The 140882-nt window shown below is 18.3% G+C and overlaps 17 protein-coding genes and 9 pseudogenes across 17 annotated transcripts, besides 9 other annotated features; 3 read left to right on the top strand and 23 right to left on the bottom strand.

The window, feature by feature from the left end:
* Positions 1 to 9929: 9929 nt before the first annotated feature.
* On the bottom strand, positions 9930 to 10925 carry PmUG01_07051300 (fam-l protein; the record flags this gene model as incomplete). Its single annotated transcript, XM_029004262.1, has 2 exons — positions 9930 to 10690; positions 10847 to 10925. The coding sequence occupies 2 exons, from the start codon at positions 10923 to 10925 to the stop codon at positions 9930 to 9932; spliced, it is 840 nt and encodes a 279-aa protein (XP_028860968.1).
* A 4272-nt stretch (positions 10926 to 15197) lies between these two features.
* Positions 15198 to 16106, bottom strand: PmUG01_07051200 (fam-m protein; the record flags this gene model as incomplete). Its single annotated transcript, XM_029004261.1, has 2 exons — positions 15198 to 15875; positions 16011 to 16106. 2 exons carry the CDS (start codon positions 16104 to 16106, stop codon positions 15198 to 15200), a joined length of 774 nt encoding a protein of 257 aa, XP_028860967.1.
* A 3415-nt stretch (positions 16107 to 19521) lies between these two features.
* PmUG01_07051100 (PIR protein) lies at positions 19522 to 20760 on the bottom strand (the record flags this gene model as incomplete). The annotated part of the gene is made up of 3 exons (XM_029004260.1): positions 19522 to 19686; positions 19823 to 20599; positions 20743 to 20760. The coding sequence occupies 3 exons, from the start codon at positions 20758 to 20760 to the stop codon at positions 19522 to 19524; spliced, it is 960 nt and encodes a 319-aa protein (XP_028860966.1).
* A 2018-nt stretch (positions 20761 to 22778) lies between these two features.
* On the top strand, positions 22779 to 24647 carry PmUG01_07051000 (annotated as a pseudogene).
* Positions 22779 to 24647: a sequence feature (STP1 protein, pseudogene).
* Positions 24648 to 28635: 3988 nt separating this feature from the next.
* Positions 28636 to 29779, top strand: PmUG01_07050900 (annotated as a pseudogene).
* Positions 28636 to 29779: a sequence feature (PIR protein, pseudogene).
* A 2697-nt stretch (positions 29780 to 32476) lies between these two features.
* On the bottom strand, positions 32477 to 33375 carry PmUG01_07050800 (fam-m protein; the record flags this gene model as incomplete). Its single annotated transcript, XM_029004259.1, has 2 exons — positions 32477 to 33154; positions 33289 to 33375. The coding sequence occupies 2 exons, from the start codon at positions 33373 to 33375 to the stop codon at positions 32477 to 32479; spliced, it is 765 nt and encodes a 254-aa protein (XP_028860965.1).
* Positions 33376 to 36085: 2710 nt separating this feature from the next.
* Positions 36086 to 37155, bottom strand: PmUG01_07050700 (fam-l protein; the record flags this gene model as incomplete). Its single annotated transcript, XM_029004258.1, has 2 exons — positions 36086 to 36886; positions 37015 to 37155. The coding sequence occupies 2 exons, from the start codon at positions 37153 to 37155 to the stop codon at positions 36086 to 36088; spliced, it is 942 nt and encodes a 313-aa protein (XP_028860964.1).
* An 11756-nt stretch (positions 37156 to 48911) lies between these two features.
* On the bottom strand, positions 48912 to 49915 carry PmUG01_07050600 (fam-l protein; the record flags this gene model as incomplete). Its single annotated transcript, XM_029004257.1, has 2 exons — positions 48912 to 49682; positions 49808 to 49915. 2 exons carry the CDS (start codon positions 49913 to 49915, stop codon positions 48912 to 48914), a joined length of 879 nt encoding a protein of 292 aa, XP_028860963.1.
* Positions 49916 to 52469: 2554 nt separating this feature from the next.
* PmUG01_07050500 (fam-m protein) lies at positions 52470 to 53389 on the bottom strand (the record flags this gene model as incomplete). Its single annotated transcript, XM_029004255.1, has 2 exons — positions 52470 to 53168; positions 53306 to 53389. The coding sequence occupies 2 exons, from the start codon at positions 53387 to 53389 to the stop codon at positions 52470 to 52472; spliced, it is 783 nt and encodes a 260-aa protein (XP_028860962.1).
* A 7305-nt stretch (positions 53390 to 60694) lies between these two features.
* On the bottom strand, positions 60695 to 61652 carry PmUG01_07050400 (fam-l protein; the record flags this gene model as incomplete). Its single annotated transcript, XM_029004254.1, has 2 exons — positions 60695 to 61438; positions 61566 to 61652. 2 exons carry the CDS (start codon positions 61650 to 61652, stop codon positions 60695 to 60697), a joined length of 831 nt encoding a protein of 276 aa, XP_028860961.1.
* Positions 61653 to 65425: 3773 nt separating this feature from the next.
* On the bottom strand, positions 65426 to 66347 carry PmUG01_07050300 (PIR protein; the record flags this gene model as incomplete). The annotated part of the gene is made up of 3 exons (XM_029004253.1): positions 65426 to 65590; positions 65716 to 66186; positions 66342 to 66347. 3 exons carry the CDS (start codon positions 66345 to 66347, stop codon positions 65426 to 65428), a joined length of 642 nt encoding a protein of 213 aa, XP_028860960.1.
* Positions 66348 to 70082: 3735 nt separating this feature from the next.
* PmUG01_07050200 lies at positions 70083 to 70903 on the bottom strand (annotated as a pseudogene).
* Positions 70083 to 70903: a sequence feature (fam-l protein, pseudogene).
* Positions 70904 to 73267: 2364 nt separating this feature from the next.
* PmUG01_07050100 lies at positions 73268 to 74042 on the bottom strand (annotated as a pseudogene).
* Positions 73268 to 74042: a sequence feature (Plasmodium exported protein, unknown function, pseudogene).
* Positions 74043 to 80429: 6387 nt separating this feature from the next.
* Positions 80430 to 81460, bottom strand: PmUG01_07050000 (fam-l protein; the record flags this gene model as incomplete). The annotated part of the gene is made up of 2 exons (XM_029004252.1): positions 80430 to 81242; positions 81374 to 81460. The coding sequence occupies 2 exons, from the start codon at positions 81458 to 81460 to the stop codon at positions 80430 to 80432; spliced, it is 900 nt and encodes a 299-aa protein (XP_028860959.1).
* Positions 81461 to 85300: 3840 nt separating this feature from the next.
* Positions 85301 to 86260, bottom strand: PmUG01_07049900 (fam-l protein; the record flags this gene model as incomplete). Its single annotated transcript, XM_029004251.1, has 2 exons — positions 85301 to 86047; positions 86174 to 86260. The coding sequence occupies 2 exons, from the start codon at positions 86258 to 86260 to the stop codon at positions 85301 to 85303; spliced, it is 834 nt and encodes a 277-aa protein (XP_028860958.1).
* Positions 86261 to 88219: 1959 nt separating this feature from the next.
* On the bottom strand, positions 88220 to 89194 carry PmUG01_07049800 (Plasmodium exported protein, unknown function; the record flags this gene model as incomplete). Its single annotated transcript, XM_029004250.1, has 2 exons — positions 88220 to 88981; positions 89108 to 89194. 2 exons carry the CDS (start codon positions 89192 to 89194, stop codon positions 88220 to 88222), a joined length of 849 nt encoding a protein of 282 aa, XP_028860957.1.
* Positions 89195 to 92476: 3282 nt separating this feature from the next.
* PmUG01_07049700 lies at positions 92477 to 93431 on the bottom strand (annotated as a pseudogene).
* Positions 92477 to 93431: a sequence feature (fam-l protein, pseudogene).
* A 3079-nt stretch (positions 93432 to 96510) lies between these two features.
* Positions 96511 to 97168, bottom strand: PmUG01_07049600 (annotated as a pseudogene).
* Positions 96511 to 97168: a sequence feature (Plasmodium exported protein, unknown function, pseudogene).
* Positions 97169 to 99228: 2060 nt separating this feature from the next.
* Positions 99229 to 100076, bottom strand: PmUG01_07049500 (annotated as a pseudogene).
* Positions 99229 to 100076: a sequence feature (Plasmodium exported protein, unknown function, pseudogene).
* A 3784-nt stretch (positions 100077 to 103860) lies between these two features.
* PmUG01_07049400 (Plasmodium exported protein, unknown function) lies at positions 103861 to 104696 on the bottom strand (the record flags this gene model as incomplete). The annotated part of the gene is made up of 2 exons (XM_029004249.1): positions 103861 to 104499; positions 104625 to 104696. The coding sequence occupies 2 exons, from the start codon at positions 104694 to 104696 to the stop codon at positions 103861 to 103863; spliced, it is 711 nt and encodes a 236-aa protein (XP_028860956.1).
* Positions 104697 to 111304: 6608 nt separating this feature from the next.
* Positions 111305 to 112125, top strand: PmUG01_07049350 (annotated as a pseudogene).
* Positions 111305 to 112125: a sequence feature (fam-l protein, pseudogene).
* A 7632-nt stretch (positions 112126 to 119757) lies between these two features.
* On the bottom strand, positions 119758 to 120708 carry PmUG01_07049300 (fam-l protein; the record flags this gene model as incomplete). Its single annotated transcript, XM_029004248.1, has 2 exons — positions 119758 to 120498; positions 120622 to 120708. 2 exons carry the CDS (start codon positions 120706 to 120708, stop codon positions 119758 to 119760), a joined length of 828 nt encoding a protein of 275 aa, XP_028860955.1.
* Positions 120709 to 122692: 1984 nt separating this feature from the next.
* Positions 122693 to 123670, bottom strand: PmUG01_07049200 (Plasmodium exported protein, unknown function; the record flags this gene model as incomplete). The annotated part of the gene is made up of 2 exons (XM_029004247.1): positions 122693 to 123454; positions 123584 to 123670. The coding sequence occupies 2 exons, from the start codon at positions 123668 to 123670 to the stop codon at positions 122693 to 122695; spliced, it is 849 nt and encodes a 282-aa protein (XP_028860954.1).
* A 4069-nt stretch (positions 123671 to 127739) lies between these two features.
* PmUG01_07049100 (fam-m protein) lies at positions 127740 to 128637 on the bottom strand (the record flags this gene model as incomplete). The annotated part of the gene is made up of 2 exons (XM_029004246.1): positions 127740 to 128429; positions 128551 to 128637. The coding sequence occupies 2 exons, from the start codon at positions 128635 to 128637 to the stop codon at positions 127740 to 127742; spliced, it is 777 nt and encodes a 258-aa protein (XP_028860953.1).
* A 4673-nt stretch (positions 128638 to 133310) lies between these two features.
* PmUG01_07049000 (Plasmodium exported protein, unknown function) lies at positions 133311 to 134206 on the bottom strand (the record flags this gene model as incomplete). The annotated part of the gene is made up of 2 exons (XM_029004243.1): positions 133311 to 133988; positions 134111 to 134206. 2 exons carry the CDS (start codon positions 134204 to 134206, stop codon positions 133311 to 133313), a joined length of 774 nt encoding a protein of 257 aa, XP_028860952.1.
* Positions 134207 to 138077: 3871 nt separating this feature from the next.
* Positions 138078 to 138939, bottom strand: PmUG01_07048900 (annotated as a pseudogene).
* Positions 138078 to 138939: a sequence feature (fam-m protein, pseudogene).
* Positions 138940 to 140882: the final 1943 nt, after the last annotated feature.

The raw sequence follows: 140882 nt of genomic DNA, 5'->3' as shown, positions 1-140882 counted from the left end.
ATTTATTTAATATAGTAAATAATTTTTGTATTAATTCTTTTCAAAATAAAATAAAAAAGCAGATATATGATTTCATAATGTTTTGAATATGGTGTATATATAGAATATAGATAGTAGAGAATATAGATAATACATTGTTCTAACTCCTAGTAAAAGTATTACCGATTTCAGTGATGTTTTCCTATTAATAATTCTAAATTTTTTAAAATTATATTCTAGAAAATATAATTATTTGTAAAAAAATTTTTAATTATTATAACAATAAAATAAAGATAATTATAAAGAAAACTACACTTTTATAACTTTGCATTTTATTTGTAAATTTTAAACTGGTAACTAGATAAATATATGAGTAATATTTCGGTCTTTAATACAATTAAAAAATCAAATTTACAGCGAATAACCTAATATGCCGTAAAAGTACAAATTTTGAAGATATATAAAGACTGATTTTTCATACTCCCCAAATTATTTTTGGTGGATATAGCTCTTAATTGGATAAAAATTAAATAATTATTTGTTAAATGAAACGTTCGTAGTTTTATGTACGTATTTGTTCTTTTTAAGTTAATATATTTATTTAGAAAAAGTATAATAAACATATAATAAACATATAATGTATAAATATATCATCTGCACGAACACATAAATAATAGTATTAGAAGAACGTAGTTTTTTAATTATATGAATTGTAAAAATGAATATAGTTTTTTTTTATCATTATATTTATAGTATATATTTAAGCAATTTTTATAAAAAAAAATTAAATCTAACAATTACATAAGATAAAATATAAATTTCGACATGTTATTTAAGCTACTAATATAATTATAAAGATTTAGGAATTATAAAATTGTTAATACTCTATTAATAATTCAATTTTTAAAGGAGAATATCATTATATTTTACTTATAATTTCATATTTGAACTATAAAAAATAAATCTAAAAATCTATCAAAGTATTCTTCAAATAATCTATTAAAAACTCAGGTTTCACAATAATTTTTTTAAAAACTAAAATTGTTATGATTACTTTTAAATGAAAAATATATGGAACAGCAAAAAAACAAACGGTTTTGTTTTTATTAAATGGAGAACAACGTAAATATTAGAAGTAATATATAATTAACTTTTAAAAGAAATTATTTATATGATCACATGTAGTCATTAAAAAAAATAATAATTGTTAAAAATATAAATTATCTCATTCGATTAGTAAAGTTACATTAATTGTGATTTTATATATTAAATTAAACAAACATTTTTTATAGTAAATATCTATGAGAAACATTTTCGAGTATAATATATAAGTAGAAAGCACATATTTTTTAGTGAATATATAGCAATGCTAATATCACAATTATTTGAATCATGAAGAATATATTATATATATATGTAAAATCAAAGAACTAAATTATTTTAAAATAAATTACTATACTGAATCAAATATAGAACATAGTAGCTGCTAAAAATATTTAGTATATGATTTTTCCTTTAAAATATCAACATATCTTTGTATAAAACATATTCTGTATAAGGAAAAATTTTTAATAGTGAACAATATTTTTTAAGCATAGCTTCATTAAGTATATTGCATATGTTTCTTAAATAAATGAAAAAATTGTATATGATAACAAAATATTAATTATAACTGGATTTTGATATAATTTTCTTCTATTTCTTTGGCTTATTTTGAGATTTTGATAACTATATAAATAAAAAATAAAATACATTATTAAATAACATACCATAATGAAGTTGCATCTCCCATTTCAGAATTTAATAATATTCTTAGTATTCATTACTTATATTATAATAATTTTCCTAATGAAATAAGAAGTAAAAAAAGTAATGTAAATACTCTTAAAGGAAGTATTCCTACTGACTAATTGCTGAAGTAGCACTCGTAAATATGTAATACGTTAGAATATTTTTTAGGAAGTATCAGTACAATAATTTTACGCATTCATATAATTGAGATTCATATAGAACAGTTTTTTTAAAAAAAACAAAATATATTTATCACACAAAATGTTTTATATATCACATATGTCCATTTCCTAATCAATTTTTTGATTACAGTTTTTGAATTATATTTATCTTTAGACTTAAAATTTCCATCGTATATTCAATATTGTAATCCTCACTGTCTTAAGTATCATGTCCATTTTCAAATAATATATCATTAATCCTATATTATATGTTTACTTATTATTTCTGACAACAGTATAACGAATCTTGCGTCTAATATCCCATGCGCACAATGTTAACTAACTATAGATTCATTAAAGTTCCATTGCAATGAAAAAAAAATGTTTTTATTATTTAAATATATATTAAGTATACTTACTCATTAGAAATTTCCATATAAGTATATTCACATATTTATATGGCATGAAGCAGCAAGAAATATAAGGCAAATTTTCTACTATTTTATTTCAACGTATCAGTGAATTATGTGCATATCTATATAAAAGAACAAATATACTTTAACTAAAATAAAAGAATTAATTTTTTCATTTGTATTAGAATTAGTGAATTTTATAATTTAAATAAATGTAACTAAAAAAGTTATTGTTTTGTTCACAAGGTAGTAACATAAGGGCATTATATTTTGCAGTGCTATTTTATTCTTCAAAAAGGTATTAATTAGTATAAATAAAATAAAAATATAAATTATAAAAAATAAAAGATACTTTTAATAGTAATTTTGTAAATAATTTTAATAAAGTTATTTATCAAAAACACAAAATCAAAAGAATTTATTTTAATACAAATTATTTCAATAAACCCTCAATATATATATATATATATATATATATATATATATATATATATATATATATATATATATATATATAGTATTATATAACAGAACAATTCTAAATTTTAGATATGAATTCTTTTAAGAAAAATAATAAAACAAAATACATTTTTCTTTTTTATAAAAATTTTATTTGATAATCAGAATAAAAACAATATATATGTGATGATAACAGGTACATAAATATATATGACTAATATAGTTATTGATTTTTTGTCAGTTCCCTAATAATAAGCTTAGTTATTTGTACATGCTAAACTTTTAAATACTATTTTATAATAGAAAAACATAAATAATTGTATAGCATATTATATTATTCACATGATGAAAAAAAAAATAAAAACTAAAAAAGACATTTTTTTTTATAACACAAAATATAAATGTTACATATGCCGCATACCTACGACATGTATAACTTCTAATTAAGAATAATTTGAAAAATACATTCCAGGAATTATTTTATGTACAAAATATTTATATTTTAAAATGTACTATCGAATTTAACTCTTTTATATATTTCCATTACATTTTTAACTATGCAATACTTCATATATATTAATATAATTCATTACGTATAATATGAATAAAAAAAAAATATTTTAATTTAAATATTGAGCAATTTATATCTTATATATATTTTTCTTTTGATTGTTTATAATATAAATTTGCATGTTTTAAAAAAATTATGATATTAAAAAAAAGAAAAAAATCTAAAAGTATATGAAATAGTAAAAATACTTTTAATAATTATTCAATTAAAAATAAAATTACAGCAAAAACATAATATCTTTAGGAAATACAGTATGATTATATATAACGTAACATGCAAAAAAAATTAGAAAATTCATTAATGCATTATTTTTCTATTTAACGTTTCTATTTAGGATATAACTGTGTATATTTGTTATTGATTTATAAGTAAATAATACCAAAATCATGTTTTAATACACAGCTTTTATACAACTTAATAAAATGATTAAATATATTATTTATATACCAAAAAAAAAAAATAGAAATATTTATATTACAACTTTCTGTTGAACATAGTGAATAAAAATGAATATGAAAATATAATATATTAACTCGATAATAAAGAATTGATACTAATACATGTAAGAAAAATACTTATCTAAAAAATAATTAATTAAAAAAAAATATATATAGCCTTTAAAATTTTAATGTGTTACATGATGCATATTACCTTACAGATTACTACAAAAATAATATAATCACTCTTTTATATTCTTTTTTCATGTGTATATATATTTATATAATTATATATATATATATATATAAACGCATTTAAAATATTCGTTGTTCTGGATACTTAAATGATTCTTTCATTTGGATATACTTAATTCTTCTAAAAATTATAAATTCTTATTTATATAAAAAAGAACAGGAGCACAATTTAATTAATGTTTCTATCTATTATGAATAAACTCTAATGATAAAAATTACATAAATTTATAAACTTCATTTTTATAATTGGTTTCTAAATGCTCATGTAACTAATATGTCGGTAGTTTTTAGTAGAATGATTTTTTTTTTTTAAATTATTATATGCATGTTAGAATCATTAAAAATATTAACGTCAATTTAAATTAATTAATTACATATATTATGTAAATTAAAAAATAAACTAAAAATAATTTTCATTTTTATTAAAACATTTAATTAGTTCCTATATGAGTAGTCTCAGCATCGTTATATAGCATTCATAAATACATATATTTATATCATATATATCTATTTATTAATTCATATATATTTACATAAATACTAAAATATTTTTTAAATTATGGTAGATATAATGTCAATTATAATAATCATTTAGCATAAATATTACTGTTGTTATAATATATTAGGTTTCTTTTAATATAACATGTTATTAATATTAAAATAATAAGGCTTATTACTTTTTTTATTTTAATACTTTGTTTAAAAATTAATTAATGCGTGCTATACATATATTCAGTGAATTTATAATTTTTCTATTGTTTCATTAGGCAATATTTTTACAGTCCTGATTATAGAACTACTAAATCTTTTCTGAAATACTATTACTCCAATGATATCCATCGAATTATTTGCACACAAACATACATAAGTTAAAATAATCGCTAAAGAGCGTATCATTACAAGTTTTAACTACATTTGTTTTATTCTACTCTATAACCTTAATGGAATTTATTTTTTCTAATTAATGTATTTTTTATATACATGTTTAACGGTTTTATATTACAAATATACGGATATACATATATCTAATGTACTTAAAAAAAAAAAAAAAAATTACAGTATAATTTTTTTCTTTTTCTACGATTCATATAAATTAATTCATTATGTACAAACTTTCATACGTATTTTCCTTTCGTATATTATTCATTATTATTTGTTTATACATCCTTAGATGCTTGTTTAACATGGTGAAAATTGTTATCATATGAATTAACATATAAGTACAGTTTACGTATATGTACACTTATTTACATATATGAAATTTTTTCTATCATTCTAAGATGAACTAATAACTTTTGTGTTTTTCCCTTATACATTTACTACTCATGCTTCTGTATTTGTTATATTCTTTTTTTTTTTTTGCTTCCTCCATGCTTACGATAAATGCTTTAATTAATATCTATATAAAGATCATTAATAGATGTAATCAAAGATACGTAAAAAATTTTGATGTAATATAAAATGGAATATATTTAAACGAATTTCTTTTCTGAAAAATTAATTTTAAGAGCTCACTTTTCATGTGACAAATATATTTTTTTTTATTGTCTTTCTTTATTAGCATCCGTATAAGATCTAAATGTTTCAATGAACATCATACAGTGTTATTATCCTCTGTTTTCATTTACCTGAATTTTATCGTGCTTTCCATTCTATTTTATGCACATAAACTTATTATAAATTGTTCACATACATAACGCATTAACAAAAGTTTTTAATGTTAGTAATGTCATGTAAATAAATTTCTAATATGCAAAAGTTTATATATATATATAGCACACGTTTTCCCATTTATAACGTTTCAATTTAAATTATCTAAAACATATAAGGAAAGATAGCACAAAAAAACATATATATGTGCATGTGTATAATATGCATAGATAAACGTTTAATCATGAATAGTGCTATCTCATTAACGCGCATAAATTTTGAACGCATTTGTGTTCTCAAATTGTTTCAGTTATTAACATAAGATTGTATTCCCATGATAAATGTTTTATTCTATTTATTTTGCTTTAAACGGATTAAATGAGAATTTGTGTCTTTGTAATAGTATTCTTCCTATTGGCTCCTTTATTCGCGTTGCATATAATTGGTACAACCTAATAATATTTTTTCATTTATATATATAGAGCTCAGATATAATAATGAATTGCTGTAAGAAATTCATATGATGAAATACACAAATAAAGCCATAAATAATACATATTATTTGTTTTATTATTTATTATTATTTTCATTTACCCCCTGTATACATAAGAAAATAGGATTACTTCAACCCTAATAATAATATAGTCAAATAATTTAACTTATTTTTTTAAGTTTAAAAATAAAGATGAGTTTTTTGAAATATAGGAATGAACATGTATCAGAATATGTAAATGGATACATTATGTTATGCAAGTCTACATATCTACCTTTGTACATGCATCTATACGCATACACATATATACATGTTCATGTGAATAAGTTCATATACGCATTTACATATATTCATGTTTACATGCAGATGTACATATACACATATATATATACAGGTACATCTGCACACTATATCAGTACAAAGGACACATCACAATTCTTTTATAATAATTATCCTCAATACATGTATACCTAATTCTCAAGAAAGTATATAAACACATGCTTATTGTGCATCTTTTAGACTTTTCATAAAAATTAAGACAAGAAATAATAAATTATCAAAATTACGTAAAGATTTTCACTTCCTTTCCTTTTCCCCTCTTTCTCATTAACATTTTATATGTATAAAGAGCTGCGGTTTCGAGAAAAACATCTTTGTAATCCAAATTTAACATATAAAAAGACGATAGAGAAAAATACCTTTAAATTTTCATTATGCTTATATATTTAGTATTATTCTTAAATAATTATAATTTTTTCTTTCTTCATTTTATTTTACTTGTTTTAATTTGTTTTGGCACTACATCATCATGCGCCTTTAAGACTTCCTATGGCTTCTCTCCATTTTCCCTTTTTTCATATTAACATTCGCTTAGGATGATAAGACTGTCCTAGTAAAGCAAAATATGTATTAAAAATAAGAAAGAGTAATGTATGTGACATTCGCATTGAGAGTTTTTACATCTACATAATGTTAATTCTAGCAATTATCATATTTTTTATTAAAATTGCTGCACTTATATTCCATTAATGCATAAGTATAAAATAAAGAGTAGTATAGTAAGCACATAAACTATAATTACATATATCAAAATATAGTTATAGAAAATCAAAGTTATGTTCTTAATTTAGCAATGTCTTCTATGTGGAAAAATGCAAATTCTCCACAACCTTATTTTTAAAAATTCTTACAATAAAAAATTTCATAAAAATTTAATAATTTTTCTTTGCATAATTTTAATTCACATGTATTAATTTAAAACGAAAAAAAAAAAATAAAGGAAAGTAGGAGAAAAGAGAGAACAAAAAAATTAAGTAAAGAACGTTTTTATTACAGACATATATAATTGAATACATTCAAAAAAAATAATATATATAAAATGGTCTATATATATATTTTAATTTTTAATAGTAACATAAAAAAATTAAAAGCTTGATAATATGAGGATTAAAAAAATATTTTTCTTTTTTCTTTTTAAGGTTAATTATTTACGTGAACGTCATTTTTAAAGCTGTATATACACAAAATATTTTATTATTTACATGAGTATTTATTGAGTAAAGAAGAATTCTAAGTTATGTTTTTAACATCATGCATATTATAAAAACACAAATAAATGAAAAACTAATAGTATTAAATAATAAGATTAAATACTTGTAAAATAAATCTTATTATTTTATGAAAGCTTTTTGTTACTATTTTTCTATTTACCATATATTTTTTCTGCTAAAAATAAATTTTATTCCTTATATTAAATAATTATTTTGTTAAATATCTCTCTTTTCTACCTTATAGTAATGTTCTTTCTTTAATTTAACTTTTTGTTTTCATTTTTTTTCATATAATATATTCATATCTTATTATTAATTTTTAACGGGTAATTCATAAATACAGGATATGAAAATTTTAATAAAATTCTTTTTGGAAAATATGGCATAATTAATATTATATATGCAAAAAAAAAAGAAAAAAAATATATATTCCGCTAACATAATAATTTTACATATTTATATATATTATTTACACAGAAGATAATGATTTAATAAAATACAGTAATAATAATATTATAAAAAAAGTAAATATAAATATTTTTTTATTAAAATTCTTGTCAGCAACATTGCACAATCTTCGTTTACAGTTATCTATATATATTCTATATTCTTTGCATGTATAATGCTTTTTTGCAAAGAAAAAAATATGCACGCGTAATTTCATTGTCTAGAGAATCCTATGTAATAGCATGTAAATGTGATAACTGAAACATGTATAAATATTATATTATAATTTTCATTTGAACCCATAAAGAACAAAATTTAATAAATTTAATCTAATAATGAGAACTACTACGATTACATTTTTATGTTAAATATATATATTACCTTTATTTAATTAATTTCTTGTTGAAGAAAAAAATAATTTTGAAGTAGAAAAATTAGAACTTAACTAAAAATATAATATTTTATAAGTAAGAATTATCTCAAAAATAAAATAAAATATTTTTTCTAGTTTTATCTAAAAAATGAGTGTTATAAATATAATTGGATTATTATCTCTATATAAAGTAAATTATGTGTGTTTTTAATAACATATTAACCCTTTATTAAATAAAAATGTATATATGGAAAATAAGATATATATATATATACTTGCAGAATATTGTATGCTTGTAGAAAAAACTTATACTCTTTTGTACTAATAATTCTAATATATCCTTTTACAAATATATATACATATTAAAATTTTACTATAATAATTAAAAAAAAAATGAATTTACATATATTATCTATTAATTTATTATTATATTTAATTTATCAATATAATATATTAATAATGTAAAAAATAAAAAAATATATATATTTTTAATTTATTTATAAATTTTAAATAAAATATATATTTAATTAGTTTGTACAGAATTTGGTTAACACCACCATTAAGTACATTTATAAATAATTTTAGGTTTTCATTTTAATAGTAATTATAAAGAAGCAATAAACTGGTAAATAAATGTAAATAATCTGTACTTAATAGCGATATTCTTTTATCGTATATCTCTAACTTTAAAATTATGACAAACAAAATAAACTAAAAGTGAATTTAATTTGCTTTTACAATAAAAATATTTTATAAGATATTTCTCACAAAACATATTTTATAGAATGAAATTTAAGTTTTTTAGTAAAAATACATATAAAAATCCACAAATCTAAATACATTCACCTTCTTTCACTAAATTCAAAACATTACATATGTATTACTAATTTAAAGTCAATAATAAATAATCCTAATAACATGAAAGAATGACTATTTTAGACTAGAAAAAAATATAAAGTAGAAATAAACAATTTTTATATAAAACATAAGTTAACACAAGAACTTAATAAAAATATATTAAATTTTATGTTATATATTAATTTTATTTCACACATATAGTTTTTCTATAAAAATATAATTAAATATAAAATATATATGTATATTATGACAAGGATATTTAGCTAAACGTGGAAGATATTTTATAATACTCATGAGAAAATATTAAAACGTTCAAATTCACTGAAAATCTAAGAACATAATCTATACTTGGGCATTAAGGAGTTCATGTGGGGTTAGGTGTATTTAAAATATTTAAGCAATTATGAATGTATTTAATAAGCTCATAACTAAAGATATCTCGTATGTTATCTTATATTTATAACTTAATTACAAGATGAAACATAGTTCTTTCTATGCATTATATTTCTTCCTAAACTTAATTTTTTCAAATTTTTTAACTTTTTTATGATAGTAAATAACTCCTGTTATAAGTGTGACACCTAATATAATGAAAGGTATGAAATATATTATAAAACCAAATAAATTGGACGATACATAGATTTCCTTTTTCCACTGACTGTCCTTCCATACTGACGCTTCGAAAAGCGGTTTTAACGTTTTCGACCAAGATTCCCCTAAAAGTATACTCAATTTTGGTCCTAACGTTCTCCAAAAACTTGGGGCGAAGGTATTCAATACCTCACGCAATCCACTTAAAAGTCCTGTACCACCAGAATAGTCTAATATTAGTGATAATAATAATAAGAAAAAGAGTAAGAAAGGTAGGAGTAATCGTAGTCCGTATTTTTTAACTACTATTCTCTTATATAATTTATCACTAATTGTCCTATTATTTTTAAGAAAATTCTCATAATCAAGTTCTTTGAATATTTTTTTTTCCAGACGGGAATATTTTTTTGTTTCAAAAATACAAGATTTACTTTTTTTATCTAGTTTATGACTTTCCTCATTTTTTAAAGAACATCCATTTGATTTACTATTTTTTGATATGTCTCTCTTCACATTATTACATATATTTGTTTTTTCGTTCTCTACATTATATGGTATCACTTCTCTTAATCCTAACATACATGAATTTATGTTTTTCCTATATTTTGTTAGTAATCGATAAATTCTTGTATCTAATTTTTTAACAGCTTTGTAATTTTCATCTAAATATTTTTTAAAGGTACACTAAAATAACAAAGAAAATATTAGTAATTTAAGGAACATAAATTTCTTGCCAAAAAAAAATTACGAATAAAAATAAAACAATAACAATCTGAATAATGTAAATATTCATAAATATTATTATAATACCAGTTCACTTGTGAAGTTTCCTATCCAAGATAAAAAAATAAACATCGCAAAATTAATTAAAAACAATAATTTCTTCCTTTCATCCATTATATAGATATTTAATATTGAAATATATTAAATAAAAAGTTAACAATAGTATAATATTTTTTTAATGATACAGGATAGTATAATTATTTATTAATTTAAATTTTCTTTATCCTTTCTTTTTTTTTCGCAAAAAATAAAACGTATGTAACTGTAATATATTGTACAATATAGACAAAGAAATAGAACATAAAAAAAACATTAAAATATTTTTATATTATATTTTCACTAAATGTAATTTTTTATCAAAATGAAAAATCTAAAATTATCCTTAATATTAAATAGACATAATTTAATGTAGTAGTGTAATTAAATTATTTTTGTTATTAATTTTCTTTAAACAATAAAATAAAAAAAAACTAAAGATTACCTATTTTTTCCAAGTACTCTTTATGTAGAATATAGAATCTATAGAATATAGATAATTGGTTGTTTTCTATATTCAAAGAATAATAAATAAGATTATGTTTTTTTTTTTTTATAATTTATAATTTTATAAATAATACATTTTGAAGAAGCAGGTTATTATTTTTAAATAATAATAATCATCATGACAACATAATAATAGTAAAAATAAATTAAGATATTAGTATTTTATTCAATTACTAATTATATATTAATAATAACACTTTCATTCTCTATTGGTTTATTATATATTTAAGAAATTGTATTTATATCATACTACCAAATCTATAAATAATATATATTTTGAAGATCAAATACATTTTTTTTTTTATATAAAAATATTAGAAAATTATAGTTTTTAATTTAGTTCATATAATTATTTATAAATTTAACGTTTGTAAATACTTCTAATAAACTACTTAATTTATTTTGTTAAATGTACATATTTAGATGAATTATTAATAAAAAATAATAAACAAAAAAAAAAAAAAAGTATTTCTAGTATTAAATATATCATTATCATAACAAGCCTAGTTCATTAATTATTTACGTATGTATTAAAAAATAAAAATTCCTATACTTTTTTATTATCCGTTTATTATATCAAAGTTATTCAAATAATTTTTATAAAACGGAATTTAATGAACAATAATATAATTCTAATTATATGATATTAAATATACTTATGCTTTCATTTTATGGAAAAGTATTGTATTGCACAAGATTAATAATCTAAAATATACGGTTATTATGTAAATCAAATTTATATTAATAAATGTAGACTGTTATTCACATCTAAACATAATCAGTTCCCTTAATATATAACGATAATTTTTATTATTTATATTATATTAACCTAATATTCATAAATACTAAACATTTTTCTTAAAAAATTTTTTACAGTAAAATACGATATTATAACCTCGATAAAATAAATTATTAAATATGAAAACAAGAAATAAAAAAAAATACCTCAAAAAAATGCAAATGTATTAAAAATGATATTACAAATGTACGAAAAGCCTTAAAAAAAATATATAAAAACTCGATATGCACAAAAAATAAAACAATTAATTTTTACAGCTATATATTATTATTTTTACATATAATTACAACGATTTTCCAAAAAGAAATATAAGATGGTAAATATATTTATTTACATATATTAATAGTCATTTTATTTTTTTTTAAATATATTAGTATATCCTTATATATATATCTTTTCTCGATTTCTTCTTTATATTATTATTCCTAAATAATACGTTATGTTTCTGTATCCATTTGGATTTATTTAAAGCCAATAATTTTCATGTACTATTAGTAGAAAATGTTATTCATTTTTTTTTCCAGTTTTTTTTACATGCATATCTAGTTACATAAAAAATTATTTTTATAATAAGCCCAAGAAATAAAAACATTATGAACAACTATTAAGCAGTACTTATATACGTAGACTCTAATACATTTAATCTTACATTCAATTTACATGGAATAATATGGCTAAAAATTTTTTTTAGTATACTTTTGTTTAATTCAAAGAAAAATGATAATATTAAACATTATAATACTTGAAAAATAATAACATGAAAAAAATAAATATATATATGAGTTCATGTTTTGAACTTATATCTATAATTATGACTTTTATTTTTGTAAATATTTTAGGACATAATTTATTATAAGTTTTTTTCAAGAAATATATACTATTAGAAAAATCTAAGAAAATTTATTATATACTTAAATAACTTAAGTATAATTAATATTCCGAACAAATTTTTATAAGATTTTTATTTAGAACAATACATTATATAATATCGCTAATAAAGAATAAAATTATGTAAAAGCCAGTATTGTATAGATTATTATTTTACTCACTTATTATTATTGTTAATAGTGCGGGGATATATATATATATATATTTTAATTTTTTCTATACATATTCAAAAAGACTTACACGAAACTCCAAAAAATAATATATATTTCTTTTTTCATATAAGTACTAGAATTAATGTAAATAGATTTGTACCAAAAAATTAAACTGCATTTTATTTAAAAGTAGTACCATAATATAAATTAAAGGTATTTTTAATATGAATTTATAATTCTTTATCTAAGTTCAAAAATATTATTAAATCCTTAAATTCATGAATATGCATATATTGCACATTCATAAATTTAGGACTTTTTATTGTGTAAAAAAGAGGTTGGAAACATATTACTGATGAAATATTATAAATATATTTTTAAGAATTTTATTATATTTATATTAATGGACAAGAAAATAAGTAGATATGATATGTCATGTATGGAACTATCCTTATAATGAAATAAAACTAATGTAATAAAATTTGTGCATTAATTAGTGATCTTGTAACAAATTCCAAAAAACATGAGATACAATTTTTAAAAAAAATATGTAGTAATTTATACATGTATAAAATTAAAAACAAATGAAATTCTTAGTAACATAAAAATAATTATTAAAATATGTAACAGGAAATGTTCAGTTTTATAGATTATAAAAACAACGTTATTGTTTTATTCTAAAAGCTCCATCAATCATGCACACTAAAAGGTACAATGAATTAAGTTAAATTAGATATTAAAAATTTAACTAAAAGAAATATTAAAAATGTGAATTATATAATGAACGAGATTAATTACTGATATATTCTTAAATTGATAAAAAACATATATCTTTTAATTAAAAAATCATTTAACCATTTTCGATGATGGGTTGACGTGGGAAATATATCATTTTTTATTGGAATTAAAAGCTTTGTCTTATTCGAAAAATAAATACATATATTTTGTTTTATTTAATGACAACATTTTAACCGACTTACTAATGAATTTAGACAGAGATATGTTAAATTAAATTAATGGATAATTTATAATATCTAACAATTATTAAAACGAAAATTATTTCAATAAATGATCCATAAATATTCGATTAATTTTAATTCATCAGTTTATTCCTTTAATAATACAAACAAACAAGTAAAATATATATCTTATTCATTTAACTACTTTTACTAACATATATATTTTAGTAATTTTTATAAAATTGTGTTACTGTATCATTAATAAAAATAGTAAAATTATATATTTTTTTAATTTTTTATTTTATTGAAACGATTAAGTATCTCCAAGTTAGTAAGAACATATAAGTAGCCAATAATTATAAAGTTATGTTTTTTTATGATATAAATTAATTTCACATTTATACAAAAATAAAGAAAAATAAAAGTCACTTATAATTATTCTTTCAATAAATATGTTTTATTCCATTTTTCTAATGAAATCCATTTTATATAATAAATATTAATCATTCTTCTTAATAATATATACATATATATATATATGTATAAAAGTATCAAACTACATAAAATCCCTTTCATCATATACAAATGAACACATATTTTTCTATTTAAAATCTACAATGTATTTTCATAAAAACTTGAACAAATAATAATTTCAGAATAGCATGAGATGAAAAATAATAAGAAGAATTACTTTGCACGAATATAAAATATCCCAATTCAAAATAATTATATGAATTGTGGCATCATTTATTAATTTTAATGAACAAACATATTTTTATATAAATGAATTTTAATATACAATTGTTTATATTGAGTTAAATTAATAATTTAAAATACCTGTTTGAAAACATTAAAAAATTCAAATACACAAGAACATAAAAAATATAACTATTTATATTTTTATATCGAAGAAATCAGATATACACACCTATTTATAATACGTTTGATATTATATTCATGTTTATTAAGTAAATAACTAATAATATCATAGTTTTTCATATTAAAAGCTTCTCTAGATAAAGATATATATACCCTATTATTCATTTTACTCAGACATTAACTTAATTTTTTCATATTTTTCATTATTTCTTAAAATCTTATAAATTGCTATTATAAGTATAACAGATAATATAACGATAAAAATGCTATAAAGTATAGCATAAGGATGCATTTTTAAAAATTCTTTCAACTTACATGTAATATCATAAAAAAAATTACCTAATGGATTCACTTTAATTGTTTCCCATTCAACTTTCAAAAATGTTAATCCTGGTGATATTGGTATTCCTATTCCCAGGAATAAAAAAATAAAAAATAGAGTAAAACCAAAACCGTAATTCCTAAATTTTATTTTCTTTAAATCTATATCACAAATTCTCCTCTTTTTTTCAACAAAATCATCAAAATCTTTTTTTTTTATCCATTTTTTTTGAAAATGAAAATGTTTTCCATCAAACATTCCATTATTATAATCTATAATTTCCGTGTAGTATTGCTGCTTATTTAGTAAATTTCCGTTTGACTGTTTGTTTTTACCTTTGGTCAATTTTTCATTATTATATATATTTATTTTCTTGCATTTCATACTATTTGATATATCTTCTGTTAAACCTACTGTGTTTGAATCCTGATCCTTTTTATATTTGGCTAGTAGTCGATAATGTATTGCTTCTGATATACTATCGAGATTCCATTTCACATTCAAAGATTTGTTAAGCATTATCTAAAAAAAAAGAGAAGTGTAAATACTTACCTCATATTAGAATACAGAATGTAATGATAAAAAACATCATTAATTAATATATAAAACTAAGAATATAAATAATAAAATTGTCTTTAAATGGAATAATCATAGTACATCACTGCTAAAATGATATATCGAAGCTAAAATTATAAACGCAGAAAATTTAATGCATAATTTTAGTTTAATTATTTGCTCCATGTTATAGACCATTAATATTGTGATATGTTCAGATAGAAATAAAATAATATTATTATAATATAATTCAAATTAACAAAAATACTAAATTTGTTTAAAATATTTATTTTTATTATTGCTTCTTAAACACTTAATATAATGCAAAAAACTAAGTGGAGCTTTACATCTACAAAAAAATTTAAAACTTTATATGTATATTACAATATTTTTAACTTAATATTTTCAAAAAAAAAGCAAATTTCATTTAAAAAAAAAATATAATATATTCATAAATATTCAAAATATATAATTTTATTAATTAAAGTAATGCACTGATAAAATAATTTTTTTTATTAAACTTTTTCATAATAATATAAAAATGAAAAAAAATGTTTTTTAAATATTTAGAAATATTGAGCTTATATAGAATACATAGAAGGTATATAATATATATATTACATTTCCCTACATGTTGCAAAAATAATTACTAATTTTACGGATTTTACAATATTAATAACCCTAATTTTATTAACATTATATTTTAAAAGAAAATTTGATTATTCTTAAAAATATTATTCATATAAATAAAAAAATTGTTTTAATAATATATAAAAAAAAACATTATATATTACGTCAATTATAACGCATAATTTTGTTTCATCTGAAGCACATATAGTACTTTATACGCTATAATATAATTAAATAGGTATAATTAATTTTATACTACATAATCCATTAAAAAATGTATAGTTTAGTGGAAAATAAAGACTAATTTTTTATTTTTGCTAAAAAATTTTTCATAACAACTTTTCTTGATTATTTTTAACTTATATCAATACATTTAAATGAAATGCTTCTAAATTCTTAATTTTTTTTTTTTGACTAAATATATATACTTAAAAGAACTATAATAAAAAAAAAATAATAATTATTACATAATATACGTTAATACGTGCATAATTTAGTTTTAGTAATGTATTTGCTTAATTCTTTCTTTAATATAAATATATATCGCATTCGTTATGAATTTATTTTATGGTATATATTAAATTAATATTTATAAAATTAAATTAAATCAACAACTACATAACTTCTTTAATAATATAATAAATATAGGTATCATTTAATTTATTTCTGACATATTTAATTACTTAGAATTAATAACCTTCTACATATATTATTACTAAAAATTAAAGTTATACAAATATATCATAAAATTTCTTATCAGTATTTTGATACACTAAATAAAACTGTCTTTAGAAATATACATATATAATAAAGAATAAAATATAATTACGTGAATTATTATAACTTTTAATACTAACAAAAAAGTTTATATATATTAAAGTAAAATTATTAAAATAACAATTTTAGCACTTGATGTAACATTAAGAAAAATACCACTAAAACATTACTCAAATCGAATAACGTACAATATAACATACTATTGTCAAGAAGAAAGAAATTTTAATATATAAAATATTAAATATTAAACAATAATACACAGAAAATTTTTTTATATATAGATACTTTTTATTAAAGTGTTATAGAGTTTAGAATAAATTATTTATCGCTTATTCATAAGCAAATATATAACTCTTAAAATTAGTTGTAAAATTATAACACGCCTTAAACTAAAATAGCTGAAATCAATGTTATATTTTACGAAATATATCTTCACAACAAGTTATATGCATATACGAATATTTTTATACATCGCCCTTACTTACGCTAAGTAACTGGGAATAATTATAAAAATGTAACCTATTAAATATATTATTTTAATAATATAATAGTACATTTATAATAATTTTCCTAAAAAAAATATTTAAAAAAAAAAAGTTTTAGTTCTATAATATATCTATTTAATATTTTACAACAATTTATATATTTTGTTTGTTTTATAATTATAGTAATATAGTTTTATTATACAAATTTATATTTAACTTAATTTTTTTTATAGTTATTCATATTATAAACTTTTTGATTAAATCATTTTTCTTGATATATTTGTCATTTTTTATTACTTATACATTGTTAATATACTAATGCTATTTTATATATTTGCTATGATCATGTATATTTTAAACTTTAATAATAAGGTATTATATTCAAAAATAATAGCACTATTGTTATTTTACGCACTCAAATATATAGAAAAATAGTTTCATTAATCTGTACAAGAGATTCTACTCTATTATGTAAGCTAACATATATTTCATTCTTGAAAATCTTATAACTAGGTTTTTAATATTTAAACATAATATTTATAAATACATCCTTTAGTTATATAGTATATATATTACTAATGTATATTTATATTTTAACCATACATTATATATTTTTAGTAGAAAATATAAATACATATATGTATGATATAAAGGTATATTTACAACACAACAGCCTTAAACGTTTTGATTTAATGTGAGCTATCTTAATTTTTAACAGATCATCTTTATATTTCATATAAGCAAAATATCTTGATAAATTTTAGCAAATTATGTGCATTAGTTAATTATCTAACATGATAATAAGAATAAACTTTTTTATCAATAAAAATATCCCAATTTTATTCGTCTACGATGACCAATAAAATATTTTTGTGTTCATTGTTTTATTTCTACATAAAAAGTTTTTACAGTATGAAAATAAAGAGAATATATTCTATATATAAAATTTATTAATAAAAATATACATAATAAAAATTAATATAAATTTAATATTTTTGATATCCAAGCTTTTTTTATGGTCGCTTAGTGCAAATGAAGCACTTAATTTTTCATATATGTATAAAAATTTTTTTTATATACTCTAATTTATCTTTATAAAATACTTCTAAAATTAAACTTTATATTTTATATTGTATAATTTACGATATATATAATTACTTTTTTGTATATTTTATATTTTACTTTTGGTATATTATATACGATCTCTTTTATAGTATGGGCTTTTCTTATGTTATAATAATAATTAACACCTTACTAACCTATTCAATATATTCGTCATATTATTCATTTTACTACTTTAAATAATGACTTTTATAAAACTATTATATATAAGAAAATATTTATCTTTAATAAACGCATTAACTGAAAATCTTTTATTTCTTTCTTAATTGTATAATGGGATATTGGTAAATTAGGATGCAATAAGCATAAAAATTTTTAATTTAGCGTCCTCCAATTATTTTCTTATTTAAAATTTTATATATATTTCAATTAATATTCTTCTTTATAGAGATAATTTATCAACCAGTTATGTTCTGCAGTACATTCAAATAATATACAGTAAAGTACTATTTTCATTACTATTTTTAAATGTTTTAAATTCTTTATATTATATATATTTTTTTTTTTAATAGAAATATCTACGTAAAAACAATTTTTATAAAATTAATATTCGTAGTAATGACTCATTTAATGTAGCCTTTGTCTTTAGTAAATTAATTTCACGCAGGGTGATAGGCTATATTTACTTTTCTTCTCCTTAAATTTGATAATGCACGTGTAGATATGTATTCTGTTAATTCCTGTTTATGACTATCATCTAGACTACGTCTAATTAATTTTTTCCCTATTAATTTTGTATTTATCCAGGATACAATCGGAGTAAACTATTTTACAAACGATGCGTACAAGAAGTTTATGTTAGAATTATTAAATAAATATTTATTATTTTTTTCTTTATTAAAGATAAATATATATTAGTAAATTAGAATACTTATATTTATATTCTTTATTTCTATTTACCTTATATAAAATAAAGCTAATAAATAAAATTCCTGCAAGAGGAAAAGCAACCAACATTAAAATTTGAGATATACTATAAGTAGATTGACCAGTTGTAGGTGTCGTTCCACCAGGAAAATGATCATCTATTCTTTTCAAATCGCTAGATTCTGAATGATATTCTTTTATTTCATACTTTAAAGTAGTTAGCTTTTTGCTAAAACATTCAGGAACATGTTTCATAAGTACTGTACAGTAATCCTTAGAACTGGATGAATTACAGATTTCATACAGTTCATTGTACGCATTGGTAGCTTTATCAAGGTATTCTTTAGATGCACTATCACACAAATTACTATGAAAATTAAGAGTTCCCTCAATAGTATCGTGATATTTACAATATTCATACACAATCTTCATTTTATTAAACTCCTCCTTACTAATACTTCCAAAAAAATCACACTTGCACTTATCCCTTCCAGCAATTTTTTTTGAACAAGTATCAAATATTTTAATAATACCTGAAAACGAACCTTCATTTGATAATGTATTAAATAATTTATTACCTATCCAGTAGTACAAACTATGACATTGTTCATTACACTTATTATCATTATTAGAAAAAGATATGAAACATAAAGCATGTAGAATCTTATCTTCAACACTCTTAATATCATTGTAACTATTTAATTGAGATTTTATTAGTTTAATTTTATTTTCTTCACTGTAACAATGATTCTCCCCTGATGATTCAAAACCTCTATAGTTACTCGATGATAATATATCTAAAATACTTTTCTTAGCATTAAAATAAAAAAAAAAAATTACAAATAATGGGAAAATATTATTACTCAGAATAATTTTATTAATATATTTATTTAAAAAAACAAATATTATTCAATGAATATTAAATATAATGTATTATTAAAAAATATATAAACCTCTAGCATAGATGTCATTTTTAAAGATGGGTTAATTCCTGGCATATTACAAATAAAAGAAAAAACATTTTTTTAAAATAATTTTTTATATATATATCATATTAGAAATTAGTATTTTTTTTATGTTATATTAAATATTTAAAAAAGTATATAGTAATTATATTCTTATATTTTTTTTTCAATTTTTTTTTGAGATATAAAATACAATAATATAATTATTTTCATGTAAAAGTAACATTTATAAATATGATATAGTATTTATAAGATATATACAACAAAAGAATAAATAAAAATAACGATATTTTAAAATTTTCTAACTTACTTAAATGTTACACGACTTAATTACATATAGCAAGTAGGATAACGTTTATTTTAATATACATACTCAGAAATTATTTCATATATACATTTATATAATTTTTTTTATAAGAATTTTTGGGTATGTATTAATGACTAAATAATTTTTTTACATATATTATTATAAGAAATTCTTCTCTGAAATATGTAATTATATATTTATAATTAATCTGACAAAATACTTTGTCTGTTCAATTACTTATAATTTCGTTGAAAATATTAAAATTAAGAAATTATTAATAATATATAAATTCATGCTATATTTGTCTTTAAATATATTTAATGAAATATTTACATAATATGTAATATTAAATTTTGGAATGATTATGTGTAAAAAAATAATTTAAAAATATCTATTTTACATTTAATATATAGAACTATTTCCTTGATATATATATTTATCTTTTATATCTCTCTACTTTATACTTATAAATATTATGCTTTTATAATCTTCAAAGTTCTTAAAATACATTTTATGAAACTTTAATTAATAACATTAATATATATAGCAACAACTTATTAGGTCCATTAAAAGTTAATTCTTAATATTTTTATAGAGATAAACTAAATCCTAAAAAAAAGAAACCTTAATAATTTTTAATTTAATAAAAATGATATACTCCTAAAATTAATTTATTTAAATTATTATTATAATTACATAATTATTGAGAATGTAGTGCACTATCTTATTTAAAATTTTTATAAAATTAAGGATAAAAATATTTAAATAAAATATAATTAAAATAAATTTAGTATAATTGATATTTTTCAGAATTATACATAAAACTAATAATTTATTTGACTATATTATAATTATAGTGAACATTACTAACTTATTACTAACTCTTATTATAAGGGGTTTGTCACCACTATTTTACAATATTAATTTTATGGAGTTATTATAATAAATTAACAAATAAAACTCTATCATATATATTAGTATAAGAAGAAAGCAAACCACTATTAGCTACAATTATCACATGTATTAAATTAAATATATTATTATTTATTTTAATTAATATATCCTTTTTTATTAATTTTAGTATTTATAATTCTATTCTGCATGTATATTTTACAGTACGTAAAGAAAATTTTAGTACTTCACATTAATATAATTTGTTATACTTAATGTTAATACTTGTTAATGTAAATATGAATTCCATTTTATTTTTATGTAACTAAATGATTTCTCTCTTAATATATACGATTACATTTTATACATTACTTCTAACAGTATTAAATAAGTTCTTTCATTACATTTTCCTAATGCAATTTTTTTTAGGTCTTTCATAATTCTTAATCTATAATTATATATAACTGTACACTATGGTTACACATATAAATATTCGTAAAAACGATAGCTCGTAAAATTCTTTTTTTCTTTTTAAAAATGAATGATTTTTTCCTAGTTAAATTATGGAAATAATTATATGAATAATAATAAAAATAACTTAGTAGTATATATTGTACCTGTAAAAAATTTTGTTCACTGAAAATTCATTAAATAGAAGTTTTATTTTGTTAAATGATCCTTTTTATTTTTTCTATTTCATTTTTATTATTATACTATACTTAAACTCCCATTATTATTTGAGGTTGTGCAATAGTAAATATAAGCTTACCTTTATAAATAAATTTTTTATTCTTATTTTATTTTTTTCACTATATATTATATAGTTATGTGCATCTTTTGTAAAAAGAATGTAAATTTTTGTGGGCATAATAAGAATCAGGATAAATACCGAATTCTATTTATTATCTCTAAAAAAATTACGGTTTCGTATATATATAATAAAACGGATAGAAAAAAATTTTCTAACATTTTAAGCGGTACTAATATTGATCAAGTTGTTAAGCAAGCATCAGAATCTGAACCTCAAGAATTTCCGTCAAAGGAATCTTCAGGTACGCAAAGTAACACTGAAGAAATTCAAAATATTCTAACTGAACAAAATGTATTTTTAGAAACGCCACTGCAACTTCAATCTAAGGGTACATTGCCACCAGATCTTAATGCACCGCAAGACCAGAACCTCAAGGGTCACTATCACATCATTCCCCTGAATCTCCTCAGTTGTCTCCTGAAGTATCAGCCTCTGCCTCAGGTTTTTCAAATTATAATGAGCCAATTAAAACTATATGTACCATTAATGCTACTTATTCTTCTATTTTTTAAATAACTGCTATATATAACATATACATTTAAAATACAATTACAGATTCAAAAGACCATACAATTAATTCATATATTTCTCCTATTCTAATAAGCTTCCTATGTGTTATTGTATTTTCCCTTATTACTAAAGTAAAATAGAACATAACAATTAGAAATATGGTAATGATTTGTTTACTGTTATAATTTACTTTATAAATATCTATTTTTTATATTATAGTACTCTTTAATAAAATTGTTCAAACAAAAAAAGAAAATAATAAGAAGGCAGGTGAAATTTCTGAAATTACTAGTACCTTCATTTTCTAACAATAAAAGTAAACGTTTTACAGATAATCATTTAGAAAACACTATATATAATGATGAATAAATCATAAAAAAAATTAAAATAAATGAACTTACAAAAAATGTATACTTATCAAAACGAAAAAAAGACAGATCCAAAACCATAATAGAAGTACATATGGAAGTACTTGAAGAATGCAGAAATGAAGATTGGGAAAACAACAAAGAAGCATTTTTAAAAATTTGTCTAGATGAGTTCACAAAAAAGGATTATAGAACATATCCTAATTTAACATATAATGATCTAATAACAGAAAATATTAAAAGTAGCAATGATACTGAAAAACAAAATATTCTATCGAATAAATGGGTAGAAAGACATTGATATCTTTCTGAAAAATTGAAAAAAGAAGACTGGTATAATAATTTGAGAAATGGATGGAAAAAAGAAATAGCTTATATTCAAGAAATGGAAGAATTAAAAATAAAAGCTCCTATTGAAAATCACAAAGTTCCATTCATAGAAATAGAAAAAGATCTATGGAAACACTGGATATCGAAAAAGAGTATTATTATAGAACAATATTTGGAACAGGAATGGATTAAGGAATTGGATATGGATTTGAACATTATGTCAAATGAATGCATAAAGGAAGATACAAAAAATTACGTAACACTAATAAATAGAGAAGAATTGCAGCACAAAGAAAATTATGAAAAATTATGTAAATATATAAAAAAAAAATTATTAACAAAACTCTGTATTCTAGTACTTATGACAATATTAGAAGAATATAAAAAAGAGGTGAATTTTGATAATAGGGAATCATTTTTGGATATATCCATAAATGAATGGAAGACAAAAAAATATTCAGGTAACAAACAAGAAATTACAGAAAATACAATTGAATATATCAATAGTGATATAGAAAATAAAAGAAATAATGAATTCCATACTCATATAGGGAATGACAGTTTCGAAAATGAGATGAAAGATAGGATAGTAGAAGATGACTTATATGCAAGTTCTATAGTTAATAATGGGACAGTCGAAAAATCCATTGATATAGCAGAAAAACACATTTCATAAATTGATAGTAATACAACCAAAATATAGTTTGATTATATTCATGATAAGGTGCAGCTAAAAAAAATGTTTATTTGAATTTTTTAATGCATGTAAGAAATAGAGAAGAGGAATATAAAGTAGCAAGTAATAAAGAATAAAAAGGTAAGAATGAAATATGAAGTTTGAAACATCGATACTTAAAATATATTACTATTACATATGCAATTTTTTCTTTCTAAAAAAATATCCATTAGAATATTATGTTAATACTCTATTCAATAAAATTTGTAAGATGATATTATATATATCAAAAAAAAAAAAAAAAAAAATTAATATTAACATTTTCCAAAATATTAAACATATAAAAAACTAATATTTTGAATAATAAAAAAGAGCAAAATAAATAAATTTTAATACTATTTTTGAATTAATATAATATTGTCACATAAATTTATATAATTATATTTTATTCCATTAAAAATTACTGTACAATATTTTTCACTTTTTAAAAGATAATTATTATGTAATCTACAAGTATTCGCATTATTTGGCAATTAATACTTTAACTGATATAGTAAATTTGTTCATTGAAAAAAAAAGATTCTAAAATATATGAAAAGGTAATTATATTCCACATATAATTTATCTTATACAAAAGTAAACTATATATTCTATAAAAAACTGTTAATCTCTATGCCCTAATAAATGTTCACATATTAATAGTTCTTATATATTATAAATTTATAATACTTTAACTGTTATATATATAATAATTTTTTTCTTGAGTTATTTATATATACGCAAAATGAAAAAATCATATATAAAAATTCATTCTCTTAATAAAGAATTTAATTTTTTTTCTCAACAATATTGTGACATTAATAAAAAATGTTCATACATATTTATGTTAGTTAATATTATTAAAGTATTTATTTTTTTGTTTATATAAGTTTTATTAAAATAAATTTTAAATATCAATGAAATTATTAAAATGACAAAAATGTGATAGTAATGAAATTATTCAGGATACATAATTTTTTATATTAACCTTATTATTCACTTTTAAAAAAAGATATAAACCAATAATTAAAAATGATTCTTATGCTTTTATTGTTCTTTTTTTTTATACATTATAATTTATAAATATTTTTATAATATCAAAGATATAAAATATAATTATAAAAAAGTGTATGATTTAAGCAGCACTAAATTGATAAGTTTCAACACTTTTTTAAAATGAAGTACAAATGAAACAGAATAAAATTATTTCATATTAATTTCAAAAAATATCATATATTTTTATTTTTTCCCTTTCAATTAGATATCTATTTTTATTATATTAATAAAAAAATTTAGACACTACCTTTTTGAGTTTTGAAATGTGTTTATAAATTTTGACTTTCAATAATTCTTCTTTTTCTCTTTTTTGTAATTACAGAATAATACTTTTCTTTAATATATAGTTAATAATATTTTTTCTTCTTATATTTTTTTTTATTATTGTATAAATTATATATATATTTATTTATTTATAACATAAACCAATAGTAGATCTATTTGTTAAAATATTTAATCCATTTTGATACATAATAATTTTTTACTTTTATCATATTTCATAAAAAATATGTAAATTATAAATTTTTTTTTACTAGTTTGTATTGAGTAAAAGCTATAATAACAGAATTCTGCTTATTTTTTAAACATTATAATTAATGCAGTAATAATATTAATAAAAAAAATAAGAAAAATATGTTTCTGAATGAATTATATGCGTGACGTTCAAATAACACAATCCTAACCGAAATATAAATACTTATTTGTAATATAATATCCTCATATTACATAAAACATATATATTATAGTATATCAATAATATGTTGTTAAGAAAACCATTGTTTTTACTTATTAATAATATTAACATTATCCCTATTTCAAAAAATATTTAATAAATTTAAATGAACTTAAATATTCTTATTTTATATTACAAATAATGAATATATAGTTTTAAAGTACATTATTTTAATATATATAAGTCTCCTTTCAAAAAATACTTTTATGTTTTATAATGTAATATATATATCACTTATATATTTCATTAATATTGTATATAAATTACAAGAATATTAATACGTATGTTTTCTTATATTTCTTATATTTGATATGTTAACTTAATAAGTTATTTAATTTAACTATAATCATATAAACATATTGCAAGTACATTAAAAATATATTAAATATTATAAAAAAATATTAACATACATGGACTTACGAACATAGTTATGATTTAATATAAAAGTCGAATAACAAAACCGTAATGTTTTGAAATATATAAGGCGCCTTGATAAATATTATACTTTATTAAGTTAAACGCTGATGTAAAAATTAAAAAAACAAATTTTAAAATTATAAATAAAAAAAATAATATAAGAGCAAAAGAATATCCACTACAAAATAATGTTAACTAATATTTATTTTAACAATTATAAAACTTACTGTACTATTTAAAATTCTACATAGCTTATGAAGAAAAAGACAAATCATTACATATATGAAATAATAACAAAAAAATATTTTTCTTTTATTTCATTTTTTAGTTTTTTTTTAAATATATTTGATTATATGTTAAATAGATTAATTCAATTAAGATATAACTTATAATTTATATATCATACTAAACGTATATAATCGTAAGATAATTGAGAACAATAAAATATATATAAAAAAAAAATAATAATAATAATTTAATATTATTTTCTAAATACATTGAATTAAATGTTATAATATGCTAGAACTCATATGAAATATAATATCATAAATAAAATAGAAGTGACACATACATAATTGAAAAATATTATGATATTAACCTTCGCAAATGTTTTATTATATATTGAAATATAAACACATACCATAAACAACATTACTAATAAGTTGTATTCTCTATAGATTATTATGATAAATATTGATTGACATATTAATCTATATTTTTGTTATGCTACATGTACAAATGTTTTCAATAATAAATTTTACTAAAGCAATTAAGATAAATATTATATTATTTTGCTTTTTATTTTTAATATATAATAATCATTATTCTATAGTATAAACATATTTACTACTTCTGCATACATTTATATATCGAATATAAATATATATATTATCCCATTATGATGGTTCTAAAGAAGAAAGTAAAACTTTAACTTCTGTATATAATACAATGAAGAGAGTTAGCAGATTATTTTAAAATTATACGATATATTGCATTCATAGAATATTATATTTATAATTAAAATAAATTTTTTGAGGATGTATATTTTTCATTTAACAAATAAATGCCTATTTTCATATACTATACTTCTTTTTAGATAAATGTCTTCTTTTATTTAGTTAAATTTAAATTTTACTAATATTCATGAAGTTCAGTTTATTGACTAATATATATATTATTAAAACCTCTTACAAATATTAATTTAAATAATATGAAAGGTATTAACTTAACAATAAAAAAAATAATAATAAAATAAATGAGAAAATACTATATCTTATAAATAGTTAATATTTATCTATTTATAATATTTTAAAAGGCAAAAAAGGATTTCTGAAAAAATATTCAATTATAATAGGAAATTTATTTGAGAATATACTAAAATTAATTTATTTTTTTGTATAATATATCATTACAATTATATAAGTCTGATATGAATAAAAAAATAGGAAAGCGAATTTTTCTCTATATTTTTTTTTATTTACAATAAGATAACCCTGTTTTTACAATTATTATTTTATCAATTAAAAGCGTTTATCTTATATTTTACTAACTATTCTACTTATTGTAATGTTAACAAAAAGTAAAGAGGAAATTTTTCCTAAGTAATTTTTGTTTATAAAATCTATATATGAAAAAAAGGAAAATACTACATATTAACATATTATATATATTTTTTCATTTATATAAATATTAAAATGATACTAATTTAATTATTGTTTCTTAATTCACGTATACCTATATACAATGACAAATCACACTACAGAAGAAAACGTAAAATTTATTTTTGTTTTTTAATTATTATATATATTATTTTATCCAAGGTTTTGTTGTTCTAGAAATGATGGATAAATCTATTTAATGAAAAATTTGTTTTTTGCATTTATACATTATTATTTTATATTTTTTATTTTTAGAATACCGTGGCATTATATGTTAAATATAAAAGTGAATTTGAAACAGCTATCCAAGATATTAAGAATGAAAAAAGGAATGGAGAAAATCCTGGAATAAAATGTATGACAATTGCGCCTGATAATGATGATTTAGTTGATGCATGTCAAGCTATTGGTAGATATTTAATTGAAATAAAGGATCTCTATAAACATGATAGCGTCAAACGTTGTAAATACTTAAATTATAGGATAAATTCAGATAAGAAATACAATAATTCAAGGTGGTTTCAGAAATATAATGAATTTTCGTCCCAAACAGAAAATATATGCATAGAGGAAATTAAAATTATTCGGCAAGATGTTTTAGATAAACTTAAAGGATTATACAGATATTATGAGTATTTTAATGAATATAAAGGTAAAGACAAGGATACTAGTGGTAATATTTGTAATAATATTAAAAATCTTTATAGCTCTTATAAGAATAATTACGAAGAATGTCAAAAAAAAGTAATGACGCTTTTTGTGAGGAGTTAATCAATTTTAAGAATGCATATGATGATAAAATGAATAAATTCACTCCATGCGAAGGTTTACCACAAACATTACCACCTAAAGAAGTAGATTACTTATTTGTTCCCATTTTGACAACAACTATCGTATTACTGATGTCTTTCGCTATATTTTTTTTATATAAGGTTAATAAGAATTATACTTAAAATTAATAATAATTTATCACATATAGAATAATTTATTTTCACAAAAATTATAAGCATATAAAAATTATATTTTTAAATAAATATACATATATTTTGATGTAGTTTACTCCACTGAAATCTTGGATATATAATCGTTTACGAAAAAAAAAAATTATTGAACATTACAAATTTCAAGAAGAATCGAGAGAATACTTACAAAACTTTCATGAAGAAGTAAATAGAAATTATGAAGGAAGTTTTCATAATATATCCTATCAACCTCAAGGAGACACTTGATGTAAAATTAACCGCTTATATTATTTTCAATAGAGAATATAATACTTAGTGATATTTGTGTTACACTTATGTACAAATTTATTAAAAAGCAATGTAAACAATAAATAAAGAAATGAATATATGTCTATAATATATATTCAAAAAATAAAATAAAATAAAATAAATACGATCCTATTTTTAAAATTAGTAGTAGAAAATTTCCTTTAAACAAGATTCTCCTTAGAATGAAATATAAATAATTTTAAAACTTAAGCATATAACACAAGATGATAAAGCAAAAGTGGATATACTTATATAACAGTATGAGGTAGTATCTATTTTCTTAGTATTACAGAAAAAAAACAACATTAGAAACAATACCAATAATAATATTATATAGATAAAAAATGTAAAATCTTGGAATAAAAACATTAATCAAAATATAAAGTATATATCTACTTTTGTTTTATAACTTTATTCAAAAATTTTATTATATGTCCACTTTCAATTTAATATTACTAAAAATGTTACACATTATGTAACAGTTTTAACGTTTTATTTCTATTGATATATATTATATGTGACATTGTTGACAGGGGATTTATGATTGTCGCTAAGGTAGATGAATTCTAATTTTAATTGAATTCAAATGGGAAAAATCCTAACCATTACTTTATAATTCATAAATATGTTCTGCTCTAGCATTATTCTTATAGTTTTTTATCTGCATTAATACCTTATTATATACATAACACACATATGATTAAAAAAATTGATATATGATAAATAATAAAAATAGTGTCACTTCATTATAAATTTTTTGATAAGGTAAATTTTAATAATAACAAATAGTATTTAAATGCCTATTTTTCGTTTTTATTTTCTCCATATAAAAAGAAAAATACAACAAATATTCCCATAAATATAAATGCAAGTAGCATGTTTATGTTTATAGAATCTGAGAAATAGAAATGTAATTCTTATTTTATTGAGGTTCCAGATAGAATGCATTTCTATATTATCTACACAATTTATTATCTATACATTCAAATAAGGATAATAATTTAGAAAAGGATGATTTCATTTCTCATTACATGAAATTTTTAGGCACCATGGTAATTTGTTAATTGTAAACTTCATGTACGCACTCATTTTTTTATTGTACATAGTTACATACGTCTTTGGATTTTACTATAAATATGAATTTTAGTTATTAACAATATATAATATATTTTGCACTATACTTAATATTGCGTTCAAAATAATAAAAAAAAATACATGTAATATTGATTTTATAGAAAATTATTCAAACATTGAAATATTCATTTAAAAAGGATAAATGAAATAATTTTAATGATAATGAGGTTCCAAATTTTATTTTTAATTATCATTTCTTTACAGTAAGCATAGATTTAGTAAAAACAAAGTTCGGAGAACATGATGCACAAATATAATTAGAATAAAAGCAAAATTTAGTTTGTTATAATTGTTAATTATTGTTATTATTTAAACAGTAATTATTTATTAAAATATATATTTACATACATTGTCAACCACATACTGTGACTCATAACAAAAATAAAATATAAAAGTAATAAAGTAATATTATCTTACAACTTCTTTTATTTACTATCTACTTAATATATTTTAACCAGAATTAATCTATAAAAATTATTTGCTTAGTTCTAAAAATTCGATATATACTTAATTTAATTTTTATAAAGAAATAATTTTAGTGCTTCAAAGATTGCTTTCATTTATGTATTAAAGATATAAGATTTAAACAAGAAAACATTAACAATTAGAAAAATGTTTTTATAATTCTAAATTTATTTCTTTTAACTTTTTTTTAAGTTTATATGAAAAAAAATATTGTATTTTCTTAAAACTATGAATTATATTTTTTTCTTTTTAAATAATAATTGATTGTATATTTAATAATATTTATAAACTTATAAAATAAAATAAGAATAAAAATGAAATTAAAATATAATCCATAAGTTCTTAACTAAGAATCCTATGTAAAAGGATATTACTTAATTATGTGTTTATAATTTTACTTTTATTTCATGTAAGAAAAACTAAAATTTTAATAAAAGGATTTTTACAGTTGATATAATTTATAACACATTTCACTTAAAACATATTATATATAATAAATATTAAGTTTTTTCTTAAGTAAAATAACATATATATATATATCAATACATCGAAATATATTTACTATGGTTCTTTTAATAAAATGCAAGATATACTTGTTAATTTTAAAATAATACACTTTCTTATTTACCTGAACAAATAATAATTTTAGATTACAATTCACAATATAGAAAGAAAAATATTTTATTACAAACATCAATTTCTAGAGTAATAAATAATTATCTGTTTTGTACTATAATACATAAACATTTGAGAATAAACCCATATTTTTTATAGAAATATATTTAAAAATATAAATAAATACTTTATGTAATAATATTTATTAAGATACAATAATAATATCTATTCAAATTCAAAAGCATTAAAATATTTAAATTCAAAAAGAGCAAAGAAAATATATATATGTTGTGCATTAAAAACACCAGTTATACACATATGCATTTATAATATTTTAGAAATTATATGTATTCTCATTAATCAAATCACAAAAAATATTACGCTAATTACTTTATATTAAAATTTTCATTATATAAACATATGAATTTTTTATTATTCCTTTTACTCCTTTATTAACTTAATTTTGTTATATTTTTCATTATTTCTTAAAATCTTGTAGAACCCTACTATAAGCATAATAGCTAACATAACCATAAGTACGCTAAATAATGCTATAATAAGATAGGAAAGTACGTTTTCTCCCCATGCTTCTACATTATCTTTCAATGTTTTCAATATTCCATTGTTTGTAATGCTTTCCCATGCCTCTTTCAAGGATGGTAAACTTGATAATATGGGTATTCCTATTCCCAGCAAGAGAAAAATTAAAAACATAGCAACTCCAATGCTATACTTTCTAAATCTTATTTTTCTTAATGATATATCACAAATTCTCCTGTTTCTTTCAAGAAAATTATCGTAATCTTTTTTTTTAATCCATTTTTTTTCAAAATGAAAATGTTTTCCATCAAACATTCCATTATTATAATCTATAACTTCGGTATAGTATTGTGCCTTATTTAATGGACTTTTATTAGATTTCTTGTTTTTATCTTTGTCCCCTTTTTCATTAATAGCTATATCCTTTTTTTTGCACTTTGTATTGTTTTGTATATTTTGTTTGAACTCTAAAATATTTGAATCCTTATCGTGCTTACATTTTGCAAGTAATCGAAATGTTTTTATATCTAATTTTCTTCCAAGTGTGTACTCTCCATCCATGGATTTATTAAACGTGTTCTAAAAATAAAAAATATATAAAGTATGTATTTGTTATTTAATGGATAAATAATTAATTATATGAAACATTACTAATAATAATAGAACACGTAAAATATGAATAATTTAAATACCCTTAAATGATAATATCATACCACATCATTTTTAAAATGACATATCCCAGTTAAAAGGATAAACGCAAAAATTTTAATAAATAAAATTGACTTAACTATTTGTTTCATTATAAATATATTTAATTCTCTAATATACTAAGGAAACAATTAATAATAATATAATATACTTCTAATTATAAGGGATGCTACATTTATTTTACAAATATTTTTTTGTTATTGATTTGTAAAAAATTAATAAAAATTATATAACTATAACACATGCTACAACATATACAGTAAAAAAATTTTAAATACATATTCTAAAATTTTAATCTTAATTTTATTTATAAAAAATTAACTCTCGTCAATATAAGATAATATAATTTTATTCATAATTATTCAAATACTATAGTTTTATTATTTAATGTAGTACACTAATTAAGTAATTTTTTTTATTAAATTTTTCCAAAAGAAAATAGCAAACAAAAATATAAATGATTTCAAAATATATCTAAATGTTATGTTTATATAGAATATATAACGTAGAGAATATAGATAATATAATGCTCTATATATGAATACTATAAGTACAATTTTTATGGATGCTATAATAATAATAATAAGAGTATAAGCATTTTATTTTAGAAGGATCTCTCATTTCTCTTAAAAAACATATATTATTTTAACAGTATATCAATGGTAATAATATAATGATAGAATTATATTTTGTTTTATAATAATAAAAACAGAAGCTTTAGATAATACCTCAACCCATACAATCCTTTATAGTATTAAATATATAAACTACAAACTCATATACGCAGAAACATATATTATAAATACAAATAAAAATTGATTTTTTAATATTCTACCATAATTTTTGAATATTATTTTTAATTATGTTTAATATATACCACTATTAATTAAAGAAAAATATTTATATTAAACTACTTAATTTTTTATATATTTTTTTTAATTAATTTTTGCTTACATAGAATATATATTAAATAGGAAGAAAAAAAATAAATAAAATAAACATTGTCAAAATAGTAGTATTTGTCTTTTCTGTGCATATATTTATTATATAAATGGACTAAAATAGTTTAATAAAATTTAGTAATATTAATTAATAAAAAAAATATATATATGTACTTATTAAAATTTTTATTATCTATATATTTATTTTCACCATACTATATTCCCATACATATTAGCCTAATTTTCTATAGGTCCTATGTATACTTTTACAAAGAAAAATATATACTTTGGTCAATATATTGACTAAAAAATACTTTTCAAAAAATATATAAATTGGATAATTAATATATATATTAATATTTTAATATTATTTTCATTTGAATCTATAAGAAATCTTATATAAATAGTAACATATAACCATATAAATTACTTGGGAAAATGTTACATGGAAATTCTTATAAATTAGTATTATTTAGGCAAAACTTTATTACAAAAATTGTGTCCTCATTTTGATATAATTTAATAATATTTATTAAAAGAATAAAAAAATATTATCTATTTATAAATCATTTATATAAAAATATATTTTTTTTCATTTTTATTTTGTTTATAAAATTTATATTATTAATATGAAAAAATTACTAATGGTTAATATAGACTATGTAAACATATGTACATCTATGAAATTATATTAATGTTCAAATTAATATATTTAAATACAAGCATATAAAATAAAATTCATATATAAATATTTATCTATGTGTGCTTATTTTACTGAAAAAAAGAATGCATTTATGTTTTTTACCCTTGGTAGAAATTTTTATTTTTATAGATATATAGTACATTCTTAGATGTTTACAATTATGGAAAAACAATAATAAAACGAAAACTATTTCAATGTACTATTTATTGATATATAATTACATTTAATTCAATAAGGTTGTCCATTAACGATGTAAAAAATAATGAAATATATACAGTTTATTTATTCATAAATTTTCAATACAAATTAAATTTAATTATTTTTTGAAAAATTGAATTAACTCCTAAATTATGAACAATAATAAAATAACAAATGGTTTTAGCAGTTCACTTAAATAAAAAAAATCACAAATTCAATGTTTTTAAGCAAATAATTGATAACCCATACACAATAAAGTTATTATTTTTTTATATATTTATTTTTTCCCTTTCAAACTAGGAACAAAAGTTAAACAATTAATAAAAGCACTATTAAAATATGTATTATTTATAACACATGTCTCATAAAACCTAATTTATAGAATAATTAATATGTATTTTTAAGTAAATATATATATATATTTCAATGCAACGAAATTCATGCACTTCATGTAGTTACTTACAAAATAAGTCCCGTTATTTTTTTATTTTAAAGTAGTGAAGCACATTTTTTGAATTATATCAACATATAATAATTTTAAATTAGAAAAAGTGAAAAAATAAAAAATACTTGTTCATATAGTTCAAATATAAAATAACATACGGCTTAAACGAAACAATAAAAATTTTACTATAATTAATTCTTTTTAAGACGCATATATATTTTTCTATGAAAGTATATATAAATACACAAATATATATTTTAAGTCATAATATGTAGTGAAATGAAATAATAATTTAAAATACATTTTGAAGAAAAATAATAGGTTCAAATTCAAAAAAATCTAAGAATATATTTTTCTATTGTTGTATATCAAAAATTCCTTGTTCATGTAGGTGCACTTAAATAAAAGTAATCAATTATAAGAATGTTTAATAGATATATAACTAAATATAGAAATGTTATTACTTCATATTAATCATTTCCTTATAGAAACATTCGTATTTCTTATTGTTCATTTTACCTTTTTTTGAACTTAATTTTTTCATATTTTTTAACTTTTTTATGGTAGTAAAAAACCCTTAATATACATGTAACACCTATTATAAAGAGGGGTATAAAATATATCAGAAAACCAAAGAAGCCTGTTATATAATAATGCTTACTTACTTTATCCCCCACATTACTTAATTCTTTAACAGATTTGAAGAATGAACTAAAAGGGGAATTTATCAACCAGTTATGCAGAGGTTTCAACATTTCTTGTACTGCTTTCACACTTCCTTTAGCTTCGTACCCCAAAGATACAGAGATAATATTCAAAACCTTAAACAAACCATTTATAAGTCCATAACCCACGAATAAATCTAGTAAAAGTAATATGGATAACAACAAAACAAAAAATATAGGTAAACCTAATCGAAATCCGTACTTTTTACGTATTATTTTGTGGTAAATCCTATTACTAATCCCCCTGTTGTTTTTAAGAAAGTTAGCATAATCAAGTTCCTTGAATATCTTTTTTTCGAAACGTGAATATTGTTTTGTTTCAAATATACGAGAATTATTTTTCTTATCTTTTTTGTGCCTTTCTATATTCCTTGATAAACTTCTATTTGATTGTCTATTTAATTGTGCAAATATGTTTTCATTATTAGATATATCTTTTCTTTCTTTCATATCATTATTTGGTATCCCTTCTTTTAACCCCATAGTACACGAATCCTTATTATGTTTACATTTTGCTAATAATCGATAATTCTTTTTATTTAATTTTTTGTCATTTTTATAATTTTCACCCAAAGATTCATAAAATGTCATCTAAAACAATAAAGTAAATATTTATAATTAAAAAGAATCAGTAATATTATGCTAAAGAAAATTATTAATAAATATAAAGCACAAGAAAAAGAAATATTTGCAAATATCATTAAATAATATTAACATACAGTTTCATTGCTAAAATGACATATCCATGTTAAAGGTATAAACGTAGCGATATTAATAAATAAGAGTAACTTATTTTTTTTTTCCATTATATAAAATTTATATGTGGTAGTATGTTCAATTAAAAAAAAAATTATATTCATGTAATATACATTTAATTGTGGCACTACATCTATTTTTTTAATTTTTTATTATTCTGTTCCATAAAAAAATTATGTAACAAAAATATCAATAATACATTCTATAAAACAGAAAGAAAACAATAAATGTTATAATTTATTTTAAAATTTTTATTTCAATTTTATTCGCCAAAATCTACTTTAAATACAATAATATAATTTATTTTAATTCATACATATTTAGAATATATAATTTAGTTACATATAATTGTAAATGTATAAATGTTATTATTAATCCTTTTCGAAAAAAAAATTTTTTTTTTTTTTTTTGCTATTTGTAAATATTGAATTTATCTACAGTATAGAATATAGAGAATATGGATATAATCTATTGTTATAATTATTCATAGAATAACTACTGGTTTTAATATTTTCCTATATATTATTATAATTCCATAAACATCATATATTCCCCCAATTGGATATTTTTTATATAAAATCATAGTTTTTTTAACAATATAATAATAGTAAAAATAAATTAAAAAATGAATAATTTGCTAAAATGTTTTGTTCTATATTAAGTATAGAACATACATTAGTTAATGTTAAAATACATATATTATTTTATATACTATAAAATATTTAAAAAAATTAAAATCTCCCTACATAATATATGAACAATTTATATTTTTAATGTAAATAAATGTTTATTTTTTGTTCAAGTATATATATTTTTAAAAATTCGAATTATTAATTTTATTTTATATCATAATTTCTTTCTTTAATTTTTTAAATTCATTTATCTAATATATATATTTAAAAGAAATATAAATATTGCAAAAAACAAATAAATAAAAATATGAATTGTATTAAAATTTTTATCAGAAGGTAAATTTTTTTTTGCAACCTTCCAAAAATTATTATCAACTTGTTAGTGTCCAACTGTATTTAAACAAGAAAAAAGGAATACATAGTATTCTACATGATTTAAGGAATAAATTTTCAAATTTTAATACCTTATAATTAACAAATAAAATATCAATCTAAATTAGGAGGTTCAAATGGAAATTACAAAATAGTAATTTTAATAAATATACAATTTAATTACTTGTAAGGCACTTAAATAAAACGTATTGAAAAATTATGTAATTTGTAATTAACAATTTCAGACATATCATAGCTTAATATTTACTTAAAATATATAAGTGCTTATATATTTATAATAGCATAATAACGTTTATATGAATTGACTTATATAAATAAAATTAATTTCCTTTTGTTTATCATTATATTAATAAAAAGAAGATGAAAAGAAAATTCCAAAAATTTAGAAGCTACTAATGTAAATTATCTATAATTTTACACGTATTTAATACCTTATTACTGCTCCGGAAAACTTATCTATAAAGAAAAAATAAAAATCAACAAAAATGCATACATTATTATTAATATGTATGCATGATATGGAAAAATATATATTTAACATTAAAAGTTATTTATATTTTATTTAAACCTTAATTGAACTTCATTAAAAATGAATTAATATCATTTAATGTACAATTATTCTTTAAGATTGAATCAATATAGTAATTGTTTTATTGTCGCAATATAACATAAGACTAAAACAGCTTCAAAAATATATTCACTTAATGTATTCCAAAACAAAAAAAAAAAATAATTTTTTTTATCGCCATACTTTTTAATGAAGAAATTTAGGTAATATTTATAATGCAGAATTATCTATAACAACTTATTAAATAAAAAAATAATACCACAAATGCTTCTTAAGTCATTCATATAATTATAAAGCTTTACGGATTTTTAAAATAATAATGTTCTATTAATAACTTGTTCTTAAAAATAAAATAATATTTATATATTATAACAATATCATAATTGAAACATGTGAAATATATAAAAATTTAGTAAAAATATTTTTATGTTATGTTTTAAATATATAATTATCAAAATACTTTTTACATAAATTATTTATTATGTTCACGCGTACCTAGAAAATACATATAAATTGATTAAAACACAAAATTATAGTTTTATTAAATGAAGAAAAAAATAAAAACATTAAATAAAAAATAAAATATAATGTGTTTCTTTGAAAAATTCTCAAAATAATTAAATTCTTAATATAGAAAAAAGAAAAAAGAAAAAATATAATTGTTAAAAATATAAATTATCTCACTAAATTGAATGATATTTTAAATGTAACTTCATGTATTAAATTTAGCGAATACATAGTTCTTACTATAAAAATTTAAATTAAACATTTATATACATATTTTTTTTATATAAAGCACATACATTGTTATGAATACAGGGAAATATCAATTTTTCCACTTTATAAAGCACATTATATATATATACATATATATATGTTAATTCAGATTAATAGACAACTTTAACATATTATATCATAATGAGAAAACATTTAGAATAACATGCTACTACTATAAATATTTAGAATATACATTTTTACCCTTATTTTTAAAGAAATATTCATATAACTTATCGTTTCCTAAATAAAATATATATGTATTTAACAAGGAAATATTTTGAAAATATAATATTATGCAAAAATAATGTAGATTTTTATTAGTTTCCAGAAAAACATTTTTCTTCAAAACACTGTTTCAATGTAAATATGCTTTAACTGAATTTTCTTTCACTTCAAATACGTATAGTAATAGTTTACCCAAGATTTGAACAACCGCGAAAATACTCAAAACAACAAACGATAAAAAATACCTTGTAAATCTATCGTACATTCCTAATTACGTATATAATATAAATCCTATTATCAAGCGTTTTTCTGATACAGCGAATGTTAAAAAGATTTTAGTACATACTGCATGTAATAATTTTTTTTTCCGAGTGTAATAGTTACATTTCATGTATTATATATGAAGGAATAAATTTCCTATATAATAGTTTTTCAAAAAATTTTCTATCTCTGAAAAAATTTGATATGTAACATTAGTGTATTTCTCGATTATTTATTATAGATGTAGCACTTAAATTATCATAGTTTGTAGATTAACTTTTCACATCATACTCGATTTCGTAATAATCATCTTAATTTTTTTTAATAATAATAACTATTTATAAGTAACATAATATTCAAAGCCGAATTTCTTGTTTTTCTCGAATTTTCCAGTTATAATATACCCTTTCTTGAATTAAAGGTTCTACCTTTACTGTTCGTATTATCTACGTATTTATCATATATACACTACAAAAAAAAAAAATATTTTTAATGTTCATAATTTTGATAAATTTAAGTATTAAATGAATCTTATTTATTAGTATGTATATATATAGTACGAATTAAAATATAAAGAGAGTGTCCTTCATCTTTATCATTTTATTGCATTGTTGAAATAATAACTTAACCGAATAAAGCGCATAAATGTAGGAATTTTAAATTATATAACTAATTCTTCTCATAGATTTGGTATTCTTTAATATTATAATATCCTTAATTCTGTAAACAATTTTCCATATAATTACAGAGTATTCTTAGAAAAATTAAACTATTGGCGCTGATATTTTATTTTATTATACATTTTAAAAAAGGACTAAAACACAAAAATAAAATACACATAAAAAGTTCCACAAAAAAAGTTAAATTTAAAAATGTTTTAGTAATTATTTTCAACAAAAGTATTTATAACATATGCATCATCAAATAAAATAGATGTTGGTGAAACAAATTTTATTAATGAATTCCCCAATATATATATATATTTTAACAGGCTAATATAATAATTCTAAAAATTCGTTGTAAATATTTTCCATAAAAAAAATAAAATAAAACGTATCTTTTGATGAATAAGTATTTTATTTTATAATTATAATATAAAAATTTGATTAGGCGCGAACAGGTATATTAGAATATATTAGGAATATAGTTATTAATTTTTTGCCGAGCTTCCAAATAATGAGCACAGATATTTATACATATTTTACCATCAAAACATTATTTTAAAGTTGAAAAACTTTAATCACTATACTTTGTATAATAATATTCTTAAAATGAAAAAAATTAAAGAAAAAAGTAAAAGATTTTTTTATAGAAAAATTTATAATCTAATATACGCAGTATACATACGACATGTATAATATGTATATTCGAATTATTTTAAAATTGCATTCTAGCATTTAATTTACCTGAAAAATTTTGATGCTTTAAAATTTATTAACAAATTTAACTTTTTTACATATATGTACTTACTATTATAAACGGCATAGTATAATTTTTATATAATTTAAAATAATGCACTTTATTTATTATGACTAAAAAGAAATTTATTAAGTTTAGTAATTAGGTAATATATTTATTTATTTTTCCTAATAAAACATATCATATTAATTATGTTTTATAGGAATAATACCATTCAAAAAAGAGACTATTAAAATTAAAGGAAGCGTACTAAATATAAACTATTAGTAAGAAAATTAAAAATAAATTATAATAATAATATTATTTTAAATAAAATAAGTTACAACATAAAATAATATGTGTTAAGTTTATTAAACATAATGTATAAAAAAGCATATGATAAAATTTAGTAAATTTTTTAATGTATGATTTTTCTTTTGGGCATTTTTATAAATGATACAAAAATTTACATATTTTTATTGACTTATAAATTGGTATTACCCGAAATATACTAAATTACACCTACATTGTAACTTACATAAATGTATAAAAATCGTATATTAAATATAACTATATAAGCAAAAATATTTGTATTCTGTATTGTATGTTTAATATAATAAATGTATATAGTTGTAAATTTTTAATATCATAAATATATTATTTTTATTATATAATAATCAATTGATACCAATTTTTGCAAGAAAAATACTTTTCTAAAAAATAATTAATTGTAAATAAATATATAATATTCTTAAATTTTCCATATACTACATAACATACATTACCCTGAATCAGTATATAAAAATAAGATAATTATTATATTATTTCATGTTTTTTTAAGTATATACGCTATATTAATATATATATTTAGATATAAATATTATTAATAAGATTCAATATTCAAGATATTTAAATTCTTTTTTCAACTTGATGATCCTTCGTCAAAATTTACAAATTTGGGTTCATATAAAAAAGCATGACATTGAAACTTAATGATGAATACTACCTATTATTAAGATTATACAATTATAAAAATTATAAGAACATGTAAATTTGTCATTAATAATTACCATCTAAACATTCATGTAACTAATCAATTTGATGTTTTTTAGGTATATTCTTTTCTTTTTTTTTTTAATTATTTTATACAAATTATAATTATTGAATATATTCACGTCAATTTAAATTAAATAGTTATTCCTATTCATCAAAATGGAAGAACAAACAACAAATAACTTTCATTTTTTTTTGAAATATTTAATTAGATACATAGAAATGTATACAACATAAATTATTGGCATTATAAAATATATATATTTATTTTATAAGTGTACATCAATGAATTCCCATATATATATATATATATATTTATCAATATAAATCCCTTAATTCTTGTTTATTTCTTGTAGGTTTAATGCCTCTTTTAATAATTATTTCTAATAAAAATTGATTTTATATTAATAATTTATGTTTCCTCGAATTAGAGATGTTTTAATGTTGTAATAATAATGGTTTATATGACGTTTTTAACTTCTATATACTATTCAAAAATAAATTTAAGGTATATATATTTCCATCGAAATTATTATGTCCCTATTGTTTCATTAAGTAATAATTTTATAATAACTTGTATTATAGAAGTAATGTTCCTCTTCTATAATATATTACAACTACAAATTCTATAATGTATGCTCTCACAATCATATATTTGATAGTATAATAGCTGAAATGATGACCATTATATTTTATATCTATATATATTTCATTCTACTTAACTACTGTGATATTTATTTATTCTAATTAATTTATATATATCAAAATTTATTGAATCTTTTCATACTATTTATGGGTTTATATACATTAATCTAATGTAATGTTTACAAAAAAAAAAATCAACCAATAATTGTATTTTAATTTTTCTTTTTTTAGTTTCAAATGAATAAATGCATTATATACATACATGCATTAGTAATTTTTTTGTTCATATTTTCTATTATTACTTGTGTACATATCCTTATATACTTGTTTATATAAGTGAATATTATAAACATGATAATTCATTCGTAAGACTACGTTATGCATATGTAGTATATGTGTATATGTAAACTCTTTTCACATTACTCCAACGAACTAATAAATTTTACGTTTTAATTTTATACCTTTCCATTTTCAACTTTCCATTTTGTGCTTTCTGAATATTTACAACAAATATACTAATTAAAAACCTGTATATTATTCATTAATAAAGGTAATCAAATATAATTTTATAATTCTGACGTAATATAACATGAAGCTCTTTTTAAACGAATTATCTATATAACTAATAAATTTAATCAACGCCAACTTTAGTTTCATTATTATGTAAATTTGTTTATACTTACTTTTTTTAACATCCTTAAGAGAAATATCTTTTTCAATTAACTTCATACATTGCTGATATTCTCCCTTGTCATATATCAGAGCTCTATCATTTGTACTATTATATCTTATATACGTAAACATTTATATAGACTCATTTACAACAGGGAAACATAGGTTGGTAATGTGAGAAATAACATGTGCATAAATTTTCCTCATACAATCGTTTATATGTATATATATATATATATATATATATGAGTATGTATCCTTTTATAACTTTTCAACATAAACAGTCTAAAACAACCAAGGAAAGGTAGTACAAGAAAAAAATAAAAAACATATAGACACATAAATTCTCTGTAGATAAATAATCAATGAATCATGAATAATGTAATCTTGTGCACACACACAATTGTGCAGTCAAAACAATTAATTTATTTTTTTACATAAAATTAACTTTTGAGGAAAATGCTTTATTAGATATATTTTATTTTAAATGGTTTATGTGCATATTAGCAACTTTAAAAATATATTCTTCTAATAAAGACAACTTAAAATAAATTTACGTATATAATTAAGAGGCTTGGTCATTATAAGAAATTCCTGAAAAAATGTTATGGTGGTAAATAGGTAAAGCATGCCATATAAAATACATTTTATAACGTTTATGTGTTTAATATTTTCTTGCTGAACCTGTTCAGGAGAAACTTCTTCCAATGACACAATAAAATATATGATTGAACGATTCAAAATATTTTACTATGTATAAGAATACATATGCGTTTTATGATATTTAGAAAGATACGTAGAGGGAAACGAGTGAATACACACATAATCCTATAGAATCCATTCATATATATCCACATATATATATATACATGTTCAAATACTTATACTAGATGTTGCAACATAGATAATGCATATAAATTTTTCTTACAAAATGAATTTTCTTTTTTATAATTTCAAATTACAATGGAGTACTTATATACAAATCATTCTGTGTAGTTTTTCGTCTACTCACAAGAACTAAGACAACGAAATTAAAGTAAAAAAATGTTGTAAACAATTACATTTATAAGTTTTTTTCTTCATGTTTGCTTTGAATTAATCATTTATATTTATATTTATCCTCTATTTTTAGAAGAATATCTTTCTAAATGATCAATAACCAAGTAAAAAAAAAACATAAAAAAAAAAAACAAAATATTTTAAATTATACATTTGTTATTACAAATTATTATCCTTTATGTTATATTATTTTTTTTTTTTATGTTTACTGTTTTTATTTTTTCTGGTTATACTTTTTCATGGACTGTCAGTATAGTTTTGCTAATTATCCATTTTCCCCTTTTTTAGATTAATTTTCTATTACGAAGATTAAGTAGTCTAAATGCCCACATTTGTTTTCTGTAAAAATGAAAGCGTACTTTCTATGAAATTCTTATTTCTATGTATACAGCTCAAATATTGCTAATGCTCTCTATCCACTATTTTCTTTTACTCTATAATTTCTGAACACATATTTCTTTTTATTTAAAGAAAAAACTAATATCATACCAAGAAGAAAAAAAAATTAACATTTTCAATTCAATTAAAAAAAGTACAACAATTATTATAACAGGTCTATACTTCTTTCACATTTCAGTGACTTTTTCACAATGTGAAAATAAAATTTTTTTTTTTCCTTTTTTTAAAAAATTACTACGGATGTTAATTTACTTACTATTTAATAATTTGCTTTTTTTTAAATATAATTTTTCACATACTAATTTCAAAAATAACAAAAATAGCTAAATATGTATAGTAAAAATGTAAGATATATGGGAGAAGTATAAACGTGAGATAAAAGGGGGGCATAAAAAAGATACGTAAAAAGAAGAAATAAAAATCTGAAAAAAAGGAGGTTTAAGAAATACATGTACATAAGTTATATATGTTAGCTAATCTTATATATAAGAAAAATATTAAATTATTCAGAAAAAATTAAAAAAACAATATATAACTATGAATAAGATATAGAGTCATAAAAATTTGAGAAAATTTATATAGTATCCATTGAACCAAATACTAAAATAAATAAAACGAAATGCATATAAGTAGAAGTAAAAAATAATGAAAAAACAAGAATCTATCCAATATCTGTTAATAAATATTATTTTATAATTGATAAAAAAAAAAAACAAAATAATAATAATAATAGAATATTTTTCCTTTCCAACTTATAGCACATTAAACGTTTAAAATTTACTATTACACATATGAAAAGCAACTAATAATGATAACATTGTAACATTTTTTAAATGATTTTTTTATATTATTTTTCTGTATAAGAGTTAATTATTTTATTAAGTATAAAAATTACATTATAATAATATATTAAAAATTATTTTAAAGATTATAATACCGTACGTCACATATACATCCTAGTATTTTACATTGATAAACAAATTAGCACATACACACTAAATTATTTACCGGATAGTAATTAACATTCCATATAATACCTTATTAACTATATATACACTATTTAAATTTTTTATTTTTAAATTACATATCTCTGTTAATTACAACAAGAAATTTTCAATTAATGTTTTCTTGAATGAAATATTATATTTTAAAATATTAAATACAATATTTCATAAATTAATAAATATTTAGAATGTATATAAATAATTAGGTATTATGTTAATATATTTAACCAATAAAAGGGTACTAATTAAATTTATTATCTTATTTTCCTATACTTATGATATAATAATAATTATTTTTTTATGTTCTCTATAACTTGATAACAATGTATGTGTTATAATAATGATCAAATATAAAATTACGTTATTTGAATAGTTAGTATACATATAATAATATTTTAATTATATCTAAAATATTATGCATTTATTAATTCGAACTAAATGTATAAAATAGTTAGAAAAAAATGACTTGATTTATATCCATTCAAGTATATTAGTTTCACCATACACTTAATAACAATTATTAGTAAAAAAGCATAAAATAATTTAAATATATTTACGTATTCACCCTAATTAAAAGATAATATTCACCTCTAATTTACCTATAAAAATTTGTTAAACAACTAAAGTTTATATGCTTTCGTGCAACTGTCAATTTATAAAATATAGATATAATACATACGGAACATATTGAACACTCCTAATATATATATAGAACATATTTATAATAATGTATAGTTTAAATGGAAAATGAAATAAATATATCTTTACAAATGTATATTTTATATTGCTTATAATAATATAAAAATTAATGAAAGGAGAGCTCTAATATAAGATGCAGAAAATTAAAAAATTACAATGTCTTTTATGTTATTCTTTATAAATTTCATATATATATATATATATATATATGTTATTTAAGTTTATATATATTCTATATTAACAGGTATAAGATAAAACTTAATAGATTTTCATATAGAATTTTATTTTCATTGATTATATGTGGAAATGTAAAAAAGATAAATAAAAAAAATTGTTTTAGTGTAGTTATTTTACATATATGCGTATTTAGGATATACATAAAAGGACATATTTTAATAAAATAAAGAAATAATAAATGTTGACGAAAAAAAAATATGTGAAAATATTCCTTAAAATTTTTAATAACAATATTTCTACTTTTAATATGTACATTTACCCATATGTACTAGTCTCATTTTTCCTACATGCTAATTATTATTTGACACACAAAAAATAAACATGTTCTACTTAACTCAAAAAACAATAATTTTTAAAGTTTTTAGAAGTACGATAACTAAAATATATACAAGTATTATAATACCATTATCGTCTAAATCTATATAAAAGCAAATATAACAAAGGAATAATATTAGCACAAGTTCTGCATGATAAACAATATACATTAAGCTTATTTAATTATAACGTGTTAAAAAAATAGAATAATTTTCTAAATAGGTCATTTCAAAGTTTATCTAACCGAGATAAACTATGTTATGTACTTATTAATTATCTAAAAAAACAGTTAATGTATTTTGCTCTTATTTTATATAAAAAATTAATGTCATAAATGCATATTAATAAATAGTTTTCATTATAAAATACATCTATTTTTATACATCTTTAAAATAATATTTTTTCTTAATATAATTATAGACATAGAAAATAGGAAATATATATAAAAATGTACCTTCTTCATATAATGTAAACAAATATTACATACATTTAATTTAACTACCACCTAATATAACATAACTTTTTACATACACTTATACATATTTAAAATTATACCATTAACAAAAAAAAATCTATACATATTATCTAATTATATATAAATTCATTTAATTCACTAATTTAATATTTTAATAGTGTAAAAAATAAAAAAAACTATATAATTCTATTATAAATAAATTCTGAATATATTATATACTTTATTCGTTTTTTGCAAAAAAGATTTAACATGAGAATTAAACATAATAATAAAATAATAAATATTTTTTACTCTATAAATATAAGGTATTAAAATTAATAAGTTAGTAAATAATTATAAATATTTGATATATAATAAAGATATATTTTAATATATATATATAAATTCTAATTTAGAGTATGCAATAAGGTATAAAAGTACACTAAATATGTCTTTAGAGTAATTATGTTTTAAATTTATCATAATAGATATTTTATAGAATAAATATTAAGTTTTTTCTTTAGTAAAAAAACAGTATATATACATATCAATGGACAGAATACTTCATTTTCTTTTATTAATAAAAAGTAAGACACATTTATTGGTAAAATAAAACAAATAATACATTTTCTTAATAAACTCAAAATATAATCATTTTAGACTAACTTATAAAAAGAAAATTATCATATTTTATTTCAATTATAGATTTTCACATTTTACTAAAATTATAAGAATTTTCCCTTTGTATATTAATTTAACCCATATATATATGTTTTTTATAAAAATTTATTCAAATACTATAAAGTATATATTAAACAATAATAATTAGTTTAATAGCAACAATACATTATAATATAAATTTAAAAATATTATAAAGTGCACAATTACAAAAAATGTAGGAACATCATTTTGTTCTATTATATATCATAAAGTCACTTCAAAAATAGCCATATTTTTAAAAAATAAAAAATTATATATATATTTAATAATTAAATAAGCAATGATTTTATAGATACTGCATCATAATAGAGAATTATTTTAAAATTAAACATATTTCTAATTATTCTTTTTACCTTTTCTTAAATTTAATTTTTTCATATTTTTTCACTTTTTTGTGGTAATAAATAGTGCGTGATATAAGTGTAACACCAAAAATAATTAAAGGTATAACATATATTATCAATCTAAAAAAGCTCGGAATGTAAACATGTGTTACTATTTTTTGACTTCCTTGTTTTTCTATTGTTACTTTTTCCATAGACTCGAAAAGCCATTTAAAACGTTCATCACTAAGCACTTTACGCAGTGGAGCGGACCAACCTCCACCAGCGCATAGATTCAATATACTATACATCCCTCTCATAAGTCCAAGATTCATAAATGAATCTAGCATTAGTGATAAGAATAATAACAAAAATAATAGTAAAGGAAAAGCAAATCTTAGTCCGTATTTTTTAAGTATTATTTTTTTGTAAGTCTTATCACTAATTGTTCTATTGTTTTTAAGAAAATATTCAAAATCAAGTTCTTTGAATATTTTTTTTTCCATATGGGAATATTTTTTTGATTCAAATATACAAGACTTATATTTCATAATTTGTTTATGGTCTTTTGCACTCTTTGATGAATCTATATTTGAAAGTTTATTTTTAGTTTTGGGCCATTTTTCATTAATAGATATATCTTTATTTTCGTTCGATCCACAATTTGGTATATATTCTTTTAAACATACATCACATGAATCCTTATCCTTTTTATATTTTGTTAATATCCTGTATTCTACTGCATCTAATTTTTTTCCAGGGTTGCATTTCATACTCAAGGACTTTTTAGATATACTCTAAAAAAACAAAGTAACATATGTAATTTAAAAAATATAAAATTTTATTTCAAAAAATATTATCAATAAACACAAAACAAGAAAAATTTTAATAACTCAAATATTCTCAAATAACATCATTAGACCATCTCATTTCTTAAATTCCATATCCAAGATATAAGGATAAACGAAGAAATTTTAATAAAAAAAAGTAACTTAATTTTTTGATCCATGATATAATTTTTTAATAACATAACTTATTCAAGAATGAATAAATAAACGATAGTATAATATGCTTTTAATGATATATAATAATTTTTTATTTATTTAATATTTTTTTCTATTATTTGTTTTTGTTCCGCAAAACGTAAAAAAAAAATGTACTCATAATATTTTTAGCAACAGACACAAAGAAAAATATTTATAGTAGTATATAATATAATTCTTACCTTTATTCTACTCTTAAAAATATTATTTTTGTTAAAATAAAAAAACTTGAATTCATTTATAAATATTCAAAATATATAATTTAATTATTTAATATGGTAGAGTAATTAAATAATTCTTTATGATTTTAAATAAATAAATAAAAATAAAAATATAAGAATACGTAATATATCCAAACACGGTATTCATGTAAAACAGAGAATGTAGAGAATATAGGTAATAAATTTACTCTGTAATTAAATAACAACTAATATTAGAAATGTTTTTATATTAATAATTCTAATTTTGTAAACTTTTTTAACTAAAAGTGGAAATTAACGTTATATAATATTAATTAGCATAATAATATAATATTAATAATGTTAAATAAATCATATCTCTTACACTCATTTATATTATATTAATTAGGACACTTAATTTTTTTAATGAGTTATAAAATATTTTAAAAATTTAATTTACTGGATACTACAAAATTTATACAATAATATATATTTATATTTAAATAGATGGTAATATTTTATTTTTGTATAATAATTTTTGTAAATTACTATTTTAAATTAAGCTTAATTTATATTACCTGTAAATAAATTGTTACTAAATTATCCCATATAACCTATTATTTTATTCTTTTTAAAAATATGTATATACTTAGAAGAAATATTAATATTATATAATAAAATAAAAGTAATCATATATATTAATATTTCAATATATATATTATTATTAGAATATCATTGTTTCAATAATTTATTTTTTTTATACAATAGATGATAAAAGCACCTATATAATTTTCTTAACATTTTAATACATTATTCAAATAAAATTAATGCCTGTGAAACAGAATTAATTCAGAAATTACGTAAATGTAAAAATAAAATATTAAAAGTATGTATAAACTTATACTCTAGAGCAACTTTGTCATACACGATATTAATAATTTACATACAAACACTTAATACCAAAACTAAAATTTCAGTAACAAACGTTGGACAGTACTTAGAAATAACCTGAAACTAACGTGCAAACCCTTACTTAGAACGTATATTTGTATTTATGAACTGTATACAAAAAAATAATTCGTATTTTTTTTTGTTTTATTTCATTTAAAAAATGAGCTTTATAAATATGAATAAGTTCTTATTGGTAAATATAAACTATATGTATCTCTTTATATTAACAAAATAATATTAAATCTTTACTTATGTATTTATATAAAACCATGAATATATTATAAATGTAAAGATAAATACCTACACATTATTAAATAATTTTACAAAATATATAATTATTTTGAATATCTTTAATGATAATTTAGATTTTTACAGATATATATATATTACATTTTTAGCGTTATACATTTATTAGAAACATAAAAAACAGAAAAAAAAATAAATTTTTTTTTCTCGTATTAACAAATTATATATGTTTAAAACTAATTCATTAATATAATCACTTAATGACATAATAAATAAGTACAAAATATACAACATATGCTTATCAAATTTCAAATTAATATATGTTTAACTGATTTTAACGGAATTTAATTAATCCTACAATTAGGAATAATAATAATAATATGATAAATCATTTTAACTATTTATTTAATTTTAAATGTATAATATCCCTAAATGAGTAAAACGTTACAATTAGTTCATAAATAAAAAAGATATTATTTCATAATATATTCATACTTTTACTTTTTTACGATAAGATAAATACTAAAAGGTATTAAGGAGATTTTTCAATAAATATGTTTGTTGCAATTTATCATAAATCATATTTCACATAATAAATATTAAGCCCTTTTTAAGCGAATGTACACATATATATATATCAATTCACCACAATACATTTAGTTCTTTTTATTAAATACAAAACAAGACATATTTATTTTTAATTCCTTGCTAATTATACAACATTTTAATAATCTGAAAAATTATAATTTTATATTATTACAAGATATAAAATTAAAAGAAGCAAATTTTAGTACAAATATAAATTATCACATTTCTGTGAAATTGTATCAATTATTCGATTATATATTTATTTGAAAGCTCAAAAAAATATTTTTATCTTAATTATGTTTTTATACAGAAATATATATATTATACCATATTTGCTTAATTAATATTAAATAATAATTTAAAATATATATTCAAAAATAACGAAACAATCAAATTCATAAAAAAAGTGAAGAATACAATTTTTATTACGGTTCTGTATCATAAACGCAATATTTATACACTTGCATCTATAAAATTGTTATAGGTATAGTTACGTTTGTTAAAAATATATCACTAATGATATTACAGATATTACTTCATATTAATAGATTTGCTAAATAAAGATGTATATTTCGTTTTATGCATTTTGCTCCATCATCAATTTAATTTTCTTATATTTTTCATTATTTCTTAAGATTATAGGAATTGCTATTACAATAATAACACCTAAAAAAACGAAAAGTAGTACATTCGGTAATATCTTATAAGCTGCTTCTGATAATTTTAAATAATTTACTATATTGTTTAAAATTTTCCCAAACCATGTTAAATTATCTGAACTACCTACAAGCATCTTACCTGCAGTTTCCAATATCCCCAATCCTTCTAGTATGGGTAGACCTATTCCGAACAAAAAAAAAAGGAAAAATATAAAAACTCCAAATCCATAACTTCTAAATTTTATTTTTTTTAAATCTATATTTCCAGTTATTCTCTGTTTTTCGATAAAATCATCATAATCTCTTTTTTTAATCCATTTTTTTTTTAAATGGAAATGTTTCCCATCAAACATACCATTATTATAGTCTACGACTTCTGTATAATATTGATTGTTATTTAATAGATTTTTACCGGAATGTTTTTTTTTTCTTTTTGTTTCCTTTTCTTTATAAGATTTATGTTCTTTTTCATTCAGGCTATAATATGGGATATTGTCTTTTACCCCTATTATATTTGTATCCCTATTTTGTTTATATTTTGCTAGTAGTCTATAAATTCTTCTATTTAATTTTATATTCAAATTGTACTTCACATCAAAAGATTTGTTAAAATTAATCTAAAAAAACCATGTAAATGTTTTATATTTAGTAGAATAAATTATCTAACGGTAAAAAAAAATATTAATAAAAATAACACAATATAAAAAAAAATATATATTAACAATTCAAATATTTTTAAATAATATTAACATACAACTTCGCTAAAATGGCATATCCAATATAAAATGATAAACGCACTGATTTTAATATATAGTACTAGCTTAATTTTTTGTTCCATGATACAGATCCTTAATATTATATTCAGTAAGTACAAAGTTAATAATTATATAATATAGTTCTAACGATAAGATATTCTATAATTATTTAAAAAAATTTTTTTTTTTTCTATGACTCCATAAATATTTAATTTTATATAATTTTAATAAATTTTACAAAGCATACAAGGAAAAATAACTTTAGAAATATATTATTTGATTTTTATCTTAATATCAATTTAAAAAAAAAAATAATTTCCGCTAAAATAAAATAGTTTGCATTCATTAATAAATTTTTAAAATATGTAATATAATTATTTAATGTAATGGAGAAATTAAATTATTTATTAACACGTTTAACTATAAAAAAATAAAAATAAAATAAAAAATTTATATATTACTATATATTTATTTTATGTAGTATATGGAAAGTATATAATATAGATTGTATAGAATGTAGACAATATCTTGTTCTAAATATTTAAAGAGTAATTATCTTTTTTACTGGTACTCAAATTACTAATTTTCATTCTAAAAAAAATTATTTTTGAAAACTTGTTATGATTTCGAAAAATATTAATTAATATAACATTAAAATAATAACAATAAACGAAGAAAATAATAATATTTCTTATTACTTTTTGAGTTATATTTTTTTTAGTACATGCTTTATTTATTAAGTAAATATATATATTCTTATATGTACTATAACCTATTTGATATAACTCATACGAAAATCTATCGAATATATTAAAAAATACATATATTACACGTAATTAAAGACTTATCTTTTATATTTTCTATATAACTTTCCAAATTTATATTTTTAGTTATGTATAATTTGTAATATTATATATAAATGAAATATTTTTAATTTAAACTAAGCTTTATTTTTTTTTTTAATCATATTTATATATTTAGATGAAATTTAATAATGAAAAAATAAAAGTTACAGAAATTGATGTAAAAAATTTACCATTATCTGAATAAGTGTAAATAAATAATGTATATGTTTAAATATATCAAGAATGAAATAAATATTTTACCCGTTATGTTTTTATTTCTTCATAAATATTTGATTTTTATAAAATCTAATTAAATCAACTATGAATGTGTTATAATAAATGTTTTCTACCTTTAATTTATTGGTTAAAAACGTAATATGCATATTAACAAATTCCAGCATAGATATATATTATAAATTGAAATTATAATAGAAATTTGTGATAATTACCTTTCAAAATTTTGATTCCTAATACTAAAGATAAGTATAAATATTTATATTATATTATATCCAGAAAAAATAATAATTCATAAAATATTATAAATTATATTATCAATAATAAAAAAAAAAAAACAATAACTTATGAAAATTCTTATTAACATGTTGGTCAATTTGACTATGTATATATATCTAAATATGATCATCATGTTATTTAGCTCCATCTATATTTTTTAAAAATATGAAATACTTAATATATGTTATAGGATAAGGTATACATTTTCAAATTCCCATAACATATTGTTAATGAATTAAATTTTAATGTTAATTTTGGTTAATTTTGAATTTAGTAAGAGCATTTTCAAAACCAGTGTTTATTCATACAAAAATCTTATAAATATATGAAGCCAAAAACAATGTAATTTATTCACATTTAATTAAAAAATTTATACAAAATATATTAATATGTTAAGATATATTAGCACTCAAATAATTAATATAAGAGTAATATGATGTACATAAATTATCCTAAATATATAATATGGATTTCTTTTTACTAGATAACATATTGAAAAGGGCAGAATTAAAAATTAAAAATTATTTTTTTTTTTATATTTACAAAATCCCTATATTTGTATACATTTAAGGTTGTAATAATGATTATGTAAACTAACAGACATATCAAAAATATAGAGTAGCACAATTCAATAAATTATTATCTATAGATAATGATATGCTAGACAAAAATGTCTTTAACATTAAAATATTTTTACATATTTTTGAATGCTTAATTAAATTAAGAGTTAAATATATTATTAATTTTAATTATGTACTTATTGTTTAAGACGTAACAAAATAAAACATTTTTCTATTATATATACTACTGCCCATTAGCGCTGGTTCAAATGTATATTAGCTTAATACTATAAAAAAAAAATATATATATATATATATATATAATAACTTTTTATTAAGGAAATTAAAGAAATTTCTATGAAAATGTATTAATTTAAGGAAATATATAACTTAAAAACTTAGATGACTTAAGTGTTTTTATTTCTTCATTTAATTATAAATCATAGTGTGTTATCAGATAAATAAAGTTCTCTTAATATTATATTCTTAAAAATGAAATTGATATATATTAAAGTTTCACAATAAAAGTAGGCAAGAAATCTGTAAATATGTTCGAAAATTTTTCATGTTCAATAAGTTCTGTAATGCATATTACTCATAATAATTTTATTTTTTAAATATTATTTGTTAAACGAATATTTTGACAGAAAATATATATATAAAAAAAAAATAGTATATTTGTTTTTCTTTTATTTTGTTTTCTAAACGATTTAATTATTTATATGCATATTTTTATGCCTAAGTTATAGGCACATATATTTTATAAATACATATGCATAATTCCTTATATGCTTGTATATATATAGTGAACATTATAAAAAAAAATATTTCTCTACATATAAGTCCACTTAAGTATATATATACCATTTAGCACGTATAAGGTGTACTGCATCAAATTACAAGAAAATAACAACACATACGTTTTTGCTTTATACTTTTACATTTATTATTTAATTTTGATGTTTTCGCAAATCTTTACAATGAATGTTCTAATTAAATTCATGTAAACAGATCTTTAATTAATTTAACCAAAAGTACTTGTGCAATTTTAATGCTAAATAAATATAGATCCTGTTAAATTATTTGTGTTTACAACCAATTAAGTTAAAAAAAAATTTTTTATGTCTCATCAAATATTTTATTTTCATCATTTATTAATAACCTTAAGGAAAATAATTTTTTCGAAGTACATCATGTATTAGTTGTATTCCCTCTTGTCATTTATCAGAATTTTATTATTCATCCCATTCTCTCATAGATAAATTAACATATTCGCATTGTTAAAATTTACAACAGACTAATATAATATGATATGGTTAGAAGTGTCGCGTAAATATATTGATAATATGCAAATATTTCTTTCTATATATGTATTTATATGCACTAGTTTAAGACTTATTAAAGTTAACAGTTCAATAAAATCACGTAAAGATATTACAAGAAAAAAAAAATATATATATAAATATATATACAACAGTATTATATGCATAAATATATCTGTACTAAACAATAATATAATTCTATGTACATACACAAACATGAACTTACTTGTTCACTAAAATTATATATGATATTTATATATATAAAACTTCGTTCTCACGATAAATACATTATATGATTTATTTTTTTTTTAAATGTTTTAACTACAAATTATTTTCTTCATGCATGTCTTTTTCTGATGAGTTCCTTCATTCTTATCACATATAATGGATACAACATAAAAAAAAATTTACATATATATATGAAGCTAAGTCATAATAAGATATTGAAGAAATAATGTCATAATATAAAATAGATAAATTAAGCCATTAAAAATACATCTCATCTGTTTCTTTTGTTATTATTTTTATATACCCGCTGCGTATGTATGAAAAAATGTTTACGTCAAATCTTTTAATAATATAGTCAAATAATTCAACGTAATTTTTAAAGATTAAAAACAAATAGGTATTTTCTGAAATATGAAAGATACATGTGAGGATATATTTAAGTGGATGTTTTATATTATACAAGTGTACTCATATACATATATATATGCACCTATACATATTTACATATGTATACGTACATGCACACAAGTATATTTACACGCTATAACATCATGGGTGACATATATTGTTTGAATAAAATACTTTTCAATTTTTACATTTCCATTTCCAGAGAAATTATATAATAATAGACTTATTTTCGTGTTTTTTTGTCTTTTCATATGAATTAAGAGAAGAAATAATAAATTAGGAAAATATTTTAAAAAGTTTCACACTAGAATTTTTTATTTTCCCCTCTTTATAGTTAATATATTATGTATATAATGATATTCTGTTATTAGATAAAAATCTTTGTTATTCCTTCCTTAACATAAAAAGAGCACAAAGCAAAAATAGTTTTAATATTTTTACTGCATTTATAAGTTTGGCATTCTCAATAAATCAATGTGGTACTTATTTTTATTTTTCTCATTTTCATATCCTTTAAGTCATTTTTGCATTGTCTTTTCAAATATTGCTTCGCTTTTCCATTCTCTTCTTTTCCTGCGTGACAGTCTTTCCCATTTAATAAGTTGCCTTGATAGATGTAAATGTAATCTACAAAAAGAAAGCTTTTTGTTAAGGATGATCATATTTATATTGGTTACATATAGATAATCTTAATTCAAGCAATACAAATTTTTTTTATTTGTTAAAATTTCTGCATGCACATTTTTTTAATACTTAAAGATATTACAAAAAATAGTTCACTAATAAAAGAAAATATAATAACCTTTACAATTATAATTATATATACCTAAACAATTATTATAGCAGGTATAAGTTATGTTCTCAACTCAGCGACTTTGTCCAAACGGAAAAATTATAATTCTACTTTTCCTTATTTTTAAAAATTCTGACGCCAAATAATTCCATTAAAATTTAATAATTTTTTATATTATTATTTTAACTTTTCAGAAATTAATTTTAAAGAAAAAAAAAAAAGAAAAGCACATGAGGGAAAGGAGATAACAAAAAAGATACGTAAGGAAAATTTAGAGCGTACATATACATAATTGAAGAAATTTAAAAAAAGATAAAACATATAAAACAGAACATATATATGTTAACTTTTGAGAATAATATAAGGAAATTAAAAACTTAACAAAGTAAAAATTCAAAAAAAGACTTTTTCTTATTTTTAGAAGGACGAATGATAAAACTTCAATGGCTTTCTTAAAACTGTACGCATTATAAATTTTTTATTATCTATACATCTGGATTCTTTTATCGTTGAAGAATTTTACGTTATATTTTTAACTTCATGTAAATTATATAAATACAAGTAAATGAAAAATAAATGGCATTAAAGAAAAATATTAAATACATAATTAATAAATCTTATTAATTGCAGAAATATATTTATTATCATAATCTTTTTATATAATATATAGTTCTTCTGATAAAATTAGAATTTATGTCTTATATTAAAGGATCCTTTTATAATATATATTTCGTTTCTACCTTATAGGAATGTTCTTTATTTAATTTATCCTTTTTTTTCTGTTATTTACATATAATATATTCATTCTTAATTATTAATTTTTAATCGACTATTAAAAAGAATATATGATAAGAAATTTTTAGTTAATTTCTTTTCAAAAAATATGACGTAATTTCATAAAATGTTAAAAAAAAAAACAAAACATATTAGAGTGAAATAATTATTTTACATACATATATATATTATATATACAGAAGAAAATATTTTAATAAAATACAGTAATACATAATGTTAAAAATAAAAACACTATAAATATTTTTTTTTTTTACTAAAATTATTATTATAGTCTTTTTGTTTTCTCCACTGAGCATAGTTAGTATATATAATTCTCATATTTTCTCTCTAGTATGTTTTTTCAAAGAATAAAATATAACATGCTATTTAATGACAAAAAAATAGTTTTTAATTACAGCTATATGTGACAATTAAAACTCATATTATCATTATATTAATATTTTCATTTGATACTATTAAAAAAATCTTATTATGCCAATTTTTCTAATGAAAATTATTAGTAAAACTGTGATATTCTAAATAATATATATTACGCTTATTCAATTAAATCGTGAACAAATAAATTAGTAATTTATTAATTGAATTAATTAAAACTTATGTAACCCTCCACCCAAAAAAAAGCCTAATATACCCCTGAATTATTTAAAAATATATAATATATTTTTTTTTTTTAATTTCATTTTATTTAAAATATGAACCTTATAATTACAAATAAATGATTAATTGTCAATATTAAACATGTATATTTATATACGTTTAAAATTATATTAGCACATTACATCATACACTTATGTACAGGAAAATTAGGAAATATATAAAAAAAAACATATCTACATATTATTATGAATTACAGAAAAAATGTTTTTTCTTTCATTACAATTAATTATAATAAAACAATTTATAGACATATATACATAAATATAATTTTATTACTTAAAAAAAAAAAATAGAAAAGATTTTGTGTGTATTATCTATTAACATTTGTTTATATTTAATTTATTTAATCAATATTTTATTAAAGTAATAAATATAAAATATGTACATTTTATTTATTTATAAATTTTTATTTATAATATATATATAATTATACATTTCAAAAAGTAATTAACATCACAATGAAGTTTAATATTAAATAATTCTAAGATGTCTTTTTAATTATAAAGACATAAAATCCGTAAGATAGTAAATGAATATAAATTATATGTATTTAATAAGGAAATATTCTTAATATATGTTTATAATTTCAAATTTATATCATGTAAAAAAATACTAAAAGGACATTATAATAGTATTAACAATAATTATATCTTATACGATACTTTTCATAAAGCAAATTTTGTATTATATATATTAAGTTTCCTATTTAGTACAAATAATATATTTATACATATTAACACAACAATGTATATTCTCTTTATTTCATTAAATATAAAACCCTATATATTATCACTAATTTAAAACTAATTATATATTTTCTTAGTAACCTGAAAAAATAATCATTTTAGACTAGAACATGTTATAAAACGGAAAAAAAGACTTCTTAGATAAAATATAAATTAATACAAGATTTCAAGAAATTTATATTAATTGTTCTATTATAAACTATTATTAATGTACAGATATATTATTCTCATAAGAAACTATTTAAATAAATATTACGTAAACATTTAGACAAATATATTTAATTGAGCTGCTATAATACTTTATAATACAAAAAGAAACATAAAAAAATCTTCAAATTCACTTAAAAGTCTAGAACGTATTTTACTGTAGTATATAAAGAAGTTCAAATATATGCAGAAATATCTGTAAACATTAAGTATTTAGATTTATGTTTAATAATTTCATGACTAAAAGTTATCACTAAAGCTACCTTATATGAAAGACGTTATTACAAGAAGATGCATACAACTTATTATTCGTTTTACCTATTCCTAAACTTAAATTTTTCAAATTTTTTAACTTTATTATGGTAGTAAATAATCCCCGATATAAGAGTAACACCTAATATGATGAAAGGTATAATATATATTATTATACCAAAAAAATGTGTAATAATAGTAGATTTCGTGGTTCTTCCATAAGTAATTTTGCACAATTCCCTTATGGGTTTAAATAATGAAGATTCATTAAAACCCTTCATCCAATTAGTTAAAGAATTACTTCTCAAAAATTGAAAAAGTCCATTTATAAGTCCACATTTAAAAAATAGATCTAATATTAGAGATATTGATAATAATGAAAATAATAATAAAGGTAGAGAAAGTCGTAATCCATATTTCTTAAATATTATTCTTTCGTACAACTTATTTCTAATTATCCTGTTGTTTTTAAGAAAATTCTGGTAATCCAGTTCTTTAAATATTTTTCGTTCCAAATGGGAATATTTATTTGTTGCAAAAATACAACATTTATTTTTCTTACCATGTCTATGAATTCTCAAATTATTTAATGAACTTTTATTTGATGATTTCTTTCTTTCTTCGTGCCTTTTTTCATTACTACATATATGATTTCCTTCGTTCTCTCCATTATATGGTATAACTTCTTGTAAGCCCAAAATACGTGAATCATGATTCTGCTTATATTTTAATAGTAATTGATAAATTCTTGTATCTAATTTTCTAACATTACTGTGATTTTCGTCCAAATATTTTTTAAGCACATTCTAAAAAAACAAAGTAAATATTTGTCATTTAAAGTATAAATAATATTTTAGAAAAAAAAAATTATAAATAAAAGTAAAGCAAGAAAAAAACGAATAAGGCAAATATTCTACGATAATATCATAATACCAGATTACTGGCATAGTTGCTTCTCCATGTTGAAAGGATAAATGCTGCAATTTTTATTAAGAACAATAGTTTTGTTTTTTTCTTCATTATATGGATGCTTTATATTGTAATACATTAAAGAAAAAATAAATAATATTATAATATTCTTCTAAAGATAAACCATAATATATTTATTTTATTAATTTTCTTTTTAATTATTTTTTATTTTTCCATAAAAAGATAATAAAATATATATAACAATAATGCCATTTACAAAATGAACAAAGAAAAATAACCAAAAAATTATGTTATAGAATTTTTATCTTAATGTTACTTTTAACAAAATAATTTTCATTAAAATAAAATAATTATGATTCGTTCGCTTATATTGAAAACATATAAGTTAAATATTTAGTATAACATTTAATTAATTTCTTTATTTATCTTAAAAAAAAAATAATAATAATAAAAAATAAGATTTTTTAATATTTTCATATATTGTGTTTATATAGAATATTAGACGTATAGAACGTAGGTAATATATTATTCTTTATATTAAGGGGATAATAACTAATTTTAGCGATACTTCTTTATTAATAATTTTAACTTTTTTAAACATAATTAGAAAATATATATTATTACTGTTAAAAAATATTAAATATAATGAAAAATAAAGAAACTAATATTACTTATATCATTATATGATGTATTAATTATATCACTTTCTCTCCCTTAATATCTATAATACATTTAATATGTAAAATGTATATCATTCTATTAAATCTATAAAAAAAACATATATCTCAAAAGCAAAAAAATTATAATTGTTTTTTCTGTGTTATAATATTTGAATGTTAATTATCCAAACTTTATTCTTATCATTTGTAAATGAAATGTTTTTAAATACTTCGACTTCTCTTCTAATTTTCTTTTAATTAAAAATATGCATTTAAAAGAAAGCTTAATATAACATAATACAATAAAATAAAAAAAAATAATAATAATTAATCTAGTATTAAATTAATTATTATCAGAATAAAACTGTTTCAATAATTTGCTTCTCTATCCATTCAATAATGAAAAATCATAAATTTTCTTCTTATTTTACTACATCATAAATTTTCTATAAATTTTTATAAAATAAATTAAATCAAAAATGAAGAAATTATAATAATAAATCAATAAGTAAATGTATTATTTATACTATTCGTAAATAATTAAAATACTTATTAAAATCCTATATAATATACCTTCTATTAGATATATTTAACTAATATATTATTATTATTTCTTACCAATCTAGTGTACCTTAACAAAAAAACTTTTATATACATATTTATATTATTTTCACAAAAGAATATACTATAATAAAATATTTTAACTTTTGGAGTTAAGACTATAAATACTTATATGTATATAATAATGGCTTATTCAAGTTCTGCTTCTAAATGTATATGATCTCCCATATGGAAGTAATAAAAATAATTTAATGCATAAACTGTATGTATTTATAGTTATTTATGATAATATTAGTTAAATTACGTTATTTACTCATATAAAATATTATCTTTTTAAATATGTTTTTATAGTTGTATTGTATGCTCTCTGATTATAACATGTAATATAGTTCTACATACTATTTATTATATATTGAATACATTTTTTTTAAATATGATAATTTTATTTTTTAATTTTAAATTTTTAGAATCATTAATTTTTTAGCTTATTAAATATTCGTAATCCAACTTGTTTTTCATTGCAATTAAAATTTTTTGAAAAGAATCAAGTCTTTTCAATTTATATAATTATGCTCCAATAACGATCTATATATTTCCTGTTAACAATATGTGTTTACGTCATTTATAAATAACAATATAATTCATATATTTATTTTCACATTTCATAAAGTAACTGCCACTTAAATTAATTTTATATATTTTAAAGCATGCAAAACCATAATATATATTAGAAAAAAGGCAGATAATAATATGATATTTGTTTTTTATGAATTATTCCAAGTGTTTTAATTATCTATAAATTAAACGATTTATTTATAATTTTTTATATATCAATTTTATTGATTTATATTCTTATACTTAAACTCATAGAACGTAACTTTTATTTACGTATATGAAATAATATTTATTTTTCTTATTATGTGTTCATTGAAACTTCTTGTCCACTTCTACGTATTTGAAGACGTTCAAGTATACTTACCTATTTTTTCGTACACAGTTATTTATATCATTAAATATATTCAAAATATTTAAAAAAAATTTCATGTGTTTTATTTTTATTTATATTTTTGTTAATTTTATACGATTTAACGATTTATATAAAACTATATATTTTAAAAAAGGTAATATTTAATTTTTGGATAGCTTTATTTCTAGTTAATAAACACAATTAAGTAATATAATTTATATTAATATACCATATTCATTGATAACATTGGAACAAATATTTATATTGTTAGAAAAAAATTCATTTAATTAAATGGGATATACATTTTGTGCTTTCGTATGAGTGCATACTATATATAAAAAGTAATGCAAATAACTACTAAATTATTAATAATGAAATATAAACATTAATATTATAATTCATAAAATAATTCATTTCCTATATTCTAATAGTCTCTTTATACAGCATACATGTATAAAATTAAAATTAATATCTCATTTTTAATTAATAAAGGTACATTAAAACAGATGGAATACTTAATAATTTTTCATTATATATATATTTCCTGTCTATTTTCTTTTGTCTATTTCATATACATCATTCTCTGAAATATTTATGTAATATATATATATATATATGTTACATGGATCTAAATAGAAAACGAATGAAAATATATACCATACAAATGTATTAGCAAAAGTATAATTTTTCTTATGATTAAATAAAAATATATATATATAAATTTAAAAAATATTAAATTAATTGAAGCATAACAATGCCATTATAATGCATATATAATCTATAACATGAACAAATATAATAGAACCTCTGTTAGAACAATATACATATAAGAGTAAATTCGAATTGTGTATTACTTTTTTAGTATAAATATTATTACTTATTATTGTTGCTATTATATGTAGAAGAAATATAAGAATAATATAGAAAGACGTAATTGAAAAATATGATAATATAATTTATTATAATTATTATACTATTTACAAAAAATAAAATATATAACTTTTATATATCTTCAAAATATATATATACTATAGATTATATAAATATTTAAGGTAATCAAATTTAAATATACATAAATATTATTCTGGAAATATAAATGTATCATCATTCTTTTTTTATATTTATTTAAAATTATTTTAGAAATTCTATTATATATTTGTATATTCATATTAATTAATATATCCTATTTCTTTTTATTGCGTATTAATGAAATAATACTAAATTCACAAAAATCATGATAGCTACTTAAGCATGTAGTAATATAAAATATAGTGTTTCCTATACGTTAAACTTAGTCGAATGAGCATATAAGCGCTTTAGTTATATATTATAGATAATTATGTAAATAAAAACAATATAGCTAATAATATTTTTTTAAGGAAATATATATTTCATTAAATAAAATATGATGTATTCATCATATATTTTTTTTTTTAGTCTATAATATAATAAAAAATTTTCTATTAAATTATACGTGATATAGAATTAACATTAATAGCTTACATATTTATGAGCGACATATTATTTTTGTAATGTTATTATATGTTAAATACATTCACATTATATTATTTTTTATTTTTACTTCAAAATATAAATGTTCATAAATAAATATTTTAATTCTTTTTATCAATATGAAAATACATTTTATATAAATAATTATATGTGAATTAAGAATATCATGCAGAGTGGTAATGAATCCTTATTCTTCCTTTTTCAGAATGTGACTCCCCATTATCATAACAACCTTCAGTTAATTCACATGAACATTCTGGAACTATATTCTGTTTTATTCTTTTTTTTTTATTTAGACAACTGTCAACCCTGTGTCCAAAGGGACTAAACTATTATATATAATGAAAAAAAATGAAATATATGATGTATATATATAATTATAATATTTTAATGGAAATTAAAAACATTTTCTATCTTGAATTTTTATAATTTTTTACAATATTTCTTATCGTACTTTATACAAAAAAAAAAAAGTAATAAGAAAAATTCCTAGAAGTGTAAAACACACAGATAATGTATTCTTCAGTTCAGATGAAATAGAACAATTATAGACAATTTTATTTCTTTCACACGAAAAATTAACATATGCAAGCTTTATTAATGGATCCCACAATTCCTCAATTTTTTCTTCCCATAATTTTGTTTTGTTTTCACAATTAGGTCCTTCTGAAATATATTTAAATTGTTTTTTATTTAACCATTCATTCAATAAATAGCAGTATTCAACATCATTAACACTGTCATCAATTAATACAGGCATCGAATCTTTATTTCTAATACTATTATTAAGCATACAGCCAATTTTATATAAGTCTGCATGATCCTTCTTTAAAGGACTTAATAATTCAATTCTTTCATCATCCATAGGCTCGTTATCTTCATCAAAATGATAAAAAATTTTATCTTTCTTACTTACATTTGGTTTCTGAAAAGTAAGGATAAAAAAATAAAATGAAATAAAAGAAAATACAAATATATTAAATATTTTAAGAAATTAATACGAAATAAGATATACATTACTATATTCAAAGGAGATCATAAAAATTATTATGTAAAATAAGTGTATCACAATATATTTACCACCATTTTCAAAAAATTATACAGAATTATTTTAAAATAGCGATAAGAAATTATAATATTTTCACATATAGTTCCTTATATTTTATGTAAAAATCCTATATCGATTTTTACTTTATTTGCTATAATATATAAGAAATTAAAATATAACCTATTTATTAGTATATAATATTTTTATAAATTATTAAAAACATAGTAAATGGATATAAATATTTCGATAATACATCATTTTAATATTGAACATAGCCAAAACTATTTTTATTTTAAAAAGTTAGAAAAGCTAATATTTTAATAATTTTTTTATATTAACAATTTACAATATATATCTTAAAAAATAAATGTTATATAAAAATTTAAATAGAGTATATCCTGCAATAAACTTTTATTTTTTCTAATAAACTTATTTTAAGTTCTTTTCTTAGATATCATGCATTTATAATAATAATGATAACAAAACAAATATTTTTTTAATTTCATAATTCATACATAACAAAAACAATATACTAATAGTTAATCTAAATGCCTAAATTTATCACTTATTATTAATGAATATGATACATCTATGTGATTACATATATTATATTAACAGTACTTATAATAGGAAAAAATACTATAAAAAATGATTAAATTGTTCTATAATTTTTTTCATATATTATTATGTTTCAAAAAAACGATTCTTTCGGAGTTATCCACTTCTCTATTTTATGCGTTTTATAACTGTATAAGATATTAACCTATAATTGTGTCATTTAAATTTTTTTACATTATTACATATACAAACAACATTTACTAATAAACATAGAAATTAAGCCTACATCGAAAATTTGTTCAAAAAATAGTTTCAAAAGAAAAAAATAAAAAAATTTGTCTAGAATTAATTATATAATTTTAGGATGGTAATAACTTTAATGTTCTCAAAATGAAGGGAATGAATAAAATTCATTCTATTCCATAAAAACCAAAATGAAATAAAAAAAATTTACTTCACCTTAAAACTATTATCAATTTTAATAGTAATTAAAAAATAAAATACATTTCGGTAAATATAGTAATATTATATGCACTTAAGAAAATTTGTAAATGTTGAAAACTATATTTTTCACTTAAAATTTAAAAAATTATGAATATTACAGTATTTTCTGTTATATTTCTCTAAATATAATATATGAAAAAGTATAATAAGTATAAAAGGGGAATTTCTTTCTTTTTTAGGAATAAGAAAATTTGAAATATTACTAAATATCGTTAATTAATATATTAAGTATTACATTCAAATAATTTATTTGTGTTCACAATGATTTCTCACTTATATTGTATTTATAAAATATTTTCATAAAAAATATAATTAACAAGATGCACAATATTGTCTTATATAAAGTACTGTTATATATATAATATAATATTATTCATATCTTTAGTTAATTGCATATATTTAATGGATACCTAAAAATGCTATAAATAATAAAATTATAGTGACTATGCATTTTAGTTAGGATTAAGCTAATTTATAAAATGTAATATTTACAAATTATATTTTACAAGCATGTGTTTTTAAAATTTTTCTCAGATACTTTTTTTTTCTTTTTTTTTAACTTAATAAATTTGTTATAAACGATGTTAATTTATCTTCAAAAATAAAATATTGAATTTTTACAATTAAATTGAAAAAAATAAAATATATTTTAAAAATATATACTTTTTAAATTTCATATGTTTTATATTGAAATTAAAAATATTTCAAAAATGTGTATAGTTATTTTCATGTATATATTATGACAATGCAAATATTTCTACTATTAGTTACATCCTATATTATTAATATGATAATTTTGTTTAAGTAAAAATAAAAAGGAGATAAATATATAATTAATGTATATTTAAATTCTAATTTAACTATGTATATACATCACGATGCGTCATTAAAATATGACAGAGATATTCTGTTCAATTATCATCAAATATATATAATACATATATATTTTTTTTAAGAATTCAAAATATTCGTGCATATATTTAATTATATGTAATTTAAAAAAAAAAAATACTATTTAATTTATAATTATGTTTAAATTGATAATATTGAAATATACCATTAAAAATTTTGTTAATAATTTAGTAAAAATGTATATAATATATGAAGCTATTCATTAATTTATATACTTTTAATTTGATATAAAATTTTCTTTATATATAAAGTAGTATCTATTTAAAAATATTTATTATTAAAATTATTTTTCATATTCATATATACATTCTAGGATTACGAACTTACAGTTCATAAGGTGAATATTTTGTTTTATTTTTATTAAATTTGTACTTCTATTATAAAATATGAGAATTATATTATATTCTAATAAGCAATTTATTATAACTTGAATGTTAATGTATATATTTTTTTGTAATTCTATAATTGTACTTCATATAATTTTTATATATTTAATTTAAAATTCATATAATTATATATAGTTTTTTCGTAATATATAACTATTTTCCTACTAATGCTTAACATTTATTCATCTTAATTTTTGGCATTGATCCTTAAAACAAACTTATATATATCAGTCATAATGTATGTACATTCGTTATGTATATTCTTGCTTTTTCCCGCTATTTTGAATATAAATAAAAAATATAATATATTAAAAATATAAATTATAAGTGAAAAAATATATTTTATTATTTTGAAATTAATTTGCTTAAATAACCTAAAATACCCTATAATATAATATACCCCTAATTTTATATATAAGATGAAGTTATTTCATTATGTTTAATATAAATATTAGTAAAATACAAAAATAATAACACAGATAATATTAAGAAATTATATATAAATTTTCCATTATTTAATCTTAAATACATGAAATTTAGAAAGTAATCTAACAAATTATGCATCAATATTTTCTTCTTCTATGTTCAATAATATAATTTTTTAATGACATAAAAAATAAATAAAATATATAGATTACTCTAATATCAATTTTATGTATAATATGTATTCAGGTAATTTCTGAAACATTTAATAATCACTGTAATTGAGTACAAAAATATTATAACATTTGTTTTAAAAACTTTACTTAATTATAATGACTTAGAACTCCCAAGTTTGCAAACAGTTATACAGAATCAATAATTAAAAAGTACATTATTTCATTATGTATTTGTAATTAAACATTTATCCTATATAAAAAATTAAGTCTGTTAAAAATTTTTTTACAAACATTACCTTGCATGAAATAGTTTGCACACAGAATATATTATAAAATAAATAATAATATTCTTTTTCTGCAGAAAAAAACTTACATACTTAACGATATTTTGAAAATTATAAATATACAATAACTAAAAGAAAAAAAATATACATTTTTTAATATAATAATAATAATACATTTTCCTAGTCACCTAAACAAGTTATCATTTCAGACTATATCCAGATAAAAATCAGAAATCATAAAATCTTAATTCATATAAAAACTAACACACTCCAATAAAAATAAATGAATTATTCCATTATATATTATTTTTAATGTACATATACTTTTTTTTCACGAAATCTTCTTTGAAACGAAGATGTATATATGGAAACAAAATATTTAGCTATGCTGATATCATTCCTCAAAATACAAATTGAACATTATTCAAACAGTAAAAGATTCAAATTAACAAAAGAGCTATGAACATACTTTTTTACTGGTTTCCCATAAAAATACAGATATATTCATGCGTATATATAAAAAATATATATTATTTGCTATGGTTGTTAAGTATAACACTAAAGATATGACTATATATTTTATATTCATCTTTACGGAAAAACCCATTTTAATTCTTATTTAATCTTTTCCTGAACATAATATTTTCATATTTTATGACTTTTTTATAGTAATAAACCGTACCTAATATAAATACGACAACATATATAAGGAAAGGTATGCAATAAAATAAAATATGTGATTTGGATATTACTCTTAAGCTCCCGCCATCACTAGAATTGAACAGTTCACCAAAAATCCCCATTATCCTAATAAGAGCTTTACTTCCTGGAGGTTCATTTGAGTATAACTAGCCTAAAAAATGCAAAAATCCACCATCTGCTATTTTTTCTAATGAAAGATCTAATACAGGTATCATCGATACCAAAATTAATAATACAAATAAAGCAATTCGTGTTGTGCACTTTTTACGTGCTAATCTTTTATATTCCTTATCTTCATACGTCTTGATGCTTTTAAGGTAATCTTATACTCAAGTTCTTGAAATATTTTTTTTTCAAAATCGAAATATTTTTTCGTTTTAGTTATAGCACATTTATTTTTCTCAACATTTTTATCGTACTTCTTGATATGTGATGAAGTTCTACATGATTGTTCTTGTTTTTCATTCATTCGTTTTCTATTATAAGATATATGTTTTTTTTCTTTCACGTCTTTACTTGGTATTTCTTCTTTAAAATTTGCAATATATGAATCGTTATCATATTTATATTTCGCTAATAATCGATTATTTCCACTATTTAATTTTTTAAGTAAACAGTATTTTTAGTCCAAATGTTTATTTAAAGATCTCTAAAAAAAAAAGAAAAATATAAATATTTCTTATTTGAATGAAAAATTATTTTCGTCCTAAAAAAATCCATCAATAAAAATAAAAAATTATTCTATAAATTATACAAATGTTATTAAAAAAATATTATCATATCATATCACTGTAAAAGTGACATACCCAAGTTAAAAGTATAAACGTTGAAATTTTAATAAATAAGAACAACATATTATTTTGTTCCATCATACAGGTTTCTACAATTGTATTATATTTATAAAGTATTATATTCTTAATAACGTTTTATATGTTCAATGACTAATCGTATCACATCTATTTTTTCAATTTTTGTTTATTATTTGTTTATAGAAAGGTAATAATATATATACCGCTAATATGTATTTTCCAGTTCGGACCAAATTACAATACCTTTAAAAATATATAATAAATTTTTAATATTTACATTAAGAATAAAAAAATGGGTTTTAATAAAGAACTATAGTTTTCATTCATTTATAATTATTCAAAATGTACAAGTTAATTATTTAAAATAGTCCAGCAATTACAAGCTTTTATTATATAAATTTTTTAAAGCAAAAAACAAAATATATGATATACTACTATTTCTAAATACTCATTTAATTTACAGCATAAGATATATATAGTATAGACATATTTCAATATTTTATATATTACGATACTAATTTCTAAATTTAACGATGTTTTCCTATTATAATTCTAATTTCTAAGATATTTAACTTTGAAAAAAGTTATTATTTATTTTACAAAATATTAATTATTATAACTAAACAATAATTATTATAATTAAAAACATAGTCAATAACTTATACAATTTTTTTGTTTTGTGAATTATAACACATTTTTTTAGTTGTCACTTTAACAGTTACTTTATGTTATGATTTATAATATATATTGAAATTTCAACTTTTAACATACTATTCAATATATGAACAAAAAATATATATTTTTAAAGTAAACAAAGACCATTTTTTATTTTTGGGTTATATTTTTAAAAAATTTAATTCTTATTACATTTAATTTGTACCATTACTTCTAAATTGAAAATTTTTAAATTAATCACTTCATGCTTTTATTTTTTATGTACATATATATATTTGAAGAAATATTAATATATTAGAAAAATAAAAAAAAGAGCATAGTAAATTTTACATATGAATATTTCGTATATTTATTATAATTTAAAAAAATTCAAATAATATAAATTTACATATGAAATTAATATACAGGTTATTATATGTAAATTAGAATTATTCAAATGCAACAACATGATTTACCCAAATATATTATTAATTTTTGTACGGACAATTTTAGAGCTAATATATTAGTTTTTGTTACATCTTTTGCAAACTTGATCTGTCAGAAAATATAAATTTACAGATACACATTAAACAATGCATACAAATATATAGACGTCCTTTTACTTAATAATATTTATAGCAGCGAAAATTAACTATTCATTTATTTCTGCTATATATATGATTTAATCGAGTTAATAACATATACAAAATTATTATATTCGCAAAAAATTACTGTAAAAACCTTAAATAAAATTTCTTTTTATTTTATTTTATTTTATTTTTCTTTTAAAAAAATATTATTTTTCTACAGAATAAATTAAGAAAAAAAAAATATACATCAATACAATAAATATAGTAACATCCTTTCATTATTTACTAAAAATGGCACGTTAACTGTTAATTTTAAAGTAGTTATTCGTTTTCTTAATTACCTTAAAAAATAATAATTTCATACTATAAAATAATAAAAAATGTAAAGCGGCAATATTTATAGTTAAATTATAAATCAACAAATGAATTCAATAAAATAATATTAATTATTCTGTTACTTATCAATTTTAATGTACAAAAATATTTTTTTCATTGAAATTTAAATGAATATATAAATATATATATTTAGCCATAATAATTAATACATTTCAAGGAATACATAAAATTACAAATTAGAAAACTTTTAAATGTTCAAATTAACAAAAACAGTAGTAACATATTTATTTTACATTTACGTACAAATATGAATACATATATATATGTTCATATATGTAATCTAAGCAATTATTTTCATATTATATATTTCATTAAAGATATTACAGGTCGTATATAACATTAAAGGCTTCGTTACGAAAATAATTATATTCCTTACCATTCATTGAACGATTCAAAAAACTTAATTTTTTTACGCTTTATGATATTTTTATACTAATACAAAATTCTTTGTATAAATAGAATACCCATTATAAATATAGGAACAAAATACATTAGAATACTAGATACTTTTATTGCTGTAGATAGATTACTTAATGAAAAAGGTAAACCTTGAACAGACGATCCTTATGTAGGAGGTGTCCCTTCCAGTGTAGTAGTTGATGAAATATTTGTTAACTTCCATAATTCATCTAACATACCATCAAACGATACAGTACTCTTTATTATCGAATCTAATGTAGGTATTACTAATGCCAGCACGAACAATAGTAAAAGTAAAAAAATTCGTAATCCATATTTTTTACTCTTTAATTTTTTATAATTTTTATCTTTAATTAACAACGTTTTTTTAAAAAAAGCTTTATCACTAAGTCCATTCATTACTCTTTTTTCATAATGTTCTTATGATTTATGAAACATTGTACATTTATTTTTCATATGTTGCCTAATCAATTTTTCCTTAATTAATGAACTTCTATATAGTTTTTCGTTTTTTTCTTTAACACATTCTTCATTGTCAATTGTAAATAATGGTTTTTTCTTTTTTTTTTTATTATATGGTATCATTAATTCTAAATCTCCAACATATGGATAAATATCCTTTATATAAATGCCTAATAATCAATAAATTTGTAAATCTAATTTTTTATCAAAAAAATAATTATCCAGAATTTGTTAAAATTTCCCTAAAAAAAAAAAATGTAAAAATTTCTTATATAAACAGATAAATAGTTCCATTATAAAAAAATAAATTAATTAAAATAATCCATAAAATTATGAATAACACAAATACCCTCGATAAGTTTTATCATATCATTTTATTGTAAAAATTATATATAGAATTTGAAAGGATAAGCATAAAAAGTTTTGCAAAAATGATAACCTTAATACTTTTTTCCATTTTATAGTCTCTAATATTGTAATATATACAATATAAAAAAAATTAACACTAAGCTATATATTACCAGCAATAAAAAAATAACTTTTTTATTTTTTTTAATATTCTTTCTAAAAAAATTAACACTTATAGCACATTCTAATATATAATTAAAAAAAAAAAAAAAAAAAAATACCTAAAAATGGACTCTACAAAATTTTATAATATTATTTAAAGAAAATTAGTTTTGGGTAAAATTACACAATTTCATTTTATTCATATATATCTACAACTATAATTTAATTAAATATTAGAGTAATTAAAATTTTTTTTTTTAATTATTAGGAAATATTGAATTTATTTACAATATACAATGTGTAAAATATAGATATATGCCGTTGTTCTAAATATTTCTAGAATAATTACTATTTTTAAATTTTCCTACTATTTATTTTAATTTAATAAATATTATTTTCCTAAAAATATAGTTATAATAGATAAAAAAATATCATTTACTGACAAAATGAAAAAAGAGTGGTAAAAAATTAAAAAAATATATATATTATTAAAATTCCCATGTTTTACTAATTACAACATATGACATCTTTTGTGATCTATATTATATTTCAAAAATCAAATTTATTATACATCACCTAATTTATGAATATATATATGTTTAAAAGTAAAATAATAACTTATTTTTTATTTTTGTTTAATAATCTTTTAGAATTATTATTTTTCCTACAGTTAAATTTACTTTATTTTTCGTAAATGATATGTTTTCAAACTTAAAAATTACTTTTTTTCTTATAAAACTTATATATTTAGAAAACAGATAAACTGTTTAATAGGCGTATAAAATGTGTTAATATTATGATAATCATTATTAATTAGTATGTTTGTTTAACTTTATCATGAATAATAATTCATATGATTTTGTTATCAATATATTTCACGATATATATTTAAATAATAATTATAAAGTTAAAATAAATATAAAATAACTTCACTACCATTATCATAATAGTATGTATATTTTAATTTATATTATATATATCTTACGTTACACTATAATTAATATCCTACACAAATTATTACTAAAAATTAAAATTATTCTAAAATATATAAAAATATTTTGCATGTATTCTGAATCCTAAAATAAATCTTTTCTATAAGCATATGCATACTGCTTACATAAAACAAAATAGTCATGTAAAATTTTATAACATATAATTCTAACAAAAAAAAAAAAAAGTATCAAGGAACATTAACATATTTTTAAGCAGAGTGAACTTTTTTATTTATATTTATCCAGATTTTATCCCCAATTTTCTAGATACAACTAAGCCTTCGCACAAAAAAACGGAAATACATAAGCTATTTTACATTTTAAGAAATATATTGTTAAATGTGAGTATCGGATAACAACAAAAAAATATTACAGTTCATTTTTATTCTTACTTTGAATTTATATAATTGTATTTTAAAAAAAAATTAAAGTTATATTATATAAAAAGCTCTTATATAAATTTCACTAAAGGGCATATATATTACCTTTATATAATTAAGCCTTTCCCTAAAAATATAGCATAATATTTTAGTTAAAATATATTGGAGATTATAGCATTAATAAAAGCGTAATTAGATTAATATTAACTAATGTTTAGGTATAGAATGGATTTTCTTTTACTTAACATTATATTATTAAAATAGGGATTAAATATATCCAATAAAATTTCCAATCGTCAAGTAAAATCTTTATATTTTTGCACATATTTATGAAAGCATATTTTCTGCAGTAAACATATATATAGAACAAAAATGCATAGTACCACAAATGTATAAATTCCCATATATATTGATATTAAGATAAAAAATTATTTAACTTAAAATTTATACACGTATCTTTTATTCCTTAATATAATTTTACCCTAATTACATTATTCACTTTTATGAAGTACTTATTGTTTAAGACAGAACAAAATTAGTAACAGTTCTCTGATACAGTCTAATGTCAGATTAATATTCTTTCAAAAAGAATATTCTCCTAATGATGGCAAGAACAAAAAAGCTTACAATCATTTATTATGAATCTTTTTTAATATATGGAACTAATTAAAGATTAAAAGACATATTTATACGTAAAAACTTCATAAGTCAAAAAAATAACGATATGTGTGTTTTATGTCCTCCATTTATTTATAAACATTCATGAATTATAAAATTGGTAAAGTTCTATCAACAATTTATTCATAAGAGAAAAGTAAAATATATTTATATTGATAACTTATAAGTTATGCAAAAAATCTAATATTTTTTTAAACATATATTCAGATAAAATAGATTTTTATATATATATTTGATATGGTAATTTTTTTCAAAGATTTATTCTTAAATTTACCTTTTAAAAAAAATTACATGTGAATAAAAGAAAATACATCTATTTATTTTTATAACATAAAGAGTGACATGATTTATACATAAATTAAAACTAATAAATAGTATAATGTTTTAAAAAAATTATACAAAATAATGACAATGACAAAGTAAATATAAAACAACTAATAAGCATGACAGTTAAAAATACAATTTGTCTCATTATCTAAGTCATTAATAATAGTAATATTATATATTAAATCTAATTAGTACTTATTTATTATAATACGTATTTATATGAAATATAAACATACTTAATATTTTAATATTAATCTCACATTTTCACTGAATATTGAGTAATACCAGTATCATATTTTTATAAAGCAACATATATATACATATAAATGTCAAATCATGGTAAAAAATTATTTTAGAACAATCAATTATAATAGTAAGCAAAAAATAAAAAAATATATATTATATATATATTAAACATATATTAATATACCGTTGCGTATAAGTACTTATATCTATATTTTCAAGGTTTCATAAAAAAATTTATAACTATAAAACAAAGTATTTCTTTTATAGGAACATAATCCCATTAATAATAAAGCATATCTTTATTATATAAAGAAAAATATTTGTTCTGAAAGAAGTGCAATATTTACAATTATAATTATAATTTATTTCAATTTTTTCCTCTTTATTATATTTGAATTATTTTAACAGTATACTAATAAACTTTGTAAAAAATTAAAAAAGGAAGAAATAATATATAAATACATCCATATTGATAAATAACAACATATAAAGTAATAGAAGGATAATTTAAATTATCACCAGTTATATTTAGTTCATAATTATTTACTAAAGTAATTAATCTATGCGGAATATTAAATAATATTAATGGTATAGCATATATTAATGCCAAATTAATATATACTGAATATGTTAAATTTCATTTCTTTATAAAATCTTTACATTTCTAGTATCCATATGTAGAAATCAAAACTCTATATATAATCTGTTCAAAGAAGATGTCAACAGTGAAAAAAGTATTACATATAAGAGATGTATATTTCTGAAATACTTGATTGGTTACAGCTCTTAAATTAAGTTTATACATATATTTAACTTTTTCATCATATACCGATTTATTATTATTTTCGTCACTTTCTGAATAATCATTGTCATTTTTAGATAATATATATTTTAATGTAATATTTTTTTTTCCTTTTCAGTTTATGTTAATAATCCATGAGTTCCTTATTCTAATGTACTAAGTGTAATGTTTTTATTACCTATAGATTCATCAATTTAAAACTACAAAGAAAAGAATATGTTTTAACTATTTATCATGTGATATATTTATTTACTTATTGAGAAATTGTTATTCTTATTATATATATATAATTAACGTGAAGCGAAAAAAAAATATACAAAGTAAATATTATGGTAAGTTATCATCACAACACACCCTTGAAATAAGTATATATCCAAAAAAAGACAATAAGCATAAGAGTTTTAGATAAAATAAATGATTTCATTTTTCAGTCTATTCTGTAACTATTTAATAATATAATATCTTCAATCATATAAATATTTTACTGTATATTCATAACGTTGAGATAAAAATGTACAACTATTGCATTTCTTGTTTTATCAAAAAGTATTTAATATCATAAATAAAATACAAATAAAGATATAAAAACAAATATTTTTCAAAAATTATTGCAGTAAATGTTTCAATAAAATAATTTTATAAAAAGTGAAGCGTTATTTTAAATAAATTTCTTTAGAACTAATTTTATTAATAGATAACCAAAATATCTATGTATTTTAATTTTCCAAAAGATGAATGATAAATTTTTTTTACCAGTACATTTCCAAAAAAAAAAAAGAAAGAAAAAGAACATGTAAAAGGAAATTTAGTAAAAAGAGTGTTTTTACTTATTATGATAATTCTAAAAAAATTTCAGAAATATATAATATTAAGTAAAAATATTTACAACATAATAATTAATATAGCTAGGAAATAAGAGAACATAATTGATAAAATATTATATAAAAAAAATTGGTGCAGTCATTGATATATTAATTTTTTTTTCTTAAATTTTATAGAGAAAACATGTGTATATTTTTTATTGATTTATAAATAAATATTTCTCAAATTAATATATAAATTTATAACTTTTATGCAAACAGCGTTTATAATAAAAAATAAATTTTTTATTTTTCTATATTCAGAGAAAAAAGAAAATATATGTATTGTAATATTTTTATTCCTTACTTTTTTCTGCATCTAGTAACTGCAGAAAATTATAAAAGGTTTTTATGTTAAACTTATTCTTTTTAATAATTTAAATAAGAAATTGAAAATAATTAGAATAAAAGAATTACCCTTTTAAAATAAAATTAATTAAAAGCTTAAAAATAAAAGAATAAAAAGTCGTAAATGTATAAAATATATTAATACCAAAATAAGCTGTATTCCTTAACAAATCTGCTTAATTCTGTCAAAAATATAAAAACATATCTATTTTAGTTATCATTTAATTTTATATTATATATTTGAATAATTTATATAATATGGAATTAAATCGGAAATTATTAATTATCATAACAGAACTAGGTATTCATTCATTTATTGATAATTAATAGTCCCTCTCAAAATTAATAATCCTCCTACATATAAAAATAATAAAAATTAACTTTACACTAATGGATACTATAATATTTTATAAAATGAAATGAATCCTTACTATAAACTTTAAATTTTAATTTATGACTTGTCAATAAAAAAAAATACTTTTTTTCCCCTTTTATTTCGTTTAAAAAATAATGGCTATAAATATTAACTATTTATTAATTATAGATATGAACTATGTATATATATTCATTTTAAAAATAATATAAATACGTCAATTAATATATTCACAGATAAGCATAAAAAGAACAGGAATGTATGATTATTCATTTATAAATAATTATATGTGTGTAGAAATGTATATATTTATTTTCATTATTATTAACGAAAATTATTATAGATATATAATATTTTATTCTAATTATACAATTATGGAAAAACAAAAAAAAAAGATAATTCTACTCATTCCTTAATAACTAATTAAATTAAATTTATCATTTCAGGTGTTCTTTGATATAGTACATAAAAATAGCATATAGCATATTAATTCATAAATATTTAATAAATTATACATTTATGTAATTTTGCAAAATTTAATTAAGGACACTAATACTTCAATAAAATTTTAAATTGTTTTAACAATTCATTTAATTGTGAATATTTAAAAATTCAAATACTGTAAATAGTTATAAATAGATGTTACTTAATAAGTTTATTATTTTATTATATATTCATATTTTACTCCTAAACCGTGAAGAAGAACTTAATTATTATTATAAGAAATTTTACTATAAATATAATATATTTTATGTTATAAAAATTTATTCATAGAATAAATATTATTCTTATTTTCAAGTAATAAATATAAGTATATATACCAGTGCAACTATATACATATCATTCTTTTCATTAAGGACAAAAAAAGACGCAACGATTTCTAATTTAAAACAAATAATGCATTTTATTAAAAACCTAAAAAGGTGATAATAATAAATATAAACAAATTAAAAAACATAATACAACAATGCTTATATACAATATTAATTATAACATATCAATAAAATTATATGGATAAAGCATTACATATTCATTTTAACAGATATAAATATATTTTTCTCTAAAATTTATTAAAATATAAATATATAGATGTGAAGATATAATATTTAGTTAATATGAAACAATACATAATAATACAAATTGAAAAACATTAAAATGTTTATATTCACCAAAAAAATAAAAATATTTTTACTGTTGCTTATCAAAAAATTACACATAAGTATATATATTTATGTAATATATATAATTGTAGTTATATTTATTAAATATATAGCAAAAAGCATTTCATATATTACTTATTAATAACTTTACCAAAAGAAACATATAATTTACTCTTTATTTTTCCTTTTCCTGAATTTAAATTTTTTATATTTTTTAACATTTTTAAAATAATAAACAAGCGCTGATATTAATGTGATAGCTAATAAAAAGAAAGGTATTAAATATATTAAAATAGAAAAGAATTGCCTTAATGCGCACATATCAGAGAGAGTTTTTAATGTTTCATTGCAAAAATAACATGTACTAGAATTATCAGACGAACTTGATCCCAATAACCATTTTAAAACTGTCATCCATACTGAACTGGACCCTGATTCCTTGCTAGTGACCAAACTCTCTAAATCAGACTTTTTCAAACCTAAGTGGATTAATAAACCACTTTTACCTGTAAATCCAAGTGATAATTCTACTATTAATCCTATTATTAATAATAGTAACATTAATAAAGGTAAACAAAGTCGTAATCCATATTTTTTACGTACAAAGCTTTTGTAAATTTTATCCCTAGTCGTCCTGTTATTTTTAAGAAAATTTAGATAATCAAGCTCTTTTAATATTTTTTTTTCCATATGAGATAAATTTTTGATTTCAAATGAGCCATATTTATTTTTCATTGGTTGTTCTGATTCTCTTGCATTTTTTGATGAATTTCCATTTGATAGTTTCTTCTTTCCCGGGATCCCTTTTCTATTATTAGATATATCTTTTTTCTCAGATACTGTATGGCTCGACATCCCTTCTTTTAATTCTATAATAGTTGAATAATGATAATCTTTACATTTTGCCAGGAATCTATAAGTTCTTGTGCCTATTTGTTTACCAAGCATGTAATTTCCATATATATATTTGTTAGACGTATACTAAAAATAAAGAAGTAAATAATTATCATTTAAACAAATAAATAATTTCATTCTAAAAAACAGTATTAATAAAAAATAAAATAAAAAATAATTGTGAATAATATAAATATACTTAAATAATAAAATTATACCATATTATCGTAAAAATGATATAACCAAGTTAAAAGCATAAATGTATAAATTTTAAAAAAAAACAAATGCTTCATTTTTTGTTCCATAATATAAATGTTTTATACAGTAATACATTCAGTAAGCAGCAAATTAACTATGTGTAATATTCTGTTGATAATTAGGATTAAAATATGTAAATATTCAATTGTTTTTTTTTATTATTTTTTTATCAGAATTAAATATATATGTATATAATTTATATTACAACACATAAAAATAATATATATTTAATTATGCGGTATAAAATTTTAATTTTAATTTTACTCTTAAAAAACTAACTATAATTAGAATAATATAAGTTGATTTCATTAAATTATTTTTCAAATTTTATAAATTATCTGTTTAATATTTTAAAGAAATTAAATTTTTATTAACACTCTTCTAACAAAAAAATATGAATACATATATATATATATACGCGACTTCTTAGTATTTTTAAATGTTTAGTATATATAGAATGTACAGAATATAGAAAATACTTTTTTTTACATAAAAAATGAAGTATTACTTATTTCTAATGTATGTTAATAATAATACTAAGTTTAAAAAATTTATATTTTGGAGAAATTCCATATTCCTAAAAAAAATATTATAACAATATAATAATTGTAATAATAAATATAGAAAAAAATATTTTCTCAAAGTTTTTGTTTTATATTATTTATAGCACTTCAACTGTTCTCAATATATAATATTTTTTTAAAATAATATATATGATATACTGTATAACGTATGAATAAATATATGTTTTAGAAATATATATGGAATGATTTCTTCTTTCTTTAGTATATATTTTGAATGATATAATTTTTAATGTATTACAATTCATATAATATTTTGTAAATGAAATTTTTGTAAATTTATCGATCTAATTTTTTTTTTTTTTTAATTAAACATAAATATTTAGAAGAATACAATTAAAATAAGTAAGGTATAAATTAATTCTTGTATAGATGTATTAGTTTAATAACACTATTGATTGAATAAGATATTTATATAATTATAAAAATAAAAAAAGTAATTATCCTTTTTTTATTTACTTTTTTTATTACATACATTTATGTAATTTATAATAAATAGAATTATATCATGAATTAAATAAGTTTAATACTAAAAAATTTTTTTTCAACTATGTTCAATATTTTGAAATCCTCCAAACTCCGGCGGACTCGTTGTTTCATTTTTTATATATTATTATATAAGGTTTAAATTAATTTTCGCATTTCTATTCTTGAAACATACAACAAATTAATATATTTAATTATTTGAATGATTTTTTAGTCCTATTATATTATCAGTTACCTTTGTTTTTATTTCACTGTTATTTTGCTAACTATATCATCAAAATATTGTATTCTGACATATTTTTGAATTAATTTAAATTATTTTTCAAAGTTAATTTTTATCCCAATTTCAAATATTTTTATTTTCATTGTTAAAAATTTTACTTAAATTCTTTTATAATAAACATATACGTTAGTATTCATTACTTTCTTGTAGTTACGTAATTTTTAATTTACAAAGAAAATTATCTTTATATATTTTTACTTATTTCTATAAAAAGTAGTTTCATAAGAATTTACATATAACCATTGTGTTATAAAATAACTATCTTTTGTCCATATGAGCATATAAATTTTCCTTAAGTATATAATTTACTTAATATCCTTATTGTATTAGTTTCAGTAGTTCATTAAAGTGTATTGTATTAAAGTTGATACTAGTGTACCACTATGTATTATTGCTGTCAGAATAAAAAATGAATTATTATACCATAATAGGAAGCAAATATTAGTAAATAATGCTTATAATATAATAAAGCCTGTGCACTATGCTATATAAATAAAATTTTTAATAATAATACAGTGGAATGAATATTTCTCATATTTATTAAAATAAAAGTTATATTTTATTATAATTAAAAAAACATTACTAAAAAAGAACAAAAATATAACCATAAGTGCTTCTACTCCCTTAATAATTAAAAAAGTAAAAATTATACTTATGGGATATATTATATGACATTTGATGTTTATGATAAAAAAATACTACTCAATTTATGAATAAATATTTATTTCATAATTAATTAAAGAAAGACGTCTCATTTTTATAATATATATTTCGAAACATACACTTTTTAATTAAGTACAATACATATTATTATTTCTAAGTGTACAGTCTTTAAACTTATGTATTTAATTTTTTTTATTTTTTAATTAAATATATACTTTCATAATATATATAATAGAAAATACAAATAAATATTCTATAAAGTAATTCTTGTGTAAATGTATTAAAACCAGAATAATACTGATTGTATAACTACTCTATTTAATTACATTAAAAATAAAAATGGTTTATATTTTTTTTATCAATGAATTTTTTTAATGATGTTTAAGTAATTTTCTTAAAATAAAATTAACAACTATATAGCTTCAGTTACAGTACAGGTAAGCAAGCTTACTTATATTTATTGGAACATTACAGAGATACACAGAATTAATAATATGCAAATACGATTCAAATTCAAATTATACTAATAAATAAGGACCATTTCTTAGGAAAAGCTTTAGTACAAACTCTAAAAAATAATCTTATATTTATGAATAACATATTAAAATAAAATTTTTTTTTTATATTTATTTAAAAAATGAGTATTATATTAAGTAATTAACTGTGTTCAATATAAACAATATATAATTATATATATCCCCAAAATAATATGAAATGTTTACTTAATAAATATATTACCACCACCATAAAAAGGAGAACAAATATATAAATATATAAATAAATGTATAAGTACTACTATAAGATTGTAGTAAAACATATTTTTTCTTATTAACACTTACGGAGAGTTAACTTTTTATGGATTTTTATAATATGTTTCTAGTAAAATGCTGTTATGAAAAAGTAAAAAATATATTTTGTACAAATTGTCTATTAATATATCTTTAACTTTAATTTATTTATTTAATATTTCTGTTATATTGAACATAAAAACTATAAATAGTATATTTTATAAACCTTTAACATAATATTTATTTACATAAATTTAGGAAAATTGAACTAATACCATAATTAAGCATACGAATAAAATAATGAATAGCTTTAAATCTATATTTATTTGAGAAGATATAAAGTTAAATAGTTGTTAAATTATTTAAAATAACTCAAAGTAACAAAAATAATATCATATTATATATATATGCTTTCTCTTTTATAAGTGCAATAAAAAACTAAAGGTCTGCTAAACATATTTTTAGATTACGTAAATGTTTTATAATACATTTCTCATGAAACATATTTCGTATAATAAATATTAAGTTTGATTTATGTATAAAAAGAAAACATATATATATATATATACAAAAGCAAAATAGTACTTTCATTTTGTCTCATGTACTAAACGTGACATATTTATTTTTAATTTAAAACTAATAATGATCATATTTTAATTAACAAATAATAATTTTAAGATAAAATAATATAAAAAAAAGAAATATTTAATTATCATATTTATTATAAATTATAAAATCTTAATAATATTATACCAAAAATGTTAAATATATGTTGATTTATATGCAAATATGTTTATTTCCCATAAGAATCTAATTAAATATACATATATATATACATTAAGACATAGAATATATTAATTCTGTAACAGTGATATAAAGTAAGAATTAAAAAATATTAAAATATAAAAATTTACAAACAAGTTAGGAACATATATTTAACTGATATATATTAAATAGATTAGGTATATGTAGGTTGTTCATTTATGAAATACAATCAATTATGGATATGTTTATTATGCATATAACTATAGACACTAATTTTATTACTTTATATTAAATAATTCTTTATAGAAAGAAACATATTCATTAATATTCTTTTAATTTTTTCCTGAACTTAAGTTTTTCATATTTCATAACTTTTTTATAGTAATAAACAATACATAATATTATTACTACAAATATTATAAGTATAGGAACGCAATATTCTAGAATAGAACGAATTTTTATTACTCCCCTGAACATGGTATTTTCTAGGCCTAATACATTTTTTAACCACCCTCCTACTCGAGGAAAATAAGATTTAAGACCCATATTATCTATGGATAAAAGACCCAATTCACTCAATATCTCTTTTCCACATGCAAAATAAAAGAAAAAATCTATTAAAGGTACCGCTAAAACTAGTATTAACAATAATAAACCTAAAGAAAAACGTAGTCTTCTTTTTTCAAACTTAATTTTTTTGTATGTTCTATTACTCATTGTCCTATTCCTTATAAGAAATTCTGTATTATCAAGTTCTTTAAATATTTTTTTTTCAAAATAGGAATAATTTTTTGTTTCAAATATAAAAGGTTTATATTTTAGCGATTCATCATGGATTCCAGAACTATTTAATGAACTTTTATTTAATTGTTTTTTTTTTTCTATGGATCCTTTTTCATTATTAGAAAAATCCTTAATTACGTTCACTTTACTATTTGATATACCCTCCATTAGTTCTACAGTATTTGAATTTTTATTCTGCTTATATTTTGCTAGTAATCTATATCTTCTTGTTCTTAATTTTCCATCAAGTTTGTAGAATTCACAAAAAGTTTTTTTAAACGTCCTCTAAAAAAATAATGTAAATATTTGTTATTTAAAAGAACAAATAATTTCACTAAAAAAAGTGTATTTTAAAAAGTAAAACACGAAATATACGAATAATACAAATATAAGCAAATAATATTATCATACCAAATCACTTCGAAGATAGTACATCCAAGTTGAAATAATAAACAGAGCATATTTAATAAAAAATAATAAACTAATTTTTTGTTCCATGATATACAGCCATAATATTCTAATGTATTCAGTAAAAAGAATATTAATTAAAACATTATGTACATCCAATGATAAATGATACTATGTTTATTTTTCCAATTGCTATTATATTTTCATGAAATAGACATTAAATGTATATAATTCTAAAGCATATTACAATATAGAAAAAATAAAATACCTTTAATGTAAATTATAAAATATTAATATTTATGTTACATATAAAAAGTTTAATTTAAATAATATAAATTTAGTTCATTCATAAATATTCAAAATGTTTTAACCAATAATTTATTATAGTAGAATAATTAAATAATTTTATATTAATACAATTTAAAAAAAAATATAATTTTTTTATACATATAAAAATTGATTTTATTAACAACATATATTGTATAGAATAGAGATATTATTCTGTTCTATATATTAAGAGAATAATTACAAATTTCAGCATTGTCATCCACTTAATAATTCCAATTTATATACATATTCTTTTGGAAAAACTAATTAATATTGTTAAAAAATTTGTATTATTATAGAATAATAATAATAATAATAACAAAGATAAATAATCAGTAGGTCGACAAAATATTATCTTATATAATCTATAAAACATGATTTAAATGATAATTAAACAAAAATCTTATATTTCGGTTTATAGTATATTTAAATTATCGAATACACAACACGGTGTCTAATCTATCCAGAAATATAGATATTAAATGTAAATAACAAGTAATTTATTTATTTTTGCAACTTATTTTATAAGGTTGTAATTTTTAATTAAGTTCAATTTTTGTTATTTCTAAATAAAATATTTTGAAGTTTATATACATAACATATATCTTCTTTTTTTTAATTAAATAAATTTACATAAATATATATTAATAAAATAAAAAATAAAAAAATATATGAAAAACATTAAATTATGGGTAAAATTAGTACAAAAAAAAATATTTTATACATAGATTCTTATTTAAAAATATTTGAAATGAAATAAATTTACACATAAGAATAATATCTAGTTTATAATTTTCATATGACAAATAAGAAAGAATAAAATTTTAAATTACTAAGATATATGATTTATTATTTTTCCTGTTGACAATTTTTTAACTAATATATTATATTCTATGTATTTTCTTATAATAATATAATTTTATAAATATATTTTAGAGGCACTGTATAATTTTTGAGAATCAATATATAAATAAAAAACATTTTATTAAAAATATATATAACGAGAAACATTTTCTTTTGTACATATTCTTCTGTTCCTAATGCTTTTAAAAGCACAAATTGATAATTATGAAAACATTACGTGCACAAGTAATTATTGTAATCATTATAAATAACAATTTATATTATTGTTCTACTATTAAAATATTTTAACACATTGGAAACAATTAAGAAATAAAATATATATATATATATATATATCGGTACAACAAAATATATATTATAACTTTCAGCAAATACATATTAATTTATATATATACAATTTAATACTAAAAGTATCTTAATTAAATTAAATAACCACATAATTATTAAGCTAAATTGTATAAAATATAAAAGGCACAATTATTTATATTTAAATGATATCATAACTCATAACTTCAATAAAATTACATATTAATTATACTATTATAAATTAATCTTAACAAACAAACATTTATATTTTTTAAGAATCCACTTAATTACAAAACAATATATATATTAAGCTTTAACATTTAATTCAGATGAAGCAATAATTTAAAATGTACATTGAAAAAAAATTGAATATTGGAGTTCATAAAAAAAATAAATAACATGTTTTCTTACTGTTACTTATAAGGCAAGGTATATGAAATCCATTTATAATATATAAAAAATTATTGGTGTAATTACAAAATATATCACTAATGATATTATATATGTTATTTCATTTTAAAGACTGCTTTACAAAAACAGAAATATTTTTTGTTATTCATAGAACGTTTCTTTAAACTTTATTTTCTGATTTTTTATAGAATTTTTATAGTAATAAACAACCGTTAATATAAGTATTATAGCTAATATAAAGAAAGGCACGCAATATAAAAGAATACTCAATGTCGTTTCTATTGCAACAAAATTTGTGTCATTTAATTTAAACCATGTTGCTATAAGTCCACTTACTTTAATATCACCACCAATTAAACACGAATTAGATGTAGGGTCTCGCGTTGATAACAATCCTATTGCACCCAATAACCCATTTTTGGATCCCCAATAAGTTAATGATAAATCTAGTACAGGTATCATTAATACCAACAAAAAAACTAATAAAAGGAAACTAAGTCGCAATCTATATTTTTTATTTTTTAATTTTCTGTAAGACTCATCATTATTCATTCTAATCTTTTTTAAAGAATACATTTTATCAAGTGCATTAAAAAATTTAATTTCGAAATTGGAACATGTTCTATGAAATATCCTATTATTATATTTCATAGGTGTATTAAACTTCCCTTTATTAATTAATAAATTTTTATATGAATGTTCACCTTTTTTTTTGTTCCTTTTTTCATTATTAATTGTAAAACTTTTTTCATTCAATTTTTTAATACAGTAAGGTATCCCTTTCTCTGATCTTCCAAAATTGGAACGCAATTCCTCTCCATAGTTTGCTAGTGATTGATAATTTCTTGTATGTAATATTCTATCCAAATTGTTGCACTCATACAAAGATTTGTCAAATGTATTCTAAACAAACAAATTAATTATATATTATATAAAAGAATAAATAAACTCATTTTAAAAGAAATGATTAATAAAAAATAACAAGAAAGACAAGAGTAATAAAGTTATAATAAAAAAAATTAATCGTACAATATCACTGTAAAAAAGACATAACCAAGTTAAAATGATAAACGTAAAAATTTTAATAAAATAGAGTAACTTAATTTTTTGTTCCATGTTATAGTTCCTTAATACTGTAATATATAAAATAAAACCAAAAAAATATACATTAATAAAATACTCTAACAATAATGAAAGTTACTAAGTTTATTTTTTTTTATATTTCTTTTGTTATTTCTTTACAGAAACGTAATAAAATGTATATAAGTATGATACATTTTTACAATATAAAAAAAAAAAGAAAAAGAAAATTCATCTAGAAAGGTATTCTAAAATTTTAACATTAAAATTATCTATAAAAAATTAAATTTGTTAAAAATTATATAATTTAAAATTATTCATATATATTCAAAATGTAAAAGTTAATTATCTAATTCACAAGAGTAATTAAATAAATTCTTCTATTAATTAAATTCCCCCCCCCAAAAAAAAAGTAAGTATTTTCTTAATATTTAGAAATATTGATTTTATATACCATATATAACCTATAGAATAGAGATATTATACTGTTCTATATATTAAGAAAATAATAATTAATTTCAATGACGCTTTCCATTAAATAATTTTAAATGTATTCCATTATAATTATAAAAATGTGCTCATTATCTTTGAAAAATATTTTCTGATTTATAAATATAATAATAGTAATAATTAATAATAAAATAAAAAAAAACTTTTTACAAACTGTTGTAATGCATAAACAGTATAATATTATATAGTTGATACTTAAATAAATATATTCTGTTATATCATATAATTTATTTAGAGAATATAACTTACAATTTACCATTTAATATAAAAATAAACACATATTCTATGAAAATAAAAAATATCCTTTTTTTTTCCATCATAAATTTTAAGAAATATAATTTATAACAATGTTTTTTTATGCTTTTATTTCTATGTAAAATGTTTTTTAAGTAGTCTAAAAAAATTTGTTTTTTTTTAATTGTAAATATGCTTAGAAAAAATATTATTATAAAAAAAAGAAAAAAAACGAAGATTAAAATAACAATATATTTCTTTCTGATGCATCAATTTAATATTATTACAAATAAAATAAATTTTAAAACATGAATGATATAAAAGTTATAATTCACTCATATATAAGAAAGAATAACGATAAATTTTACTGAAATATATGATTTAGTAATTTTTCTGTTGACAGTTTTAAAAATAATATATTAATTCTTATATATTTTTTTACTCTTACATAATGTGAGCTACCTAATGTACAAGTGTATATTAAACGACTAACATAAATAAATAGTATTCTGCTAAAAATATTTTTATGAGAAAATATATGACGTTCTTAAATTATTCAGATTTTAACATAGTATAACAGAGCTACTAATAATTATAAACATATTATATGAATAAAATATTATGGTAATTAAGTAACATTACAATATTTTATTTTACATCTAAAATATTACTCTTTTATAGAAGTAATTAACAAAATATATAAAAGAAAAAACAATTAAATACATAGTACTATTTTTAAATTACAAAAAAAAAATTATAAAAATTAACATAATTATATCTTTATGTTTTAAGATATTTATAGTTTTTTTGTAACATTCACGGAGGCATTTACGTAGTTACCTGTTGTTCTTATGATAATTTGATCATTTCCATTGTTTTCTCAAAGTAAATATTCCCATGTAAAATACACATTAATTCTTTTTAAGAATTCATAATAATACATATATATAAGTATTAAAAAAATGCATTATATATATAATAAAATAGTACTATGTATTTACTTATATGAAGAATTTATAAGTATTATAAAAGTTCACTGATTCTGAACATAGTTCTGCCCTTTTTTCTTTCTTAGGTATATATATATTTGTATGAATTACTTTATAAAAATAAATTATGATGTACAAGTAATTTATTCTTCATAATATATTCAATTTTCTCTACTGTAAATTACCATGCTGTGTATTAAGAATATATATATTGATCTTGCGATATACTTCTAATTCAAATGAATATTCAATATTTTTTGTGTTACTCAATTGTTATAAATATAACATTTAAATTAATGTATTGTTCCTTTAATAAAAAATGTACACTTTTTACCCATATAATGTATTTCATATTTTTTTCTTCATTAATTTTTTCTAAAATATAATAAAAATATTTTTACTAATGCGATAGAAAATTAGCTTATATATTCAAGTAATACATAATAGTTTTATTTTTTTATTATAATAATGTTAAATTTTTTTGTCAATACTCTTAGACTTTAAATATTAATATATCCTTATAATAATGTGTATATTTAATAATATAACATGTTAATAAAATTACATAATATAAATGTGTCTTATATTATCATAATTTTCAGTTATATATTTTTTTCTATAAGAACACGTTATTCTAATTAATTTATATAGTAATTCATGTTCTAAATATATATTTACTGCAACATTCACATATATCCGTTAATGAAAAAGAATATTACATACCACTTATTTTATATTTATAATTTACACTTGATTCTCGAAAAAATATTTATTTCTTTAAATATATATTTTATTCATATATTATGTTTAATTAATAATATTTTTATAGATTTCTACACTTTACATAATTTAATTGTATTTATGTTACACTAATTAAAATGATTATATAATAAATCATATATATTTATATTATAATATATTATATTCATTTTTAGATGATACTTCTCCTTGTATTAAAATATTCTTCTGTTTTATTATATAAGTTTTGATATATTAAAAATAATATTTATACTTTATTTTAATGAACAATATATATATATATATATATATATAGAAAACAAAATACTATAACTTCAGTCACTAAATACAAAGAACAGATAAAAAAATATTTTTAAATTAAAATAAAATATAATATTTTTAACTAAAACAAAAATAAATGATATTAGACCGTTAAAAAAGGAAAAATACAAAGTACCATTTCTTATAGTTTAAATATAAATTAACGCGTTAATTCATTGTAAGTATATTATTTGTCTTATTAAATATATATTATAACGTACAAGCGTATATACTCCTTCAATTTTATTTTAACTGTCATATGTATATATGAAGCAATATTATATAATTATTCTTCAAGTATACATAAAAATAAAAATTGAAAAAATTTCAAGTATTCATATCCACAAAAATATATAATACGTTTTCTTTAAGGTTATATACCAAAAATACCATGAATGATTAGGTGAACTTTTAAAATATAAGCATTTATGTGTACGCTAAATAAATATATAACTAAGTATGTTTCTGTTCTTTTTTAATAATAATAATTTCTTCATAGAAATACACATATTTCTTACAATTAATTTTACCTTATTCTGAAGTTAATTTTTTCGTACTTTTCAGCACTTCTATGGAAATAAGTAATTACCCATATAAATATGAAAACTAATATAAAAAATGGTACTCCACATATTAAAGAATTAATTATATTTGATAATGATTACTTTATCAATGATGACAACTCCATTCATAATGTATCTAACCCTGGCATGCTAAACTCTTTTACCTTCTTCAACAATGACGAGAACTCCAATCCAAAATAAGCACAGCAAACAGCTTCAGAAAGAAATTATATTAATTATAAATGTAACATTGGTACTACTGTTACTAATACTAAAAATAAAATAGGTAAGGAATATCGTAATATGTATTTTTTACGTATTATTTTTTTTTAAATCCTAACACTGATTGTCTTGTGGCTTGTAAGAAAATCTTTATAATCCAGATCTTTGAATATTTTTTTTTCTAAATGGGAATATATATTTTTTTAAATATACAAAATTTATTTTTCATATTTTTTTAATGGCCTCTTACATTTTTTGGCGAACTTTCAATTGATTATTTCTATTTTTCTGTTACACAGATTTCATAACTAAATATATCCCTTTTATCGTTTATTCCATTTTATATCTCTTCTTTTAAATATGAAATACCTGAATCCTTATCCTGATTATACTTTACTAGTAAAAGATAATTTCTTGTATATAATTTTCTACTACTATTGTAGTATTCAATTAAAGGTTTGTTATGCGTACTATAAAAAGTGAAAAAAAAAATTTATCATTTAATAAAATAAATAATTTCACACTAAAAAAATACACTAAAAAAATACACTAAAAAAAATAAAACACGAAAAATATAATTAACACGAATATCCTTAAATAATGTTATATAACATTATAGTAAAAATGATATATCCAACATAAAAGAATAAACGTAGAAACTTTAATAAATAACATTGACTTAATTTTTTGTTGCATTATATAGAAATTTAAAACAGTAATATACTTACAAAGGATAAAATTAACAATAATACGATATTCAATGAATAATAAAAGATATTATTATTTATTTAATTTTTTGTATATTTTTCTGTAAAACCATAATATAAAGTATGTAGCTACAATTTTTTTTATAACATAGACATAATAAAATAATCACAAAAATAAACTATAATATTTTTATCTTAAAATTATTTATAAAAAAAAAAACTTAATTAAAGTATTATAAGTTGTATTCGTTAATGAACATTCTCTATTTATATAAAAATTATTTAAAACAGAACGGTAATTATATAATTCTTTATTAATTATTTTCAAGATAAAATAGAAAAAATATATAAGCATTTTCCTAATATTCCTACATATTGACTTTTTATGGAATATAGAAGGTAGAAAATATACATAATTGTCATATATATTGAGAGAATAACTGCTAATTTTAATAATGTACTCCTATTAAAATTTCTAATTTTATGAACATTTCAATTTTGAAAAACATGTTATTATCGCTAAACCATATTAAATATAATAAAAATATAATTTTTGTAATAGTAAATCAAAAAAACACCGTTTTACGATATACTAATTATAACTAAATCATTAAGTACTAATTAAATATACGAATTTTTTTATGGTATATAATATATTTAAAATATAAAATTTATGAAATCATAAATAGTTTATGGAAAAATAAATATTTAAAAGGTACATAAATTATTATAATTTATTTTCGTATATAAATTTTAAAAAATTATAATTTATAATTTTAATTTTCACTATTATTTTTAAATGAAATACGTTTAAAATCTTTTATTAAATCTCTATTTTTTAATTAAATATGAATTTTTATAAGAAATATTAATATAGTAAAAATATATATTTATTCTTGTCTAAAATGTACCAACATCAAGGTAATAAAATTTCCATAACACGTTCATCATTTCTAATATGAATAAGCATGATATCCTTTTTTGATATGAATATATTTAATTATATATTTTTAAGTAACTTATTTAAAGTAGAGAAAAATCAGTAATTACTTAAAAATAGTAATAATATATGTTACTATTGTTTCATTTATTGGTAAAACATTATAATAAATAAATTAATAATTTCGTACGTATATACCTACTATAAATAATAATTGTTAAAATAAATTTTGAACATTTTTTACCAAATAATATTAACATATATCCAAACTTTTAAATACATATATTTACAATTTGCATAAATGAATATAATTTTATAAAACATATTTTTAATATTAACTAAGAAAATCAAAATTAAAAAACATTAAAATATTTATTAACAATGTTATTCAATATTTTTGTGCCCACGTTTCCAAAAATTTATCTGAAGATATTTAAGTCCAAGTATATTTTTGCATAAAAATGAAATTTTTTATATTTTTCATAAGATAAGAAATATTATTTCAGTTTTATATAAGAATGATTAATAAATAAAATATTAGTTTTAATTTAGGGTTCAGATTAAATTTATAGAATAATACTTTTAAAAAATTTTCATTTAATAGAGTAGTAAACTTATAAAATCAACAAAAAACTATGTATTATATTTTTGTTTTATTATAAAATTTGGAACAATTGATTAATAATATAATGAATGTATATTATCCCTTACAACACTAATAAATGGACAATAACCTTTATACGAACTAGCATATATATGTATAAGATGGATTTTCTTTCAATTAATATTATATTATTATAAATAGGTGGATTACATATTTCAAGAACATATTTGGTTATTAATATAAATTCTACAACTTTTTGCACATAAAATCTTCCTACTGAAAAGGCAATCGAATGTACATAGCAAAAATATCAAGTAACACAAATATATAAATAATAATCTATATATAATTATGATACAAAAAAAATGGATTTATAATAAAAACATATTTTCATTTTATTTAATAGTTAAATAAATATCATTAATAATATATTATTTATTTTTATTAAGATAGTTATTTCTTTATACATAAAAATATGTGTATTTGTTATTTAATACGATCTAATAACAAACTAGCATTAATTCAATATTATATTCACAATATATGTTCAAAAACAGATATCTATAATTTTCTTTTCTCATATATATCTAAGTAATATTTATAAAGAAGTTTTATATACAACAATTACCTAAGTTAATAAAATGATGAATGAGTTTTAATGTCTTTACTTAATTATAAAGTTTCACGAATTTTGAAGTTTGTAATGCACTATTCGTAGTTAATTCTTAAAAGTAATTATATAATAAAATATATTTGTAATTTCATACATACAATATCCAAAAAAACTGAAGAACTAATAAATATGTGCTTATATAAAAAAAGATTTTTAATATACATTTCTTATAATAATACCTCTAATAAAGTTTATTTGTTTAGTTTCAATTTAATTATGAAATGGGGTTGAACAAAAAAAAATGCTTTTAGTTTTATTAAATGAAAAACTACGTTATACATTTAAATTAAAAGTAAAACATAATAAATAGAATGTAAAACTTCATCAAATAATCACATAGAGCAATAAAAAAAATCATAAAATTCATGACCGTTAAAAATGTAACTTGCCTCATTACATAAGTGAAATTGGAGCATCTGAAATTTTATATGTTAAATTAAATATGCCTTCATTATAATAAATATTTACATATAACTTCTACAAATATAATTTTTTATATAAAAAACATTATATTGTGAATATTGAGAAATTTAGTTTCACATTTTTATGAAGAATAATATATTTATGTATTTGTATATGTATGATAAATCGGAGTATTAAATTACCTTACAGAAACAAATTATAAGATGAACAAAAATATAAAAACAAAAAAATTAACATAAATATTTATTATATAAATATATTTTTTGTTTCTTACTCCTGTCTATAAATATATATTTTTATATTATCTAGATTGAATCATAATAGTTTTAGGAGTAAAAGAATAGACTTTTTTAAGCATATAATATTCTTAATCATAAAGCATATCTTCAATAGTTAAATGAAAAGCATTTTTTCTTGAAGCATTGTATTCATTTTAACGAAGCTTTAAATTCATTTTTTCTTAATTTAATTACATATTCCAAGAATTTTACCATTGTATATATAACCAATGATACACTTAAAATAGCCAATGCTAATGAAATGAACTTTCCATTTTGACATATATAATATAACAAACTGTCTATATTCTCATATTGTATAAGATATTGTTAAGTACTTGGGAAAAATTGATCTAATATATACATTGGATATCCTAATAAAAAAAGTATTACTGGTAGAGCGAATATCAAAACTGTCTTTGTAAATACAGTGTATTTTAAACTTCCTTTCTTCTCAGGATCTGAACATTTTCTATGTTTAAATATAGCACAAAATACCCTATATAATAATATTTCAAAAAAATTATCTATTTCTGTATATGATTTACATATAACAAATATACATTTCTTAACCAATGCTCCGGCTGCAAATTTTGAATTATATTTTTTTATAATACACTTTTTCCATCTTAATTTGATTCATCAAAGTATTCCTTATTTCTAAATCATCATTTTCGCTAGCATATAATTTATATTTGAATCAAAAACTTATTGTTTTATTATCAACTTCTGATAATATTCTATAATTTTTTGAATTTAATGAGATATTTTCACTGTTTCTAGGGTATAAATATTTATTAAAATTACACTGTAGAGAGAAAGAAATATTCGTATTCTATATATAGTGATATATTTATTTACACCTAAAGAAAATTTTCTCTTAATTATATATATATATATATATACATACATAATATGATATATTAACAATATAAAGCTAATTATCTGAGATGTAATAGATATACCAAATTATTAATACATATATAAATGAAATTAAAAATGATATATTATAGTTTTAAATAAAATGAAATATTTAAGTATTCCCCTTCTTTTTTGCATTATTTAATGTTATAATACATATATTCATATAAAAAAAATAGGCTCTATATTCGATAAATAATGATGCAAATACCCTTTCTTCATTTGTTATTTTTATTATATAACTTTTTTTTAAATAGTTTTATATTTTTTAACTAAAACACAAACATGGACAATATAAGAGAAAATACAATGTTATAAATGCTTTACTAAATATTTCGAATGAATTAATTTATAAAAAAACTTCAATTAAAGTAGCATTTGTACAACTAATCTTTTTAATAAATCTACAAATATGCGTATAAATAATTCTTTTTTGTCTAGAAGAACATATCTGAATGTATTCTATTAATAATCTTTAGGATATAAAAAAAAAAAGGCTCCCTTATTCTTAAAATGTTTTTCTTATTTTTAAAATATAAAAAATCTGTGATAAATATGGATAAATCAGTATATATTAGAAATATATCAATTAAAGTACGTCTGTAATTCTTATTAATAAAAATAGATTTGTTCAGTTCTTAAAAAAATGTAAATTATTATATAGAACATGATTGCTTTAATAAGCTAGAAAAAAAAAAAAAAAAATTAATTATTTTTATTGTAAAAATTATAAAGTTGCATCAAATATATACTTGAATTTTTAGAACATTCATAGAATTTCATTGTATAAATTTCATTAAAGGATCTAAATAACGTACAAAATTTTGTATTTTAAAAAGTAAATACCAAATTATCAGTTTTATATAATTGCAACATATTACACTAAATATTACATTTTAATTTTTATATAATTTTAAAAAATATATATTTATATTATTACTAAAAAAGAATATACTATATTTAAGAATTCACTTATACATATAAATTTTTATTTCTTGTTAACAAATTACAAATTTATAAGTTATATAGAAATACTAATATTAAACATAATAAAAGAAACGAAAAATCTAAAAGTAAATATAATGATAAAAATATTTTTAGCTATTAGAACATAAAAAAAAATTCCAATATAAAGTAATTTTTCATTAAATAAAGTAAAGAAAACATAATATCCTTATGCATTGTTAAAGGATACTATACAAATCAAAATATATAATAAAATTTTTCGAGATCTTAGAATTAATCATTTTTCCTTTGAATTTTTTCATAGAGTAATCTATGCATCAATTACTTATAGTTCAATAAATAAATAGTCCACGAATTCATATATTAAATTAAAGCATTTATTCAACTAACTCAAGCTAAACAAAATACTTATTTTATTAAATATATATATAAAAGAAGAACAATTAACAAACAAATATTTTTATTCATTTTCATCTGTTGTTCATAGTAAATTGCCATAACTATAAAAATATTATATATTAAATACATTATTTTGATTATAAAAAATTGAACTTATAGTAATATATTTAATAAAATAACACTTATAAAAATAACTAATTCAAAAGAAGAAAAAATTATAGTAATTTTTAATATATTAAAAAATACATATCACTCTAGAGAACATAAAAATATAATGTATTTTTTTTTTTATTACATGTTTATATATACAAAATAAAAGAATTAAATTATCTCAGAAATAATGTGGAAGCACTTGAACTTTTATAAATATTTATCATTTATATATTCTATTGTTTTATATTTATGTAAAAATGTACATTATCTAGTTTGTACTATAAATTTATATATATATATATATAACAAAAAAAAAAAAGGTTAGTATATAATATCATTAAAAGAAAAGTATATCTTCAGTATCGACATGAAAAAAAGTTTCTGAAAGCAACGTATTCATTATAACTACTTATCATTTTCATCTCTAACTTTTATTACATATTTTATAAATTTTATTAGTACATAAATTAACATGGAGATACTCAATATAAATAACAATTATAAAAATGCTTGGATATTATATCTAATAATAAAAATATAAAAATTATTTTCATTTTTATCAAATATTAATACATTTAATGGACGAAATACTAACAGAAGTAATAAAAATACTGTAAAAAAAAATATTCCTGGAAGAACAAAGATTAAAGTGGTACTCCTAAATGCTGAATGTTTTAAACATTTTTTCTGAGAAAGATCTGTAGATTTCCTATATATGTATACAGTTCTAAATGTCTTAGATAATATTTTTTCAAAGAAATTATCTATTTATGTAAAAGGTTTACTTAAAACTGGTGTGCATTTCTTAACTAATTTTTTTTCACCAATTACTGAACTATTTTTATTTTTACCTTTTACATTGTATTCCTATTCATCATTATCACAGCAATATTTTATTTCAAAATTATTCTCTTCATTTTCTAACTTATTATACTCTTTTCTAAATAAATTATAAGTTAATTTTGCATTTATTTTTCCATTCTCAAGTTCTAATAATAATCTATAATTTCTTGAATATAGTGTTATCTGTTCACATATTATTATACCTAAATTTTTACCCGATTCATACTACAAACAAAGTTAAAAATTTTTATTTTTTTTAATGGTTTATATTTATCTGTACTTAAAGAAAATTTTCTGTTGTAAGTATATACAATATGAAGCAGCAAAAAGTAAAAAAAAATTCTGCTATATAATAATTATGCCACATTACTGAAATAAGACCTCCAAATTAAATGAATAAATCTGTGAGTTTTAACTAAAATAAATGATTTCATTTTTCATTTAACTTTGGAATTATTTAATGTTATAATATCTTCAAGTATATAAATAACTTAGTCTATATACACAAAGTTCTAACAAAAGTATACATATATTTCTCTTGCTGTACTGTTTTGTTTTTTTAAAAATAAATAAATTTCACAAATAAAATAAAAATACAAGGTACAGAAAAAAAAATAATGCTGAACATATTTTAGTTAATATTTCAATGAATTTATTTATTAAAAAATAAAACATTAATTAAAATAATTTTTTGTAGAACTAATTTTATTATTAAATGTTAAAAATGTATGTATATGTTAAGATACAAACAGAGCAATGCTGAATTTCTTTTATGAATACATCTCAAAGAAAAAAAAAATATAATGAATTCATGATTTTCTAGATATTTTTCTTTATAGTTAAAATAAAACAATTATGAGTTAAGAATAAATAAATCACCATACATAAGGAATAGAGCCTCTTAATTTTATATGAATATACATTTAATAATATTGTTTATTTGTACATTTTATTTTTTTTAAACATTATTTTATAATTAAAAAAATATAAATTATTGTATATCATATAATAGAGGCGAAGACACAAAAAAAAAAAAAAAAAAATACAAATATTTTGTTTTGTATAAATAATAAAATAACATGTGATACATTCCTTTATGTATGCTAAATGTCCATGAGTTATTTTTCCAAAAGTATGATTTTAAGATACAATTCACATACGAAATATTTGTATTTTAAAAAGTACAATACAATTTAGTGGTTTTAGAATTTCGTATCAAATTTATAAAAGTATAATGTTATAATTTTTATAGAATTTAAAAAAATATTTTTTTTTATTATCATTAAAGAAGTATTCATGGGAACTTAGAATTCAGTTATTTATATTATATATTTTTTTCGTTTTTTTTTCTTTAAATAATATACATTTGTAAAATCTATGGAAGCACTAAAATTAAAAAAATATATATAAAAACATGATAAGGAAAAATGGATTTTCAGTAATTATGACAATTTTAAATAATAGTCCACTAAACTATAATATAAAAAAATAATTTACAATATAAATAAAATAGTTAAAATCTACAGAAATTTAATATATAATATATTACACAATAATATTTAGCAATATTTTTGATATATTAATTTTTTTCTTGAAAATTATGAATAATATTAGAACTTGATATTTTTTTTTTTTTGTTAATTTATAAATAATACCAAAATTAATAAATTAAATTATAACCTTTATTCAACTATTATAAATAAAAAAAAATATATTTTTTTTTGGGTGCATTTGCTTAAAAATTCAGAAATATTTGTATTTCAATATTTTTATTTCTTGGTGTCCATTGCAATTACAAGAAATAGATAATTATAAAAATATTATATATTAAATATATTATAAGTGTATAAATAATAGATTCTTACTAATTCTTTTAATCATATTATACTTCCAAAAAATAATTAAAAGCAAAAATATAAAAAAATTCATTAATTTATATATGCTCTATTTAATATTTTGCTTGGGTAAAATTCCCAAAAATAAAACATTTATTCATATATTTCACGACTTCATAAGCATATATATTTAAAAATATATTACATACATTTACACATATAGTTATAAACGTTTTTAGGAATATGTTCTTCTGTTCTGAACCTTCGAATTCTTCTTAGTTTGTTAAAAATTATATATTCTCAATTATATAAATAATTTAACACCACAACTTAATAGTTAATACTAAATATTATGAAGATTACTTTATGATATAAATTTGATAAATTTATAACCTTCTATTTAAATAATATTTTGAAAATACTCATGTAGGAAATTTAGTATGACGTTTTTAAGAGTATTCCTTTTTTGTTAAATTATTTTTGAAATGGTATATTTATTAAATTATCTATATTAATATTAATTTATTCATTATACATATTCAGGTAAGTCAACATATCATCCATAAATAGTATTCATTTTTTTGTAAAACATATAATTTGTTTTGTTTAAATAGGAATATCATATGTTAATAGTATTATTATATATATATCTTCGTAATAATTCACTGCATATATTTATATTTATTAATCAATATATATAGTTGGATCAACTCCTTAATAATTTTGGTGTATTTTAAATATAATATCATTTATAATATCTATTTTATTTAATTAAGGCTGTTATAATAATCGTTTATGTTTCTACTAATTAATGATGCCATTAATTTTATATAATCATGGGGTATATGACTCTTTCTTTTTTTTCATTTTGTTTAAAAATAAATGATTCTTTAATATATATTTTTTCAGCGAAGATATTATTATCATATTGATTTATTAATTAAGGGTTTTACAATTATATTTACTATAAATTTACTATTATCTTTGATGTATGATATATTTAAGCACATGTCTACTAAGATATACAATCACAATATTATGTATTTTAATTAACTATCAAAGTGAGTGAAATTTCTTATTAGATCTTTTGTTTTCTTACAATAACATATTTTTCATTCAAATATAACTATTTATTGACATTTATTTTAAATCATTACGCTTCTAAGGTAAAAAATGCTTAACAAATTCAAAGGTCATACAAATTTTCATATACTTATCCAATATAGTATTCACCAAAAACAAAAAAGTTAAGTTAATTATACCATCATAAAATGTATTATTCATTAGATATACATAACACGTAGAAAAAATATAAATAAAACAAGCTATTTTATTTACTAAGATTCTATTCCTTTCTTATATATATATTTTAGTAATGGGACTCATTCAAAAACAGCTAAAAAAAAGAAAAAAAAGTAACATTCTATATTCTATTTTATAATACAAACTAATATTAACTTTATACTGAAAAATAAAATAATGTGTAAAATTTAATAAATTTATAATCAATAAGAGTACATGTAAAAATAATATTTTTAAAAACATCGAAAAAGTTGTTATCTTTTATATACTGCTATTTAATATTGTAAAAATAATTTATACAATTTTATAACTTCGGTAATATTTTAAATGCTAATTTAATAATCTATTTTATAATAATATAAAGACATCAAAGAAAAAAAATAAAAAGTTATGACTATATGTATTATTTTAAAATATTCATGTTATATAATTTATTCTCATTGTTTTCCTTACTTAAAATTTATTTTTAGCTTATCTAATGTATATTTATAATATGTCAATTTAAATATAAGATAATAAATTTGTGTAACCCATAATTAATTAGTTCTTTATGTTTAAACAAAATAAAATATATATCTATACAACTGCATTCATTCTTCTTAATTTTTGATATTATTCTAAATACCCATTTACTTTTAATTTATAACAAATAATACATTTTTCTAATTATATGATCAAACAATCATGTTAGAGTTGTACAAGATAAACAATTATTAATAATTTTTTTTGCAGTAAAAAATTTAAATAAATACATCACGTCAATAAAATAGTTTAAATTTTGATTTTCTATATTAATTTTAAAGCACATAAAATATTTTGCATAAAAATATAGTTATATGTAGAAATGTATATGAAAACCACAACATTTTATTAAAGATAAAAAATAGTTTAAAATACAACGAAAAAAGATTTGTAACATTCAAATTAACCAAAAAAATAGTAGCGTTTACTTTTTTTATTGCAGATCAAAAAGATTAGTAGAGAGAAGAGATATTTTTAAATATAAGCAAATAAAATTTGTGCATATTATTTATATATATCAAACGGGAAATTATATATATTAATTTTTATAAAGGACTACTTAACGTAAAGAAGGATATGCCGTATTATATATGTCACTTTTTACACATGTTAACTTCTCATATTTTTGAAATTTTCTGTAAAAATAAAACATACTTAGAATAACTACAAACATGAATATCACTAATAATACTGTTAATAAATTTAACTTTTTAAGTACTATTATATTTCTTATATATTTACATTTTCCTAAAACAAGCAGTAATATTCCAAGTAGTATATAGAAGCCAGATAAAGTACAAATATCAAGTACTTTTTTTTTCATACATTTTCTTAAATATTTAAAATCAGCATTTGCAGTATCCCTAACTTTATTTTTATAATATATCTTATCGAAATTACTTTTTTTGAAACATAAATTTCCACCTGTACGTACAACATTTTTATCTATTCTATATTGTTCATGGAACCCTGCATTTTTTAATGAATATTCTTTGGACTGTTTATTTTTATTTATGGCTTCTTTTTTATTATTATATAAATTTTTTTTTTTGCACTCTATTTTATTCGGTATTTCCTCCTTTATCCACTTAATATATGTACATTTTTTCTGTTTATTTTTTGCAAGCAATCGACAAGATTTTTCATATAATTTTCTATCAAATTTGTAGTTCTCATACACGGATTTGTTAAAGACACTCTGAAAAAAAAAGTAAATATTTCCTACTTAAAATAATGAAAAGTATCCAGCTAAAAATAGAGCATTAACAAAAATAAAACAGTATATATGAATAATATCAATATCCTAAAATGATATTATCATACCACATCATGGATAATAAGACATATCCAAACTAAAAAGGTAAACATAAGAATTTTAAAAAAAAAAAATAACATAACCTTTTGTTCCATCGTATAATTTCAATATTGTATATATTCATTAATTAAAATTTTAACATTAATATCATATACTCCTAATGATAAAGAATTCTCTATTTATTTAAATATGATTTTATTATTGTTACGTAAGAATTTGATGATATAAATTTGAAGCATTTTATAATATCTACAAAGAAAAATAACATTAAAAATATTATAGTATAATTACTATCTTAAAACTACATATAAAAAACTATCTTTAATTGAATAAACATTATTTTATTAATAAATATTGAAAATATATAATTTTATTTTTTAATATGTAACTGTAATTAGATAATTTTTCCATTAGTCATTCAAAAAAAAAAGAAAATTTTTTTTTTTTTTACATTACTAAATATGGAATTTATTCTAAATATAGATTATAGAGAATACTTTTTTTGACATATTTAGGAAAATTATTACTAAATTGAATAATGTTTGATTATTAATATTCCAAATTTTGTAAACATTTTTTAGAAACAATGGTTATTATTATTAAAAAATATCAACAATTATAACAGTATAATAGTATTAATAATAAACAATGAAAAAAGTAATATTGAAACTTTTTATATTACATTAATTATAAAATATTCTTTCTCCATAATTTATTATATATTTAAAAAATTCAAATTTTTATGTTATAACATATCGTATAATAAAAAAATATTTTTTACGCCAACAAAAAAACAAATATATTATATTTGAATAATAATATTTGAAATAATAAATTAAAAAGTATAATTTATGTTATTATTTCTAAAAGATCATTTTAAAAATCCTTATGCATAATTAATTTATTATTTTTTAATAAAAAATATATACTATCAAAGTAATATTAATAAAATTAAAAAAAAAAAAAAAGAAGCAAACACCTAACGAGAAAAAAACAACAAAACATTAAGAAATTCAAAGTAAAATTAATAAATAAATATTACCTTAGAAATGATTAATTTAAAAAAAAAAAATTTACATAAGGAAAATATATTATAGTATAATATTCACATAACGTACAATATAACAGTACTATTTACTAAAATATGTAATTCAATAAATTTGTTTTTTTTTTTCTGATAATATTAACGAATTAATATGATGTTTTTTATTTACTCCTTTACATATAAATGATATCAAAAACTTGTTTTAAAGTGCAACATGAGCAATAATCATATATATATGATTAAGTAGTATTTTATTATAAGTACGTTTAACAGAAAAAATATATCAACTTTCAATACTTCTATTTGTTGTGTATTGTAAACATGTCATTGATAAACATAAATATATTATGTTCGCATAAAATTATTATAAAATCAAATATAAAAAAATTCATTATTATTGTTTTCTTAAAAAAATATTATTCTTCCATATATATAATAAAAAAATTAAAAAAAGTAAAGAAATATTTAAATTTTAAGTACTATTTTTTTTGAAAACATAAATTTACAAATATCAACACTATTGTATTTTCACATTTATAAAATATTTAAATTGTTATCTTGAAATTTATTAAATCTCCTGTTAATTTTCCCTTGTATATTACGCTTATTTGGATATATGACAGGATTACTCTAAATATTTCTATATAATGTACACATTAAACCACTTAATTTATTAATCCATATAATATATAATTTAAAAAATAAATTATAAAAAATAAATGTACTATAAAATAATATCCTACTAAATATTTATTTATAAACCATTTCATTTTTATAAACATTTACTGTCTTAAAATATTTAAAAAAAAAAAATATTTATTTCCATAAACTATTAATGTTTTCTCGAAATAAAGTAAGCATATACAAATTGCTTAATTTTCTCTTAAAATACCTAAATTTTTCCTTATTAAGCAAATATATCATAAGTAAATTTGTTTCTTACACATAAAATTCAATAAAGTTTATACGCTTTTCAAAATATGTTATGTCGATATAAAATAAATATTAATATTAATAATTAATACGTAAATAAAACAAAATAAATATAAAATAATACATATTTTGCAATTCTCAAAATATTATTTTCATATATATTCTAACTATATATAAAAATATCTAAAAAAAATTATATATACATTTGTTTAATTTTTGTTAAATGTAATGTATTAATTATTTGGTTTAATGTACTATTTACATAAAGAAATCCATGTTTTTACTCTTCTGAAAAAAAATTCTTTTAAAATCTTTTCTTTTTTATATTTTCCATATAATTTACTTGTTTTATTATTTCTAAAAATTTTCCATAATTCAATTAATATATACACTGAGATTCTATGCTGATAAATATGATTTATCATATGATAGTCATTTAAATAAATGTATTGTATATAGACGTATTAAAGTTTTTCTCGAAATTTCGGAATTATAAAAATGAATGTTTTATTCGTAAAAATCATTAAGTTTAAAAATTCACCGTATATAAAAATTTATCTATGACTTGCATAACTATGCTCTATACTTTAGAAGCTCAATTTCCCTAAAAATTTTCATTCTAGCTTGGATGAACATGGGAAGAATAATAGTCTCTTGCTTCTGCATATTGTTGTATTTCTTTATTCGTAATAATTATATTGATATTTATTTCATAGACTTTCTATATTTTTTCTTTTATATGAAAGCATAATTCATCCAATTTAAAATTTTGGATGTTCCTTTTCAAACCTACTTTATATTATGACAAGATATTGCTGTTGCAATACAGTTGTATTTAATTATATATAATTTTTTATTAAATCTGTTGTATACTATTTGTATAATAATGATGTTCTCCATAAGAAAAAATAAAAATATATTGAAATATTCGGAAGAACAAAATAATTAAATGCCAATAAATGGCTACGCAAATGATTAGACATATTCCGGAGACACAAGGTATTATGTAAAATATCATACCACACAATATTATAACATATCAATGCTTAATAATAGATACATTTATATGTATAAAAAGTTAATTTAAAAACAAGTTAGTTTATGTATATCTTAGAAAAATCCAAAAAAAAAAAAGCTTAGAATGAATAATTTTATTAAAAATATTACAAATATAATGGTAAACCAGTGAAAGATAAAATAAAAAAAAAAAAAAGAGTTCATATATAAATACAAGATTAGATAAGTTTTAGCAAATAAAAAGAAAACAATAAAAAATTAAAGAATAGTTATTTTTCCAAAATTCACATATTATGAATAAGAAAATGAGAAAATATAAAAATACATTAATATTAAGAGAAAAAATCAATATAACTATTATTACTCAACATTAATATAGTTGGGTTATATATTATTTATTATAATAAGTCTATCCATATAATATATATGGAAGGAAGATTCAATAAATATAAAATATTATCAATAGATATAGAGGTAAAAATTTTCACTGTGTTGTCTAATATCTGATAAAAATATATTACATAACAATGAAGAATTAATACACAAATAAAAGCTATTATTCTATTATAATAAAAATTATCGATGCGTGATAAACTATGAAATAAAACTATGAAAATTCAGTGCTAGAACTATAAAAAATTTTATTAAATAAATTACACTTAGAACAGGTTTATGTAATCTAATAAAATTATTAATAGTACTTAAAATATAACAAAAGCAACATACATTTATTTTAAGATAGCCTAAATAAATATGGTTTATATATTTTTCTGTAAAATTACGTTTAAATAGAAATTTCTTGTATAACGTAATATTGCCCTATATTTATATGTTTAACTAAAAGAATATATGTGATATTAAAACTAATTTATTATCAAATAAAAATTTTTATTTATTTCGAAGAAATATTATTCTTTAAGGTTAAGTTCCGTATTACAATATACTGCTCCTTTTGAACTCTAGTATGATATAGCAGCTACTATAAATTTTAAAATGTAAGTGCCTTATTTATTAAATAAATCATACTTTTTTGTTATGCATTTATACATACTAAATAAAAAACAAAAAAAATCATAATTTTTTATTTAAACTAGTTTTTCTTAAATAGAATTAATTTTACGTATATTTTTGTTTTCGTCCTCTATTAATCTTTGTATATGTAACAATCTAACAATTTATATTATATCAATAATATACTTATTCAAAATATCATCTATATTAACAATAAATATTATATTCTAAATAAATAAGAAAATAATATATTTATAATTATATTAAAAAATCTCCCATAATTAATTTTAATTCTTATTAAATATGTACTTGTTTTAAATAAATATAATATATATATAGCAGTATCATATAATAATTTTAGTCATATATTTATTTAAAAAAACAAAATATACATTAACTAAAAATAAAAAAATTAAATAAAATTCCTCAAATATTACAAAAAAAATTATAACTAATTACTTACTTAAAAATATGTCTTCCCAAGGTAGTTCTTCACATTTAACAAATATCACTGAGTTAATTATTTTAAAAAAATAAAATTATTTTAACACATATATAATAAATAAAAAAGGAAAAATTATCCAATTTGCATTTACAATAAGGATGGTACCATAAAATTTATTTTTATTCCAGAAAATTTTAATTTGAAATTCTATAATTTTTTTTAATTAATATATCTCAATACGACGAATAGGGTATAAATAAAATATCAAAGAATATTTTTAAATTTCATAAAACTATGATATTTCTTTTTATAATTATTTTATTACTTGATAAAAATAAAAATATTATTGTATACAATTTAAAAATTTAATTTACATTACGTCAGTACATTTTATTATTAACCTTATGCAGTTATATTCTTATTGAATTAAAAATATGAATATGTTGAAATGCTACTATTTTAAAAATAAATTTTGTGAATAAATTCAATAAATTATCTCTAGTATACTCTTGTTTTTAATGATTTTTTTACGTAAAAATTTATATATAGTTTATTGTTAAAATGTTTTAGTGTAATTTATAAATGAATAATTTCATTAAATAATGTTAAATAAAGTAAAGTGAAAGGGAACAACTAAAAAATACTAAATTAACATGCTTTAGATAAGAATATAATATATATATAGTTAAAGAATATAATTAAAATAGTATTAGCTCTTTTTTTTTTATTATACATAATCAGTTTTTTAAATATAAATTTATATTTCTTTCATTTTTTTTTTTTTTTTGCTATTACATTTTTTGAAATAAAATATTTTAAAAGTCTATGTAATGAAAAATTATATTAAAATCATATCATACGAATAATATTTCTTTCATATATAATATTTTTAAAGTTAACATTTTCTCAGATTATTTGAACAAATATTTTAATTATTTTGATATAAAATATAATTTCTATTAAGTAAATTTTCATATAATAACTCATTTATATATTTTTTTCTTAATTTATCATATTAATATACATTTTCTGATAATATATAAAAATAAAGAACATAAAGAATTATAAGGTTTCATCTTTTTTAAATTCCTAAAAAAAGAATAGAACAAAGTCTTCTGAAGTTTTTTTTTTTATTAGATTCCCCTTCATATATTTTAACAATGTATCTTTGTATATTATATTTACTTGTAAAATATTAAGAATACTCTTAGAATAACTACATTTGTATGCAATAATTTTATATATTCTAATATAATTTATACCAGTTTTTTACTATTTCTATTATTATTGATTAATATTTTATAAAAATATATGTACGTATTTATTTTTACAAAAAGTAAGCCAAAAAAAAAAAAAAACAACATGAATTTATGAACACTTACTATTTTTATATTGCTATAAAAAATATATACGTTAAAGTAAATAAACACGTTTATTTCATTCTTAAATTTTTATATAAAAAATAAATCTCTAGTTTTTATAGAATTTTATAGAAATTATACAGGATTAGTATATTATAAAAATAAATGTTTATAAAAGTCTTATAACTTACAAAATCATATTGCGCACCTTAGACAACTAATTATCTCATAATTACTATATTAAAAAAACTATTTATATAATAGTATTATCTTCTTATATCTTTTTTGAAATAACTAATTTTATTTATTTAAACGATATCATCAGTTATTAAAATGCAATTCTCTAAAATTAAAACTGTTAACAAAATATAATCACTACTTTTTATACAACATTATTTTAATAAGATTAGTTATATATAAAGATTTCATACTTTCCTTTTTTTAAAGTACCAAAAATATCAAATTCTTCCTTTTGTACGAATTTTTATTTTATTTAACTTTAGTTTCTTTTAATAAAAAAAAAAAAAAAATTGAATTAGTATTAAACAAGAAAATAAACTTATTTTTATTATATATATTTTTTATATTTATCAATCAATTCAATTAAATTATTATAGTGGACTACGTTTTCATAAGAATAAATAATAAGATATAAATAGTTTTTAATGTTTAATTTTTGTTCCTTATAAATTAAAACTAATTTAATTGATATAAATTAATGAATAATTTAAAAAATAAAAGAAAATAAATAAAAAACAAAATCTTAAAAACAAATTATATTAAATCATATAAATTTACATTTTATAATCAATAATATAAAAACATAATTATAATTTTCCTTATGTAGTTCAATACATCATAAAAAAAACTAATACAATGGAAGAAAAAATAAAGTTTTTCTCATACATAAAAATTTTTACTGCGATCTTAATATGGGTGTGCCATTTTTATAATAATAATGTAAACAATAATTATTTGTAATATTTTTGTTTTTTTCGTATTCTATTCTTAGATTATTATTTTATTTTAAGTTTTATATTAAAAATAGTATTTTTTTCTATGATAATATATGTTTATACAAATAAAATAAAAATTTACGTTATTTATTTTTTTTTTTAGAGTACCTACATTAAAACACTTAAAGTAAAATTTCAATAAAACGATACATTGAATTTCATATATATACAATTATTATTATCAGAATTTGATATCAAAAAAGAGAATCTTGTATATGGTGATTTAGAAGAGGAAAACAAAATAATGAAAAGACTGAAACACTACAAAAAAAGGAATTCGAAAATATACATGATCAAAATTTATGTAATCAAGATAAGGTCAATATTTTTAAAAAACTTGATGGATGCCTGGAATCTAAAATATTCAAGTCGCTAGCTTCTATAGATAATTATTTGAATAAAAATGAAAAAGCTAAAAAAAGAGAAATTTTTAAGGTCGTACTTAATAATGTAGGTTTGTTTTATATTCCACCTATTTTTGTTTTATTAGGTGGAATTATATTTAAAATAGGAGATGAAAATCTTGTCTACGGTTTTGTATCATGCTTAATTATGTGCTTACTTATGTTGACATATATTATTTTTAAATATTTAAAATTCGAAGTAATAAAAGCAGGTCACAACACACCCAACTTTAAAAATTACATAGATTTAATAAAGCAATCCTTCAAACTATTATGATTCGTAGTAAATTATATTACGTATTTAAAAAATAAACTCATTAATATTTAGTTTACTATAACATAGCTTATATCATATCTAATTTTACACATAATAATAAAAATAAACGAATATAAAATTTAAAAATATATGCATAACACATTATTATTTTATATTTTTTAATTAAAATTAATTCATGTAGTATTAATATATATGTAAATATATATTTTCGTACTGTGCGTTGTACAAATATTTAAAATAATAAAGTATAATTTTAAGGAAGAGTTTATTCTTTATCAATAACTTAAGTACAAAAATATCCATATACTATTTCTGTTAATTTTTGCTCAGTACATTTGTATATATATGTTTTGAAGTTAATATATAAAAGTTAAATCAATGTAGTTGCATTTACTTAGTGAGCTATTTTATGTTTTAATCATAAAAAATGCTTTTCTTATATTTCGTTTTTTGTTTCTATTGTTAAATATTTCCATATAATTATTATTTCAAAGATTAGTTTAAAAAAAATATTATTAGTTTATAATAAGTATAAATATGTTCTTTTATGAGTTACAGATAATAATTATATTCTTTTTTTTTTAATTTACATTATTTTTATTTTTTTTTTACTAATAAATAAATTCAATACACATTCCTTATAAACTAATACTATGAGAAATTTATCCTATAATATTTTTCCTAAAAGAGTGCACTTAGCATAACTTTTCTGTTTTTAAAACCCTTTATGAGTATAAATATAACTATGCAAAATAATATATTTTTTGTTTTATAGAATTAATTGTTTACTACTTTATTAAAACCTCTGTCCAAAAAATTTATAATGAAAATAAGAGTATTTCATTTCATTTAATATTTTTTTATTGTTACAAATAAGTGAACGTGCTATAAATATAAAAATACTAAATATTACTTAAAATCGTTCAAAAAAAGTATAAGCTATTTAAATATATTTTTAATGCAATTAACGAATATGTTATTGAACTATGATTAATAGGAAAATAATCAATCATTCATTTTTTTATTTTTTAAAGTATTATATTTTTTTAAATATATAAATTATAATTTTATCCTAAATTAAAATTTGATTAAATTAATATATAATTTACATGAATCATTTTAATGCACTGATGTTATTAAAAATAAGTGCATTATGTTTATTAGTTATTTACATCGAATTCTAAAAATAATAACAGAACAATTTTAATTCTCTTAATATTAGATACTAATGCACACATAATAATTACTGCCATAAATAATATTGTATTGCTTAAATTATTATTAATATACGCAAAAATACTTTAATGAATAGATAAATTATATATTCATTATTGCCATTCCTATATCACAAAATATAATAAAAATAAAATTACTTTATATATTCATTTTCATTAACACAAATTTCATCTTAGCTATAGTAATTATTTTTAGTTAATAATACCACAATATAATTTAAATTATTCATTAAATTTCTCTTCTTTAAAAAATTTATGTCCATATATACTTAAGTAAGTTACTAAAATAACGGATAAATCATTTGAAATGTAAATCAAGTTGTTACTAACTGTAAATACATTACACACTGGAATCCAAAAATATTCTAAAATACATTTAAAAAACTTGTATAAAAATTTATTGTTTAAATAAAATTAAATATTATATATATTTGCTAAAATATATGCTTTTAGTTTTATAAATTTCAATATATAAACAAATAAAAGATATCAAGAAAATATCATATAAAGCAAAACGTTAAAATAAACTTTCTATTAAGTTATGCATTTTGTCTCATTGGAAACGAATATATAGAGGAACTTCAAGAATCTATTTTATTTTTTCTTATAAATGAAGTATGTATAATATAAATGTTTCGCTAGAAACAAGTATTTTTATTTATATTATTTTGAATGATAAAAACTTATATAAAATAATATATTTATTTCATATATATATATATAATATCCATAAAATTACATAACTTGATACCATTTTGTAATGTTTAATATTAACTAAAAAGTAAAAATAATATAAAGTACATACATATAACATTACTTTATGATACATATTTATGTAATTCCTATAAAATTAATTAAAAGGCATATATTATGTTATTAATATATTAAATGTACATAACGCAGGTTTAGATAAAAGTATTTATAATCGTTTATATTATTAATAAACTCTAAAGTACTCATTCTCATAGTAAATATATTATTATATATTTATAATTTTATATACAAATCATTCAAAATTTTAAATATATATTAAAAACATATTTGTTCTATTCGAGTACTACACATTACATAGTACCGTTTATAATATGTAATAATTAAATTTACCTTTCTTTAAATTAAATAATTACTCTTATTCCATTTTATTATATATAAAAAAAGACATTTACAATTAAATTAAAACAAATCGTACAAATTTTAAACTAATTCACGAAATATTCATTCGGGCCTTAAAATAAGCAAACCAAATGAAAACAATAAAAGGAGACTTTTTACACTAAACTGTATGAATTTTCAAATAAATTTGACAATTTAATGCTAGTATCACATATTTGTATGAATTTTATAGAATAATTATATATTTTATGTACAAATGCATTTGAAGAGATATATACATATATCGTTTCAATATATCATATGATATCCAAACTTTTACTTGTACAAATATAAATAATAATACATTTAAATTCACCATGGATTTATAATGCACATTTTTATATTTTATTACAAAATATATATGTATATGTTAGATAATATTTTATGAATTAAGTAAATGTATGTATATTTCTTATGCACCTAATATTTTAAAAATAATATATATTTTCATATTACATATAAAACATCATTCTTAACAAAGGAATTAACTAATTAAAATAATATTTTGAATTGTTTGTCTTTATTATTTTATATTTTAAAATTTTTATTAAAGTATAAATAATTATTAATACAATTATGAAGGCCACAAAAAATAAAAATAATGAATATACTATTATTTCTGGCAAAGCTGTAGATGGTAAAGTATCTAATGATAAATCACTTAAAGCTTTTGGTTTTGCTTCTCGTAATTTTGAAATTAGTTCTGTTAAAGAAAGTGAATCTTTTTCCCAGAATTGTACTCCCCAAGAAGACAGTAAATATTATTAAAACTACAAATATTTCTATGAATAAAACTAAAACTAGAGGAGTAAATGCTTCAACTACTTTTTGCATATTCTAAATTTATTTCTTTTATTGTTTCTTGTGCTATTCGTAATTTTATTCATGGAATATAATTTATTAAATATCTATTTTTCACAAATTTTTTCTATTCTTTTAACTAAAGGGAACTTTTTTTTTAAAGTCTTTTATTCCCTTTCTTCGTATTTAATAAATTTTCTTCCAATTCTTCTATTTTTGACAGAGGATAGTCAATTTTACTTATATCTTCTTATTCATCTAGTAATTTTGTTTTCGACCCGTTATCTGATACATATTCAGTAGAATTTATATCCAATGAATCTTTTGGTATTAATTGACGAAATCATAAAGTTATAAAGATATCTATATTGTAATTTTCACAAAAAGATTTACCATTGTTATCCTAAAAAATAAATGTAAATATTTATTATGTACAACGAAATATACTTAAATATTGAGAAAATATAATATTTATAAATAAGACATCAGAAAAAAAAAATAATAAAAATCTAAAATATTATTATAATACTACATTATTTTTACAGAGATATATCCAAATTAAAAAGGTAAATGAGAGGATTTTAATGAAAACTTGGTATACAAAATACTCTTTCATTTTATACTTCCTTAATTCTAATATATATTAACTAATAAAAATGTTAACTATACTTTAAATCCTTCAAACTATAAAAGAAATTTTTTATAAGATTATTAGTAATTTATTTATATTATTTCAAAGGTAATAAATTGAATTTATAAAGAAATGTCTTATATTAAAACTTTTAATTGCAAAATAATGATAAAATTTATTTAGTAGTTTTTCTACGTATGTTTATTATATAAAAAATATAGAAATAAAACATAAAATATAAAAAATTTTAATGTGTAAACTAATTATTTAATAGTAATGTGAGGTAATTTATTTTTTTAATAATTTTTTTCAAAAAAAAGAAAAGGATAAAAATAATACGAATAAGAATTATATTTTAGATTAAATCGAATAAAAATTATTTAGAAACCTTAAATTATGTTCATTTATATAAAAGAAAGATTAAAACTTAAAAAATTCATATTAATATATGATCATAATCTAGCTAAGAACTTTTAATTTTTACCAAGGAATGATTCTGATTTTATAGATGTTTTTGTCAGAGTTTCTTTTTATAGCTAATACCTATTATTATGTCAGTAAAAATAAATTATAAAGGATATATAACTATTAGAAAATTTTGTTATTATATAAAATATGCGTTAGTGTCTCTTCAAAAAAGAAAACGCCTTCTTTTATAAATTATTATATATTTATAAAATTTGTGTTTAGCAAAAAAACCCATGATATGTATATTTTCAAAGGAACTATAAAATAAGCGTTATATTTATGTATAAGTTTTTTACAGTATTAAGATTTGTATATAAATTGACAGAGTATTTATTCGTGTTTAATAAAAAGTTTAAAAACTCATAAATTCTGTATTTTTTATTTCCTTTAAAAAGATAAAAAAAAACATATATTTAAAAAATCTTAATATAACTAAAAGATTGAAGACAAATATAAATCAAGTACAAAAATGTTTCCTACAATCCAACAATTCCTAAAATATTTATAGCTATATAATATTACAAATAAAAGAATACAACGGAATATATATTTAAAATATATAAAAGAATGATAGAATAAATTTATAAAATATTTATAATATACTATTTTATACAAAAACATACGATTAAAAATGTATATTTAAGATGAAATATTAATAGTTATTATTATCATATAATACAAAAAACTCTTATAAGAAGAAATTTATTTTATATCCTATTAATTTTACTCTATTAATATGTAATGTAGGGGACAATTCTTATTAATTTATAGTACTGAAAAAAATACTATTACTAATCAAAAAAAATTAAGAAAAAAAAAAATCATTGTTCGTTTATTTCAGTATGTTCATAATAGAGAAGAATTAATAAATTTATAAAAAGAGAAAAAAATATATAATTATTGCAATTAAAATAATTATTTTTGAATTATTAAATAGAGTTGTAAAAATTGACACGTTATATTTTAATTCCATTACATTTTATGTAAATATTATAATATTATACATGATACTTCTTCAGTATACTTTGAACGCTTTAATCAATGCATTCATACATATTTTAAAGAGTTCAACAAAATCCTGTATATAAAAAAAGATCTATTATATAACATTTCGTAAAGAAAGAAGCATAAAATTATTATTACTAAATAAATTACAAAAAGTATTAAGTTTTATATTATACAACAAAGTTAGTATATAAATTTGATCATATTCTCAAAAATGTTAGCGAATATTTATTTTTCATAAAATATCTTTTTCTTTTTTGTATATATTTTTCTATAAAATATAAGTCAATTTTATTTTTTGATAATGAAATATTGCATAATAAAAATTTGTTTATATAATAAATAATGTAAACTTATTTAATATTTTATTTATAACTATGTTAACGTAAAAATATAATTTATAATTTTCTAAGAACTCTTAGCTTAATTTTAATATATCATGTTTCTTTTTTCTTGTAGATTCTTTTTTCATGGAATAATTAAGTTTTAATTTTGAATTATGTACTTTTTGTAATTTATTGTATTCATTACACCTATAATATATTATTCTAACAATTAATATATTATAATAATAAAATATCTCATTGAGACTTTTAATATTCCATTTTCCTTATGTTTATATTTAATGCATGCATTTTATTATAGATTGTTTGGAGTATTCATAAACTTAATTCTATACTCATAAAAGTAGTGTTAGCAGAATAGTATGCTACTTTATTCAAAAAATAATGTAAAATAAAAAACTTTTGTTTATGACTGGTAATATAATTTTTAATAAAAATTTAATATATATATATATACCCTATTATTATGATAACTACTCTAGATTTTAATATATTATTTAGATTATGATTAAATTTTGAGAAGTTAATAGGACTATTAATGTAAATGTTATTTTTCCTATTATAAATAGATTTAATGGATTCAAAAATACACATTCATTTCTATATTAAATAATATTGTAATACATATCTTATATTCAAAGCTTTAACAAGGTATAAAATATAGTAATTACACAATGTCATAAGTGCAAATAAATAAAATTCCTCCTTCTATACATTTTTGAGATCTCCGATAATTTAGAGCCTTAAATTACAGTTGAACATCAGAAATTTAATTTTGTTCTTATGGGGCATAATATTAACATATATTCTTATTTGTTATTTAAAAAAATATATTTCTTTTAAATTACATAAAAAAGCAAAACAAGTGGTATTTATTATTAATAATATAAACCTTTTATTACTGTCTCTTTGAAAACTGTATCAGATAGCATGAATTAAATTAGTCATTATATTTGACATAATTATTAGTGAAATGCTTAAATAATAGCATATATTATATTAAAAATAATATATATATGTTCCATCCTTTAATCTCAAATAAATGATATTTAGAAAAAAATTTAACAAATAATATACTAATACTTTCTTAATTATTTTCCAATAATTTAATCTTTTAAATACATAAAAAATAAATAAAATATAGACTACTTAAATATAAATTTCCAATGTAATATATATTCAAGTAATTTGAAAAATATTGAGTAAACTATACAGTTATGTGCAAAAACAATATAATAGTTACTTTAAAAACGTCCCTCATTTGTAATGATATAGAATCCCCAAATCCTTAAGTTTTTAGTAACAATACATAATTAAAAAGTACATTATTTTATTACATATTTATAATATCACATTTAGACTATGTAAAAAATTAAGTCTGTTAAAAAGGTTTTTATAACTATTACCTTTTATAAAATATTTCTCATAAAACATATAGTATAAATATTAACGATTTTTTTTTTGGTGTAAAAAAATATATATTATTACCAATAAAAAAAAATTTATACATATGCATGTTCTGTATATAGAAAAAGACACATTTATTTTTATCATAACAATAATAATACATTTTCTTAAATAACCTAAACAAATAAACACTTTAGACTTAATCGAATAAAAAAAAACAAAAAAAAACGCTTAATAAAATAGAAAGTGACACATTTCACTAAAATTATGTTAATTATTGCGTTCTATATTAATTTGAACGCTTATGTATATATTATTCATGAAATATATTTTAACGCGAAGATTTATCTATTCAGAAAAAGTATTTTGTTAAGCTAAGATCATTCCTTAAAAAATAAATTGAAAATTATTCAAAAAGTCCAAAATTAAAATTAACAAAACTAAGAACACACATTTTTACTATTTCACAGTGAAAATAAAGATATATTCAGGTGTATTTACAAAATTTATATAGTTATTGTTATCGTCGTTAAGTATATCACTAAAGATATAGCTATCTGTTAAATTCATCTTTATAGAAAAATGCATATTACCTATTTAGTCTTTTTCTGAACTTCATATTTTCATATTTTATAACTTTTTTATAGTAGTAAATCATTCCTAATATAAATATCACAACAAATATGAGGAAAGGTACGCAATAAAGCAAAATAGGTGATGCAAATATTACTTTTATTTTATTCATTCCAGTAGCGCTTAATAAAGTAAACAAATGCCCCTCTATATTTTCCCCCAATGCCTTTCCTTGAGATGAACTTGGATATAACAAGCCTAATAAGCCCAACAACCCACCCTTTGTAAATTTCTCTAATGAAAGATCTAATATGGGTACTATTAATACCAGGAAAAACAACAAAATTAAAGCAGATCGTATTCTGCGTTTTTTACGTGATAGTTTTTTATATTCCTTATCTTCAATTATCTTGATTTTATAAAGGTAATCTTTATAATCAAGTTCTTTAAATATTTTTTCTTCGAAATTGGAATACTTTTTTGTTTTAGGAATAGCACATTTATTTTTCTTAACATTTTTATCGTATTCCTGAATATATAATGAACTTTTACATAATTGTCTTCGGTTTCTATTTGGACCTTTTTTATTATTAGATAAACATTTATTTTGTTTCACATCATTATGCTGAATTTCTCTCTTAAAATTCTCAATACATGAATCACTATCCTGCTTATATTTTGCTAATAATCGATAATTTCTTATATTTATTTTTCTACAAAGATTGCATTTTTCATCCAAATTTTTATTTAGAGATTTCTAAAAAAAAGTTAAAAATATATTATTAAAATGTAAAAATATTCTCATCTTAAAAAAAGCATTAATAATAATTAAAAATGACAACATAAATAATACAAATATATTTGAATAATATAATCATACCAGGTCATTGCAAAATTTACATATCCAAAGTAAAAATATAATCGTTGAAATTTTAATAAATAACAGCATATTTTTTTGTTCCATCATATATTTCTAAAATTATAATATATTCAAAAAGTATTATATTTATAATAACATATAATGCATTCAATGATAAATCGTACTATATATATTTTTTCAATTTTTTTTTATTATTTCTCTAAAGAAAGATAATCATATAATATATCGAAAATGTATTTTACAATGCGGACCAAAATAAAATACCTTTAGAAATATATTATAAATTTTTAGTATTAACGTTATGAATAAAAAAATAACTTTAAATAAAATACTATAATTTTAATTCACTCATAAATATTCAAAATGCATATGTAAATTTTTTAACATAGTCGATTAATTACAAGTTTTCTTCATAGGAAATTATTAATGTAAAAACAAAATATATGATATATTAATATTTATAAATACTCATTTATTTTACTACATAAAACATATAGAATATAGATCTATTGCAATACTTTATATAATAGGATAATCATTTCTACTTATATTGACGTTTTACTATTTTTAATTATAATTTCTATGATATTACACATTGAAAAAACGTGTTATTTTTTATAAAATACTAATTACTATGAGTATACAATAAATACAATAATTAATGAATTAGTTAATAAATGTAAAATTCTTTTAGTTTTGTAAAATATAACACATTTTATAGTTACCACATAAACAGGTACATTAGTTTATAGTTTACAATACATTTAGAAAGTTCAATATATTATGTGATATTCAATCTATGAAAAAATATATATACATAAAAAGTAAATAAATTATTATTTTATATTTATACGTTATATTTTTTAAATATTTAATTCTTAATTGAATTTAATTTGTACCGTTATTTCTAAATGGGAATTTTTTAAAATAATAACTTTAATGTTTTTATTTTTTACCCATATTTATACATTTTAAAAAATGTTAATATATTTGAAAAATAATAAATAAAGACACAATAAAATTAGTATATGAATGATTCATACAATTATCATAATTTAAAAATATTCAAAATAATATAAATTTACCTATGAGATCAATATACAGATTATTATATGTAAATTAGAAATAGAAAGTGTAACTATATGATTTACCAAAGTACATTATTTAGTAATTTTTCAAATGACATTTTTAGAGCTAACATATTAGTTCTTCTTTTGTCATTTATAAACATATATTTTCAGAAAAATAATTTTGCTGATACAGATTATGTAATAAATATGAATAAACAAAACATTTTTTTTTATAATACTTATATTAACAAAAATTTTCTGTTCAATTATTTCTGCTACATATGTAGCGTAAACCATATAACAACAATTATAAAATTATTATATTAGCAAAAAAATTACTGTAAAAATCCTAAATTATATTTTATTTTATTTTTCTTTCAAGAAAATATTATTTTTCCAGCAAATAAATTACGATATTAACAATAAAGGAAAATAAATATTTAAAATACTATTGACAATATCAAAAAAAAAAAAATAATATCAGTATAATAATATAATCACTTTGTTTCATTATGTAAATATCAAGGACCTCTAATTATTAATCTTAAAATAATAACTCTTCTTATTAAAAATCTGAAAAAATAATAATTTTATACTAGAAAATGATAAAAAATATAATGTATAATTATTTATAGTTAAAATGTAAATTAACAAGTGAATTCAATAAAATAATATTAATTGTTCTTTTATACAGTAATTTTAAAGAACAAGTATATATTTCTCATTAAAATATTCATACATATAAAAATATATATATTCGAAATATTATTTCATACAGTCCAAGGAACACTTTAAATTACATATAAAAAATTTTCAAACATTCAAATTCACAAAAAAAATAAAAACATATATATTTTATATTTACATATAAATATTGCCACGAATATGTGAAGTAATCCAAAAAATCTAAGCAATTACTCTTATATTTAATATATCATTAATGTTATTACATTCAGTATATAACACTAAAGGCCTCCTTACAGAAATAAGCATATTCCTCACTATTCATTGAACAATTCCATTGACTTAATCTTTTTATGTTTTATAACATATTTATAATAATAAAAAATTCCTATTATAAGCATAATACCCATTATTAAAATAGGTATACAATATACTAGAATACTAGATACCTTTAATGATATACTTGGATCACTTGAACAAAAAGAACTCAATTGAGAATCTGGCGCAGATGCACCACCTCCTTCTAACTGAGGCTGTGTACCAGATGTTAAACTATATCCTAATAACTGACATAGTAATGACAATAAATACAATGAATTTTCAGAATTACTTAACGATAAATCCAATATAGGTAAAATTAATACAAATATGAACAATAATAAAAGTAAGCAAAGTCGTAATCCATATTTTTTACGTTTTAATTTTTTGTAAACCTTATCATTAATTAATATCATTTTTTTAAAAAAAACTTTATCATTAAGTCCATTCATTATTTTTTTCTCATAATGATTATATGATTTATGTAACATGGTACATTTATTTTTCATAAGTCTCTTAATTAATTTTTCCTTATATAATGAGCTTCTATATAATTTTTCTTTTTTTTCTTTGTCCCATTTTTCATCATTAACTGTAAGTAATTTTCTGTTTTTTTTTCTTGTATTATATGGTATCTTTAATTCTAAATCTTCAACATTTGAAAAAATACCATTTTCACATTTTCCTAACAATAGATAAATTCGCTTATTTAATTTTTTACAAAAACTATACCTCTTATCCAAATATTTATCAAACCTGCTCTAAAAAAAGAAAATGTATATATTTCATAAATAAATGGTTAAATATTCCAATTCCAAAAAAAATAATTAATAAAAATAAACAATAAAAATATGAATAATACAAATTCCCCTCAAAATATTTTATCATACCATGTCACTGTATAAATGACAAATCCAAATTAAAAGGACAAACAGCAAAATTTTGATGAAAAAGATAAACCTAATATTTTGTTCCATGCTATAGTTTCTAATATTATAATATATAATATAAAGAAAAAATTAACATTACGTTATACAATTTCAACAATAAAAAAATACTTCTTTTATTTTTTTTAATATATTTTTTTAAAGTATTAACACATATAAAATATTTTACTACTTTAAAAAAAAAAAATACCTAAAAAAGGATACATAAAAATTTCTTAATTGTTATTATTTATAAAAAATTAACTTTATGAAAAATTACTCAATTTAAATGTATTCATATATATTCACAACGTACAATTTAATTACGTAATGGATAGATTAAACAATTTTTTTTTATAATTTTTATATATTAGGAAATATTGGATTTATTTTACAATATAAAATGTATAAAATATAGGTATATGTTATTGTTCTAGGTATTTCTAGAATAATTACTATTTTTAAATTTTTCTACTAAATATTCTAATTTTATAAATATTATATTTTGGAAAATGCATATATTATTAATAAAAAAATATTAGTTATTAAATGAATGAAACAAAAGAACTCATAAATTCCAAAAATATATATTTTGTGAAAACTTCCGTGTTCTGCTAATAACACATTCTTTCCTTTATAGTCTACAATATATTTAAAAAATAAAATTTATTATAAACTATATAATTTATGAAAATATATACATTTTAAGGGGAAATAATAACTTTTTTTAACTTTTGTGTAAATTTTTGAAAATGGTTATTTTTAATTAAGTTTAATATATATAGTAGTTTCCTAATAACATGTTTTTAAAGTCAAAATTTACCTTTTTTTTTCATTAAATGTATATATATAGAATAAATGTAATAAAAAAAAAAGAAATGTAATACACGTATAAAATGTGTTAATATTATAATAATCTAGATTCAATCATATGTTTATTAAATTCTTGCGTGAATAATAATGCATATCTTTTTCGTTACCAGTTCATATTATAATATACATTTAAATAATAATTATAAAATTAAAATAAATCTAAAATTAAGTGACTTCACTAATAATATCATGAAAGTAGTTATCATCCAGTGTGTCTCACATATTTTATTTCTTACTATTAATAATATCCTATGTACATAATTACAAAAAAATTAAAATTATACTAGTATATCTAACAATTTCATACCAATATATTGAACCAAAAACTAAAATTCTCTTATAAACATATACCTATTGTTTACAGAAAAGAATATAATTACGTAAAATATTATAACATTTAATATTAACAAAAATACATATATATATATATATTAATTAATTAATAGAAAAATATTAGACTTTAAGTTTTAATATGTTTCCAAAATCAAATATAAATAATAATATCTTTAATATTTTTATTTTATATTTATGACAAAAAATATAACATGCGAAGCAAATAGGTACACTAACACATTATGCACGTTGCTATTAATTTTTTCCTTTTTCCTATCAATTAACATAATTTATTTTACTTTTATACTTTTTAGATCTCATTTTATAATTAAAAATGTAAAATATTATATTAATTATTATAGCATTAACATGATGTAAAAAAAAAAAAAAAAGAGGATAAATTATTTTTTAAACAAGTTATAATCTAACATGTCAAATATACAAAGGATATATGGAGTATACATATATTATTACTTTATAAGTTGCATTCCTGAAATGAATTCACCCATATTATGTTTGTATTATTAATAAACAAGCTCCAAATTAAGGATTTTTTGACACTGTTTCAAATTATAAATAGAACATTATAATTATTATATATTTTAAATAAATATATTTTACTTATCAAATCCAAAAGTAAATTATTTAAAATTAAGGAATCAGTTATATCCCTTTATTTTTTTTTTTTTTTCTCTAAATATAAAAATAAACTTACATTTTCGATAGAAACATAATTAATAAAAAAAAATATAAAAATAAACGTAAATTTTGTAAAAAAATATCTTTAGTAATTATTATAATTTTAAAAAATATTTAAATTATAATAACATATAATATAAATTTTCATAGTATCGGAAAAAATATATTGTATAACTTTAGAAAATTATTAGAATAACAATTTTGTTTCATAAAAATATTACGGAGGACAAAACTACTATTTGTTTATTAGTGATTTATAAATAAATATTACCTCAAATTATATATTATTTTATAACTATTATGCAACAAATGTAAAATAAATAAAATATATTATTTATTATACAATCGTGCGAAAGAGGATATATTTGCATTCCTATATTACTATTCCTTACGCTTTGTCGCACATAGTTACAGGATATAATTATAATTATATTATACATTAATGTTAATATTTTTATAGAATGAATGTTAAATTTATACCAGTGTGTATAATCAAATTACTCTTCTGAAAAATAATTAAAAGAAAAAAAAAAAAAAAAAAAAGAGTAAATTTGTAAAATATATTAATATCAATATAATCTTGTTTCAAAAATCTATCTGTGCTATTCTGTCAAAAATATAAATAAATATACTTTTTTCTAATAATATTACTTTATTATACATATTTAAGTAATTCTTATAAAATATAATCAAATTAACAACTTAATAATTATAATTACAAAAGTAACCATTTATTCATTAATTGATATTCTTAAGTATAACCATAATTAACGTTCTCCCACATGTAATACATACTAAAAATTACAATTATGCTAAAGTGCCATAACTATTTTTAGAAGTGAATTTAACCATAACTCTAAACATTAAATCTGTATTCAGGAATTATCTACAAATAATAAATTTTTTTTTTCTTAACTTTTAATTTATTTAAAAAATAGTTATATATATAAATGTATTATTAATTATCAATATATACTCTATATATTTATGAATTTAAAAATAACACTAATACTTTAATTATTATATGTATAAGCAAAACTATAAAAAATAATACAAATATATAATTATTTATTTTCAGATGATTACATGATTGCAGTAGTGTACTCGCTTATTTGAATTGTATTAATTAAAATTTTAATTCCTACAAACCGAAGAAATATTTTTTTAAATTACTACTACGTAAAAATCAAAAATAAAAAAAAAAAGTATTTCAATATGTTATATGTGAGTAACTGTTTTAAACTAATTCATTACTTTAATCATTCATCTACATGGGATACATATACAAAATATAGCATATTTATTTATAAATTATCAATATAATATATATTTAAGTAATTTTAAAAAATTTAATTATCTATACAACTAGACACAACAATGAAATAATAAAAGATTTTAACTATTCATTTAATTATGAATACTCGAAAAATTTAAGTTACACAATAATTATGAATAATTAATATATAATAGAGCTGTTACTATAATATACAATAATACATTCCGTTTTACACCATTTAAATAAACTAAACATCCGCTGATGAAATTTTTAGAATAAATATATACTATAACATAATTTTTCTAAAATTTATTTTGTATAATATATGTGAAGTTTCCTTTTGCGTAATAAAATATTCACATATATATAGTTATAGATAGATAGATAAGTAGATAGATAGACAGATATAGATATATCCGACAAAACACATCCTTTTAGTTTTTTCATACATTAAAAAAGATACATTTATTTTAAAATTAAAACTAATAATGGTCTTATTAAAATTTTCATCAAATAATAATTTTAAACTAAAAAAATATAAAACGCTGAAACATGCACTTTTAAATTCAAATGAAAATGACTACACATCAGTAAAACTATGTGAATTTTATTATCATATATATTCTTTAATGTGCAATTTTATTATTCATAGAAATCTATAAAAGTACAAATATACGTTATTTCAAATATATTTGATTAAGCTTAAATAATACTTCAAAAGTGCAAATTCGAAAATATTAAAACATTAAAATTAAAAAAAAAAAATAACATAACAGTTTTTTGTTGTCTCGTATAAAAATGAACAAATATACAAATGAGTATGTATAAAATTAGTGTAATTATAGTAATAATTATTAATAAATTATCGCTAACAATATTAAAGTTATGATTTTACATTAATAAATTCCTTACAAATTATGCAAATTTTTTATTAACTTTTTATTCTCTCATCAACTTAATTTTTTTATATTTTTCATTATTTCTTAAGATCCTAGGGACCAGTATCACAAATACGATAGCTAACATAATGATAGACACCACATATGATATTATAAAAATATTATCTAATATAAATTCTGGAAGTAATGATACCAATTTATATCCAAAGTTTTTCATAGATGACCACCATGCCTGACCTACCAATTTGTTTCCAATACTTGTCATAACCCCTGAAAATTCTATTATGGGTAATCCAATTCCTAATAAGAATAAAAAAAAAAATAAGGCAATCACTAGTCCATATCCATTATATTTCATTTTACTTAAAGTAATAAAATTAATTCTCCTTTTTCTTTTAACGATATTATCATATTCCTTTTTGTTAATCCATTTTTTTTCATAATGATAATGCTTCCCATCAAACATTCCACTATCATAATCTATAACTTCTGTATAGAGTTGCGATTTATCTACTGAATTTTTATTTGATTGTTTCCTTTTACTTATAGTCTCATCATCATGATGAGATATAATTTTTTTCTCGAACACACAATTATTTGGTAGCCCTTCTTTTATACATACAACATTTGAACGTTTTTCCAGTTTATGTTTTCCTAATAATCGGTATGTTCTTCCAAATAATTTGTTATCAACAATGTATTTCTCATTCAATAATTTTTTTAATGTGCTCTAAATAAAACATAAATGTGTTATTTAAATGTATAAATAATTTAATGTAAAAAAAAAATATTAATAAATAAAAAAAAAAAAAAAAGAACTATAAACATATAATTAAATAAAATTTTCATACCGCATCATTAGTAAAAAGGCATATCCGCAATAAAAATATAAAAGTAACAATTTTAATAATTAAAAATAATTTAATTTTTTGATCCATAATTTATTTTCCTAATATCATAGTATATTCAGTAAGAAAATATCTAACCATAATATAATATTCTTCCAAAGATAAAGGTCACTAAATTTAATAAAAAAAATTTTCTGTTATTACTTTTAATTATTTCAAAAAAAAAAAAAAATAATACCATATACATATATATATATATATAACTATATTGCATTATACAATGTAAACCATGAAAGATAACATTAAATATTTATTATAAAATTTTTATATTACTATTATTTTTTAAAAATACGAACATTAACTAAAATAACATAATTCGAATTCATACATAAATATTTAAATTATATGAGTTCATTTTAATAATACAGTAACTAAATAATATTTTATTAACCTTTCTGAAAATAAAAAAAATTATAGTACAATAATTTCAAATATAGGATTTATTAAAAATATAAAAACTATAAAATATAGATATATATATTACTATGTATTAAGACATTCATTATTAATATTAATGTTTTTTTTTACATCCGTAATTATAATATATGTAAATTGCATTTAGTTATATTTTGAACTTAAAAATTAATACTATTAACTATAAAAATAAATGAAAAAGCTTATATTTAAAAAAATAAGATTCCCACATACAAATTATACTATATACCATAATAAAAGAGAATGATTATATTGGTAAATTACGCATATTCTTAGAAATAAAGTTTTTATTTTATTATATATTTTTCTAAACTTTTTATATTTTTAAATATACGAACAACATTAATACTTTATTTCTGTATCAATAAATTAATAATATCATAAATTAAGTATATTTTGGATACTTATTATTATTACGTAACAACAATAAATTAATGGATTTGTAGATTCACTACTTATTCATATAAGTAAATTAGTATTTATATTTATGCATACAAAAAAAAAATATTAAAATTAAAATTTAATTTATTAAATACAGATTCGATTCAATAGTAATAATATCAAGAATATTTCAACTGAAATACATTTAAAAATAAATGTTACGTACAACATTTTTAATTAATTAATATAATAAAATTATAATAATTATTTATCAAATGATTCATTCTTTCTTTCATTAATGTTTCTTACGTACATTTTAGAAGGAATTTATAATTTTCTTTATAGTTTTATAATCATATAATATATATATCAAATATTTAAAAAAAAAAAAACTACAACAAAAACCTAATATAATTGAATAATGATTTTTATTATATAAAATATATATTTAGCAGCAAATGTTTTATATATTATAATACTTTTTTAATTTATCATTTATGACATAATAACCATCAGTTAATTATTATATGAACAATAAATTATTTTGAACATATAAAAAAATATTATAATAATTTTTTCTAAAAGAACATAATTTATTAAAAAATAATAGAATATTATTAATTTTAAAAGGAATTTTTAAATTAAAAAAATAATAGCACAGGATTTAGAATAATTATATCTTTATTCCAACTATAAATAGAATTGTAGTCTCATAGAAAAAAAATTTTATTCAATATTCCTTAAAAATTCTATTATTTAATTTTATCATAATCGTATTTTTTTAATTTTTACCTGAATCTTTTATGTTTTTATATAATGAAGGAAGAATTTATTAACCATTTTTTTTTTTTATGATGTATTTAATATTTTCCTTGTTATGCGCCTTCATCATAAGAGAATTTGTGCTAATATATATGCGCACTAATATTTAATTTATTATTATTTAAACGTAATATAATGATAAGTGTTCATGTTTTATTAATACTCTTTTTTACTATTATAATATTTTTTTAATTTTGTACACGATTAAGTTCATAACAATATTAGCAATAAATTTTTCACAGCAATATTTTTTTAAAAAAATAATAAAAATCAATTAAAAATGTTCTACAAAAGTTTCATTTTCTAATTGATTTATTTTTTAGTAGTACTGCAATATTCCTGTTTTGGTATATTATATATATTTATTACACTATTAAAAATTAATAAAATAATTCATGCATGCACAAATTATATAAAGTAATTAATATATTAATTGTACATTTATATACACATATACTCCTACTCTATGCATAATGATTTAATATTCAGATATATGTACCCCCATGTTGTTTATAAATTTTTTTAATTGATTCACTACATAAAGAAGAAATTAATAATACACCTTTTTTATACATGTTTGCGTGAAATTAAGAAACATAAAGCAAAAATACTAATAAAATTGGAATATTTTAATTATATTCTTATAATTTATATCTTATAATTATAACATTACTATTCTTTTATAAAATATTCTTTATTAATATATTATTCAAAAATTATATTATTCTATATTACATAATTCTTTCATAGGTATATTAATTCGATATCTTTTACCGTTCAATTATATCTATTGTAATGTATATATTATTGAATCACTGTTAATATATTTCATATACAAAATAACTTTACCTTTATACATGAAATTAGTCTAATATATTATTTAACATTAGATATATAAACATATGGACTATATAGAGATTTTTATGGAGGAAAATTTACACATCATTTTACTTACACATTTGTTAATAAGCTATAATTTCCTTTCTATAAATGTTAAGATATACATTTGATATCTTTTATCACCAACCTGTATTAATATACTATTCAGTATTCTCAAGTAGTAACCTTCCATATAAAATATTTGTGTATATTATATTTTCCAAGTTACATTTTAAAATACAATGTATATTACTTTGTTCCATTTCTAAAATATACTTTAAGATAAATATATCTATTTATTACATATATTCTTGTTAAGTTTTTATTGATATACTAATTCATACGTTTTTTTTCTTTTATTATTATTACGCTTTTTAGTTTATTTATATGTATTCTTTCCATTTTTTAGTTTTTGAAGTATTAAGTTTTTATAGACACTATAAATTATAACGCTATTGAAAATTGAAGTGCTATTAAAACTAATTTAGAATCTTTATCCATAATTTTAATGCACATCTAATAATAAATAACAGTTCATTGTATTTATTCATTATTTTAATTGAATTTTTATATAAGAAAAAAAGTACTTTAATACTTTTCAAACTACATACAAATGCATGCATAATAACTGCAATTATAGATATTAATATATTAATTAAATTGCTATTAAGATATATAAAAATATTTTGACGAAACTTATAAATTACATATTCAATATTTCCATCGTGGAAACACAGAACATATAAAAAATAATATGACTTTATATAATGACATATATATACACAATTTTCATTTAAGTAATAATGAATATTATTAGTTAATAATTCCTCAAAAAAATTTAATTATTTTTTAAATTCTCCATTTTAAAAATCTATGTAAATTTATAAATAGTCATGATAATAAAACATCTAATATTCTAGTGAACATGTAATACTACATTATTACCAAGTGTAAATTTACATAAGGTATTTCTAACATTGATCTAAAATACATTTAAAAACCTTTTATATAAATAGATAGTATAAGTGAAATTAAAAAAGTATATATTAGTTTGCGTACGCATATATTAATCATGAAAATTTTAGTACATATATATGCAAAAATTATGAAGAAAAACATACAGAAATAAAGATCTTACCGTAAATTTACTATAATAATACACATTATAACCCATTAAAAATGAATATGTATAGAAACCTTAAACATCTATTTTATTTTTTCTTAAAAATTTTCTATGAATAATATAACGGTTTCTATTATAAAGAGTAATTTTTATTTATAAATATTTTTTATGAATATATATTATATATATATAATTAATAATTTTAATAGGTACCTAAATTTTTAATATTAACTAAAATAAAAAATAAAATGTGGAATATATATTTATAACATATTATCGTAATGCGTACTCAAGTAATTCCAATAAAATTGAATTAACAGTACATTCTTAATAAGCAACATATTAAGTTTGTATATATCGTATTTAGATGAAATAAATTATATTTTGTAAAATTAGCATTAATTATTAATCAATTCATTATTAAATAAAATATTATATAATGACATAATTATATTTTCATATATAAAAGATTCAATAATTTAAACATATAACAAAACGTTTTTGTATTAAATACGTATTGTAATACATTTATCATATTAACATCTAAAATTAATATTAATTAAATTTTCTTTTTTCAAATCGTCCAAAAAAAAATATTCCCCTTTTTTTTAAAATACAGTAAAAGATGTATACAATCAATTTAGAGCAGATAATAATTTTTTCTACCTCACAAAACAACATTTTAGTCTAAATGAAACTAAAATAAAAGGAAAAAAATTACATCCATTTCATAAGTTTAGCAGCATAGAATTTCCTATTAATTTAAAGGAAATATACGAAATTCATCATTTTATATTAAATTTATGAAACATGCATATATTTCATACATAAATATATTTACCTATACATAAGTATTATTACAAAATATTATATACAAACAACTCCTTAAAATATAAATTTAAAAAATAAAACATTCAAATTTACTATATATTAAAAATACATATTTTTCTATTTCATACGAAAATAGTTATGTATATGTATTTTATATTATAAAATTTTTGTAACTCTATGTATCTTATATGTTCAATATTTTTAAGGATGCTGCAAATATTATTATTTAACATTAAATGTATTTCTTATAAAAGTAATTAAGAATATTATAACAAATTTTAGAATTATTTGCCCTTATTTTTTCATATTTTTCCTTTTTAATAGAAACATAAATAAAACCAAATATGCTCAAAACCACCACAGATATTAAAAATATTAAAATTACATGGTATAGTGTACTTGATAAATTTGCTATCATTGTTTTTACATCTCCATTATCGTAATGTGAAACTAAAGCAATCGATATTATAAAGAGTGCAAATCCTGCCAAAAAAACTAAATAGGGTGGCGAAATTCCTAAATCCATCTTTCTATTTACCGTTTTACCTTCAATCTTGTTATTAATTTCCAAGTTATATTTAATTATATCTATGGGACCTAAAAGACTGAATATCATTTTCTCAAAAAATTCATCCATTCTAGTAAAAATAGTTTTTTTTCTCTTAGGTAATCTATTCCTTCCCTCATTTTCTAACAAAATTTCCTCTACTTTTTCTCTTCCGGGTTTAGGGATTTCGCTATTTTCATATATGTTTTTCTTTTCATCCTTTAATTTAGTGTCACCCTTGTCATTTGATGTAACGTCAGTTGATTTTGTATCCAATGAACTCCTTGATAGAATTCTATCAGTTGTTATACGCGAAAATTCATCTAGTGTGTACTTCTTATCTATTGAATTACCACACATAGACTAAATAAAAGAACGTAAACATTTATAATATACAAGTATATACATTTCTAAACTAAGAAAATTTTATTGTTAAAAATAAAATACAGAAACAAATGAAACAATACGAAGTAATATTATAGTACCACATTATTGTAATAATGGCATATACAAATTAAAAAAGAAAACGTTAGTATTTTAATAAAAACGAGGATCCCAATACTTTCTACTATTGCATGCATTAATACTATTATATGTTAAGTAATAAAAATGTTAATTATATTTTACATCCTGCAAATTATTAACGTAATCTTTTAAATTACTTTTGATTTTTCACATTTTATTTTATTTTATTTAAAACGTAATAAATTGAATTTGTAGGATACATAGTTCATATTAAAAATTACACATTGAAAATTAAATTAAAAATTATTTATAATAATATAAATGTAGGATTTATTACATTAAATATAAAATAATGTACTTTGAAGAAGTACATTAGATAAGAAAATATAAAATCAAAAATTAATCAGTTATTGTATATATTTTATTATTTAATTAAAAGAAAATATAACACGTATACACGTATACTTTCATATATTCTGAATCTAAATATGTATTTTTGCACTGTTTCCATATAATAATTCTAATTTTATGAACTTTTTTTTAACCTTTCCTTCTATAGATAGATTATATTTATTATTCGTAGTAATAAAAATAATAATAATAGGATAAGAACTTATTACATATATACTTTTTATTACATAAAACGTATATTAGTATTTACCTAAAAAAATACTTTTTCTTTCATAAACTATTATGTATTAAAATGAAATTCTCAGTTACAAAATAATATATATATTTAAGTATATTTTTTATGGTATTACAACATGGCTGTTATGTTTTTGTACATTAATTTTAAGATAAAATAATATATGTCTAAATCAAAATAAGATTTATTATTATTTAATGAAAAATTCTAAAATTCTTAAAGCATTTATTATAGGTGTTCCTTTTAAAAATATAAATACCCATATTTATACATAAGTATTAATATGAAACAATAAAATAAAATAACGAAGAATTTAGTATAAAATTATTGTATTCAATTCAATAATTTTAAATATATTTACATCCTCATATTATTACAAATGAAAGCAATAAAGAAAATACATATGTAATACATATATAAGGATAACTTTAATATTTATAAATACAGAAAAAATTCATAGTATATTATTTTTTTTAAAATTTATTTTTAAGATATACAAACAATATTTTCATATTATTTAAAAATCTCTTAAAACAAGAAAACTATTCAATATTTTTATAATTTTCTTAGTATATTTAAAATAGATTTGATAATAATTACATTAGTACTGAAAAAAATACTATCAAAGAATGAAAAAAAAAAAACAGTTAGGTTTATTTCTATATCATAATAAAAATAAAACAAAAAAAAATTAAATTAAAAAAAAAAAAAATTTATCTCCATATATTAATAAAATTAAAAGAAATAATTTTAAAAAAAAAATTATTTCCACAAGTAAATAAAATTAAAAGAAAAAAAATAATAAATTAAAAAAAAAAAAGAAAAGATAATTATTACAATTAAAACAATTTTTTTGAATTGCTAAATTAATTTTTAAAAATTTGTACATTATATTTTTATTCCTTTACATTTTATTTACATGCTGTAACATTATACATGGTATTTCTTTTGTATAATTTGAACGTTTTTATCATTTTGTACATACATATATTAAAGAGTTAAACGAAATATTTTATATAAAAAAAGTTTGACACATAATAACATTTTGTAAAGAAAGTAGCATACAACTTTTATTACGAAATAAATTACAAAAAAACTATTAGGATTTATATTATACAATAAAAATTGTACAATAATTTGATCATATGCTCAAAAATGTTAGTGCATATTTATTTTGCTTAAACTTTTTTATTGTTTTTTCCATATATATTTATCTGTAAATATTTAGTTAATTTTTTTTTTTTTTTTTATAATCAAAGATTTAATAATAAAATTTCATTTATATAATAATATATATACAAACTTTAGTTAATGTTTTATTTAAAACTTTTTCAACGAAAAAAAGTGATACATAATTTTTTAAGGATATTTATTTTAATTTCTATAGCCATTTATTTTTTCCTAATGAATTTTTCTTCATACAAATAATTATATTTAAATTTAAACTTATGAAAATTTTTTATTTTATTGTGTTCCTTACAGTTTCAATATATTATACTAAAAAATAACATGTTATAATAAAATATTCCAATAACATATTTAATATGCAATTTACCTTATGTTGATATTTAATAAATGTATTTTGTGATACAGTGAATGAAATATTTATAAACATTGTTTTATACGTAAAAAACCGTTGTTATAAAAAGGGAATCCTGTTTTATTCAAAAAATCATGTAAAATAAATATATATATATTTTTTTTTTTTTATCCAAAATAAAAAATCTTTATTTATAGATGATATCATAACCTTTAATCGAAATTTAATGTATTTTTCTCATTATAAAAATAACTATTATATAAGTTTTAATTTATGATTTAGATCACTCCTATATTTTGAGAAGCTTCTTTGGCTATTAATTTATGTGCTATGTAACACGTTATAAATATATTTTCATAAATTTAAACATTCAGATTTATTTTTATATAAAATAAAATTATAATATATATCTTAGATTCGAAGCTTTAGCAAAGCATAAAATGTACTTATTCTATAATGTCATGTGTATAAGTGTAAAAAATGAAATGTTTTTCCAATATATTTTTGACACTCATGGTTTTTTAAAACATTAAATTATTGCTAAACATGAAAATTTAATTTTTCTACTTAGGAGACATAATATTAATGCATGTTATAATTGAAGATATTTAAAAAAAAAAAATACATAAAAAAACAAAACATGTAATATATATTATTAATACAGTAAGTCTTTTATTACTGTCAATTGGATAATCCCGTCAACACCCATGTATTAAATTATTCATAATATTTATTGTAATTATTAGGATAATACGAAAAAAATATCACGGATACTATTAAGAAATGACATATAAACTATCCATTATGTAAACCCCATATAAATGATATTTAGAAAAGAGTACGACAAATTATCTATTGAAATTTTTTTAATTATTGTCCAATAATTTAATCTTTTAATAATATAAAAAATAAATAAAATATATAGATTATTAAAATATTTATTTTAAATAGAATATATATTCAAGTAATTTACGAAAAATTGAGTTAACATTACAATTAAGTACAAAAATAATATAAACATAGATTTAACAAATTTATACAATTGTAATGATTCCAAATATTCTATTTAGTAAGCAATTATAATTAATCCATAATTGAAAAGTAGATTAATTCATTATATACTTATAATTTCCTATTTTTACATTGTAAAAAGAACTGAAATATATATATAACAAACCTTTCCAATATTTATGTTTTATAACAAAATTTACATAAAAAATATCTTTTATAGTAAATGTCATTTTCCCCTAAAATAAAAAAATATATGTATACACATCAATGAAACGAGATAAATGCACGTTATTTCATTAGATATAATGAAGGATACACTCTTATTAATTAAAAAATAATACATTTACTTAACAAAATGAAAAAATAATAATTTTATATTACACCAGAATATAATATATAACTTATAATAATTTATTACAAATATATGTTATCACATTTATATATAACTAAGTGAATTGTTCTCTTATATATTCATTTTAAGGTACAAAGATATATTGTTTATAGAAATATATTTAAAAGCCCAAACTTATATATTATTCCATAACGTTTAATTCATAGTGAAAGTAAATTAAAATACAAATTGAAAAACATTAAAATGTTCAAATTCACAAAAAAACAAAGATTATATTTTTGTATTGTTTTATATGAAATAAAATAGTTATACACATGTGTATGTATAATATTTAACACATTATACATATTCTTATTAAGTATAACATAAAAATATTAGAGTTAACACTTCATATTATATACATTTTTACAGAGGTATCTCTATTTCTTGTTATTCGTCTTACTCATTTATTAATTTAAATTTTGTATATTTTTCATTATTTATTAAGATCTTACAAATCGATGTTACAACTATAGTCAACATATCAATGATAATTATGCTTAATGCCATAACAAAAAGACAATATTTATATACGTCTGACAACCCACTTATAACATTTTTAAAATATTTAAATAACGAAAACTAAGTAATAGATTCCAATATTGGATTTAATGACCCCATCCCTGATAATAGTCGTATTCCTATTCCAAACAAGAAAATAATAATAAATATAGCAACGACACAACCATAATTTCTAAATTTTAATTTTTTTAAATATATATCACAGATTCTTCTTTTTTTTTAATCAATTTTTTATCAAAATGGAAATATTTTCCATCAAACATTCCAGTATTATTATCCAAAAATTCTATATTGTATTGTCCCTTATTTAAAAATCTTTTACCAGTTTCTTTGTTTTTTCCTTTAACTCCTTTTATATTATTTGATATATCTGTTTTTTCATTTACACCATTATCTAAATAATTTTCTTTTAACCATACATTATTTAAATTCTTATTCTTTTTATATTTTGCTAGTAATCGATAATTCCTTGTAACTAAATTTCCATCAGTCTTACTTTTCTCATCTAAAGGTTTTCTAAACGTACTCTAAAAATACAATGTAAATATTTTTTATTTAATAGAATAAGTTATCTAATGGTAAAAAAAAAACATTAATATAAATAAAAAAATAAAAATTAGAATGACACAAAAATGCTTAAATAAGGATATACTGCATCTTTGTTAAAATGACATATTAAAGTTAAAAAGACATACACAAAAATTTTTATAATAACTAGTAAGTTTATTTTTTGTTCCATCATTTAAATTTTTAATATATTTAAAGATGGAAATATTAATTACAATATACTTCTAATGAAAAATAATCCTATATTTATTTAAAATTTTTTTTTTTTTTTATTATTTCTTCTTAAATACATAGTAAAATGTATATAATTATAATAGATCTTATCACATATACCAAGTAAAATAATATCAGCTATACTTTATTTAATTTTTATGTTATATTTATAAAAAAACAATTTACATTAAAATAAAGTAATTTTAAATTATTCATATATATTCAAAATATATAATATAATTATTTAATGTAGTTCACTAAATAATCTCATTAATAAATCTCTTTTAATTAAAATATAAAAAAAAGTATGAGTCCACAATACTTTGAAATATTTATATTATATATAATATATAATATATGACGTAGAGAATACAGGCAATACAATGTTCTCTATATCAACGTGATAAGATCAAATCATAAGAATCCTATACAATTAATAATTCTAATTGTAAAAACATTATATTTTAGAACTCTTTTTCACCCTTAAAAAATATTAATTATTTTAACAATATAATTATAGTAATAATGTATTAAAGAAATAATGATTTGTGTTATTTTAATTATAGCTGATTCATTATTTGATTTCTAAGCAAACATAATCTTTTATAGTAAAAAATATAATTAAAATGAAAAAAATTAAATTAATATGCCACTATGAAATTTATGGATGAATATATATTTTAATGGAAAATGACTTATTTTATTTTATTTTTGTATAATTCTTGAAAATACATTTTTAAATTTTGTTTCATTAAAACCATTATTTTTAAGTAAAAATATTTATATACATCTACTTAATTTTCATTATATATTCATTAATAAATTAAAAAATATATTTCAAGAATTATTATACAAAAAAAAAAAAATAAACATATTGTCAAAATATAAATATTCCACATGTCTGCGCATATATATATATATATTTTAAACGGATTAAAATATTTTAAAAAATTATAGCGATACTTAATATTAAAAAAATATATATATATATACATATACATATATATATATATATATATATAACTTTTACAAAAAATTTTTTTATCAATTTAATAATGTAGTATTCTCTTACAGTCTATTCTAATATATTCCAGCTTATACGTACATTTTCAGAAAATCATAAGCATTCATGGACTATTTCATTAAATAAACAGTGCATTCATAAGTCTATTCATTTATGATAACTAAAACATATATTAATATTACATTAAAAATTTCATTCAAATATATAAAATAGCAAGTTTGATAAATGAAATTTTTTCATGAAAATCATGCGCAAAATTTTTGAACGAGAAATATTATACAACACACTTAACGAAGCCTTGTAAAAAATATTAGAATAATTTTTTTAAATATATCGTCATAAATTTTATCTAGCAAGTAAAATCATTTTTATTACTTTTTCAATTACTATAAAAAAAAAAAAACAATTTATTTTTTTAACATTTATTTTACTTAATAAGCGTTATAAATACAAAACAATTAGTTGTTGTCATTGTAAACTCTTATATTTCGATGCACTCTCAATACAATGTTAACATGGTAATTAATATATTTACAGATAGCTATAAAGAATAGGACACATATGAAAACACATCAATAAATTATTACATTATTCTGGAAATTATATATTTATTTTCATTAGCACTAATCATAATATAAATATTTATACATATATATATTTAAAATTTTACTAATACTGAAAACCAAAAAAAAAATTTATACATATTATATATTAACATGTGATTATATTCAATCCATAAATTTAATATTTTAATAATATAAATGTATATATAGTTTATTTATATGTAAATTTTCCATACAATATATGCTTTATTCATATTTTCAAAATTGAATTAAAACCGCCCTTTGGCTGAATAATAAAATAATAATGTTTTTAGT

This window comes from Plasmodium malariae (assembly GCF_900090045.1).
Source record: "Plasmodium malariae genome assembly, chromosome: 7".
Taxonomy (NCBI): Eukaryota; Apicomplexa; class Aconoidasida; order Haemosporida; family Plasmodiidae; genus Plasmodium; species Plasmodium malariae.
The sequence above is the reverse complement of the archived record's forward strand: the minus strand, read 5'-3'. Positions and strand labels throughout refer to the sequence as shown.